The sequence below is a fragment of the Pongo pygmaeus genome, chromosome 5, assembly GCF_028885625.2.
Source record: "Pongo pygmaeus isolate AG05252 chromosome 5, NHGRI_mPonPyg2-v2.0_pri, whole genome shotgun sequence".
In the NCBI taxonomy this organism is placed as follows: domain Eukaryota; kingdom Metazoa; phylum Chordata; class Mammalia; order Primates; family Hominidae; genus Pongo; species Pongo pygmaeus.
Genome location: NC_072378.2, coordinates 10,698,136 through 10,808,705, shown reverse-complemented (window position 1 = coordinate 10,808,705; position 110,570 = coordinate 10,698,136). Strand labels below are relative to the sequence as shown.

General features: G+C 41.7%; 1 protein-coding gene across 17 annotated transcripts; it reads left to right on the top strand.

Moving 5' to 3' along the window:
• The first annotated feature begins 29,918 nt into the window (after positions 1-29,918).
• Positions 29,919-104,235, top strand: MAK (male germ cell associated kinase). 17 transcript variants are annotated; one of them, XM_054490085.2, is made up of 15 exons: positions 29,919-30,685; positions 38,337-38,666; positions 50,363-50,417; positions 51,329-51,450; positions 55,606-55,685; positions 60,328-60,460; positions 65,381-65,552; positions 67,220-67,387; positions 72,940-73,251; positions 77,438-77,610; positions 83,835-83,983; positions 92,988-93,119; positions 95,299-95,373; positions 98,206-98,325; positions 103,829-104,235. In XM_054490085.2, the coding sequence occupies exons 2-15, from the start codon at positions 38,566-38,568 to the stop codon at positions 103,981-103,983; spliced, it is 1,947 nt and encodes a 648-aa protein (XP_054346060.1). In that variant the 5' UTR covers positions 29,919-30,685; positions 38,337-38,565; the 3' UTR covers positions 103,984-104,235. The 17 variants fall into 17 exon arrangements, with proteins under 17 accessions (XP_054346060.1, XP_054346067.1, XP_054346065.1 ...); XM_054490092.2 differs by lacking the exon at positions 103,829-104,235 and adding an exon at positions 100,383-100,538; XM_054490087.2 differs by having other exon boundaries at positions 30,661-30,706.
• The last annotated feature ends 6,335 nt before the right edge of the window (positions 104,236-110,570 follow it).

Sequence of the window (110,570 nt, the reverse complement as noted above, 5' to 3'; positions counted from 1 at the left end):
TGGGCAATTATCCCACAAATCCTGCCAGGTAATAAAAGTAAATAGGGTGCCCATTAAAAAAAAAAAGTAAGTTGGAGGTAGCATCAGTGGAACGAAATTATGATTTAAGTGTGGATAGTAAGGAATAAGGAAAAATAAAGAACTACTCTCAGTTTCTGGCTTCAACAAACTGAGTAAATGGTGGTACCATTCCTGAAGTATTGACAGCTGAGAAAAGAACAGTTATGGTCCCTTAATGCTTGTGAGTCATCGAAGCTATCAGATGGATATAACCCTGGGCCTCTGTGGAGGGTCAGAGATATGGATAAATATCAGGAAATCATAAGCATAAAGCTGCTTTTTAAAGCCAATAGTAGCTCACCTAGTAAGATAATCTAGAGCTATACTGTCCAATATGGTAGCTACTGGCCATATGTGGTAATATAAATTAATCAAAATTAAATAAAAGTTAGCCGGGCACAGTGGCTCATGTCTGTAATCCTGGCACTTTGGGAAGCCAAGATGGGCAGACCACTTGAGGTCAGGAGTTCAAGACCTGCCTGGCCAACATGGTGAAACCCTGTCTCTATAAAAAATACAAAAATTAGCCAGGCATGATGGTGCACGCTTATAATCCCAGCTACTCCGAAGGCTGAGGCAGGAGGATCACTTGAAGGAGGAAGAGGTTGCAGTGAGCCAAGACTGTGTCACTGCACTCCAGCCTGGGTGGCAGAGCAAAACTCTCAATAAAAAAATTAAATAAATAAAATTTAAAATTCCATCCCTCAGTCACACTAGCCACATTTCAAGTGCCTAGCCACCATATATAGCTAGTGGCTACTACATTGGATGGTGCAGAAAGAGGATATGTCCATCGTCACAGGGAGTTCTATTGGACAGTGTTGGTATAGAGGAGGAAGGGGGAACCTTGCATGAAGCCATGAGGAGTTCCCAATTTGGAGTTAAGAGGAGAAGGATCTGATAGAGGAGATGAGAATTAGTGGCCAGATAAGTAGAAAACCAGGACAGAGAAGGGGGTCACAGAAGCCAGAGCCGAACTCTTTCAAAAGAGAGAAGGAGGTCAACATTGCAGAATGTGGCTGAGATGTTAACATGAGCGTCCATTGGGTGTGGCAACAACGAACGTGCTGGTGACCGTGAAGACCCCTGTTTCCATGGGGTGATGGGGCTCTGTGAGGCAGATTGGAATGGGCTGAGGGCCAATGGGAAACAAGGAGCTGGAGACAGCATATGTACTCTCTGGATGATGTAAGGTTGATTTTCAAGTGTGAATAAAAGTCTATGTGCTTGATTAAAAACTGTATTGAGAGCTTCAAATTTCTTCCAGTGACATTTGCCTTGGTGATAGGGTTGCCACAGTTAGCAAACGAAAATACAGGCCACCCAGTTAAATTTGAATTTTGGATAAACAGTGAGTAATTTTTGAATATAAGCCCAATCATTCATCACTTAGCAATGGGAATATATTCTAAGAAATGTGTCCTTAGGCGACTTTGTCCTTGTGGAGAAACCAGATTGTATTTGCACAAACCTAGATGATAGAGCCCACTATACACTTAGGCTAATACGGTAGAACCTATGGCTCCTAGGCCACAAACCTGGACATCATAGTACTGTACTGAATATTGTAGGCAATTATAACTTAATAAGTATTTGTGTATCTAAACATAGAAAAGGTACAGTGAGAATATAGTATAAAAGATAAAAAATGGGCCAGGTGCTGTGGCTCATGCCTGTAATCCCAGCACTTTGGGAGGTCGAGGTGGGTGGATCACCTGAGGTCAGGAGTTTGAGACCAGCCTGACCAATATGATGAAACCCTGTCTCTTCTAAAAATACAAAAGTTAGCCAGGCATGGTGGCATGCACCTGTAATCCCAGTTACTCAGAAGGCTAAGACAGGAGAATAGCTTGAACCTGGGAGGCAGAGGTTGCGGTGAGCCGAGATCGTGCCGTTGCACTCCAGCCTGGGCAACAAGAGTGAAACTCCGACTCAAAAAAAAAAACAAAAAAAAAACACAAGATAAAAAATGGTACAGCTGTGTGGGACACTTACCATGAACAGAGCTTGCAGGACTGGAAGTTGCTCTGGTTGAGTCAGTGAGTGAGTCGTGAGTGAATGTGTGAAGGCCTAGGACCTTACTGTATACTAGTACAGACTTCATAAACACTGCATACTTAGGATACACTAAATTTATTAAAAATTTCTTTCTTTAATAATAAATTAACCTTAGCTTACTATAACATTTTTACTTTATAAAACTTTTTAATTTAAAAAATATTTTATATATATATATAAATTTTACTTTAAGTTCAGGGATACATACACAGAATGTACAGGTTTGTTATATAGGTATACATGTGCCATGGTGGTTTGCTGCACCTATCAACCATTCATCTAGGTTTTAAGCCTCACATGCATTAGGTATTTGTCCTAATGCCCTCCCTCCCCTTGCCCCCCACCTCTGGACAGCCCCCAGTGTGTTGTTCCCCTCCCTCCTCCCTGTGTCCATGTGTTCTCATTGTTCAACTCCCACTTGCAGTGTTTGGTTTTCTGTCCCCGCGTTAGTTTGCTGAGAATGATGGCTTCCAGCTTCATCCATGTTCCTGCAAAGGACACGATCTCATTCTTTTTTATGGCTGCATAGTATTCCATGGTGTATATGTGCCACATTTTCTTTATCCAGTCCATCATTGATGGGCATTTGGGTTGGTTCCAAGTCTTTATTATTGTGAATAGTGCCGCAATAAACGTGTGTAGTGTCTTTATAGTAGAATGAATTTTTAAAAACTTTTTTGACTCTTGCAATAACAGCTTAAAACACACATTGTACAGTTGTACAAAAATATTTTCTTTTCTTATTTATATTTCTTTCCTTCTATAAGTTTTCTTCTATTCTGAATTTTTTATTTTATTTTTTGCTTTTTAAACTTTTTTGTTGTTAAGAACTAAGACACAAACACGCACAGTAGCCTAGGCCTACATGGGGTCAGAATCGTCAATATCACCGTCTTCCACCTCCACATCTTGTCTCTCTGGAAGGTCTGCAGGAGCAATAACACGCACAGAACTGTAATCTCCTGTGGTACCAATGCCTTCTTCTGGAATCCCTCCCGGAGGACCCACCTGAGGCTATTTTACAGCCAACTTTTATTTATAAATAGAAGGAGCACACTGTAAAATCATAATAAAAAGTATAGTAAATACATAAACCAGTAACACAGTTGTTTATTATCATTATCAAGTATTATATATTGTACATAACTATATATGCTAGACTTTTATACGACTGCAATGCAGTAGGTTGATTTACACCAGCATCATCATAAACACATAAGGAATGCATTTCGCTATGACATTATGACGGCTATGATGTCACTAGGCAATAGGAATTTTTCAGCTCTATTATAATCTTATGGGACTGCCATCATATACGCAGTTCATAGTTGACTGAAATGTCATTATGTAGTGCCTGAGTTTATATCCCAAATAGTGCATGGACATAACAAAAATTATTCATCATTTTTCTTAAATTCAAAGTTAGGTGTCCTGTATTTTATCTGGTACTCTACTTAAAGTGAATATTATAATTTAATTTCATTCTTGTCCAAAATGTACTAAATGACATTTGAATAAACCAAAAAACCTAAAGTGCATTTATATAAAAACAATTCAGGTACTGAACACTTATGAAAAAATAATATTTATTTTAACTGTGTACTCCAGTGGGAGAAAAAATATTTTATTTCATTTAAAGTATACACATCAAAGATAAACAGCACAAGATTTTAAAAAGCAAAAAATCACCCTTTGACGTTTTCATTTACAAACGACACTATCAGCTGATCGTCATCCTATTTACTACTATTTCCATTCCACTTGGGTGAAATAAAGTAAGAGTGTCCTTTGAATGTTACATCAGTAATGTATTTTCCACTCATCAGCCCATTAGAGTTGGGTTTTCTGATCCTCTCTCAGAGAGCTGAGCTACCCACATAGGATTGTGTTATGGTTTGAATGATAAATTTGAATGACAAGCATGAGGCATGTCAGGGTTGTGGGCGTGGGGGAGAAGAGGAAGAAGGAGAAGCCCTCTCTAACTGCAGCCACCTGTGGCTCCTCAGACAGATGCAGCGGAAGGGCACTACTGGGTAAAAATGCCAGCCACCTGCCTTCGGAGGCCTCCACCTGCGGAAAATAAACATTCCCTCTTCCAATGCTTCTTAAGCGCGAGGTTTTAAATACCCCAGTTGAAAAAGCCTTCTGCTTCAAGAGGGCCTATGTATTAGGCTGCAGTACTGATCCGGGTTTCCATAAACCACCTGAATTCCTTCTCTTAACCACTTTAAGCACTATGCTTTCAAAGATCCTTTCCGGCTATTGCCAAGATGTAGCAATAAAACCCTTTAATTCAAACGTGCCCAGAATTGTGACACCAGAATGGATGTTATCTATCCCAGTCTTCTGTTATCAGGACTGAGTGTCCTGTGGACTTCCAAACAGATGCCCATCCATTTCTGCTGTGGGTGCTACTGTCCTCTGCAAGGATGCCACTGTCCTCATGGAATGCTAAAAAGAGCTTTTAGTATAAAGGTACAACTTTATGATCTGGTTTTGTGATTTTTTTAAAAAAATTAAGTTGACCTCAAAAAATATATCTGCAAAGATGATTTGAAAAAAAACTAATGACATTATCAACAGAATATATGCATTCACCTGTTAGATGCTAAATGCTCACTATGAGAATTACAGAGAAGCATAAAATGAGGTCTCTGCTTTCAAGAAATTTGTAGTAGGATAAAACAAATAGGCTGGGCACAGTGATGCACATCCATAGTCCTAGCTACTCAGGAGGCTGAGGCAGGAGGACGGCTTGAGGCCGCAGTGTGGTCGTGAGTATGCACTGTGATCATGCCTGTGAATAGTCACTGCCCTCCAGCCTGGGAGACATAGCGGTACCCAGCCTCTAAAAAATAGTTCAAAAGAAATTGGTGGTAAACAAGAGAAATAAGACATGCCAAATAACAGGTTAAATAGCAGGGCAAGGCAGTACATGATTGCATGCATTATATTTTTATACATAGGAAAATATAATGATATTTCAAGAATTTTTACTTGCTAATTTTATGGTTGTTGGAAACATTAAAATTGTGAAGGCTGAACTTGTCTCTGCAGCTGGAAGAGCTGGGCAGAGGAAACTTCTCCAAGGAAAGAATGAAACAGGGAAGGCAAAACAGCCCAGCTGCAGAGGCAGAGGGGAAGGTGAGGAACACTCTTCATGAATATTTTCTTCATCTTGAAGCTTTTCTTATTAAAATATTTTCCTTATTAGTATTTTCTTCTCCAGATATTCTTCAAAAACTTTTCATGTACACATTCCTCAAATTACTTTGTAATTTGTTCATAAAATCTTCATGATATTTGTTCATAAAATATTCTTCATGAAACAGCCTTATGAATATTCAACAACTATCTTTATGAATATATTCTTCTTGATTATGAATATTTTAATACATTTGTAACAATAATATACTTGAATGAATAGAGCACTGTTTCTATTTGTAAAGAATCTATTTTTGAAGCAATAGGTGTTGAATATGTTCATGCACATAATAAACATATTGATGATCCCACATTCAAACAAATTTTCTGAACACCTACAATGTTCTAAAACCTGACAATAAAGGGATGGACAATGTAGGCATGGTTCTTGCCCTCACGGGGCTTACATTCTTTGTGAGGAATACAGTTTGTTTGGTTTTTTTTTGAGACAGAGTCTCGCTCTGTCCCCCAGGCTGGAGTGCAGTGGCGCGATCTCAGCTCACTGCAACCTCCACCTCCCAGGTTCAAGCGATTCTTCTCATGCCTCAGCCTCCTGAGTAGCTGGGATTACAGGCGCCCTCTACCACACCCGGCTAATTTTTGTATTTTTAGTAGATACAGGGTTTCGCCATGTTGGCCAGGCTGGTCTCGAACTCCTGACCTCAGGTGATTCGCCTGCCTTGGCCTCCCAAAGTGCTGGGATTACAGGTGTGAGCCATGGCGCCTGGCCCAGAATATGTTTTCAATAAAGGGAAAAGTGTTGTGTATATTCCTATAACTAAGAGAATTAGTGAAGAATGTACTCACATGCCTTCTGTCTCTGCCACTCAATATTCCCCGTCTTTCCCCCGGCAAAATTCTTCTTTCTGCCCAACTGACTGTATCACAGTAGCAGAAATTCAAGGCGGAGGTTAATCAAATATTCCTTGAGATGCTATTATGAATATAAAATGAAAACTGGCCTATAAAAGTTTTGCAGAAAGCCTCAAAACTTAAAAAAAAAAGAAAAAAAAAACCCATACCCATCATCCCATCCCAGCTAATAGCAATTGCTGTAAACTTTATAAATTGTTTTTATAAAAAAATCTGGAGACCTGGCTTGGGAAATGGCTTCCAATGAATATCCTTCATAAAAAATTTGTTCTCCACAATTCTGCTCTCAGGCACTGACATCCAGTGGGTACCACAAGTCAGCTGAGATATTTGAGACTTTATGGTGCAAAAAAAGAGAAGGGGAGTAAAGAGTGAGAGAACACTAAAGACTGCCAGGGCCAAATGTGGAAGTAGAGGAGGGCCCTCTACCAGCTTGTGTTACACTCGCCTGGGAGGGATCTCAGCAGGGCCGCTTGTGTGCCAATGTCTTACACAGTTTTAGTAAGTGGCTCTCCTCTATTACCACTTCCAGGTGAACAAGGAGAGACTGGAGCGCCTTGTGGAAGAAAGTAAGGGCTTCAAGCAACAACAACAAAAACAGTAGTGGAGCTGATGCAGGGCAGGTGAGCCTCAAAATTGAGGCTTAGCCTGGGAGAGTTCTTGGCTCTGCTCAGGAAAGAATTCAAGGGGAAACCAGTGGTGTTAGACAGCAACTTTTTTTTTTTTTTTAGAGGGTGTGTTGCTCTGTCACTTAGGCTGGAGTGCAATGGTGTGATCTTGGCTCACTGCAACTTCCACCTCCTGGGTTCAAGTGATTCTCCTGCCTCAGCCTCCCGAGTAGCTGGGATTGCAGGCATCACCACCATGCCTGACTAATTTTTGTATTTAGCAGAGTTGGAGTTTCACTACGTTGGCCAAGCTGGTCTCGAACTCCTGACCTCAAATGATCCGCCCACTTTGGCCTCCCAATGTGTTGGGATTACAGGTGTGAGCCACCGCGCCTAGCCTAGACAGCAACTTTTATTGACGCAGAAGTGTATAAGCAGCAGCAGAGGTACTGCTCTTTGTGGAGCAGGGCTACCCCATAGCGAGTGTGCCCAGAGTAGCAGCTCAGAGGCAGCTCTGCTGTCATATCTATGCCTACTTTTAATTATATGCAAATTAAGGGGCAGATTATGCAGACCATTCTTTAAAAAGGGTGGTAACTTCCAGGTTGTCAAGTTGTTGCCATAGAAAGGCGTAGTAACTTCCTTATGTTGCCATGGAACACTGGCGCATGTGTCTTATAGAAAGGTGCTTCTGCCCCATCTCTGTTTTAGCTAGTCCTCAATTTGGTCCGGTGTCCAAGCCCTGCCTCTGGAATTGAGTCCGGCCTCCTACCTCAGAGTCACGGCAAAAGGACATGCGATCTAACGGAAAGAGCTCCTATGGCCAAAGCTGGAAGTATTTTAAAAAATAATAACCCAGTATTCAATTACAACCCAAAGTATTTTAAAAACGCAGGAGTCCATCCCAATATAAGTACATAATTGAATAAATATCAATCATGAGGGAGTATAGAAAAATCTCCTGTGCAGAATAATTCTAACTAATCTATGTTGCTACTCTACCCTCAAGAAGCGTAACTCCTCACTTCTTAAGTATGGCCTATGTATGGTGACTTCCTTCTAAAGAGCACAGTGTGGAAAGTGGGGAGTGGAGGGAGGAACTTCCCAGTGGGGAAACTAGATAAACACTACCAGATGACCAGGTGACCAAGGTCAACATCAACAGTGATGTCATGCTGCTAGCATGTGCCCTAGATATGATGTGATGAAAATGGCACTTCACCTCTGTGATCGTCCTCCCAAAAAATACAGAATCCCAGTCTAATCACGAGAAAAACATCAGACGAATCATAATTGAGGGGCATTGTACAAAATGCCTGAGCAGTACACCTCAAAATTGTCAGAGTTGTCAAAACAAGGAAAGTCTGAGAAACTCACAGTCTAGGGGAATCTAAAGAGACATGATGATTAAATGTTATATATCCTGGATGGGATTCTGGAGAAGAAAAGGAAATTAGGTAAAAACTAAGGATATCTGAATAAAGTAGGGACTTTGGTTAATAACGAGGCATCAATATTGGTATATTAGCTGTAACAAATGTACCATGCTAAGGTAATATGTTAATGATATGGTTCGGATCTGTGTGCCCAACACATCTCATGGTGAAATGTAATCCCCAGTGTTGGAGATGGGGCCTGCTGAGAGGCGATTTGGTCATGGGGACAGATCCCTCATGCCTTGGTGCTGTCCTCATGATAGTGAGTGAGTTCTCATGAGATCTGGTGGTTTAAAAGTGTGTGGCACCTCCCCCCAACTCTCTCTCTTGCTCCCGCTCTGGCCATGTGAGACTCCTGCTTCCACTTCACCTTCCACCATCACTGTAACCTTCCTCAGGCCTCCCCCAGAAGCTGAGCAGATGCCAGCACCAAGCTTCTTTGTAAAACCTGCAGAACTGTGAGCCAATTAAACCTGTTTTCTTCATAAATTACCCAGCCTCAGGTGTAAATAACAATGCAAGAATAGCCTAATACAGTTAATAATAAAGGAAACTGGGTGCTAGGCTTTTGTGAACTCTGTATTGTCATCCTAATTTTTTGTAAATCTAAAACTGTTCTAAAAAATAACATTTAGGTCGGGCACAGTGGCTCATGCTTATAATCCCAGCACTTTGGGAGGCTGAGGTGGGTGGATCTCCTGAGGTCAGGAGTTTGCGACCAGCTTGGCCAACATGGTGAAACCCCGTCTCTACTAAAAATACAAAAAATTAGCTGGGCGTAGTGGTGGGCACCTGTAATCCCAGCTACTCGGGAGGCTGAGACAGGAGAATCGCTTGAACCTGGAAGGTGGAGGTTGCAGTGAGCCAAGACCGTGCCGCTGAACTCCAGCCTGGGCAACAAGAGCGAAACTGCAGCTCATAAACAAATAAATGAACAAAACATTTAAATAATACTATTTAGTGATAAAAAAAAAAAAGGAAATTCTGTCATTTGCGACAACATAGGTGGAAGAGAAGGACATTATATGAAGCGAAATAAGCCAGACACAGAAAGACACATTTCTTGTACTCTCACTTATGTGTGGGAGCTAAAAATTAAAACAATCGGACTCATGGAGATAGAGGATAGAATGATGGTTACCAGAGGTTGGAAATCAAAGCAAATAGGCAGGGGTGAAGTGGGGATGGATAATGGGTACAAAAATATAGTGATATGGAATGAATAGATCTAGTATTTGATAGCAACGTAGATGTAGATCTAGAGAGATATTTAGTTTAAGGAATTGGTTTACACAGTTCTTGGAACTGGCAAGTCAGAAATACGCAGCGCAGGCCAGCAAGCTGGAAATTCCAGCCAGTCATGGTTTCAGTCTTGGGTCCAAATTTTGGAGGGCAGTAGGCTGGAAACACGGGCAAGGTATCTATGTTGCTGACTGAGAATTCCTCCTTCTCTGGGAAACCTCAGTCTTGATACTTACAGTCTTCAACTGAGTGGGTGGGACAATTCCCATCCAAGTTATGGAGGATATTTGCTTTACTGAGAATCAACACAATTTAAATAGCATAATTTAAGATTAGACAAGTTTATGTATATAAAAAGCTAAACACATTCTATATGGAGAAGAAAGAAGACTAATAGTACCCAAGGCCAATATATGTAAGACTTTATATCTACTCCTCAATAGGATAAATTGACCAGAGTAATCTGTAACTCTTATTCTATCACCAGTTATTCAGTGGCTGACAACATTTTTCTACACTCTGTACCACTGATGGAAAATGCCCATGATTGTCAGCTGTGGCCCTAAGACCCTGGAGATTCAATTCTCTGATGAGGTCAACTTGCCCTGAGTCTGTGAAATGTTATACCAGGCATTTGCTGAACTTGAAGAGAGCAGTAAGCAGTGACAGAATAATAAATATTATCACTGACCTGTATCAGTTGTGCAAATGCCAGGAAAATCATTTCAAGGTGATTTCTCAGGTATTTGTAATAGATCATAAATCAAAAATGGTTGCTCACTGATAACACCTTTCACTCCAACTTGAATATCTAGAATATTCCTTGGATTATAAATATAAGTTAAAAGTTTTTCTCAAAAATATAAATATGTCTATTTTAAATAATCCAGCAAAGACTGGACAAAAAAAAATTTTGAATTCCCACAGTTACTTCTTACTTTTTAAATGTTATCCAAGAGAAATTCTAAATTTAGTAAGAAACCCATTCTAAAATGTAGAAATGGAGTCAAGGATGAATTTTCCCCATTTTTTATTTATTTTTTATTTTTGAGAAGGAGTTTCATTATTGTCGCGCAGGCTGTAGTGCAATGGCACGATCTCGGCTCACCACAACCTCCACCTCCCAGATTCAAGCGATTCTCCTGGCTCAGCCTCCCGAGTAGGGATTACATGCATGCGCCACGACGCCCAGCTAATTTTGTATTTTTAGTAGAGATGGGGTTTCTCCGTGTTGGTCAGGCTGGTCTGGAACTCCCGACCTCAGGTGATCTGCCCGCCTCAGCTGCCCAAAGTGCTGGGATTACAGGCGTGAGCCACCGCGCCCAGCCGAATTTTCCATTTTTCTTTTTCTTTTTTTTTTTTTGAGATGGAGTCTAGCTCTTTCACCAGGCTGGAGTGCAGTGGCACGATCTCGGCTCACTGCAACCTCTGCCTCCCAGGTTCAAGCGATTCTCCTGCCTCAGCCTCCTGAGTAGCTGGAATTACAGGCACGTGCCGCCAAGCCCAGCTAATTTTTGTATTTTTAGTGGAGATGGAGTTTCACCATGTTGGCCAGAATGGTCTTGATCTCCTGACCTCATGATCTGCCCATCTCGGCCTCCCAAAGTGCTGGGATCACAGGCGTGAGCCACGGCGCCCGGCTGCATTTTCCATTTTGGATTGGACAGTCACACTGGTAGGAAACCCCACTACACTCTAGGAATCAGTAATCAGCAGAAATATTTGTGAAGTAGAAATGCCTTCTGAAAACCTCATTCTCAGCATTTTAATCTAAATAATTCTAGCATCCTAACCCGTTAAAATCTATTCTCCACACCCACTTAGTTAGCTGTGGAATCATAGACATTGCATGCCAGGGAGTGTGAAAGTCCCTCAGGGAGGGGTCCAAAATAGTCAGGATTCTTCAGAGACATAGAACCAATAGGATATATGTGTGTGTGTGTATGTGTGTGTGTGTGTACAGATAGTTGGCTTTTCATATAGGGATGATTTCAGCTTAGCATAAGGAAAACCATTGTCTTCAATTTCTCATCATTTGAGCTAGTTAGCAATATACACATACATACATACACACACGTACACACACATGAGATTTATTTTAAGGAATTTATTCATGTGATTGTGAGGGCTAGCAAGCTTGAAATTTGTAGAGCAGGCCAGCAGGCTAGAAACTCTGGCAGGATTTGATGCTGAAGTCTTAAAACATTTCCTTCTTTTCTGAGGAACCTCAGTTTTTGCTCTTAAGACCTTCCACTGATTGGATGTGGCCCACCTGCATTATGGAGGGTAACATACTTAAGTCAACTGATTGTAAATGTTAATCATATCTATAAAACCCCTTCACAGCAGCATATAGATTAGTGTCTGACCAAACAAGTGGGTGCCATAGCCTAGCCAAGTGGACATATAATTTTAGCCATCACAGGGTCATCGGCTGACAGCCCCCTACTCATGTACCTCCTGCCTGGATTGCCTTTCCCTGAGATATTTGCAGAGCTGATTCTTTCGGTTAAACACTTACGTCTGGGCTCAAACGCTGTCTTCACAGGGCTTTCCCTGACCATGCCATCTCTTGCTCAGCTCCCTTCCCACCCCGTTCTCTCTATCATGTGCCCTGCTTTGTTTTCTTCATGACAATTTCATTTTCTTCATGGAAATTAATTTTTTTTTTGCTTGTTGGTTATCTGCCCCACTAGAATGTAAATTCTATTATGGCAAATCCATGACTATCTCATTGATCACTTGCTCATGTCCAGAACAGGGCTTCACATATAGTAGGCATTCAATACATATTTGCAGAATTAATTCATAAGCCCAATGAGGCAGGTGCCTCATTCTATTGCTAACTAGCTCAAATGATGAGAAATTGAAGACAGTGTTTTACCTTATGCTAAGCTGAAATCATCCCTATACGAAAAGCCAACTATTTGTCCTAGATTTGTCTTCTGGACCACACGAGATAATTCTGTTCTTCATTCTATATATCCCTAAACATTGGAACGCAGTACTCTTGCCTGCAATGACTCCTTTCTTCTCATAGCCAAGCGCCTTCAATTCCTGTATATTATGGTTTCCAAGATCTACCCTACCTTGTTTGTAACCAGTTGAAAAATCTCTCTCTCAAAGTGAGCCTGCCAGAGGGAAACACAAAATTTGGGGTGTGTTGTCACCAATGCAAGAAGCCAGCCTACCACTTCCAAGGCCTGAACAATAAAATTCTATTAGTTTTTTATTTTTGTTTGTTTGTTGAGACAAGGTCTCACTAGTCAGGCTGGAGTGCAGTGGCATGATCTCGGCTCATGGCAACCTCTGCCTCCCAGGTTCAAGCAATCCTCCTGCCTCAGCCTCCCAAGTAGCTGGGATTACAGGCACCCACCACCATGCCCAGCTAATTTTTTTTTTTTTGAGACTGAGTCTCACTCTGTCACCCAGGCTGGAGTGCTGTAATGTGATCTCAGCTCACTGCAACCTCCGCCTCCCAGGTTCAAGCAATTCTCTGCCTCAGTCTCCCTAGTAGCTGGGATTACAGGCACTCACTACCACACCTGGCTAACTTTTGTATTTTTAGTAGAGACGGGGTTTCACCATCTTGGCCAGGTTGGTCTTGAGCTCCTGACCTTGTGATCCACCTGCCTCAGCCTCCCAAAGTGCTGCGATTACAGGTGTGAGCCACTGTGCTGGGCCAATTTTTGTATTTTTAGTAGAGACAGGGTTTTGCCATGTTGGCGAGCTGATCTCGAACGCCTGACCTCATGTGATCCGCTCACCTCAACCTCTCACAGTGCCAGGATTACAGGTGTGAGCCACCACGCCTGGCCACACATAGTCAATTTCAAAGACAATAATCAAGTGCAAGATTTATGATTCTGGATTTGGAGACATTTCCATGGTGTCCTACTGCTCTACAGTGGGGTGGGGGAGTGGGTGGGGGAGTCTTTCCTGGGTAGCGGAGGTGGGGGTGTGGGAGGGAGGTTGAGTGTGAGGGAATGGGAGGGAGGTTCAGGGTGTGGATGAGGGTGGGAGGGAGGTTGAGGGTGGGGTGGGGGGTGGGAGGGAGGTTGAGGGTAGGGTTGGGTGGTGGGGGAAATCTTTCCTGGGGCCCCTGAGGGTGCAGGCTGCAGATACTCCTGGGTCCTATGCCTAGGAGGGCAGCTTTAGCTGCACTGGGAAGGCAGATACTGCCTGCTCCCAGCCCTCCCCCAAGAGCATAGGGAGGCTCTGATCCACAACTGCAGTTTGGGAGGCCGTAGCCCAGCCCAGGAGGTTGGGGCTCCTTCCTGCTCCCTAGAGCAGGAGGCCTGTGTCTGCAGCTGTGGTTCGGGCAGCTGCAGCACCCGGCAGCTCCTACCGCAACTCAGAAGTTGCCATTAACTAAGATGGGGAAGGCTGAGAAAGGAGCAGCTTGGGGAAATGAAGGAAGAAGAAAAAATATTGGGAGCTCGGTTTTGAACAGGATAAGTTCAAACTATAAGATTTCTACGTGAAGTGTTGAGTAGGCAGTTGGATATGTAAGTTTAGAGTTCAGGACAGAGGCACAGACTTGGAGATGCAAAGTCGAGACTCATTAACACATAATAACACTTGGCATTTGTAGATTGTCAAATGCTGTTCAAATACAAAGCTTCATCACCTAGCAGTTGCTCATGAATATAACACAACAGCAAACATTGGCCCACTTAAATTCTCTGATTAGAACACTAAAGATCCTTTTTGAAAGATACTTTTAGGAGAACACTTTTTTTGTTTTTCAGAAAAGCGTGGCATATGCAAGTCTTACGTTTTTCCTGTTGTACTTCTTAACTATTTTATTGCTGATTTTAAATATAACAAAGTTCTGAAATTATTAATTTATTATAGGCTTATGAAATACTATCAATTGGAAATTCTAGGAAGGCCATGTAATTATATATTCTCTGAGAATGCTTATCTTCCCAGAAATTGAAAAGCTCAAATGTGAAATGCACTGTCTTAAAGAAGCATGCAGCTGCTAGGTCAGCCCTGTACTGATAATAATCATTTACCAAAGGATATTCTGCCAATCTTTGACAAGAAACATGCTGGTAGTCTTAAAATATACACACAAACACTCCACCTTGGAAGGAGAATTGGAAGAAATCGCCAGTAAGATTGAACTGCTGAAAAACTGATTATCTGAGGATGAAACAATTAATGAAAAACAAAAGATGAAGGCATAGGGAGGAAATCCCAAGATTAACTATTGGGGGAACCCACCCCCAATATATCAACGTAGGTTCTATTTTCCATAAGTGTTGGCCAGCTGAGAAATAAAGAGAAAGAGTACAAAGAGAGGAATTTTACAGCTGACCTGCCAGGGGTGACATCACATATTGGTAGGACTGTGATGCCCACCTGAGCTTCAAACCAGCAAGTTTTTTATTAAGGGTTTCAAAAGGTGAGGGATGTAAGAACAGAGAGTAGGTACAAAGGTCACATGCTTCAAAGGGAAAAAAGCAGAACAAAGATCACATGCTTCCGAGGGAACAGGACAAAAGGCAAAAGCAGAACTACTGATAAGGGTCCAACAAAGATCACAAGAGAAAGGGTAAAAGCAGAACTACCGATAAGGGTCTATGTTCAGCGGTGCACGTATTATCTTGGTAAACATCTTAAACAACAGAAAACAGGGTTCAAGAGCAGAGAACTGGTCTGACCACAAATTTACCAGGGCGTTTTTTCCCCACCCTAGTAAGCCTGAGGGTACTGCAGGAGACCAGGGTGTATCTCAGTCCTTATCTCAACCGCATAAGACAGACACTCCCAGATTGGCCGTTTATAGACCTCCCCCAGGAATGCATTCCTTCCCCAGGGTATTAATATTAATATTCCTTGCTGGGAAAAGGATTCAGTGATATCTTCCCTACTTGCACATCCATTTATAGGCTCTCTGCAAAAAGAAAAATATGGCTCTTTTTGCCCAATCCCGCAGGCAGTCAGACCTTATGGTTGTCCTCCCTTGCTCCCTAAAAATCGCTGTTATTCTGTTCTTTTTCAAGGTGCACTGATTTCATACTGTTCAAACACACGTTTTACAATCCATTTGTACAGTTAACACAATTATCACAGTGGTCTTGACGTGACGTACATCCTCAGCTTATGAAGATAACAGGATTAAGAGATTAAAGACAGGCATAAGAAATTAAAAAAGTGTTATTTGAGAAATGTCCATGAAATCTTCACAATTAATGTTCCTCTGCCACGGCTCCAGCCAGTCCCTCCGTTTGGGTTCCCTGACTTCCTGCAACAATTAATATAAAGCTACTGAAAATCTTGAAGTTACGGCAAAGATCAGAATATCTGTTTTGCTGTTCCATATCTACATGTCAAGTCATAAATACACAAATAGAAATATTTGGGGTCATAAAATGCAATCTTTGGAAATATTGGGGTATCAGTACTTAAAAATAAATTCTTGAAATGGTGGAGTGGCTTGTATTGGACAAACTCATCTTCAGGTAATTATTATAAAACTCTAGATAAATATAAAATTTAATTATTTGAAGGCCCTGGAAAAAAAAATCACCAAAGTTTGGTAGAAAGTGGAGGGGAGGCTGGGCACAGTGGCTCACACCTATAATCCCAACGCTTTGGGAGGCTGAGGCGGGCAGATCACCTGAGGTCAGGAGTTCGAGACCAGCCTGGCCAACATGGTGAAACCCTGTCTCTACTAAAAATACAAAAAATTAGCTGGGTGTACTGGCACATACCTATAATCCCAGCTACTCGGGAGGCTGAGGAAGGAGAACTGCATGAACCCAGAGGCCACTGCACTCCAGCCTAGGCAGCAGAGCAAGAGTTCGTTTCAAAAAAAAAGAAAGTGGAGGGCATTTGACACTTGAAATAAGAAAATCACCCACACTGAATGAGATTCATGTTTATACAGCTGCTCCCTGTGGGCACTCCCCAGTGCACAAGGCGTGGAATGGCTAGGACTGAGCAGAAATCGCAGTGCTTTTGACTTGTCAGAGGATGGAGTCTGGGGCTGCCAAAGGACCTGGAAATCGAGGGGAGGGACCTTGGAAAAGAGGGAGCCACAAAGAGGAAACTCCAAAATTTGTGTTTAAACTCACTTTAAATTCTTGGCTGACACCTGAACAGGGCTTAACGAGATGAGTCTCTAAAGATGTCAACGTAAAGCAACAGCTGGAAAGTGTCAAAAACAGAGCAACCATCTCATTGGCTGTGCACTGCAAGGGAGATGGAATTTGGAGTTTGAGTATCACTAAGGCCATGCCCTAAGAGTAAATTGTATGTTCTACATCTAAGGAATTCACCCTAAAACTAGTGCCAAAGCCGAAATAAACGCATCTTTAGAAAGTGTAATACTAAGCATCCACAAATTTAAGGTGATTCGTTGAAAAAGCGATTGATTACTTAAAACAGAAAGCAACACGCAGTTAAGAAAGATAAAATCCAAAAGCTCTTCAACATATTATTCATAATGTACAATATACAAACAAAATAGTAGCTATTTAAGTAAATAAGACTAGTAACATGAGGTTAAGAGGAGAAGCAATCAATAGAAAAAGATGTGAGATGGCTCAGATGTTGGAAATAGCTGACAAGAACTTTAAAACAGCTATTATAAATATTCAAAGACCTAAGGAAAGTATTGTCATCATAAATAAAGATATAGAGAATTTCAACAGAATATGGAAACTATTTAAATGATCCAAGTTTAAAAGTCTAGAACTGACAATCGAAGTCTTTAAAATAAAATAAAACACCATGGGATAGGCTTACCAGCAGATTGGAGATGATAGAAGAAAGTGTCCATGCACTTACAAACAATTTTTCAGAAATTATCCAATCTGGGCTGGGCACGGTGGCTCATGCCTGTAATCCCAGCACTCTGGAAGGCCGAGGTGGGCTGATCATGAGGTCAAGAGATCGAGACCATCCTCGCCGACATGGTGAAACCCCGTCTCTACTAAAAATACAAAAATTAGCTGGGCGTGGTGACGTGCACCTGTAATCCCAGCTACTTGTGAGGCTGAGACAGGAGAATCACTTGAACCCGGGAAGCAGAGGTTATAGTGAACCAAGATCACACCACTGCACTCCAGCCTGTCCAGTCTGGCGACAGAGCGAGACTCTGTCTAAAAAAAACAAAACAAAAAAATGTAGTGGATTGAACTGAGTCTAATTTTTAATATGTATAACTGGTAATCTTAACAGAGCAAATTTTCCTCTATTAGAAAAATTATAAATCTTGACATTTAAATAAAAATAGATATAATAATAAATACCTCCAAATCTCAGTATGAAACTGTTTAAAATCTACATTTACCAAAGGCTTGTGTAGCATTTTAAAAATGTGAAGCTTATATTTACTTTCTGTGCTGAAAATAAATGCATGGATTTCCTGAGTTTTTTAACACTACCTCCCCCAGATGTCCCACTGTGACCAAAATGAAAAATTATGCATTGTAATGTATTTTTTAAAATTGGAATAAAAATCGGAATTTCATTGTCTTCATTTTGACCCTCTAATATTTTTAAAATTTTGTTTCAGAGTTCTTGAACTTTATTTTGGGCAGGAACTTGATAAGATATCATGTTACCATAAAATCTTCCAAGTCAGTGAATAAAACACATAAACAAAGTTGCTGGAGCTAGTAGAAACATATTGATAAAGATCAGTTCCACAAAGTCATTTTGACAGAAGCAAACATACTTGAGGTGATATAATTTATTACTTCCTCCTAAGCAGGACAACTTGACGACGTGTTGGTGAAAGGAACGAAGTGAGCTAGGCAGCCTGTTTAAGCACGACACGGTGAAGAAACTGCTTACTGACAGACAACCTGGGTCTCAGGTTCCCAGCCCTGCCCCGTGGCCCTCCAAAACTGTTGCAGTCATCCATAAGGATGTTTGTGCTTGAAGTTCCAATGCAGTGTTTTGGGTTCACTGTCTTTTGATCCCCTAGATACAGGCCCTCCCTAACGTCTGCCTATACCTCTGGGACCTCCATGGGTTAGATGCAGAAGGTCCCAGTACTGCGATGCCACTTAGCCAAGATGCTGTTGTATCATTGAATGGCATCAACCTCCTCATTCTTGTAAAAAGCAACAAACTGGTCTGGCGTGGTGGCTCATGCCTATAATCCCAGCACTTTGGGAGGCCGAGGTGGGCAGATCACCTGAGGTTGGGAGTTCAAGACTAGCCTGACCAACATGGAGAAACCCCGTCTCTACTAAAAATAGAAAATTATCTGGGCGTGGAGGCACATGCCTGTAATCCCAGCTACTTGGGAGGCTGAGGCAGGAGAATCACTTGAACCCGGGAGCTGGAGGTTGCTGTGAGCTGAGATCATGCCATTGCACTCCAGCCTGGGCAACAAGAGCCAAACTCTGTCTCAAAAAAAAAAAAAAAAAGCAACAAGCTGTAAACACAGGTGAAAACCAACATATCCACACGTATTCTTGCTTTAGTTGAAAAGCTATTGGCAGGGTGATAGGAAGCAGTTTCTTTTGTTTAGAGTGGGCTGTTTGGAAAAGCTCTGCATATTGTTTTTGAAACTTTATACCCACTGAGTAACAACTCCCCACTTATCCTCCCCCAAAATCCCTGACAACCACCATTCTACTCTCTGCTTCGATGAGTTCGACTATTTTTTTCTTTTTAGAGACAAGGTCTCACTCTTGTCACCTAGGCTGGAGTGCAGTGGCACAATCGAGGTTCACTGCAGCCTCAATCTCCTGGGCTCAAGTGATCCTCCAGCCTCAGCCTCCTGAGTGGCTGGGACTGTAGGCATGCACAACCACACCAGGCTAATTTTTTTATTTTTTGTAGAGATGGGGGTCTCACTATGTTGCCTAGGCTGGTCTTGAACTCCTGGGCTCAAGTGATCCTCCCCCATTGGCCTCTCAAAGTGCTGGGATAACAGATGTGAGCCACCCTCAGCCAGCCCGTATTGTAGTTACCTCATCTAAATGGAATCATGCAGTATTTGTCCTACTGTGACTGGCTTATTTCAGTCAGCGTAATGTACTCCAGGTTCATCCCTATGTGGTACGTGGCAGGATTTCCTTCTTTTTATGACTGATTCCATTTACGTATATACCACATTTTCTTTATCCATGTATCCATTGATGGACACTTAGGTTGTTTCTATATCTTGGCTATTGTGAATAAGGATGCAGTGAGCATGGGAGTGCAGGTATCGCTTCAACATCCTGATTTCAATTATTTTGGATACGTGCCCAGAAGTGGGATTGCTAGATCATATAGTAGTTCTGTTTTTAATTTTTTTTTTTGAGATGGAGTCTCACTCTGTGGCCCAGGCTGGAGTGCAATGGCACGATCTCGGCTCACTGCAAGCTCCGCCTTCTGGGTTCAAGCGATTCTCCTGCTTCAGCCTCCTGAGTAGCTGGGATTACAGGCAACTGCCACCACGCCTGGCTAATTTTTAGTTGTATTTTTAGTTGTGACAAGGTTTCACCATGTTGGCCAGGCTGGTTTTGAACTCCTGACCTCAGGTGATCCACCTGCCTCGGCTTCCCAAAGTGCTGGGATTACAGGTGTGAGCCACCGTGCCCAGTGTAATTTTTTTTTGAGAAACCTCCATAAAGACAACTAAACATAAGGTAATATTCTAGGTGAGCTACTGGAACAGAAATTGGACATTAGGCAAATACTAAGGAAATCTGAATAAAGTATGGACTTTAGTTAATGATAATGTATCGATATTGCTTCATTTGTTGTGACAAATGTAGCATAGGAATGTAAGATGCTTGACAAAGGGGAAACTGGCTGCAGGATATAGGGCAATTCTCTGTACTATCTTTGGAATTTTTCTGTAAATCTAAAACTATTCTAAAATTAACAAGTTTATTTCAAACTTTTAAATGGCATACACCAAAATGTTAGCAGTGGTGAGATATGTGATTTTTATTATGTCTTCTAATATTATGTTGTTATGTATTACTTATAAAGTGAAATAATAAAGTGGATCAGTAAAGAAAAAATTACCTGATATGCTTTAATATTTTCTTTAGTATTTACTTAGCTGTTCATTGTTAAAATTGCTCACAAGTCATTAGGTATTAATAAGAGCTCAATGGCTGGGTGTGATCACTGATGCCTGTAATCTAGGTGGTGGGTGGATCACTTGAGGTCAGGAGTTCGAGACCAGCCTGGTCAACATGGTGAAACCTCGTCACAACTAAAATTACAACTAAAAATTAGCCAGGCGTGGTGGCAGGTGCCTGTAATCCCAGCTACTCAGGAGGCTGAGGCAGGAGAATTGCTTGAACCTGGGAGGTGGAGGTTGCAATGAGCCGAGATGGTGCCACTGCACTCCAGCCTGGGCGACAGAGCGAGACTCTGCCTCAAGAAAAAAAAAAATAAAGACCAGGCGCAGTGTCTCACGCCTGTAATCCCAGCACTTTGGGAGGCCGAGGCGGGCTGATCACCTGAGGTCAGGGTTCAAGACCAGCCTGGCTAATGTGGTGAAACTTCGTTTCTACTAAAAATACAAAAATTAGTCGGGCGTGGTGGTGGTTTCCTGTGATCCCATCTACTCAGGAGGCTGAGGCAGGAGAATTGCTTGAACCTAGGAGGTAGAGGTTGCAGTGAGCCGAGATCCTGCCACTGCACTCCAGCTTGGGCAAAAAAGTGAGACTCTGGCTCAAAAACAACAACAACAACAACAACAACAAAACAAAACAAAACAAAAAAAAACGGTCAAGTGGAATTCAAATTCCTAATTTCCTAATCACGGAAACCATAAATTGTCAAAACACTGATTTTCTTAATAAGACAGGCTATTGTAAATTGTTTTCAGAATTGCAGTATCATAGAACACTGCTACCTTGTGATGATTCATGGTATAGCAGATAAATCATGCTCAGATTCTTTTTTTTTTTTTTTTTACTTTTTCTAAAAGATTTTTCTTATACTGATATCTTCTAAGTAATAATTGTGACAAATATATTTAGCCTGAACCAACATCAATTTAAAAAAACAAAAAACACCAGTAACTGGCTACTCTACAGAACTGACTGCAAAGGCGATGAGAATTCTCACCAAGGTAAACTGTTATATGAGTACGTGGAGGTTTATTCTTAGAATTATAACCATATGAAACGTGTTTTGAATTTAGGAGTAAAGTTTGAACATGAGCTTATATAATAGTTGATACGTTTCTTTAGAAAATAATTTAACCCACAAACACGTCATCTGATGGTAGTTGGATCAGAGTTGGGAGCTGAGGAAAAAGCAAGAGAGTACAGCATACTAAAAAATGAATTGAACCGTGAATGTTCTGGTCCTTCAGTCACCGACTGAGTGTCAGGTCCACACACTTGGCATTGAGGCTCGGGGAGGAATTCAAGCACGAGATGGAAGGCTGGACTGACTAAGGAAAGACCCTTTACCCTGAAATTCTGGGATGGTGTCCAATCACAAATCAGTCCTTAAGTGGAGAGATGGGACAGCTAACTTCAAATACTGGAAGGGTTAACATGTGGGAGGAAAAAGTAAATCTTCTCTATGGCCCTATACAAGTCAGAAACACTTTTATTTATTTATTTTTTTTTGAGACAGAGTCTCACTCTGTCAGCCAGGCTGGAGTACAGTGGCACAATCTAGGCTCACTGCAATCTCCATCTCCCGGGCTCAAGCAATTCTCCTGCCTCAGCCTCCTGAGTAGCTGGGATTATAGGCATGCGCCACTACACCCAGCTAATTATTGTATTTTTAGTGGAGACGGGGTTTCACCATGTTGGCCAGGGCTGGTCTCGAACTCCTGACCTCAGGTGATCCGCCCGCCTCAGCCTCCCAAAGTGCTAGGATTACAGGCATGAGCCACCACGCCCGGCCAGAATCCCTTTCAATTGCAAGTGGAAATGAAAATCAAAGGACTAAGCAAAAAGAGGAATTTTCTGACCCTTGTCATTGAAGAGACTGGGAATAGATACCTGCGTGGTTCTGTCCAGATGCTCCAATGCTGACATCTGGAAACGATGTCAGTCCCTCCCAGCTCTGTGTTCTTCCTTGTTCCTTCTCAGGAAGGCTGTCCTTGTGCAGCAAAGCTGGCCCCCAGCCACTCTGGGCCTTCATGGTACTGCTAAGTGTCCCTAGCAGAAGGGGAGTTTGTCTTTCCCAGTAGCTTGGAATCATGTTGCCATCTGTGTAAGCCAGGCTGAGACTCTGAGTGGCTCACACGCCCATCTCTGAAACTGAGCCACATAGCCAAGTGGGTCAGGGGTGTCTGCCCAAAGAAAACTGGGGGAAGGGCCAGGCACGGTGGCTCATGCTTGTAATCCCAGCACTATGGGAGGCCGAGAGGCAGGCAGATCATTTGAGATCAGGAGTTTGAGACCAGTCTGGCCAATATGGTGAGACCCCATCTCTACTAAAAACACAAAAATTAGCCGGGCATAGTGGTGTGTGCCTGTGATCCCAGCTGCTTGGGAGGCTGAGGCAGAAGAATCATTTGAACCAGGGAGACGGTGGCTGCAGTGGGCCGATATCGTGCCACTGCACTCCAGCTTGAGTGACAGAGTGAGACTCCATCTCAAAAACAAACAAATAAAAAACTGGGGGATACCTGACAGGGCAGGTAGATGCTGGAAGGGCAAAAATAAGAGGTCCACTACAGATCACAATGGGTAAAACTCAGGAACTGCAAAGTGACATATTACCATTCAATAGCAGGAGGGCAATTTAAACAATCAGACCCATCTCAACCTGGGATTGGAGGAGGTAGTGAGTTCTGTCACAAGAGGTTCCAAGCAAACACTTGCACTTATAAAGTTCCTAAGAATTCAAACTGCCGATGGAATCTAAGGATTGATTTGTGGTTGGACACCACAATGCTTCCCTCTGTCTCCACTGCTGTCCACTTCTCCAATTCACCATCACAGCTTAACTGTGCCACTGAACATGCCCCCTAACTTGTCTCACTGCCTGCCTCCCACTTGCCTCTCTACAATTCATTCTCCAGGGAGCAGGCAGAGGAAACAGTCATTTATTCATTCAATAAATATTTATTGTGCACCTGGTATATGCCGGGCACTGTTTCAGGGATAGATATATAAGCAACCAAGACAGACATAAATCTCTGCCTTCAGGGAGCTTACATTCCAGTGGGGGAAGCAGAAAATAAACATAAATTGGTAAAATATAGTATATATTAAGAAGAAAATTAAGCCAAGGGGTATGCATGAAGTGTCAGCAGTGGAGTAGTAGAGGATGGCTAGAGAAGACTTCACTGAGAAAGTGATGTTTTGAATAAAGACCAAAAGGAAGTGAAGAATTGAGCTATATGTTGAGTGCTACAATTTTTTGTTCAATGTGGTATCATTTAAGGCTGAATAGTCTTCCATTATGTATTATATATATCTTGTCATTCGCAACATGGATGAACCTGGAGGGCATTATGTTAAGTGATAATAAACCAGATATAGAAAGACAAATATCAGGCCAGGCGTAGTGGCTCAGACCTGTAATTCCAGCACTTTGAGAGGCCCAGGGAGGCGGATCACTTGAGGTCAGGAGTTCAAGACCAACCTAGCCAATATGGTGAAACCCCATCTCTACTAAAAATACAAAAATCATCAGAGTGTGGTGATGAGCACCTGTAATCCCAGCTACTCAGAAGGCTGAGGTTTGAGAATCACTTGAACCTGGGAGGTGGAGTTGGAGTTTGCAGTGAGCCAAGATCGCGCCACTGCACTCCAGCCTGAGCAACAAAGTGAGGTTCCATCTCAAAAAAAAAAAAAGACAATCACCACATTATCTCATTTATATGTGGAGTGTGAAAAAGTTAAACTCATAGAAATAGATAGTAAAATGGTGGTTACCAGAGGCTGGGGGATGCGATGACTGGGGAGATGTTGGTCAAAGGATACAAAATTTCAGTTAGATAAGAGAATAAATTGAAGAGATTTATTGTTCATCATGGTGACTAAAATTGCTAACAGTATACTGTATACCTGAAAAGTACTGAAACAGTAGATTTTGTGTTCTCAGCATATACACAAAGGTGGTAAGTATGTGAGGTAATGCTTATGTTAAATAACTTGATTAAGCATTACACAATGTATACATGTATCAAAATATTATATGGTATAACACAAATATATACAATTTTTACTTATCAATTTTAAAAAATAATTTTTTGTTTTTTTACTTTTTATATTTTATTTTTTCTATTTTTCATTTTTTGAAAAAAAATTTAAAAAATTTAAATGTAGTATAGTTTATTACCATCATTATTCTTTTTCATGTTCAGATTATTTCAAATTGAGCTAGTAGATACATCTTTAAACTTAGAAAGGAAAAAAGTTCAAATTTTAATTTTTTTCATATGGTTACTCATTATGTCATTTGTCAAATAGTTTGTATTTTTCCAAGTGCAAAATTTGAAGTAGCATTAGAAAACAATATTTTTCTTTTTTTTTTTTTTTTTTTTTCCCAGAGATGGAGTTTTGCTCTTGTCCCCTAAGCTGGAGTACAATGGTACAATCTTGGCTCACTGCAATCTCTGCCTCCCAGGTTCAAGAGATTCTCCTGCCTCAGCCTCCCAAGTAGCTGGGATTACAGGCACCCACCACCATGCCCAGCTAATTTTTGTGTTTTTAGTAGAGACAGGGTTTCACCATGTTGGCCAGGCTGGTCTGAAACTCCTGACTTCAGGTGATCCACCCATCTCGGCCTCCCAAAGTGCTGGGATTACAGTCATGAGCCACCGCGCTTGGCCTGAAAACAATATTCTGACAGTACACCCTCAGTGGCATATAATCTAAGGACAAATTAAACTGAAAAGAAATCTTGAATTTGGGATAAAATGAGAAAGCCTAACATAGGTCTAAATAAATTCTAAGCAGTAGAAAGAATAAAGGAGAGACAATTTTTGCAAAATCATGGCTATTTTCTACAACTGGTTAAAGACATAAATCCACAGTTCTAAGAAGCACAGATAATACCAAGCAGGACAAGTAAGAAGATATTCACATCTAGACACAAAGTAGTAAAACTGTAGAGTGCCAGAACAAAACAAACTTAAAAGTACCAGAGAGAAAAGAGAGATGACCTACAAAGGAGTGGCAATTAAACCGACAGCAGACTTCTCAACAGTAAAAATGGATACTGGAAGATGAAATGAACATTTCTGTTCAAACGAAAATTCCCCCTCATGGTACTGAGAAGTAATAACCCTCAAACTACTAGAATTGTACCTAAGAAAACCAAGTTGCAAGAGCAAGGACAAATAGAGATTTTTTAAAAATAAAAACAAAGCCAGGCGCAGTGGCTCATGCCTCTAATCCCAGCACTTTGGGAGGCTGAGGAGGACGGATCATGAGGTCAGGAGATCGAGACCATCCTGGCTAACACAGTGAAACCCCGTCTCTACTAAAAATACAAAAAATTAGCTGGGCGTGGTGGCAGGCGCCTGTAGTCCCAGCTACTTGGGAGGCTGAGGCAGGAGAATGGTGTGAACCCAGGAGACCGAGCTTGCAGTGAGCTGAGATTGTACCACTGTACTCCAGCCTGGGCGACACAGCAAGACTCCGTCAAAAAAAAAAAATTAAAACAAAAACAAAAAGCAACTGCAACATTTTACCACCAACAGACCTACTGTAAAGGAACTTCTAAAGGCTATACTTTAGGACGAAGGAAGGTAATCCCAGGAGGAAGGTCTGAGGTACAAAAAGATAAGATGAGCAAAGAAATCATCACATGTATCAATGTACAAATACTCTGTAAAATAACAGACCAATCTATAGGGTTATAAATATAAACTAAAATATTAGAGGACATTAGCACATAAATTGAATGGGTAATCTGAATTAAAGAATTATACAGTCCTTGTAGTGCTCGGTGGCTTGGTGAAATAGGATCTTTAACCTTTGCTGGGTGTGCATGATACATTTTAAGACTACCTTGGACTTTCCTTGCCCCAGTCACGGAATCAGCCACTTCTCCAAGGAGTCCTGTTTCCTTTAAGTAAATAATAGTATTACAAAACCAGGACTTGGGTGTTAATCTGTTCACTGTTACTGTAGTGTCATTGTTTCTAGATCCTTTCAGTGAACAGAGCTAGGAAGTACTTTTCAGTAAGTCATGTGTTCATCTTGCTACCTCCAAGTCAAAACTGACACCACAGATTCTTCCTCTTCTTTCTCCATTCTATATCTTTATCTCTCTTCTCCCAAATAAGAACTCTGATTTTCAACAGTATCAATATTTGCTTGATTCTACCATATAGATAAATTTTATTAGAACTGCAGCTGGCCAGGCACGGTGGCTCATGCCTGTAATCCCAGCACTTTGGGAGGCCCAGGCAGGTGGATCAGCTGAGGTCAGGAGTTCAAGATCAACCTGACCAATATGGTGAAACCCCATCTCTACTAAAAATACAAAAATTAGATGGGTGCGGTGGTGTGTGCCTGTAGTCCCAGCTCCTCGGGAGGCTGAGGCAGGAGAATTGCTTGAACTCGGGAGGTGGAGGTTGCAGAGAGCCGAGATCATGCCACTGCACTCCAGCCTGGGCGACAGAGTGACACCCCATCTCAAAAAAAAAAAAAAAAGAACTACTGTGGCAATGCATTATCAACAACAAATCTGCTTCTTAGAATTTATTTAGACCCATGTTAGACTTTATTTTATCCATCATATCTCTTAATTTCTCATGAGTATTTCTCATCTTCTTATCTTTTATATGCTATATTCTAGGTACTTTCTGCAGATTTTGTGCCAATTCCCTAATTCTTTCTTTTGTTCTAATATAACATGTAACTCATTTTTAAAGTTTCAATAGTTACGTTTCTTTCTAACAGTTTATTTAATTCTTTTTCTAATATTCCTGATTGATTTCTGTTCATTTTTGCTATTCCTTCTTCTATTTCTGTATATATTTCATACATAGCTATTTTGTATTCAAGCTGATTTTTCCAGTTTCAGAAATCCTGGAAAGTCTGAATAATTGTTGCTTTTTCTAGATTCTCATTTGACAGTGTTCATTCCTCTGTGGTCATGAGCTCATATTTTTTGAAAAACCTAGAGGCCTAAGTTGAGGATGCCTTCTTCAGAGATGATTGTGTTTGTTTCCTTTGGGTCCAGATGATGCTCCTGACCTGGGACCACTTTGACCCCTTCTAAGCTCCCCTGGTTGATTTTCTAGTCCCTGGTCCAGCTCAGCCCTATTGCCACGGGTCCAAGGCTTCGTCAGCTGGTTGAAATGCTGAAATGGGATTTGTCTTTGGGCCACCTTTGCCTTTCAGGTGCGTTCACTGCTCTGCTCAGATATTAGGTACTTTTTAGAAGGGGTTAGGAGTGCTTGGAGAATTTCTATTCTTCTATTGTGAACTGTGACAAAAAAATATGTTTTGTGCATGCTCTACTCGTTTTGAAACAGAAGAGTTCTTCAGACAGAATAAATGCCGTTTGTCCTCTTTTTGTTTTCTCTCTCTTTCCTTCCTTCCTTTCTCTTTCTCTTTCTTTTGGGAAACCTACCTTTCCTCGTTCTGAAATATCATTTTTCTGAGGGATCTCCTACTGCTTCCCTGACTTTTCTTTTTTCAGTCTGTCTCTTCCTCACCTCTACTCTTTCTTTCTCCACTCTTTAGAGGATGGAGTTTTCCAGAATCCCATCCCTTTTTTCTTCTTAATGTTTATTTCATCTATATCCATGATTTAATCCACAGTATCCCAATATATCTGTATTTCTAGCTCTAAAAGAACCCTAAGTTGCAGATCTATATTACAAACTCCCTTCTTGTAATCTGCATAAGGATTTTCCTCAATTCAAAAATTTCAAAACTGGGCTTGTTATCTCTGACATCCTCCATCCCTAAATCAGCTCCTCCTCTATTATTTTCCAACTTGGTCATGGATACCACTATCCACCACTCATCTAAGCCTGATGGTCCTGCCGATTTTAATTCCTAAACATCCGTTGAATTCTGTCTTTCTCTGTCCTATTTCCATCATCACTGCTAGAGTTGGATTCTTATCACTTCTTCCAAGTCAGTTGGGAGAAAGACTCCCAATCTTTCTCTTGCCTCCGGACTTGCAGCTCAAATCCACCCTACCCACTGCTGCTCTTGGGATCTTTCTAAAATGCAAATGTGAACATGTCACTCTTCTGTGGGAGATTCTTCACTGGTCTTCCTCATTGACACATGTTAAAGCTTAGGCTTCATAACTGGGTATATAAAGCCGCTATGACCTATCTAACTTATGCTTTTTACTTTGCCTGCCTACTTCACTTATTTATTGGAGAGCAATGAATCTTTTATTTATTATTATTATTTTTGAGATGGAGTTTTGCTTTTGCTGCCCAGGCTGGAGTTCAATGGTGTAATCTCAGCTCACGGCAACCTCTGCCTCCTGGGTTCAAGCTATTCTCCTACCTCAGCCTCCAAGAAGCTGGGATTACAGGCATGCGCCACCACCCCTGGCTAATTTTTTGTATTTTTAGTAGAGATGGGGTTTCTCCAGGTTGGTCAGACTGGTCTCAAACTCCCAACCTCAGGTGATCTGCCCACCTTGGCCTCCCAAAGTGCTAGGATTACAGGCATGAGCCACCGCGCCTGGCCATTTATTATTATTATTATTATTATTATTATTATTTTGAGACAGAGTCTTGCTCAGTCACCCAGGCTGGAGTGCAGTGGCACAATCTCAGCTCACTGCAACCTCCGCCTCCTGGGTTCAAGTGATTCTCCTGCCTCAGCCTCCCGAGTAGCTGGGATTACAGGCACGTGCCACCACACCCAGATTTTTTTTGTATTTTTAGTAGAGATGGGGTTTCACCATGTTGGCCAGGCTGGTCTTGAACTCCTGACCTCAGGTGATCCACCCACCTCGGCTTCCCAAAGTGCTGGGATTACAGGCATGAGCCACTGAGCCGTCTGTTTTTAAATGTTTATTTCAATAGCTCTTGGGGTACAAGTGGTTTTTTGTTACATAGATGAATTATATAGTGGTGAATTCTGAGATTTTAGTGCACACATCATCCAAGTAGTGTATATGGTACCTAGTGCATAGTTTTTTTTATCCCTAGCCTCTCTCCCATCCTCCCCTTTCTGAGTCTCCGAAGTCCATTATTTCACTGTGTATGCCTTTGCATACTCATAGCTTAGCTTTTGCTTGTGAGAACATATAGGTTTTGGTTTTCCACTCCTGTATTACTTCGCATAGAATAATGACCTCCCACTCTTCCAAGTTGTTGCAAAAGACATTATTTCATTTTTTTTTTGTGGCTGAGTAGCATCCTATGGTGTATATATACCACATTTTCTTTATCCACTCATTAGTCAATGGGCACTTAGGTTGGTTCCACATCTTTGCAATTGTGAATTGTGCGGCCATAAACATACGCGTGAAAGCCTACTTCACTTTAAGCTGTGAGGGCCACAGACATCTCTGTCGTGTCTACCTTGGCACTATTCTCGGTCCCAAGCCCACATCCTGACACCTAATAATTACTAACTGGCCGCACCACTGCTTCATCACTTATGTTTCTGTTTCGTACACCCTTTTTGCCAGCCAATCTGAACTATTTGCAGTAACACAAGTGTGCCTTCCTCTCTAAATTCTAGACTAGTTACAATTTACCCATTTATTCACACATTCATTCATTTTTCTTGGAATTACCACTATCTAACCCTGTGGTTGATACTAGGCAGGTTCTCTGAATGAATAAATGCAAACGAACTTAGAAGTGCAGCTCAAGAGGTAATAAATACCCAAGGAATTGACCAATATAAGGAACTGCATACAAGAACAGTTTTTCCCCAGGCACAAGTAAACAAGTGCAAGTATGAGGCAAACAGACGTCCTTCTCTTGCTCTGCCCGGTCTGGGAACCATATTTTAATTAATCAAGACTTTGTAGAATGAATCGGAACAAAACCAAAACAAAATGAAAGGCAAACAAACCAACTTCTGAGAAAGAACTGACTGAAAAGGTGATCAACTCCTCTAAACCCCAAGTCTAAATGGCACACTTGCTGCAGCTCAGCCTACAGTCCCCCGGCTCCCTGACCTGAAGCCCCGCCCGGGGGAAAGCGGGGCCTGCGGGATTGGCGCGGATTTCCCGAGAGACCACGCCCTCTCTGGGCGGGCCGTGGGCGGGCCTTAGGCCCGCCTGCTGCCCCCCGCCCCCCGCCGCCCCCGTTTCCTAGGAGATGAAACACACAAGACGGCGGAGCTTCACAAGAGAGCGAACGAGGTAAGCGGCAGGCACTGGCAGGTAATCCTCAGCGGGCTGCGGGGCCACCACCCTCTGTCCGACCCAGCCCGAGCCCGACCTGCGAGGCTGGCCGGGCATGTCCCCTCGGCGCCCTGTGCTACCAGGGCCAATCTCCGCCGGGAGACGGGTCCCTGACGCCGGTAGGGGAAGGACTGGAGGGAGGAGGGTCCCCGGAGGGGCGGAGCGGGAGGGAGTGGTCCGCTCGAGGGAAGGCGGTCGGTGTCTGCCAGACCTCTTGACCACTTTCCCGCCTCCTGGACCGCGGGGGCCGGCCTGGCGTGGGAGGATGACGGCGGGGCGTACCTTAGTCTGAGAGACCCCCGCCCCTAAACTCTCCTCCGGAGTCTCCCACCTCTGCGCCCTCCTCCGCTCCCCTGCTGCTTGGGCTGGCGGTGGAAACTGCTTTTAGGACAGACAGGCAGGATTGGGTCTCACGGAGGCAGCGGAACTGAGTTCAGAACTGTTGCAAAATCTAAAAGGAGGGAGAAAAACAAGAACTAGGTCGGACTCCAGCCCTCGCTGGTGCATCCGAAGGACGCTCAGGTGAAAGTAGAATTCCGCACACCCGCGTCCCCCCCACGGCGCCGGACTCCCGGCGCCCGGGGACGCCTCCTTCCACCACGCGGTCCCCGGAGCCTTTTAAGGGCCCTGGTTTGAAGAGTTGGATCAGAAAGCGTGTGACGAAAACTGTCCCTTTTCTGCAAGTAATACGTTTTAATTTAGGGACAGTTCAAGAGTGCGGTGTCGAGAGCAATAAAACTGGTTTTTAATGGTTAGTAATCTCAATCTTACAAGGAAAGAGCTCTGTATGCAATTGTGTTTAGGTAATCGTTGAAAAGAAACAGACATTTGTTCTAATGATAACGGAATTCTTAAAGAGGGAAGCCAAAGTTATCTGACTTAATTTATTCAGAAACACAACCCACTGAGTGAAATAACGGTGAAAACAAAAGTGACTTTCCAGCTTTTCGGTCGGGCCCCGCCTCCCCGGCCCTTCAATTCCCGAGGCTTGACCGGGAGTGAGAAAGTTCCCCCAACCGCGCCACCGCCTGCTTCCACTGCAGGCGCCGGGCAGGACGTTTAATCTCTTCGTCGGGGTGGACTTTGTTTATTTGTGTGTAAGCTTTGAAATAATTTGTGAATATGAGCACAGAGAACTGTGCTTTTATATTTTAAGATACAGTCTTTGTTTTCCCATTGTAATAGCTCCTTATTTAATTTCTTAAACCTTCGACTTGGTTAGTTTGGGATCTTTTTTCCTGCGTTGCTTTTTAAAGAATTTGGTGACTTTTAAAACGTTAATTACTCTTTTGTTATGTATTAGAAGCGTTATTACCAGCCTCGGAGTGACATATAGTATGTTCTAGAAAGCTACGTTGAAGACATCCAAGCCTTATCTCTTCAGTGATTGGCGGACACTAGTTTTACCCTTCATTTGCCCTCTTTGCTAATCTTCTTTAATCCTATCTAAATCTCTTATTAGCTGGCAAAAGCTGTTGAGAATAAAAGCCATATTTACAACAATTGTGCACTTAGATAAACGGTAATTATGAACTTAGATTAAAAAGTTGAAAACTAGAATGAGAGATAAATTATAAGGGCATTTATTTTTGTGTAGGTCTATAATTAAGCCTCTAAATAAGCATCTTTTTCTTTAACCCATAGGAAAGTCAATAAATATTGTAGCTTGACTGTAGAAAATTCCAAGTTTTTAACAATTCTGTTAAATTGAGGGTGATAGTTATATTTACTTGGGTTTTGTTTTGCATATGTATCATATCTATATATATTCATGTACATAAGAAACTGTTAATATATTCCTATTTTGTAGAATTAGTTTTCCATAGGTCAACAAAGAAGAATATATGTATCTTGTAGAGAAATATTATTGTGCGTGAACTGGAGAACCATGGGAAGCCTGTGTTTAAGGAACATAGACTGCTTTTTGATTAGTAATCAGTAGTTGCTATGCCACATTAATAAAAGTAGTTGATTATGTGCTATCCGGGAGCAGGGACATGGAAATAATGATTTTTTAAAAGCTTTACCTTGATATCTATGTCTCTGCATTAGACCATTGTCCTTGTATGTTCAGGGGATAGAAGGAACAGTTGCAATGATCAGCTTCTCACCCTGGGCAGCTGTTGATTTTGTAATTAATATAGTTCAAAAGAAGTCTTTCCAAATATTTTTCTTAGGGAGCGCAGTATGTAAACTTGTTTTACTTAAAGGTTACATAGGGTTTAAATGGGACAGATCCTCACAGAACCACTAATCTGACCTTTTAAAAATCTATGTCACGTCCATAATCCTCACCACTCCACCCCTCAAACAGAAAGGAGCTGGGAAATGGTCGTGTTCCTTGCTTATTCTTCCCTCAGTATAAGTACACCCTATCCTATAGCCATCATCAGTTGAAAGACAATTGGTGTTGCTGGTGTTTATTCAGAAGTTGATTGGTTAGCCTTGGAATGAAGTTGCCACAATAGCCGCTCACAAAGAGACTGTGTGTACAGGCCTGGGTCGAAAGTCAGCAGTGACTGAATGCTCTATTGTGCTGATAGTGCTGGTGCAGCTTCAGGTCACCCTCCCACCCCAGGGCGGTGGTGATGGGGGTGGCTGATGGCCCTAATAGTGGAAGATAGAGGTGTAATTAATTCTTAATTTTTAGATTGTTGGGCCAATGAAGGTAATTTTTTTGTCACTCTTTCTGTTTCCACTTCATGAATAACACTCGCTACCATCATTACCAAGCAACTAGAGGCAGCTCCCTCTTCCATTCCCTTCTCAAGTAATATGTCCTTTTTCAGAATTGTCTGTATTACTTTTCTACCTTTTAGACCCTCAAATGCTTGTCCTTGGTTAGGTGTCAACATGAAAATAATTTGGTTAAAAGAAAAGATGATGCTATCATACCATTATGTTTCTGAATTACATAATTTTCATGGCCAGGCGCAGTGGCTCATGCCTATAAATCCCAGCACTTTGGGAGGCCGAGGCAGGTGGATCACAAGAGGTCAGGAGTTCAAGACCATCCTGGCCAACGTGGTGAAACCACGTCTCTACTAAAAATACAGAAATTAGCCGGGCATGGTGGCACGTGCCTGTAATCCCAGCTACTCAGGAGGCTGAGGCAGGAGAGTCGCTTGAACCCGGGAGGCGGAGGTTGCAGTGAGCCAAGATAGCGCCACTGCACTCCAGCGTGGGCAGCAGAGCTGTAGGAGATTGGTCAGGGTGGCGGGAAAAATCGTAGAAAGATGCAAACCTTCTTGGAAGGCCAGTGGTTTGCAAAGCTTCAAAAGAAAATTTGGCTGAAGGCAGCTGAATTCTCTTAAGAGCTTAGGTTAGATAACAAGGGGATGTAAAGAAACTAATCTAGATAAGTTAGTTTACTTAGGCCTCAGAACCTGGCCTTTAATCATCCAGGCGCAGGACTGCGTGGGGCGGGGGAGCGGTGCAACCATGTTAATTACTCACAAGTGTGTTAACTCAAAGCCTTTGTCATTAAATCTGTGCTGAATAAATGCCCACAGCGCCAGCTGGTCAGGGCCATGGTTTACAGTACCCTCCTGGGGTCTGTGTGCTGCCCGATCCCCTAGCCCACTCTTTCACTGGATACCTGTGTCTGAGTGCATTCTTTGATCTGTCATTCAGCCATGGTCTGCGGGTCAGACCCGGCACAGAGTGAGACTCTGTCTCAAATAATAATAATAATAATAATAATAATAAATTTTCATGAGAGGAGCTCCACCTAGATTCTTTCTCCCTTAACCATTCAAGTTCTAAGGTCTCACTCTTTCCCTTCACTGTTTCTATTATTTTTCACTGGTCTGAATGACCCAGATGTAGCCTTAGGGTTTAGTCAGGATATGGAGTAGTCCCACTTCACTTTCCAGTTAGTTGGCAATATCTTAGTGTTTGAGTGAGGAGCTGCATTAGGAATCTTAAGATGGAGATTGGGGTAGGTGGCTTGAGTTGTGGAGCTTAGTCTGAGTGGTGTTGGAGCAAAGAGGATTTCTTTAGCCTCATTAGGGATAGTAAGAGCTGGCACCAGTTCATAAGAATGGCTTGTTTAGAAGTTGGAGACGACCCTGAAAAACCAACAGCGTCAAGCCAAATGCGCCTATTGGATTGACTCCATCGTTAATTCTTTAGTTGATCCTTGACAGGTCATTTAATCCTTCCATGTTTTTATTTTACGATCTTACTGTCATAAGGAACATGACGGCCTTTTGTGCAAATATATTCTCTTTATGCTTAATCAGAAAAAATCAGTAAACCTAGAGATAACATATTTCCTAAAAGAGATCGATATATGTCACCTTAAATAGGCTAGCTAGAAAAGAGTGTACAGCAATTTAATATGCTGGTGATAAATTGCAAAATACTGATTTAATAAAATACTAAATGAGAAGAAATATATTTCAGTCCATGTTTTGTTTAACGTAGTACAAAACAAAACAACCCAAAAGATTTTTCCAAATTATATTTGCTTATACAGATAAAGGCAAAATGAAGAAAAGCAAATTCATGTTTTGATTAGGCACTGTGTAGAGAGAGATACTGCCTTTCTCTATATTAATACCTTAATATTTGGAATCAGTGTCTATGAATAAGGTGACAATGACTTACAAAACTATTCTTTTTCAGGCAAATGGGGAACCATTTGCTGGTACTTATGATTATTAGCTTGGGCTTAATCTGACAAAAATGAAGAAACCCCTAAATAGAAATGGAATCTGCTGTCATGGTCTCTTTTTCAAGATCCTGGCCATGGAGTTAGCATAGCCTAAATTATTTTATATGTGCCTTTGAAGGGATTGTTACCTACATGAAGTAAGATAAATGTTAAATACATACTCCCTATTATTATTATTATTTTGAGACAGAGTCTCGCTCTGTTGCCCAAGCTGGAGTGCAGTGGTGCAATCTTGGCTCACTGCAACCTCTGCCTCCCGGGTTCAAGTAATTCTCCTGCCTCGGCCTCCTTGGTAACTGGGGCTATAGGCCTGCGCCACCACACCCGGCTAATTTTTGTTTTTTCAGTAGAGATGACTTTTCACCATGTTGGCCAGACTGGTCTCAAACACCTGACCTCAGGTGATCCACCCGCCTTGGCCTCCCAAAGTGTTGGGATTACAGGCATGAGCCATGGCACCCGGCCCACACTCCCTATTATTAAAAGCCCCCCAGGATTCTTCTCAAGTTTTCTGTGAACAGATACCTTCCTGTAAATAGGAAACAACATAGCTTTACTGTGCTACTCTGCACGTTTATGTCTGCTCATGTTTATGTTTCTTTTCCCGGAAAGCCTGTTTTGGGAAATCTTAAGTATTTTGACAACTATAACATGTCCTTGTTGGTCTTAAATTCCTGCATATAATAGAGGAGCAATTTCTGTGATTTAAATGAAAGTGCTCCAGTGAGAGACAAATATTCTTTGCATGAAGAACTAAGTTATAAAAGGCACTTTAAAACAAACTACAGACACACCTCGGAGATACTGTGGGTTTAGCTCCAGACCACGGCAATAAAGTGAATATTGCAATAAAGCAAGTCACACATGTTTCTGGTTTTCAAAGTACATATGCAGATTATGTTTACATTATACTGTAGTCTATTTAGTATACAATAGCATTTTGTCTAGAAAAAATAACATACATACCTTAATTTAAAAATATCTTATTGTGGCCGGGCACAGTAGCTCACATCTGTAATCCCAACACATCGGGAGGTGGAGGCAGGTGGATCACTTGAGGTCAGGAGTTTGAGACCAGCCTGGCCAACATGGTGAAACCCTGTTTCTGCTAAAAATACAAAAAACAGCTGGGCGTGGTAGCTTGCGCCTATAGTCCCAGCTACTTGGGAGGCTGTCAAAAAAAAAAAAAAAATCTTATTGCTAAAAAATGCTGATTATCTGAGCCTTCAGTGAGTCATAATCTTTTTGCTGGTGGAGGGCTCTGCCTCTATGTTGATGGCTGCTGACTGATCAGGGTGGTGGCTGCTGAAGGTTGAGATGGCTGTGACCATTTCTCAAAATGAGACAACAATGATATTTGCTACACTGACAGACTTTTTACAAAAGATTTCTCTGTAATATGTGAGACTGTTTGATAGCATTTTACCTACAGTAGAACTTCTTTCAAAATTGAAGTCAGTCTTCTCAAATCCTGCAACTGCTTTGTCAACTCAGTTTATGTAATATTCTAAATCCTTTGTTCTTGACTGGGCACTAGTTCATGCCTGTAATCCCAGCACTTTGGGAGGCCGAGGCGGGCAGATCGCTGAGGCCAGGAGTTCGAGACCAGCTTGGCCAACATGGCGAAACCCCATCTCTACTAAAAATACAAAAATTAGCCAGGTGTGGTGGTGTGCACCTGTAATCCCAGCTACTGGGGGTCGGGGTGGGCACCTGCAATCACAGCTACTGGAGGAGTGATGGTGACAGGGGTGAGGACCGAGGGACAAAAATCACTTGAACCTGGGAGGCGGAGGTTGCAGTGAGCCAAGATTGTGCCACTGCACTCCAACCAGAGTCTCACTCTGTCTCAAAAAAAAAAAAAAAAATTCTTTTTTGTCTTTTCAGCAGTGTTAATAGCATCTCTACCAGAAGTAGATTCCATCTCAATAAAACATTTTCTTTGTTCATCCATAAGAAACAATTGCTCATTCATTCAAGTTTGATTATGAGATTACGACATTTCAGTCACATCTTCAGGCTCTACTTCCCTTTTTTATTTATTAAAAAATTTTTTTTTCTTTAGAGAGAGTCTTACTCTGTCACCCAGGATGGAGTTTAGTGGTGTGATCATAGCTCACTGTAACCTTGAACTCCTGGGCTCAAGCAATCCTCGTGCCTCAGCCTCCCAAGTAGCTGGAACTACAAGTGTGCCACCAAGCCCAGCTAATTTTTTAGTTTTTGTAAAGAAGGGTATGATATGGTGCCCAGGCTGGTCTCGAACTCCTGGCCTCTACAATCCTCCTGCCTTGGCCTCCCAAATTACTGGGATTACAGGCATCAGCCACCATGCCCGGCTATGTTTCTTATTTCTTTGTATGAATCTAGTGTGACACTAAATCCTAATTAGTATTTAAATTTTTCTTAGTTTGATGTAAAATAAAGTAGCATGTTATTTAAATAGAATACGAAATTTTAAAATAATGCCATTCCTTTCATATGAAACAAAAGTTTGCTTTATACTTACCTTACCCAATTAGGGTACTTATATTCCACAGAAAATTTAGAAGTAGTACAGTTTTAAACAATATGCCAAATTAAATACGATACAAAAATTGATTCAAAGAATGGATATAATACAGACATCAATTTTCCAAGGTCTGATTTGGAATAATATAGATTATATTTAGTAAAAAAGGAATCATACAAGCCATTATGCCATTATTGAACATAAATAGCACAGTACCATGTAAATGAGGCATTTACCAAGTAAGTATTACCAGTGAGTTATATGTGAACTTCATTTTACATAGACAAATGACTTACTGACAAATATTTAACACAATAGTATTTATATTATTTATAATTTTTCCCTTTGCTCTAAGTTGCCAGTACAATTTTTGAAGAGACTTGTTAATGAAAATTCATGATATCCTTGTTTTCTTTCTTTAGGGTGTTTATAAGAATGGAAGTGCTGTTTCCTTGCCAGATTCCTTCATGCTATATCTCATGAACCTCTGTAATCTTGGGGAAGAGCCTATATTTAATGATGACAAACCTGCCACCAGTGTAGCAACAACAGTGTGAGGACAAAAACAAATAAAAATTAAGAAGCATTCAAATTTATATTCAACAAGGAAGTCATTTAAATCAACAACTTCTGCTGCATTATTTTTCCAAGATGAACCGATACACAACCATGAGACAGTTGGGGGACGGCACGTATGGGAGTGTGCTTATGGGCAAGAGTAATGAATCCGGGGAGCTGGTGGCCATCAAAAGGTACTGTATGTGACACTGCCAACTTCACCTTTGAAAACTCTGCTCTTTATTTTCCTGTCCTCACTTAAGAATATATACCAGCACAGGCTGGCGTGGTGGCTCTTGCCTGTAATCCCAGCACTTTGGGAGGCTGAGGTGGGCAGATCATGAGGTTAGGAGTTTGAGACCAGCCTGGCCAACATGGTGAAACCCTGTCTCTACTAAAAATACAAAACTTAGCCAGGCATGGTGGCATGCGCCTGTAATCCCAGCTATTCAGGAGGCTGAGGCAGGAGAATTGCTTGAACCCAGGAGATGGAAGTTTCAGTAAGCTGAGATTGCGCCACTGCACTCCAGCCTGGGTGATACAGGAAGACTCCGTCTAAAAAAAAATATATATATACGCACACACACACACACACACACACACACACGTGCGCACAGGCTGCGTGCGGTGGCTCATGCCTGTAATCCCAGCACTTTGGGTTGAGGTCAGGAGTTCGAGACCAGCTTGGCCAACATGGTGAAACCCTGTCTCTCCTAAAAATACAAAAATTAGCCAGGCATGGTGGTGCACACGTGTAATCCCAGCTACTCAGGAGGCTGAGGCATGAGAATCACTTCAACCTGGGAGGCAGAGGTTACAGTGAGCTGAGATTGCACCACTGCACTCCAGCCTGGGTGACAGAAGGAGACTCCATCTCAAAAAAAAAAAAAAAAAAGAATATATACAAGCACAGAAAGAGGTCTAGTTTAGATCAAATAGCATTTGGCTCATGTGGAATGTCATTCTTGGAAAAGAACATTGCCAAAGAGGAATTCTGCTGTTTTTCGTGTATATTACTTTAATTGTCTGGCTTGTCCAGCTACACTGATAAACCAAAAAATATGAGTGCCTCCTTTTTTATATGTATAATACATTTGGACCAAAACTACAGGTGGTCTTTGGAATGTTCTTCCAAATTTATTTGTTGGTTTTCGTTTTTGTTTGTGTTTTTTGAGATGGGGGTCTCACTCTGTTGCCCAGGCTGGGGTGCAGTGGTGTGATCATGGCTCACTGCAGTCCTGACCTACCAGGCTCAAGCAAGCTACCCACCTTGGCCTCCCAAAGTGCTGGAATTACAGGTGTGAGCCACCATTGCTGACCTGTTTTTCACATTTAAAGTTGAGTGCAGAGTAGGGCTTATTATTTCTTTAAAACAAGGTCTCAAAATCAGATGGTATTCATAATGTCAAATTGAGTGCTGAATGATATATTCCTGAACTTATGAAATAGAATTGTTGTTAATTTGTTTGTTTTTAATCCACTGTGTTTATCTATTGCTGCATAACAAAATACCCCCAAAGCTTAGTGATTTAAAATAAGAAGAAACATTTATTAATTCACATAGTTTCTGTGGGTCAAGAATTTAGAAGTAGCTTAGCTGGGTAGTTCTGGCTTGGGTTCTCTCATGGCAGTCAGGTAATTGGCCAAAGTTGCAGTCATCCGAAGGCTTGACTGGGGCTGGAGGATCTGCTTCCAAGGTGGCTCACTCTTGGTTTGCTAGGGCTGCTGTAACAAAGTACCACAGACTGGGTGGCTTAAACAACAGAGATGTATTTCCTCACAGTTCTGGAGGCAAGAAGTGCAAGATCAAGGTATCTGCAGGTTGGTTTCTTCTGAGGCCTCTCTCCTTGGCTTGTAGACAGCCATATCCTCTCTAGGTCTTTATATGATCTTCTCGTTGTGCATGTCTGTGTCCACATTTCCCGCCTCTTTCCCCCAGGCTGAGGTACAGTGGTACAAACATAGCTCACTATAGCCTCAGCCTCCTGGGCTTGAACCATCCTCCTGCCTCAGCCTCCAGAGTAGTTGGGACTATAGGCATGTACCACCACACCTGGCTAATTTTTTAAAAATTTTTTTGGAGTGATGGGGTCTTGCCATGTTGCCCAGGCTCCTCTTATAAGGACACCAGTCATGTCAGATTTGGGCCTATCTGAAAGACCTCACTTAACCTTAATTACCTTTTTAAAGACCCTATCTTCAGATACTGTCACACTGTGAAAGTCTGGGGGCTAGGACTTCAATATAGGAGTTTTGGAGGACACAGTTCAACCCATCACACTCACTCACAGGGTTGGCATATTTGTGCCGGCTGTTGGCAAGAGGTACCTCAGTTCCCTTTTACAGAGGCTCCTTCCTTGGGCCTTTCCAGAGGGTTGTTTGAATAGCCTCGGGACAGGGCAGTTGGCTTCCACTAGAACCAGTCCCGTACTCATTGGATACGCATCTCCACATTACCACATCAACCAAATTATGACAATCTAAAATTTAAATACTTTAGCAAATGTTTTAAAATATTATGATCTAAACCATTACATGTACAAGGAAATAACTTCATAAAATATTTTTAAACAGTCATTATCATCAGCTAAGTAAATATATAATATACAATAATGGAAATGAAAAATAAATGGAATAGGCTTAATAAAATTGAATACTCATTTGTGATTTGACTAATTAAAAAAAAAACATTGATTTCTTAAAAAACTTATGATAAAGCCTCTTGGCTGAACTCAGTGGCTCACACCTATAATCCCAGCACTTTGGGAGGGCAAGGCAGGAGGATTGCTTGAGCCCAGGAGTTTGAGACCAGCTTGGCAACATGGCGAAACCTCGCCTCTACAGAAAATACAAAAATTAATTGGGCATGGTGGTGCACACCTGTAGTCCCGGCCACTCGGGAGGCTGAGGTGGGAGGATTGCTTGAGCCCAGGAGGTCGAGGCTGCAGTGAGCCAAGATAGTGCCACCACTACTGCACTTCAGCCTAGGTGACCTAGTGAGACCCTATCTAAAACAAACAAACAAACAAACAAAAAAACTCTTAGCAAATAGGAATAAAAAGAAACTTCCCTAACCTATATAATTCATATTAATGTGAATTAATATGAAAACCTATATAATTCATATTAATGTGAAATATCAGAAGTAATATCAGTACAATTCATTTGAAAACCCCAAATGCCTGCTAGCAGTCCTGCTGATTAGGATTGCACTGGGGATACTCACTACTTCAGTAAGACAGAAACCTAAGAAATGAGTGTTATTAGACAAAATGAGCTGAAATAGCCCTCATTTGTAGATTAAATTATTATGTAAATTCACACAAAGAAATACTTTATTATACACAAATACATTCATATATAAAAATATTTTTAAAGGCCTGGAAAGATACACCCAAAATCCATGATAACCGTGGCTTCTGGGGAGGAGGGTAGGCGAATCAGAAGGGGTGTTGGGTCTTGGGTACAGTCCCACAGATGGTTATTACTGCCTAGTTTTATATGACAAAATGTTCATCATTTTTTTCTGAGTGGCAAAAATATGGTGTTTGTTTTATCCTTCAAAAATACGGCATTTTTTTTGTTTTGTTTTGTTTTGAGACAGTCTTGCTCTGTTGCCAGGCTGGAGTACAGTGGCGCGATCTCAGCTCACCACAACCTCTGCCTCCCGGGTTCAAGCAATTCTCCTGCCTCAGCCTCCCGAGTAGCTGGGATTACAAGCACGTGTCACCACGCCTGGCTAATTTTGCATTTTTAGTAGAGAGGGGGTTTCTCCATGTTGGTCAGGCTGGTCTTGAACTCCCGACCTCAGGTGATCCACCAGCTTCAGCCTCCCAAAGTGCTGGGATTACAGGCATGAGCCACTGTGCCCGGCCTACTGTACTCTTTTTTAATTGGGAAAACAGAAGCTTTCTCACATCCCATCCAGAATGCATCGGGTTTCCTCTCGTTGATCAGAAGTGTACCACATGGCACCCCTAGCTGCAGGGAGGCTGGGAAACTGATTACTTAGCTGAGCATTTTATATCCCTGTGTAAAAGCTGACTCTGTGAATGAAGAGGAAGAGAAGGAGGGCTTTCGGCTACTCAGCTTACCGTGTGTCTGCCACATGCAGCATCTACTGTGTGCTGGGCAGTGCTCCACCTTAGGCAAAGATGGAGCAAAAATGAATGAGAAGTCCCATGGAAGACTTGAAGAAAATTGAAAAATTCATTTAGCACAAAATTGTTAAACTCCTATTGTATTTCATGATCGGGACAAAATAGATGTCTTACAATATACTCAGGAAGACCAGCAGATTCAAGAATTTACAACATCAAGTATGCTAAGTCCTATGATGGGGGAATATTGGGTCCTGTGGGAGCCTAGATAAGCCACACTGGAGAAGTATCACAAAAGGCTTCCCAAGTCATTGAGACCTCAAGAATGAGAGAAAATTATTTTTTTAAAAAGGGGGGTCGGGGGAAATGCTCCAGGGAGTAAGAAATAGTATGTATGAAGCCCTGGAGGCGAGAGAGAGTGTGTGAGGGCCTAACTGGGGCTGAGTAACTGAAAGAAGTGTAGGTGGCTGGAGCGTGGATTACGAGTGGGGCAGAGGAGGGACGTGAGGCTAGCAGATGAAGTCGTGAAGCCAGATGAAGGAGTTTGTATATCTTGAGGACTAGAAGGTCATGAAGGATTTTAAGCAGAGTTGTTGATGTAATCAAATTTTTAGAACTGGCTGGTTAGTAGAAGAGTGGAGACGATTGAAGAGGTCAAGACTGGACACAGGTTGGCCAGTTAGAACGTCAATACAGTCATCTTGGTTAGAGGTTAGAAGGTCAGTGCAGTCATCTTGGTTAGAAGTGGTGGTGGCCTGACAGGAAAATAGCTTTGGGGATGGATGTAAGTGGATACAGTCAAGGGACATTTAGGAAGCAGGCTCTATAGAAACTGGTGACTGGGCATGAGGGTGGAGGGAGGAGTAAAAAATGGGGAAGAGTCCAGGCTAACTCCTGGGATTCTGGCTTAAATGTATAGTGGTGGTGCCATGTACCATGTCAAGGAGGGGGAAATCACAGGCTTAGGGGTAAAGCTGAATTCAGTTTGGGGCATAATGACTTTAAGATGACTTTTAGTCAATTGAATATTTGCATTTAAATCTCAAAACAGAGGTGCAGGCTGATGATTTGGAATGGTTAATCTACAGATGGCAATTGAAACTCTTTAGAGGGAGAAGAAAAGAGGTCCTCATTTAGAGCACTGAGAAACCATGGCATATAAAGGATGGGCCCTGGAATAGGATCTTACAAAAAAGTCTGAGGAGCCACCAGAGAAATACGGTAGAAACCAGGAGAATGTAGAAAATATCTGAAAGCAAGGGAAAGATCTAAAGAAGCAGAAGCGTGTATCAGGAAGTCTGGAGTGTGATGATTCCAGAGCTCTTTCAACGGCTCAACATTGTACCCAAGAAATTCAGATGTTTTCTCTGATTTTCATGCTGAGTGGTTAGCATTGTTTTTGTCCTCAAATGTGTCATCTAATGACCACCTTATGGCTACTTCACCTCCAGGCATTACATCCATGTTCAAGGAGGGAAGAAGGGAGAATAATACCAGCAAACTCTTCTCATCTTATCAGCTAGTAATAATTCTTCCCCAGAAGTCCTCAAGGACATCCCTTTACATCTTACTAGCTAGTAGTGGGTCACGTGGTCTCTCTCACTTCCGAAGGAGGCTGAGAGAGTGGGTATTTACTCTTCCAGTCTCTGTATCAGGAGGCAGAAGGAAAGGGGCTGGAAATGGCCTTGTGATATTTCAACAATATCATCTGCCGTGGTGTTCCTTGGGTTTGGGGAATATAACATAACTGGCAGCCATGGTGAGCATTGTTCCAGTGGAATAGTGGAAGCCAGACTGCAGTGGGACAAGGAGCAGTGGGAAGTACGCCAGTGGAGGCATGGAGCTTTGGAGAGTTGTGAAGGATGAGTTACTGAGTTGCTAAGAAAGCCACAAAGGGGTTGCCCAGTGTCAGGAAGAGTCCGCCTGAAATTACATGGGATGAATGTGAAAGTGGAGCCGCTGGGAGCATTTTCATGACTTTTCTTTCCACCTTCACCCATCTGTATGGAGAGGGGAGACTGGAGGATGACGAGGCAGGAGAGGGGAGACTGGAGGATGACAAGGCAGGAGCAGTGGAATGGTGGGAGAAGGGGATGTTCAGAAAGTGTGTGTGATCTTGAGAGTATAGTGGGTGAAAGGCTGATGGTGGGGCCAAGCTGGATGAGGAGGCAAACCACGCCACACAGGTGGTTGTAGGAATAGCCACAAGTTGAACAAGAAAGAGGTTATATAAAGAAGTTTTGAGGGTAGCGATGGTGAAAAGGATAGGAGGTTATAATCAAGAGTCTGAAGTTGGAAAGGTTGTTAGGTCTTGGACGGTAGGACCATTCATCATAACAAGGAGTTTATGAGTAACTGTGGCAGGACAGAGGTGAACATCTCTTAGGAGTTAAGCAACTGTGAAGCCAGGCTACTGGCAGGGTTATCAGTTTCACCTACACTGAATATTCACTATAGCCGTTACTCCTCAAGTCTGAACGAGATAGTTATGTTATCTACAACAGTCATATAAGCAGGCTTTGCCATCTCTTTAAAGCCTGATAAACAGGGATAAACTTTACCTGAAAATTACAGATATTAGAGTCCTCATTCTCCGTTCTCATTTTTTTTTGTTTGTTTGTTACCAAAACAATTCACATCCCATAATATCCAATCAAACTTTTGCTTGGTGATATAAAATTCTAGGCATTTCCAATTTAGGCCATAAATATTCTAGGTATAACTGGTTAGGTAACACTTTAAGATCCATCGATACTTTTCCCCTAAAATTAAAAATAAATTCCAGGCTGGGTGTGGTGGCTGACACCTGTAATCCTAGCACTTTGGGAGGCCAAGTCGGGCGGATCACTTGAGGTCAGGAGTTCGAGACCAGCCTGGCCAACATGGTGAAACCCCATCTCTACTAAAAATACAAAAATTAGCCAGGTGTGGTGGCGTGTGCCTGTAATCCCAGCAACTCAGGAGGCTGAGGCAGGATCATCACTTGAACCCAGGAGAGGTGGAGGTTGCAGTGAGCCGAGATCACGCCACTGCACTCCAGCCCGGGCAACACAGTGAGACTCTGTCTCAAAATAAATAAATAAATAATAAACAAATTCTACATTGAATACATTTTGTGGAGTAGCTGAAGAAGAGCTGCTTATTCTTAATTTTCAGAATGGGCAGTAAACATGTCCCTGCCCTTGAAGGGAAATTGATTACCTGGAAGAAGGTGTTTTCATTCTAAAAACCTTTTAAACAAAAGAGCCGGTGTTGGGGGCTGGGAGTGGGGATTTCTGTTGGGATTAGACAAGTTCAGCTATGGAATTTAACAAGTTCCATGTGTTATCAGATGTGGAATTTAAGAAGTTCCATATGGAATTTAACGAGTAGGAATTAAACAAGTTCAGAATTACGTTGAGAAGCAGAGAAGAAGCTGAATGCTAGCCCTCTGCTTTTCTGGAGCTGGCCTGAAGAAGCAAGGGCATGGTGTGGCAGTTGGTAGATGACGGATAGGGTGGTGTAATCTGCTAATGCAAACATGGAGGAGAAAGTCTGTGCTTAATTCAGCAGGCAAACCTTTTGAGCGGTCTAGAAATGCAGTCAAAACTGGTTAGGATATGTTGGAGGGGGAATGGTTAGAAGCTGGGAGAACACTACACTGAACAAAACAAGAGGTTCCTTTTTGAATGTTTCCTTTGGGGAGTTTTAATTTAGATCACTGAAATCTTGTCTTTTCTGCTGCCATTTTTTTTTAAGTTATATACTTTATGTTAGAGGATGGTAGAAAGATTCCCTCACTTCATGAAGTTAATAAATATGTATTAAGCCCTCTGCCCTTTAAGAACTTGAGAGGTAGTTCCATTTCTGAAGTTGATTTCCCGTGTCAGTTGGGAACACCATGGTACCATCTCTGATTGTTCATTGCCCTGGCATGGAGTGGTTGTTGACGAATTAATAAATGACAAAAGATGGCAAGGAACCTAAAAGGAAATGCCTTTTCTTAGCTATTCTAAGAAATTGTTTTACCTTTGGGATAATCATTTTGCAAGGAAACTTCTGTATTTATTGTAGATAGATACATGCATTGCCTTAGGGAAGTACTGTTGAGAAGTGGTAATTGCTGAAAAGAAGAAGACATGAAGAGAGTACATCTGGATGGATGAAGAGAATACAGATTTTTTTTTTTTTTTTTTGAGACAGAGTTTCGCTCTTGTTGCCCAGGCTGGAGTGCAATGGCAAAATCTCAGCTCACTGCAACTTCTGCCTCCCAGGTTCAAGCGATTCTCTTGCCTCAGTCTCCCAAGTAGCTGGGATTATAGGCATGTGCTACCACGCCCAGCTAATTTTTGTATTTTTAGTAGAGACGGGGTTTCTCCATGTTGGTCAGGCTGGTCTTGAACTCCCGGCCTCAGGTGATCCACCCACCTCAGCTTCCCAAAGTGCTGCAATTACAGGTGTGAGCCACCGCGCCCGGCCAGCTTCTTTTTTGAGATGGAGTCTCGCTCTGTTGCCCAGGCTGGAGTACAGTGGCACGATCTCAGCTCACTGCAAGCTCCGCCTCCCGAGTTCACGCCATTCTCCTGCCTCAGCCTCCTAAGTAGCTGGGACTACAGGCGCTCGCCACCATGCCTGGCTAATTTTTTGTATTTTCAGTAGAGACGGGGTTTCACCCTGTTACCCAGGAGGGTCTCCATCTCCTGACCTCGTGATCCGCCCGTCTTGACCTCCCAAAGTGCTGGGATTACAGGTGTGAGCCACTGCGCCCGGCCTCAGATTTTTTTTTTTAGAGACAAAGTCTCCCTGTGTTGCCCAGGCTGGAGTGCAGTGGCTATTCACAGGCTCGGTTATAGCACACTGCAGCCTCTAACTTTTGAGCTCAAGCAGTCCGCCTGCCTCAGCCTCTGTAGTAGCTGGGACTACAGGTGCACACCAGCATGCCCAGTGAGAATGCAGATTTTACAGGTAGAATGAAAGTTTCAGTTATCACTGAACCTTGAAAAGTAACTTGAACATATTTTTATTTGGCTTCTAAAAGATTGGATACTTTTAAAATTCTGGACCTGGAGTGGTGGCTCATGCCTGTAATCCCAGCACTTTGGGAGGTCGAGGTGGGCGGATTACCTGAGGTCAGGAATTCGAGACCAGCCTGGCCAACATGGCAAAACTGCATCTGTACTAAAAATACAAAAATTAACCGGACATGGTGGCACACACCTGTCATCCCAGCTACTTGGGAGGCTGAGATAGGAGAATCGCTTGAACCTGGGAGGCAGAGGTTGCAGTAAGCCGAGATCACGCCATTGCACTCCAGCCTGGGTGACGGAGCGAGACTCCATCTCAAAAATAAAATAAAATTCTGAAATTACGTTTCAAGAATCATAGCAGGCTGGGTGTGGTGGCTCACGCTTGTAATCCCAGCACTTTGTGAGGCCGAGGTGGGCGGATTGCTTGAGCCCAGGAGTTTGAGACTAGCATGAGCAACATGGTGAAACCCCATCTCTACAAAAAATACAAAAATTTGCTGAGCATGGTGGCATGTACCTATAGTCCCAGCTACCCAAGAGGCAGAGGTGGGAGGATCACCTGAGCCCAGGAGGTCAAGGCTACAGTGAGCCATGATCAGGCCACTGCACTCCAATCCGGGTGACAGAATGAGACCATGTCTCAAAAAAAAAAAAAAAAAAAAAAAAAAAGAATCATAGCAGATTATATGTGCCGTTTCACATGGATGTGATCATTTCATTAATCAACTTTTCTTTTATAGCTGTATTTGAATTGGCTTCTGTTTTATTTTAAATTCATCATTGTGCTAGATTTACATTTTACATTTTAGCAAGACATTTTATAAATCTATATAGCACTGAAAAGTATCTTTTAATAAGCTAGTAAACCCCCATTTCATCACACTTCTTCATAAATATCTAGTACCTGAGTAACTGCAAATGAAATTCTGATTCACTAAGGATATTTTAGAAATAATAGCAGTTGATGCCCTTTATGTCGTCTCAGTGATGTCCTGTATTTCGTCTTATAGTCAATCATAGATATTTGTAAACATGAAAACTTCTAGTAGTTATCGAGTGCTGAACTAAGCAGTTTGCAAGACGCTTTTCTTATGCAGTAGTTTCTACTGTATGGCTAGCTAAGGAATTTGAGGCACGGACAGGTCATTAGGTGACTTGTCCAAAGTCATACGGTGAGTGACTGGGCAAGGATTTGAATCCAGGCAGTGTGGTTCCACAGCCTCTGTTCTTGGCTGTGATGTTGTGCTGCCAATTTTTACTCATTTCCTCACCTGTGTATTATACCCCCATAGAGCCTCTGGATCATAAGGATTATTGTAATTAATAAAGACAACGTTAAGCTTCCCAAGGATCTTCTGGAACGTCTCGATAGGAGATTATAATACTAAATGAAAGCAGCATGGCATATTTGGTTTTTCTTTTTCACAGCCCAGCCTTATAATTCCCATACCTGAAGAAACATTTTTTAGAATATGAATCCTGTTTTTTTTTGAGACGGAGTCTCGCTCTGTCGCCCAGGCTGGAGTGCAGTGTCGCGATCTGGGCTCACTGCAAGCTCCGCCCCCCGGGTTCACGCCATTCTCCTGCCTCAGCCTCCCGAGTAGCTGGGACTACAGACGCCCGCCACCACGCCCGGCTAATTTTTTGTATTTTTAGTAGAGACGGGGTTTCACTGTGTTAGCCAGGATGGTCTCGATCTCCTGATCTCGTGATCCACCCGCCTCGGCCTCCCAAAGTGCTGGGATTACAGGCGTGAGCTACCGCACCTGGCCATGAATCCTGTTTTTTATCCCTTGTTTTGTATTGTGACTAAAAATCTGTTCATGTAAAAACACATGTTCATATAAAAACACAACAACTAATTGGTGTATATAGTGGAAATACTTTTTACCCGAAATACACTTTTGGTATATTTATCTCTAATAGAAACCAATATTGGGATGAAAGAGGGGAAGCAAATAACAAAATTCAAGAAAGCCATTTCTCATCTGTCACCCAGGCTGGAGTGCAGTGGCGCAATCTCGGCTCACTACAACATCTGCCTCCTGGGTTCAAGCGATTCTCCTGCCTCAGCCTCCCAAGTAGCTGGGACTGCAGGCGCCTGCCACCACGCCCAGCTAATTTTTTTGTATTTTTAGTAGAGATGGGGTTTCACCATGTTACCCAGGATGGTCTTGAACTCCTGACCTTGTGATCCGCCCTCCTTGGCTTCCCAAAGTGCTGGGATTACAGGCGTGAGCCACTGCTCCCGGCCAAGAAAGCCATTTCTAACGTTTATAGTTACTTCTGAATTTTTACCGACTAAAATAATTTAAGTAGGGAGACCTTTAACTTTATGGGCCTCTTGTCTAAAGCTGATGTAATGATATGCAAGTTATCAGATCAAATTATTTGACTAAATTTGCTCAAAATTTGTGATTTCTTTTCCTAACTCCCTCTGAAGTATAGTGTTTTATATTTATCTCTAAAGTTCTAAAAAGAGAGAAACTTGAAAAGGACCCTTTAAGAAAGGCACAATTAAACTGATAGAGAAATGTTAAGAGCTCACCCAGAAAAGAAGATTAATGGTAATTTTTTCACTTTTGTGTTAAAGCTGAATTTTGGATGCGACGCAGGCCTACCAAGTAGCCTTGAGGTAGAGGAGGTGATTTCCTTGTAAGGATAAGGAAAGAGAGAGATAGCTCGCCCAAAGTGAACCAATACTGGAGTAAGGAAGCCAACAGTGTAATGTGTGTCTTTGAATCCTCAATCCCTGAACACTAAACTTTCCCTAATTTATTTTAGGATGAAGAGAAAGTTCTATTCTTGGGATGAATGCATGAACTTGAGAGAAGTTAAGGTAAAATCCTAAAGATGAAAAGAACCTGAGAAGGCCTTAACACTACCTGAGGACAGTAGTTAAGATTATTTTATTCTCTGTGGGAAGCATTCTGAAGATAATTGTGTTTGTTTTTCCTTTGTATTCCTAAATTAGTTTCTCATTTCTTCTGGTTCTGATGTCAGTGGAGAACAGCATATAATTATATCCTCACATTTGAAAGTTCACTTTCACTTTCAAAAGAGCATCTTAAAATCATATTATGCAAAGACAACTTTTTTTTGTTTTTTGAGACAGAGTCTTACTCTGTCACCCAGGATGGAATGCGGTGGCGTGATCTCGGCTCACTGCAACCTCCACCTCCTGGGTTCAAGCGATTCTCCTGCCTCAGCTTCCCAAGTAGCTAGGACTACAGGTGTGTGTCACCATGCCCAGCTAATTTTTATATTTTTAGTGGAGACAAGGTTTCACCATGTTGGCCAGGCTGGTCTCGAGCTCCTGACTTCAGGTGACCCGCCCACCTCAGCCTCCCAAAGTACTGGGATAGCAGGCGTGAGCCACCGCGCTCAGCCACCAAAGACAACTTTTTAAATTACTACATACCATTTCCTTAGATTTTATGCTTAAAGACTTGGATACAATTTTGGATACCTTTGCATGGTTAAGTCAGACAAAAGTTCGACCTATTTATAAACCAAGGGAAAAATGTAACAGATTGAAATGTTTAATAGCTATTGTTGGCTTGATTTATTGTTTGCACTTAACGTTCATTATTTAAAGCAATTATGTAGATATTAAAATGTCATTAATTAATGAACTCAGGAGAAATGGAAAATTACATAAGGTAATTATCATACTTAGCATTGACGCAATTTTGCCAAATTCTACAAGTTTTTTTAAAGAAATTTTAATGCGTATTTGTTATTTTTCAGTCTCTGAAGAAACTTAATCATGCCAATGTTATTAAATTGAAAGAAGTTATCAGAGAAAATGACCATCTTTATTTTATATTTGAATATATGAAAGAAAACCTCTATCAATTAATGAAAGACAGGTATGTTTTTATTCACGTTTTTCCCTGTTATTCTCTCCTTGAGTTCTTTGGATCCTTTCAATATGTCGTACTTTATGAGATAAACAGTGATCACTCCAAAAGGTAAATTTAAATTAACTAGTTCTGTTGCCTTTATCAAAGGGTAACATTTAACACCGAAGAACCAGCTGTGACATAGCCAGCATTTTTCTGTTGTAAATCCTTGAAAGTGAAGGCCAGTATCTCATATCAATACACATACTATCTATTTATGCTTTTAAAAATACAAATTTATGTATAGTTTAGTATTCAGTAATAAAGCTGGCCTTGGGCACTATTGAGAAAATTCTTGGTTGCTCTCCCAAGCATCTTGTGAAGGTTAATGAAAGAATGGAGAAAGGAACGAAGTTGCTTTCAAGAAAGGATCTAAAAAGTTCAGTCATTAGAATGCACAAGTCAATGATAAGACTTGATGTGTTACCAGTCTCAAGGAAATTCACAATTTTTAAATATGTTTGGGCAGAATCTGTAAAGGGAGAGCTTCGGTCTTCCGCCCTGGGCTTGAGGAGATAATGTTTTGGTGGTTATTCTGATCACATCTGGGAGATTAACATCCATTTTGCCTGCTTTTAAAGTGAGAAATGTTCAACAAAAAACTCTGAAATACTTAGAAATAATTTTCCGAAGTAATGATGTTGATTTCTCTTTGATTCTTACACACACACACACACACACACACACACACACACACGCTCACTCACTCAAGGTCTGAGGATGTTATGTGAATTCTTCTTTAATCATATTTTTCCCTTTCTCAAAACATATTTATTGAATGCCTCTTATGTTTCAGGCCGAAATCATCATAACATTAATATCAATTAAAATAAAAGTAAATTTCTGCCCCTTAAATCAGTTTTTACTTTTCCAGAGTCCCTTCTAGGCCTTGTATATAGACATGCACGCCTTTTTACTTAGTTGTAATTTTAGTGGGACAAAATTTTTTATTGGATTAATTGACTTACAAGTATTTTTTATGTGGATACTTAGTCTTTATAGTTACTATAAATAATATATACTGTTAAATGGCTATACTAAGCTTCATTTTTTGAACTATTTAAAATAAATAATTAGTGTGAAAATAGGTTAGTAACTATTGTATATAATATTGATGGAATTATTACCATCAAAGGTGATAATTATAAGGGTTATGAAAACGCTTGTAAGTGGAAAAAACAAACCAAATTGTGTGTATGTGACGTTCATTCCTAATATAAAAGTTATGCATGCAAATGGATTAGGACTGGATTAGAATACTGAAAAATTAAAAGTTTCTTAATCAGGTGGTGGGATTATGGGTAATCTTAATTTTCAGCCTCTAGTAAATTTTGTCCTTTAAAATATTGAGATGATATATACATACATGAAATATCAAGATACCCTTGTTGAAGAAAAAAATGAAATACATGTAAATTCATGAAATATTAAATTTTCATCTATTTTTGAAATATATATAAATCTGGATGGATGTGGTAGTTCCTGCCTTTAATCCAGTACTTTGCGAGGCTGAGGTGGGAGGATCACTTGAGCCCAGGAATTTGAGACCAGCCTGGGCAACATAGTGAGACTCCATCTCTACAAAAAAATTTAAAAATTAGCCAGGCGTGGTGGCACACACCTGTAGTCCTAGCTACTTGGAGGCTGAGGTGAGAAGATTGCTTGAGCCCAGGAGGTTGAGGCCACCCATAATCCCAGCCACTTGGGAAGGTGAGACAGAAGAATTGCTTGAACCCAGGAGGCCAGCTAATTTTTGTATTTTTAGTAGAGATAGGGTTTCACTGTGTCGGCCAGGAGGCAGAGGTTGCAGCGAGCCGAGATCGCACCACTGCACTGCAGCCTGGGCGACAGAGGAAGACTCCATCTCAAACAAAAAAGAAAAAATACATACATATATATATATCTATACTGTATAAAGCTACACTAATACAGTAGTCATTAGTCAGATGTGGCTATTGAACTCCTGAAATGTTTGCATTGAAGAGTGTTGTCAATGTAAAATAAATTACACATCAGATTTTGAAAACTTGGTACAAAACACATTTATTAATAATTTTTATATTTTTTACTGCAAGCTTGATGGTTCATGCTTGTAATCTCAGCACTTTGAGAGGCCAAGGCGGGAGGATTGCTTGAGCTCCAGGACTTTGAGACCAGCCTAGGCAACATAGCGAGACCATGTGTCTCTCTTTTTTTTCAGAGACAGGGTCTTGCTCTTTCACCTTGGCTGGAGGGCCAGAGTGCAGTGGTGCAAACATGGCTCACTGTAGCCTCGACCTCTCGGGCTCCAGCAATTCCCCTGCCTCAGCGCCCCAAGTAGCTGGGACTGCAGGCACGTGCCACCACGCCTGGCTAATTTTTGTATTTTTAGTAGAGACAGGGTCTCACCATGATGCCCAGGCTGGTCTTGAACTCCTGAACTCAAGGGATCCACCTGCCTTGGCCTCCCAGAGTGCTGGGATTACAGGGGGGAGCCACCACACCCAGCCCGCATCTCTTTTTCAAAAAATAAAAATTAAAAAGGTAAAATTTTAAAAATAAATAATTTAAAAAAATTTTTTTTAGAGGCATAGTCTTGCTGTGTCACCCAAGCTGGAGTACAGTGGTGCAGTCAGCTCATTTTTATATTGATTACATGTTGAAATAATATTTGGCATATATTAGGTTAAATTAAATATATTGTTAAAAATTAATTTTACCTGTTTGATTTCTTTTAACATGACTGCTAGAAAAATTATGTTAAGTACACAAGTGGCTCTCATATATATTTCTTTCTTTCTTTTTTTTTTTTTTTTTTGAGACGGAGTCTCACTCTTTCACCCAGGCTGGAGTGAAGTGGTGCGATCTCAGCTCACTGTAACCTCCGCCCCCTAGGTTCAAACAATTCTGCCTCAGTCTCCTGAGGAGCTGGGATTACAGGCATGTGACATCACGCCAGCTAATTTTTATATTTTTAGTAGAGTCGGGGTTTCAACATGTTGGCGAGGCTGCTCTCGAACTCCTGACCTCAGGTAATCCACCCACCTTGGCCTCCCAAAGTGCTGGGATTACAGGCATGAACCACCATGCCCAGCCGGCTCTTATATTTTTATTGGACAACACCAATATGCAGAATAGAACTGAAGCATTTATTTATATCTCTAAATTTATTTATTTTTTTCCCTTTTTTTGGAGGCAGGATCTCACTGTGTCACCAGGTTGGAGTGGAGTGGCACAGTCACAGCTCACTGCAGCCTCGAATTCCCAGGCTCAAGTGATCCTCCCACCTCAGCCTCTCCAGCAGCTGGACTACAGGCATGCGCTACCACACCTGGCTAATTTTTGTATTTTTTGTAGACACAAGGTTTCACCATGTTGCCCAGGCTGGTCTTGAACTCTTGGGCTTAAGTGATCCTCCCGCCTTGGCCTCCCAAAGTGCTGGGATTATAGGCATGAGCCACCACATCCAGCCATCTCTAAAATTCTTCAAGCCTGCATAATACGGATTTGCATGCTTGGCTTATCTGTTAGTAATTCAGTTTTTCAACTAGCTTTGCTCTTCCTGGGACACTTTAAAATTTAGCTATTTAGGCCAGGTGTGGTGGCTCATGCCTGTAATCCCAGCACTTTGGGAGGCCGAGGTGGGCAGATCGCCTGAGGTCAGGAGTTCAAGACCAGCCTGACCAACATGGCGAAACCCTGTCTCTACTAAAAATACAAAATTAGCCAGGCATTGTGGTGCATGCCTATAATCCCAGCTACTCAGGAGGCTGAGGCAGGAGAATCGCTTGAACCGGGGAGGTGGAGGTTTCAGTGAGCCGAGATTGCGCCATTGCACTCCAGCCTGGGCAACAAAGAGCGAAACTCTTGTCTCAAAAAAAAAAAAAAAAAAAAAAAATTAGCTATTTGATGTGTGTGCAATATATTCAGTTGTGGATTTGAGTTTTTACCTCACATCAAAACAAAAAAAATCTAATTTTCATGTTTTAAATGTGTGAGCTTTAAGACTATAAATCTATAAATCATTGGTTTAACCAGTATCATGAGGCCAGTAGAGGCTCCAAGGCAGGGGGAATATAAACCTTCTTTGGATTGGTTGGCTGGTTGCTTAACAGAATTACGTGACTATTCATTTCTTTACAGAAACAAGTTGTTCCCTGAGTCAGTCATCAGAAATATTATGTATCAAATATTGCAAGGGCTGGCTTTTATCCATAAACATGGTAGGTTTCTTTAAAGTTTCATTTTCCTACCTCTTTAGATTACTGTCAAGATTGTGCATAGAAATTTATTAAACTGTTAAATAACTGTTATATTGGATAACTGCAAATCTGGGGTATGTGCCTATACACACTGACATTTTTATTTAAAAACTTTACCAATTTCTGTGATTCTGTATAAAATGGAATTTCTGGCTGGGCACGGTGGCTCACGTCTGTAATCTCAGCACTTTGGGAGGCCAAGGCAGGCGGATCACCTGAGGTCAAACGAGTTTGAGACCAGCCTGGCCAACATGGTGAAACCCTGTCTCTGTTAAAAAAAAAATACAAAAATTAGCTGGGCGTGGTGGCGGGCACCTGTAATCCCAGCTACTCAGAAGGCTGAGGCAGGAGAATTGCTTGAACCCGGGAGGTGGAGGTTGCAGTGAGCTGAGATCACGCCATTGCACTCCAGCCTGGGCAACAGAGTGAGACTCCATCTCAAAAAAAAAAAAAAAAAAAAAATATATATATATATATATAACATACATATATACATACCAGGCTGGACTCACACCTGTAATCCCAGCACTTTGGGAGGCCGAGGCGGGGGGATCACTTTAGGTCAGGAGTTCGAAACCAGCCTGGCCAACATGGTGAAACCCCGTCTCTACTAAAAATATAAAAAATTAGCCAGGCTTGGTGGCGCGCGCCTATAATCCCAGCTACTTGAGAGTCTGAGGCAGGAGAATCACTTGAACGCAGGAGGCGGAGATTGCAGTGAGCTGATATTGCGCCATTGCACTCCAGCCTGGGCAAAAAGAATAAAGCTCCATCTCAAAAAATAAATAAATAAATAAATAGAATTTCTATAATCTATAATTATCTTCCACCATAGCAGAATTTTTTAACAGTTTAATCATCATCAGCCTTTAGTCTCAGTCATCATATACCCATCTTGCAAGCTCATTCTCCCTGATTTTATCGTGGAAATGAAAAAAAAACAAAGGACCTTCTTTTGGAAAAGATTAGACTATTTTGATCTAGCATGACCAATTATTAACATTTAAATAGTTTGTAGTGCCCATGGAGCAGTGTTTTATAGTTTTCCTTAGTTTTTATATTTAGTTGTTTCCATTCTGTGAATGAAATTAAAGCAAGTATTAATACTTGTTCTATTTTCTATGAATTATGTACTTTGATTAATATAGGTTTTTTGTATCTATCAAACCAAAATAATTATTAGTCCAAAAAGTTAATATGATTATTTTTTAAAAACATTTGTTTAGAATCACTGGATGTTTAGATATTAAATTAGAAAAGTTTGTCCCGTACCATTGCTGTGTTCTGAACATAGGTACTTGAAAATCACCATTAGTTTCCCTTCATGTCCCATCCTGTATTTTATTTTATTGTTATTATTATTATTATTATTTGAGACAGGATCTCACTCTGATGCCCAGGCTGGAGTGCAGTGGTGCCATCATGGCTCACTGCAGCCTCGACTTCCTGGGCTCAGGTGATCCTCCTACCTCAGCCTCCCTAGTAGCTGGGACTGCACGCTTCCACACCCGGCTAATTTTTTTCTTTTTTGTAGAAATGAGTTTTCGCCATTTTTCCCAGGCTGGTCTTGAACTCCTGGACTCAAGTGATCCTCCAGCCTCAGCCTCCCAAAGTGCTAGGATTACAGGCAGGAGCCATCACGCCCACCCTCCTCCTGTAGTTTATATATATTTTCTTATTTTCTTAACTGCTACAGGAATTATTTACCTTCCAAAAATACTATGTAGGATTCCATATAAATATTTTAAGAACACTTCTTAAACTTATAAAAAGGATATGTTTAGAATGTTTTAAGAACATTAAACAAACTTTTTATTTGTACCATATGTAAACTATTGGGGTCTTTTAAAAGTCTAAATCCCGTAATGATATACTACACTTTACTGGCAAAGAACAGTAATGTATTAATTATATGGAAATAAGGGGCATCTGCTATTTTAATTATTCATAATGGATTCCTGATTTTTAATTGTTTTAAACTCTGGTCAACATGGTAGCACTTGATATTTGCCTGGGTTGATTTATGCTGTCAGCAACATCTAAAGCATAAGGGATTGAAGGAGGAAGTTCGATTACAATTTTAAAATTGTGACTAAACGAAATAACATGAATAATCAAGAGTTGACTATAGAGTTGGCTACATAGTAATTTGGGAAACCAGGCTGTAAGGACGATTAGACGTTTATACGAAAGCCACATAATTCTTGCTGCTAAGCATCTCAGATGTAATACTTCAAGAAATAGATATTTTAAAATAGTTGTTTGGCCGGGCATGGTGGCTCACGCCTGTAATCCCAGCACTTTGGGAGGCCAAGGCAAGCGGATCACTTGAGGTGAGGAGTTCGAGACCAGCCTGGCCAACATGATGAAAACCTATCTCTACTAAAAATACAAAAATTAGCTCGGCGTCATGGCACATGCCTGTAATCCCAGCTACTTGGGAGGCTGAGGCAGGAGAATTGCTTGAACCCGGGAGGCGGAGGTTACAGTGAGCTGAGATCATGCCACTGCACTCCAGCCTGGGTGACAGAGCAAGACTCTGTCTCAAAAAATAAATAAATAAAATAAAATAGTTGCTGTCAAAAAAATGAAAATATTTAGTTCAAATAGGACTGAATTACCAATATATGTATGTTAGGATGGGGAAAACCTCAGCTGTATAAATATGTAATTGGTTTAGTTCTCTAAGACCTTATGGATTAGTGTCGCTCTGCTCTGCATCACATGGTCCCATCCCTGTCGTTACATTACAAAAGTACCTGAATGTCTCTTGGACATAGTGAAATGGATGTTACCGACTATTTAGAGTAAGAAGTACTGGATAAACTCAGATTACAAAACTGTTAAACAGATGTCACAAACAGAGCCCACTCTGGCTTTGAAGTGATTAAAAACATTTAGGCCTAAAAAGGCTTCCCAATCCCAGCTGGATGCGGTGGCTCACACCTGTAATCCCAGCACTTTGGGAGGGTGAAGCAGGTGGATCACAAGGTCAGGAGTTTGAGACCAGCCTGGCCAACATGGCAAAACCCGGTTTCTACTAAAAATACAAAAAATTAGCCCAGTGTGGTGGCAGACGCCTGTAATCCCAGCTATTCCAGAGGCTGAGGCAGGAGAATCGCTTGAACCCGGGAGGCGGAGGTTGCAGTGAGCCCAGATCGTGCCACTACACTCCAGCCTGGGTGACAGAGCAAGACTCCGTCTCAAAACAAAAAAACAAGAAAAAGATAAAAGAAAGTCTTCCCAGCTCCAAAGCTACATGAAAACCCTCTTCAAGTGATCACCTGCAGTCTCCCTGCTTCCCAAGGCCTTTGGAACCCAAGGCATTTGGCTATAACCAGAATGCTTTAGACTGCCCTTAGAAAAAGCCTCCCTTAAGACAAATCTCATCTGCCAGGAGGGCTTTAATGTTTGTTCTTTTCCCCCAAGGTTTTCTTTTTCTTTTCCTTTTTTTTTTTTTTTTTGAGACAGAGTCTTGCTCTGTTGCCCAGGCTGATCTCGGCTCACTGCAACCTCAGCCTCCCAGGTACAAGTGATTCTTATGCCTCAGCCTCCCGAGTAGCTGGGACTACAGGCGCGCACCACCATGCCCGGCTAATTTTGGTATTTTTAGTATAGACGGGGTTTCATCATATTGGCCAGGCTGGTCTCAAACTCCTGACCTCATGATCCGCCTACCTCGGCCTCCCAAAGTGCTGGGATTATAGGCATGAGCTACCGCGCCCGGCCCCCCCTAGGCTTTCTGCCTCATTTTCTTTGGTTTCCCTATTAGCTTCCTAATCATTTATTTTATAGATTGAATTGCTAATATAAACATTATAATTATTGGGATTTTGCAACGACACAGCTATTGAGGAAAACTGAACGTTAGATAAAATAATTTTAAATGAAGAAATTAGTTCTGATGTGTGGAGTTCCATTTTTATTGAATGGACTTTTTAAACAAGTGATTTTTCTCAAGGAGTCAGCTGCACTGACTTAAGCCTGATTAAAAAGTGCTCTTCTCAGCCTGGATGATGTGGCAAAACCCTGTCTCTATCAAAAATACAAAAAATTAGGTGGGAGTGGTGGCATGTACCTGTGATCCCAGCTACTTAGCGGGCCGAGAGGATTGCTTGAGCTGAGATCGAGCCACTACGCTCTGGCCTGGACAACAGAGCAAGACCTGTCTCAAAAACAAAAACACTTCTCACACGTTAATTAGGTGACTTCACTCTGGTCCTCAACCTCCTCCTCTATTGCACAATAGTGCTAACAGTACCTCCTTAAGGTTGTTGTGCAAACGAATGGAGATAATCATAGTGTAGTAATACCTAGCCCAGTGCCTGAACACCCACTGGAGTCACAAATAAAAATAAATGTTAAATGGGTGGTTATTTTTAATTATCTCATACACTGTGTGAACTTTCTTGCCAAAGCATTTTAAAAGTAGGGTCCCTACATCCCATTTACTTCTTAGACAATAAATATGGTTTACTTTTTTCCTAAGATGATGTTTCGAATTATAAAAGAGGGGGTTCATTTATATTTTGTTTATAAATCAAATAAAGCTATGTTTAAACGTAATGATTTATCGTATTTTTTTTCTCCATATATCATCAAGGCTTTTTTCATAGGGACATGAAACCAGAAAACTTGCTTTGTATGGGTCCAGAGCTTGTGAAAATTGCTGATTTTGGACTTGCAAGAGAATTAAGGTCGCAGCCACCATACACTGATTATGTCTCTACCAGATGGTGAGTAGGGGTTATGCAGCCCTCCTGAGGCATAAGCCTATGGTGAAATTTTCCTACGATGGATTGTTACATATTTCTGGAAGTTCCATATTGCATATTTAAAACGTGGAATTGAATTTTATATTCTTTAAAGAAAGCGAAGAATTGGTTTATTGCTATTCTGATCACTGAAAAAAACAAGGAAAAAGAATTTCATTTATTCACTCATTCATTCATTTGACAAATATATATTGAACACCTACTATGTGCCAGATGTCATTTTAGGCACAGAGAACACAGCAGTGAAATAAAAAAATAAAAGAAAAATCTCTGCCTTATGCTGCTTACATGACAGCCAATAGATAGAAAAACAAGTTAAAAATATTATGGATCACCAACAGAAAGACATACACGTGTTCACCAGAAGACATGAATCCTCTCAACTGCACGCCACCCAAACGTCCATGAACAGTAGCATCGTATACTCACCCAGTGGAATGCTTTGCAACAATGAGAACGAAGGGTCTATGACTGCATGCAGCAATGTGGACGAATCTTAGACAATGTTGAGAGCAAGAGCCCAAACAGAAAAAGAGCACATACTGTATGATTTCGTTTATGCAAAGTACAGAAACAGAGAAAACTAATCTGCTATAAAAGTCAGGATAGCAAGCAGTTCCATGGAGTGGGGATGTGTGTAGTGCCTGGACTAGTGCACAAGGGGCCTTCTGGGTGCTGATAGCATGTCTTTCTTTTTTTTTTTGAGATGGAGTCTTGCTCTTTCGCCCAGGCTGGAGTGCAATGGCGTGATCTCGGCTCACTGCAACCTCTGCCTCCCGTGTTCAAGTGATTCTCCTGCCTCACACTCCCAAGTAGCTGGGATTACAGGCACCCATCACCATGCCAAGCTAATTTTTGTATTTTTAGTAGAGACGCAGTTTCACCATGTTAGCCAGGCTGGTCTCAAATTCCTAACCTCAGGTGATCCGCCCACCTTGGCCTCCTATGCATAGTGCTGGGATTACAGGCGTGAGCCACCAGGCCCGGCCGATAACATGTCTTTCTTGATCTGGGTGCTGGGTCCATGGATGTGTTGTATTTGTGAAAATTCATCAAGCTCTATTCTTACAACACATGCCTCTGCCTGTGTGAATATTACACTCCAGTGAAAACAAGAACATATGTGTATCAGGCCGGGCATGGTGGCTCACGCCTGTAATCCCAGCACTTTGTGAGGCCGAGGTGGGGGATCACTTGAGACCAGGAGTTCGAGACCAGCCTGGCCAACATGACTAAACCCCGTTTCTACTAAAAATACAAAATTAGCCGGGTGTGGTGTCGTGCGCCTTGGTGCCAGTTACTTGGGAGGCTGAGGCATGAGAATCACTTGAACCTCGGGGGCAGAGGTTGCAGTGAGCCGAGATTGCGCCACTGAACTCCAGCCTGGGCAACAGAGCAAGACTGTTTCTCAAAAAAAAAAAAGGAATATATATGTATCAGATGTTGATACATTATTATAAAGAAAAATAAAATATGAAAGGGGGCAGGGAGTTGGGGGAGATGGGGAGAGAAAGGAATGTTGCTATTTTACATGGAGGGTCTCACTGAGAGTAGCCCTGATGGAGATGCCAGGGCCAGCAGGAATATCTTTAGGCAGAGTAAAAGCCTTGAGACAGGTGCACGCCGCACGTGAATTCTGCACAGTGCAGAATGAATAAGGAGGGCAGTCATAGGAAACAAGGGCAGAGTTTGTAGAGTGGCCAGAAATGATAGTGACTTGGTCCTGCTGTCCATGCAGGTAGTGAGAAGTGTGGAATTCTGGGTATGTTTTGTGATGAATCAGATGTGAGGGCTGAAAGAAAGGAGTCCGTGTCTTAGTGTGTTTTGTGTTGCTGTAAAGGAACACTTGAGGCTGGGAAGTTGATAAAGAAAGGAGGTTTATTTGGCTCCCGGTTCTGCAGGCTGTACAAGAAGCATGGCACTGGCATCCACTTGGCTTCTGGTAAGGGTTTTTATGCTGCATCAAAACATGGTGGAGAAGGTCAGGCCGGGCGTGGTGGCTCACACCTGAATCCCAGCACTTTGGGAGGCCAAGGCGGGTGGATCACCTGAGGTCAGGAGTTCGAGACCAGCCTGGCCAACGTGGTGAAACCCCGTCTCTACTAAAAATACAAAAATTAGGCTGGGCACAGTGGCTCACGCCTGTAATCCCAGCACTTTGGGAAGCCGAGGCAGGCGGATCACGAGGTCAGGAGATCAAGACCATTTTGGCTAACATGGTGAAACCCCGTCTCTACTAAAATATAAAAAAAAAAAAAAAAAAAAAAAAATTAACTGGGCATGGTGGTGGTCGCCTGTAGTCCCAGCTACTTGGGAGGCTGAGGCAGGAGAATGGCGTTAACCCGGGAGGTGGAGCTTGCAGTGAGCCACGATCGCGCCACTGCACTCCAGCCTGGGTGACAGAGTGAGACTCTGACTCAAAACCAAAAAACAAAAACAAAACAAAATTAGCCAGGCGTGGTGGCACATGCTTGTAATCCCAGTTACTTGGGAGGCTGAGGCAGGAGAATCACTTGAACCCGGGAGGCGGAGGTTGCAGTGACCCAAGATCGCGCCACTGCACTCCAGCCTGGGCAACAAGAGCAAAACTCCGTCTCAAAAAAAAAGAAAAGGTGGCAGGGTGAAGGTCAAAGGGGAAATGGGCACGTGCAAGAAGGGAACAAACGAGGAGGAAGCTTGCCGTGGAGCAACCCACTCTCTCAGGAACTAATTTCATCTTGCCTGAAAAAGAACTCATTCACTACGTGAGAATAGCACCAAGCCTTACATGAGGAATCTGCCCTGGTTACCTGCGAATGTGACCTTATTTTGAAATAGGGTCTTTGCAGATGTAATCAGACTAAGATGAGGTCAGACCACAGCATGGCTGGTCTTAATCCAATAAGACTGATGTCCTTATAAGAAGAAGGCAGACACAGAGATGGAAGAGGGAAGACACGTGAAGGCACCTCGGGAGAAAACAGTGTGATGTACACTTTAAATGGATCAACTGTATATGATGTGAATTATATATCAACAAAGCTTGTAAAAATATTCGTCAAAGTATAGTAAGTTCTCACTTATCATCAATAGGTTCTTGGAAACTTTAAGTGAAACAACGTATGATAAAACCAATTCGACCATAGGCTAATTAAAATAAACAATTTTATGGCACACTTCTGGTCACAAAAACATCACCAAACTTCTTTTTTTTTTTTTTTTTTTTTTTCCTGTCACCCAGGCTGTAGTGCAGTGGCACGATCTCGGCTCACTGCAACCTCTGCCTCCCGAGTTCAAGTGATTCTCCTGCCTCAGCCTCTCGAGTAGCTGAGATTACAGACACCCACCACTACACCCAGCTAAGTTTTTGTATTTTTAGTAGAGACGGGGTTTCACCATGTTGGCCAGGCTGGTCTCGAACTCCTGACCTCATGATTCGCCCGCCTTGGTCTCCCAAAGTGCTGGAATTACAGGTGTGAGCCACTGCGCCTGGCCACCAAACTTTTAAATAGTGACCAAAACACTGATATTGAACATTGAAATACATGTGAGCTACACATACATTTGAGAAAGATTAATAAAAACAAGGAAGATAATTATTTGCCCAGTTATTCTAGTTCAGGGTCACAGGTGGCTACAGCGTGTCCTGGAAGCTCAGGGTGCAAGGTGAGCACCAACCATGGACGGGACAGCCTCCCATGACAGCACGCCCCCTCCCCACCCCACCGACACACACATGCACACACTCATCCTGGGGCCACACAGGCACCCCAGTTCACCTGGCATGCACATATCTGGGATATGGGAGGAAGCTGGAGTCCTGGAGAAAACTGTAGACTTGGGGAGAACGTGCAAACCCCACACAGTGGCCCAGCCAGAAATGCCTTTCTTTTTCTTTCTCATCAACATTACAATGAAACAACATTGAGCAAAAACAACATTGAACAAAACTAGTTTATTTGAGGGCTTGCAGTATTCTCAATGAAAGCAGAAAGACAGTATGCCAAACATTTGGACTGAAATATTTACACATTTTGGTTGGAAAAAAAGATAATTGAGAGTGTCTTCCATTTAGCAGACTTTGTGTTGGACTCACTAGCTCACTTTGCTCTTGTAAATTGAGTATTTTTCTCAATTAAAAATATTGTTAGGCTGGGTGCAGTGGCTCATGCCTGTAATCTCAGCACTTCGGGAGGCTGAGGCAGGCTGATCACCTGAGGGAGGTCAGGAGTTCGAGACCAGCCTGGCCAACATGGGGAAATCCCATCTCTACTAAAAATACAATTAGCCGGGCATGGTGGTGCGCCCCTGTAATCCCAGCTGCTCGGGAGGCTGAGGCAGGAGAATCACTTGAACCCAGGAGGCGGAGGTTGCAGTGAGCCGGGACCGTGCCATTGCACTCCAGCCTGGGCAAAAAGAGCAAAACTCCACTCAGTAAATATAGTTGACTCCAGAAGAGGAGTCAGTTGAGGATATCAGTACTTTCAAACTGATAAAAAAACTCCGCTACTCAGGGATAATCCTTGTTCATCTTTTTTTTTCTGTGCTTCCTTGTGAATAGATGCTGAATATAATGCTTTGTAACACGGTTTTTCTACTTTTTTTCTTAATATATCAGATGACACTTATTTCGTATCTATTCAGTTGAGTTCCTGTCTTAGGCTTGATGGACATTTCATAGACATTTGTCTCCAGCCCCACTCATTGTCTGTGATCAGGGAACATGTGTTGTGTCCTATTATCCCCAGAACATTGTACAAATGCCTGACACACAGATGGAACGGGGTCTGAATACCTGTTCCTTGATGGAAATGCGTGACCACACAGCATAGAGTGCTACTGCCCATCCACCTTTGAAATTGCAAAACAAAAAAACACCTCTTTTGTTTTCTATTTTCATAGGTATCGTGCCCCTGAAGTTTTACTGAGATCTTCAGTGTATAGTTCTCCCATTGATGTGTGGGCTGTTGGAAGTATCATGGCTGAACTCTATATGTTAAGGCCACTTTTCCCAGGGACAAGTGAGGTCGATGAAATCTTTAAAATTTGCCAAGTTTTAGGGACTCCCAAAAAAGTAAGTACTCTTGTCCCTAAGTTGCTATATCTTTTGATTATTTCTATCTTGCTACTTTGCTTTTAATTTTATAATTTTGATTATTTACAACTTTTGCCTAGATATCTGATATTTTCATTTTGAAATAGGCTCATACTTTAATGATTAATTTTCTTATAATTCTTTTTTTTTTTTTTTGAGATGGAGTCTTGCTCTGTTGCCCAGGTTGGAGTGCAGTGGCTCAATCTCAGCTCACTGCAACCTCCACCTCCCAGGTTTAAGCAATTCTCATGCCTCAGCCTCCCAAGTAGCTGGGATTACAGGTGTGCACCACCACGCCTGGTCAATTTTTCTATTGTTAGTAGAGAGGAGATTTCACCATGTTGGCCAGGCTGGTCTTGAACTCTTGAGCTTGAGCGACCTGCGATCTGCCCACCCCAGCCTCCCAAAGTGCTGGGATTACTTGGTGTGAGCCACCGCACCTGGCTGTAATCCTTATTTTTTTAATCGGAGTGGGTTAAGGATTGCAAGAAGCCAGAATCCCACTAGCTGAAGAAAAACAGGTGCTTGCCTTTCCTTAAGAACTTCAGGAAAAATTCTGTGTGTTTAGAGTGTAACTTGGGGGTGATGCCCAGCTGACACTGTACAGACAGCCTTGCTTGAGCTCTTTCCTGCTCACTCTGTGGCTGGCCATTGGCATCAACTGTTAACCCCTGGTGTCTTGAACCTTGTTTTTTCTTAACCCTTTCTTGTTTCCTTTTTTATATCTCTCCTGCGGATATTTGATTTCTTGAACTGAGTGCTTTTCAATGAACTATAATTATATTTCATCTATACCTTTCTTTCTGAAATGTGCTTTATAAGTGTGTATATAATGGCATCCTAATTAAATTAGTATGTGCCTTGTAGTTAACATTACGCAAGTAAATGTAGATATTAAAGCTTTAATGTAATTGTCATTTCCCAGATATGTGCATTTTTAACATTGGATGCGATGGGTAATGTATACGACAAGGATCTTTGTTCTCAGTCAGCCTCTTTGTAAAGCACTTTTCCTTATTTGTTCAGAGTTAACCCAGATATTATCACAGCAACATCACCATCAGGATCTAAAACCAGACAAGAGCTTAATATTGCGAAATTTATAAAGGCGGGCATGGTGGCTCATGCCTGTAATCCCAGCACTTTGGGAAGCCCAGGCAGGAGGATCACTTGAGCCCAGGAATTCAAGACCAGCCTGGGCAACATAGTGAAACCCCGTCTCCACAAAAAAAAAATACAAAAAAAATTAGGTGTGATGATGCACACCTGTAGTCCCAGCTACTCAGGAGGCTGAGGTAGGAGGATCTCTTGAGCCTGGGAGGGTGAGGCTGTAGTGAGCCATGATTGCTCTACTGCACTCCAGCCTGGATAACAGAGCCAGATCCTGTCTCAAAAAAAAAAAAAAGTTATAAAAGTCCTTTTCGCGTTGTTTCCTAACTCTCAGCTTAATGTTCTTTCTATACTGTTGTAGCACTAAACTGTAGACATGGTCTGGTATTTCATTCTCATGTTTATTTATATGGATCAACATGAAAATGTTCAAACATAAATGATGTTTATTTATATTACTGCTGTGTTTTTTAAATGGATTACTAAAAACAATTTGTTTTGCCCTCCCCACCCGAACTTATATATTCCTGAAACAGAGTGACTGGCCAGAAGGATACCAGCTGGCATCCTCTATGAACTTCCGTTTTCCCCAGTGTGTTCCTATAAACTTAAAAACTCTTATTCCCAATGCCAGTAATGAAGCTATTCAGCTCATGACCGAAATGTTGAATTGGGATCCAAAGAAACGACCAACGGCAAGCCAGGTAAGACGAGTCTTCCTGTTAGGCCTTTTAAAATGTTTAGGTTTTTTAATATCAGGGATGTTTTCATTTACAAAGGCAGGTCTATTCTCAACCAGGATTTTACTAAGAGAATTAAACACAAAGTCCTTGGCATCCAGCGTATGTAATAAATTAATTTCTAGGCATATAGTATCATTGGGAGAAATGCAGAAATAGCCACACCAATGATTTTCTGAGTTTTGTGGTTCAAATGAAGAACCCTGAGGTTGCAACAAGGAATCAATCTGCAATGATAAAAATTCAGACCTGTGACAGGCTAGTTATGAAGGAATCTGTCATGGAAGCAAAAAGGCATCTCATGAATCATTCCACATAGTAGACTTTCCTATGCTGCCTTTACAGTTTAGGGGTGGGATTCTGGTTCACTTTATACAACAGTATCATCCCTTGCTGGGACTGGAGTGTGCAGCCTCTGGCTGCCACAAGAGGGCAGCATTGTGGCACCCAGGCTTTGTTCCTTTGTGACTACACCTGACATATCTACAGATGTATTCCAAGTCTAGGGCCTTTAAACCCAGTGCTTTTGTCTGCAAGGCTTCAATAAAAAGGCAATAATAAGCTTTATTGTATTCTCATCATTTAAATATAAATTCTATGTGAAAATAACAAAAATTTATTTTGCTTTTTTTAAAATTAATCTTGAGAAAATGTTTTCTAAATGTCATCTGGAAGAACGAATGGGAAAGGATAGTCAAGACAAGTTAAAACAAGAATAAGTAATTAGAGAGCGGCGATAGGGATGGACAGCTTGCCCCATCAGATATTAAAGTAATCTTTAAATTGATGATGGTAACAGTGGAAGTACTGGCATAAGAATTGACAAATAGCTGAATGTTGCAGAACGTATGAGTCAGCATAAGGTAAACAAACATGGCATCACAAAGAGGGGAGGACGGCTCAGTGGGTGATACTGGGAAAATTCATTAGCTCTTAGGGAAAAAAATAAATTGAGGTCCTTACTGCTCACAATACTTTACAACTCACAGAAAGATTACATTTTGTTGTCGTTGTTGTTGAGATGGAGTTTCACTCTTGTTGCCCAGGCTGGAGTGCAATGGAGTGATCTCAGCTCACTGTCACCTCTACCTCCCGGGTTCAAGCGATTCTCCCGCCTCAGCCTCCTGAGTAGCTGGGATTACAGGCGTATGCCACCACGCCCGGCTAATTTTGTATTTTTAGTAGAGACAGGGTTTCTCCGTGTTGGTGAGGCTGGTCTTGAACTCCCGACCTCAGGTGATCTGCCCTCGCCTCCCAAAGTGCTGGGATTACAGGTGTGAGCCACCATGCTCGACCAGAATTACATTTTCAAAGTGTAAAAAAAAAAGCACTCTAAACTGTTAGAAACAAAAGGAAAACATACATATGTATTTGATCTCAAGGTGAAAAAACATGGGCATAAAAATAATAGAAGAAACCACAAAAGAAAAACTCAAACGATTTGATTACATAAAAAGTAAAATTTTTCTCTATGTAAAAATCTTAAAATGGAAAGATAAGACAGAGAAAATTATTTTTAATTCTTAATATGATACTCCTACAGAAACACAAGAAAAATACTGAAATGTGTATGTGTATTTCCTTTTTTTTTTTTGAGATGGAGTCTCTGTTGCCCAGGCTGGAGTGTAGTAGCATGATCTCGACTCACTGCAACCTCCGCCTCCTGGGTTCAGGCAATTCTCCTGCCTCAGCCTCCCGAGTCGCTGGGATTGCAGGTCCCCGCCACCACACTTGGCTAATTTTTGTATTTTTGTAGAGACAGAGGGTTTTTTTTTTGTTTTTTTGTTTGTTTGTTTGTTTGTTTTTTGAAACGGAGTCTCGCTCCATCGCCCAGGCTGGAGTGCAATAGCATGATCTCGGTTCACTACACCCTCCGCCTCCCAGGTTCAAGCAATTCTTCTGTCTCAGCCTCCCTAGTAGCTGGGACTACAGGTGCCTGCCACCACACCTGGCTAATTTTTGTATTTTTAGTAGAGATGGGGTTTCACCTTGTTGGTCAGGCTGATCTTGAACTCCTGACCTCAGGTGATCCACCCACCTCGGCCTCCCTAAGTTCTGGGATTACAGGCATGAGCCACTGTGCCTGGCCAGAGACGGAGTTTTACCATGTTGGCCAGGCTGCTGTTGATCTCCTGACCTCAGGTGATCTACCTGCCTTGGCCTCCCAAAGTGCTGGGATTACAGGCATGAACCACTGTGCCCAGCCATTTAAGTGTATTTTCTAATTTTTCTTTTTTTAAAATTTTTTGAAAGTTTTGTTTCTTTAAAGATGAGGTCTTACTATGTTGTCCTGACTGGTCTCAAACTCCTGGCCTCATGCAATTCTCCTGCCTTGGCCTCCCAAAGTGCTGGAATAATATAGGCGTGAGCCACCACACCTGGCCCATATTTTCTAATTTTTCTAAACATTCATTACCTTCATAATAAAGACATAATATGTTTTTCAAATGTATTTTAAAAAGAAAAGTAGTAATGGGACATGAAAAAGAAACACAGGAAAAGAAATGCAGATTACCAAAAATATTTTTTAAATGTTCAGTCTTTGTTTACTATCATAAATGCAAGTAGAAATGAGATACCGTTTTTCATCTCTCTTAGTAAGAGAAAGTAATTTTGTAGTATATAAAAAGAGCCTTGAAGACAATCAGAAGTTATGCTCAAAGATGTTCAATTCCAATAGAAAACTGTCCATTGAAAGTTAATCAAAATGTTTCCAACCATGTGCGGTGGCTTTGCAGTGCCGCATACCTGTAATCCCAGCACTTTCCGAGGCGGGCAGATCACTTGAGGTCAGGAGTTCGAGATCAGCCTGGCCAACGTGGCAGAACCCCGTCTCTACTAAAAATACAAAAAATTAGCTGGGCGTGGTGACACACACCTGTAATCTCAGCTACTTGGGAGGCTGAGGCAGGAGAATAGCTTGAACCCAGGAGGCGGAGGTTGCAATGAGCCAATATCGTGCCACTGCACTCCAGCCTGGGTGACAGAGTGAGACTCTGTCTCAAAAATAAATACATAAATAAATAAACAAATAAATAAATAAATAATGTTTCTAAACTTAGGTTATGTACGTCTTTAATTTGGAATATACTGCCAGCATTAACAGTGAATTTGTAAAATAAAATTTTTAAACAATTTGGGAGAAATCTCATGCTAAAATACTATTATACAAATAATATGATTTTGTTTTTGAAAAATACATTTTATATGATGAGAAAAAATACTGAAAAGTATAAAAAATGTTAGTCTTGGTTGTCTCTGGGTGTTAAATTTTTATTTTCGTCTTGAGAACTCTACACGTTTCTCATTCTCTACAATGATCACTGCTTCCCTTAAGTAAATAGGAAAAAATAAATGCTATTAATTTTTAAAGTTTTCCCTCTTCTTGAAGGATAGTAACTGGTATCTTAAAGTATCTTAAAAGGGAAGAGTTGGCTGGGCACAGTGGCTCACACCTGTAATCCTAGCACTTTGGGAGGCCAAGGTGGGTGGATCACGAGGTCAGGAGTTCGAGACCGGCCTGACCAACATAGTGAAACCCCGTCTTTATTAAAAATACAAAAATTAGCTGGGCATGGTGGCGTGTGCCTGTAATCCCAGCTACTTGGGAGGCTGAGGCAGGAGAATTGCTTGAACCCAGGAGGCAGATGCAGTGAGCCAAGATCATGCCACTGCACTCCAGCCTGGGCAACAGAGTGAGACTCCATCTCAAAAAAAAAAGGGAAGAGTTGTTATAAATAAAACCTTGAAATTACAAAACACATCCTCAAAGTTTCTAGCTCCAAAATATGCATCATTAATTTAGGAATATTGACATACTAATTACTTAATGTGACTTAATTCAGAATTTGAGTACCTTCAGTGTGCTAGGCATTGAAGTATTCAAATTAAGTATATTTGTGTATTCCCCTGAGAATGCAAGTAACCCTTAACGAACTCTTTCTTGTGCTCTGTTTCACAGCCCTGCTTTTTAGTGGAAGTGGAAAGACCTAATTAGGGAGAGAGGTTGGTTAAGTTGTAGAATATGAAGACCATTTAAAGTACCAAGCTGCCTTCTGTTCCTCTAAAAACTGCCCGTATACATGGGAGGAGTTAACTGTTGGTCAGGGCTATGTTCCCACCTATGTGGGGACTGGCTAAAGGTAGGAGGTTCAGGGGAACACAGCTTGACCATCCTAAGGAACCCATGCCCCCAAAAATGAACGGCTACTTTGCCCAGGTATTTAATGCCAATAAGGGAATTTTTCCATAGCTGAGCTACACAGGCTTTAGACATTCTGTAGAATATTTTTTCAGTTTTAGCCTTACTGACATGTGAACCAGATAACTCTTTGCTGTGGGGTGCTATTCTGTGCATTATAGGATATTTAGCAATGTCCCTGGCCCTCTAGACACTAGACACCAGTAGCGTCCCCCAACCCCTGTCATTATAATAAGAAATGTCTCCAGACATTGCCAGATATCTTCCAAGGGACAAACTTGCCTCCATTTGGGAAGCACTGCGATAGACGGTGCCACCCATACACCAGGGGGTCCCTTCCCTCTCATGCAAGCAGTCAGGTGACTGATCTAGATAAAAATCAAACAGTCATCATTTTTCATAATATTTTTATATTTTCTTCCCATAAATGTCTTCTCTTTGCTGGTATACTGATGAAATAAACTTCAACAGTATGTGTTTGTTGTCCCCTTTTTAGATTTTTTTTTTATTACTAGTAGGTATATTGTCGTACTCAGGCTGAGTGTAACCCAGAATTTTATATACAGCTCTGGTTAATCATTTCAAATAATCTATATGGAAGATTTTCTTAATTCACTTTTGAATGTCTTTGAATGTACTCTAAACCATTATTGGTGTGTAGTATTTTAGCTTGAAGTAATCACATTAATTTAGCCAATGCCTATAAATTAGATTTTCTTTTCACTAACAAATCTTTAAATAAATAGAACAGTTGTTTTGCTTAGATGTTATAGTAACAAGTGAGCTTTCTATTTTTTCCTATTTGTACTTTTTTTTTTCGAGATGGAGTCTCGCTCTGTTGCCTAGGTTGAAGTGCAGTGGCACAATCTTGGCTCACTACAATCTCCTCCTCCCAGGTTCAAGTGATTCTCATGCCTCACCCTCCCGTATAACTGGGGTTACAGGCACCCACCAACATGCCTGGCTAATTTTTGTATTTTTAGTAGAGACTGGGTTTCACCATGTTGGTCGGGCTGGTCTTGAACTCCTGACCGCAAGTGATCCTCCCGCCTCGTCCTCCCAAAGTGCTAGGATTACAGGCGTGAGCCACCATGCCCAGCCACTTTTAATTTTTTAATGCAATTTATTTCTCAAATCATTTTTTTCTGGTTATCTTTTAAAAGAGGTACTGTATAGGGAATGATGGCTGCTTTCTAAATCTTTGAAGCTCATGTGGGCTAATGATAAATGCCTTGCACAGGGCCAATCATAGTTTATGTGCAGTACATTTAGGTGGAACCGTTTTCCATTTGTTGTTTTTTCTGTGTTTTTATAGGCATTGAAACACCCATATTTTCAAGTTGGTCAGGTATTAGGCCCTTCCTCAAATCCTCTGGAATCAAAACAGTCTTTAAATAAGCAGCTGCAACCATTAGAATCAAAGCCATCTTTAGTTGAGGTAGAGCCTAAGCCTCTGCCGGATATAATTGATCAGGCTATTGGAGAACCCCAGCCAAAAACTAGCCAGCAGCCACTGCAGCCCATTCAGCCGCCACAGAACCTGAGCGTCCAGCAACCTTCAAAGCAACAGAGTCAGGAGAAACCGCCACAAACGCTATTCCCGAGCATCATCAAAAACATGCCAACTGTGAGTAGCCAATCATGACGCTTGCAATGAAATAGTTTGACTCATGCAATTAAGATTTTGTTTCGAGGCATTTCTAATAATGTTGGAAAAGATATAAAAGATTTTTCTTTGTTAAAGACCCTGAGTCCTCTGGTTGGAGCTTGACATGAGATCACTTAAAATTCTAATATGGTTTATAAAAAGAAAAACTTTCAGGATAAAAGTAACCAAGTTTACATGCTACAGTCTTCAGTCTATCTTTTTTCTTTTTCTTTTTCTTTTTCTTTTTTTTTTTTTGAGACGGAGATTCGCTCTTGTTGCCTAGGCTGGAGTGCAGTGGCACGACCTTAGCTCACTGCAATCTCTGACTCCTGGATTCAAGCAATTCTCCTGCCTCAGCCTCCCAAGTAGCTGGGATTACAGACGCCCACCACCACGCCCGGATAATTGTTTGTATTTTTAGTAGAGATGGGGTTTGACCATGTTGTCCAGGCTGGTCTTGAATTCCTGACTGCAAGTGATCCACCCGCCTTGGCCTCCCAAAGTTCTGGGATTACAGGCGTGAGCCACTGCGCCTGGGCTTTTCTTTTTTTTTTTTTTTTTTCTTGAGATGGAGTTTCACTCTATTTGCCCAGGCTGGAGTGCAATGGCGCGATCTCGGCTCACTGCAACCTCCACCTCCCAGGTTCAAGCAGTTCTCTTGCCTCAGCTTCCTGAGTGGCTGGGATTATAGGCACCCACCACCACACCCAGCTAATTTTTGTATTTTTAGTGGAGACCATGTTGGCCAGGCTGGTCTCGAACTCCTGACCTCAGGTGATCCACCCATCTCGGCCTCCCAAAGTGCTGGGATTATAGGCGTGAGCCACCAAGCCCAGCCTAAAGTTCTTTCAATGCAGAAGAATTCAAAGAAAGAATTTAAAAGAATCGGGTACTCCAGAGTACTGATCCTAAATCTTAAGAATTTTTAACTACTTTCATTTTACAGTGTTCTTAAATGCTAAGGAACATGGAGAGAATGGGTTTTTATTTATTATTATTATTATTATTATTATTATTATTTTGAGACAGAGTTTTGCTCTTGTTGCCCAGGCTGGAGTGCAATGGCGCGATCTCGGCTCACCACAACCTCCACCTCCCGGGTTCAAGCAATTCTCCTGCCTCAGCCTCCTGAGTAGCTGGGATTACAGGCATGTGCCACCACGCCCGGCTAATTTTGTATTTTTAGTAGAGATGGGGTTTCTCCATGTTGGTCAGGCTGGTCTCGAACTCCTGACCTCAGGTGATCCACCCTCCTTGACCTCCCAAAGTGCTCGGATTACAGGCCTGAGCCACCGCACCTGGCCAGAATAGGTTTTTAAAGTGTCAGTCATAGTATAAAACTTTTTCTTCCATCTTTTGTTCAGCTTCGGGAGCTCTTCAGTTGCTGTAGTATTTTAGCTGTCCCACTGGGTATACACTCCCAAATGTGTTTGCATTATGGCATTTTAGGATGGAAATCAGTCTTATACAGTACTGTATCTATTTCCTTATCCAGTCCCCAACTGCCCCACCAACCTAGATAAGCAAGGCCTCCTCGTCCCCCAATAGCACTAATCACATTCTAACATAGGGTTAATTACTTATTTCTTACATTTATTGTTTATTTGTCTCTTCCTTTGGAATGCAGCAAGCTTAGTGAGGTCAGGAATGTTTGTCTATCAGTACAGCCTCAGCACCCCGACCAGTGCCTGCCACATGGTAGATTCTCAGTAAATATTTGTTCAGTGAATGAAGGAATGAATAATTGCCCACACGACTTGTAAACCACCTCTGGGGTCCTGGGGAGTCCACTTTTATCTTTGGAACAGTTCTGAATATTAGAAAGTTCTTCCTTAATACCAGGTAAAATCTGGTTTTCTAGCTTTTAATGAAGGCTAACCACTTTTCTAGAAAGGCAGCCTTTTAGATATTTGAAAATAGCCCTTATATTATCTGCCCTTTTCTCTAGAGAAACATCTCCAATTACCTTAAGGGCTCTGCATATAACACCATTCACCAATGACGGATAACTCTCAGTTCCTATTGTGAATGTGTCTTTAAGTCCCCTCTCATCCTCCTTCCCACTTAGAATGAGACTGCCAGAGCTGGAGGCAGACAGCAGGCAGGGAATATAGAGCAGGGCGAATCACCTCCAACCATATGTGCACTCGTGCCACCAATGATGACAGTCCTCCCCATGACCCCTTGGAAGACGCATCAATTGTTGATTCTTACTGTGAGGGAGGGAAAGGAAGTTAATATTTATTGAGTAGCTACTAAGTGCCATGCATATGCTAGGGACCCTGTGTGCATTCTCTAAGTTAAAGAGAATAACCTAGCCCCCAGCCCCACCACATGCACACACACACACACATTTTTATATAGGTAAGTTCCAGAGCTGGGACTAAGTATTGTGTCAACTAAAATTTCTAAGTATACCCATTTTTTCATAAATGCTTCTCCTAAATTGCATATTCTGTACCTCTGACTTGTGTATTTCATCTCTAGGATTCAAAAAGTTGCAAGACCTTTTACATCTCTAATTTCTAATTATTTTTGAATCTGTATTTTTTCTTCTCAGTTTACCCATTCTGCCCAGCTTGTTGCCAGCCATGTATTTGTTTAGTTGTTTGATTTGCTCCTGAATCTTCATGATGAATAGAACGACCGTGAGATCTTGGGCAGGCCACTAGAACCTTCCTCTAGATTGACATTGATCTGTTTGTCAGTACTCTTGGTCAAGTTCTTCAACTATGTGCTGATCTCCTTTGCTGCCTTCACCCACTGGGCTGAAGTCCACACACACTACATTGAATGAATTCATCATTTGCCTTTTATGAAAAAGTGTGGTCTATATGAGCTATCACTGTTTTTCCTTAGTGCTCACAAACATCTCCTTTAATAATTGATTTTAGAATCTCTGCCCTCATCCTCTACCAAACTTACTGATGTGGAGTTTGCAAAAATAAATCTACTTTATTAAAAGTATTATATTTGCCCCTTTCCAGTCTTCTCAGCCATACTGGATTCTTGGATATCACTGACATTGTTCAGCAGTGTTCAGCATCAGTACCCTAAAATACAATTCAACAGAAGGGAGACTCAAACTCAGCTAAGGGTAACCTTTTATTAACCCTACTCATCTGGAGCTTAACATTTTTTTATTCTCTTTATTCTGGAGATTGTTGTGCCTGGCAGAGAAAATAATAGTGTAGAAGCTGGCAAATACTGCTTTTTGTTATCATCCATCACTATCACTGTGACACCATCAGCTTCAAGCAATAGCATGTCCATTCTCTAAGCATCTCCCTGCACCCAACATAGCTGTATTTTCTGAAAATTTTCCATGCTCTATTCCCTAGTTTTGAGTTGCCTTTTGGATTTTCCTGTTTATGTGCCCCCAAACCACTTTCTGTAAATTTGTATAAAACCAATTCATTGTGTGCTCCAAGCCAGGACTTCTTTCCCGTTCCTTATTTCTGTTAATGATGCCTCCATTCTGTGACAGTCAGACTCATCCTTCCCTCTCTGTTTCCGTTAGGATTACATTCAGGGACTTATGACAAAAACTCAACCACTGTGGCTTAAACAATAGGAGTGGTTGTTCTCAGATAACAAGAGATCTGGTGGGCAGCTGGAGCTCATGAAGCTTGCAGAGGAGGCAGGCTGCTGCTGGCTTCCCACCCCACCACCCTGAGCAGGTGGCTTTCATTCCTGTGGCCACAGGATGACTGGTGTTCCTTTGGATGTCGTGTCTGCATTCAAGGAGGGGGAAGAGTAAAAGATGCTGGCACATGCCAGCCTTAGTGTCCTTCTCATTAAGGCTGTCCCCACTTAAGGAGGACACTAAGGCTTTGAGAAGTTAAGTCACTTGCTCAAAGAGACATAGTCAAGTCTCAGGTTTCCAGATCCTTCCTGTCAATGAAGAGTCAACTCAGATCCTAAATATTCAAGTCCTCCCACCAACCTAGTTCACAGAGGTCTCACCTCTGAACACCTATCATATTTTTGGCATGTACCGCCCATTTTTGTTCATGCTTTTAAATGTGTATATATGTTATGCCCTTAAGTGTATGGAACGCTCCTTGAGAATGGGGACTGTTAGTGTCTTACGTGGATAGTAGCTTGTGCATGAAAGGCATTCAGTACATGATTAAAGATTATGACGACTGATTTTCCACCACAGAAGCCAAATGGCACACTGAGTCATAAAAGTGGTAGGAGGCGTTGGGGTCAGACTATCTTCAAGTCTGGAGATAGCTGGGAAGAGTTGGAGGACTATGATTTCGGAGCCTCCCATTCCAAGAAGCCAAGCATGGGTGTTTTTAAAGAAAAAAGGAAAAAAGATTCTCCATTTCGGTAAGATTTCAAATTCCTCAGAAAAATATTTTTGCCATGCATTAACTTTATTTTACTCATTAAATATAAATGCATGTAGACCCTAAAAGAAGAAAAGTTTGCTTAATAGGCCAGGCGCAGTGGCTCAGGCCTGTAATCCCAGCACTTTGGGAGGCCGAGGCGGGTTGATCACTTGAGGCCAGGAGTTTGAAACTAGCCTGGCCGACAGGTTAAACCCCGTCTCTACTAAAAATACAAAAATGAGCTGGGTGTGGTGGTGCGCACCTGTAATCCCAGCTACTCGGGAAGCCGAAACATGAGAATTTCTTGAACCTGGGAGGTGAATGTTGCAGTGAGCCAAGATTGTGCCATTGCAATCCAGCCTGGGTAACAAAGTGAGACTCTGTCTTGAAAAAAAAAAAAAAGAAAAAAATTTGCTTAATATTGGTGCCTTCCACAAAACACAAATCTTTCCACATACTTCTGAAAAGGTAAGACTCTTCTCACAGTAACAGTTCTCAGTATTAACAGATGAGTGGGGTGTGCGTGTGTGTGTGTGTGTAGGGAGTGTGTCAGTCCGTTTTTGCATTGCTATAAAGAATGTGTTGGCCTATAGTTCTGCAGGTTGTACAGGAAGCATAGTGCCAGCATGTGCTTCTGGTGAGGGCTTCTGGAAACTTAGAATCATGGCGGAAGGTGGCAGAGGATCCAGCCTGTCACGTGGCAGGAGAGGGAGCAAGACAGAGAGGGAGGAGGTCCCAGACTCTTTTAAACGATCAAGTCTTGCGTGAACTCAGAGTGAGAATTCACTCATTACTGCAAGGATAGTACCAAGCCATTCGTGAGGGATCTGCTCCCATGATCCAAACACCTCCCGCCAGGCCCCACCTCAAAATTGGGGATTACATTTCAACATGAGATTTAGAGAGGACAGATGTCCAAAACGTATCAGAGGGGATCTTGTTCCATTTTTACGATGCTCTTGTGAATGGCAATCATTATTCCCATTTGAAATTGGCATGCCTCATTGCAGGAAGTAGAGCACCACTTGCCAAGTTAACGGCTTCTTCTGATGGTGTTAAGATTTCACTATCTGCCTCCTCGCTATTCTAAACTTTTTTTCAATCGTTTTCTGAGCCTTTTCTGGAAGTTTAATATCTCTAGCAGTTCCTTTTCTTTTTATAAGTGAGGTCATCCTTAGTGCATTATTCAACTTTGAAGTTAGGATGGGTTAAGTTTTGGTGAATATTTTGGAAAGATGCTTTCTTTTCTTTTCCACTTTGAAACAGAAGAATAGAAAGAACAAGTGTGTTATGAGTCGGGAAAACTTATCCAGTAGCTATTTGGCGTGGTATAGTATGGAAGTCTTCACTTTGGAGCATGAGGAATCTCTAAGGAGTACATATGCTTGGATAATTCTTTTTTTTTTCTTTTTTGCTTGGATGACTCTTATGCAATCTGTTTCCAGGTCTTCACATTCCATAGGTACTCTTTCCTAAAAATACATGAACTTGAGGAAAAGCCCACTCAAGTCCTCTTCCACTTTAGGCAAGAAAGTCACACCTCTCAGTTATTTCAACTCTTACACGGCATAGGGTTACTAAATAAAGGGACAAATCAGAAAACTGGCTTTCTGTTGGTTCTTGTCTTATACAAATCGGGTACAGTAGTCTCCCTAATCTGCAGTTTCGCTTTCCATGGTTTCATTTACCTGCAGTACAGTGCAATAAGATATTTTGGGCTGGGTGCAGTGGCTCAACGCCTGTAATCCAAGCACTCTGGGAGACTGAGGCAGGTGGATCACCTGAGTTCAGGAGATTGAGACCAGCCTGGCCAACATGGTGAAACCTCGTCTTTACTAAATAAATATACAAAAATTAGCTGGGTGTGGTGGCGGGCGCCTGTAATCCCAGCTACTCAGGAGGCTGAGGCAGGAGAATCGCTTGAACCCAGGAGGCAGAGGTTGTGGTGAGCTGAGATCGCGCCACTGCACTCCAGCCTGGGTGAGAGTGAGACTCCATCTCAAAAAAAAAAAAAAAAAAAGATATATTTTTGAGAGCTCATTCACGTAACTTTTATTACAATATATTGTTGTAATTGTTCTATTTTAGTATTAGTTATTAATATTAATCTCTTGCTGTGCCCAACTTATAAATTAAACTTCTTCATAGGTATGTATGCACATACATATAGGAAAAGATGGGCTGTATAGGGTTTGGTACTATCTGTGGTTTCAGGCATCCTCTGGGGGTCTTAGAACATATCCCCCACACGTAATGGGAGCTACTGTATTTTAGCCCATGTTGGAAAGCATGGTGATTTGGAAACACTGAAGCACCAGGCGTTAGTGATGTGTATTCTTTCAAATATACTAAAATGCTCTGTTTCCTCTTTGAAACAGAAGAATAGGAAGAACAGTTGTGTTATGAGTCAGGAAAACTTATCCAGTAGCTCTTTGGCATGGTATAGTATGGAAGTCTTCACTTTGGGGCACGAGGAATCTCTAAGGAGTGCATATGCTTGGATAATTCTTTTTTTTTTTTTTTCTTTTTTGCTTGGATAACTCTTAGGCAACCCATTTCCAGGTCTTCACATTCCACAGGTACTCTTCCCTAATCCGTGTGTTTAATCCATGTGTTTTCAAAACACATGGATTAAAATTTTACTTATTTTTTTGAGGATCAGAGTGTATTATGGATAAGGTAGTAAAAACTTATTTTATCAAGCCATACCATGAAATACTCCAATTGTAGTCAATCCTCACAATATTTCATCTTATAAAATACTGTTTCTATCTGCTGTTAACAAGAAATAAGGAATAAATTTATGATGAAAAATTATAGATGTCTATTTAAAGATGTGCAGGGAGTTACATAGTTTAAAAAACAATTATTTGGGTCTAGGAACAGAAGAGTTTGAAGACCACTGATGTAGTATATAGAAGACTTGAAACATTTTTTTTCTTTTTGAGACGGAATGTCGCTTCATTGCCCAGGCTGGAGTGCAGTGATGTGATCTCGGCTCACGGCAACCTCTGCCTCCAGGGTTCAAGCAATTCTCCTGCCTCAGCCTCCTTAGTAGCTCAGGTTGTTATAGGTGTGTGCCACCATGACTGGCTAATTTTTTGTATTTTTAATAGAGACAGTGTTTCACCATGTTGGCCAGGCTGGTCTCGAACTCCTGACCTCAGGTGATCCACCTGCCTCGGCCTCTCAAAGTGTTGGGATTACAGGCATGAGCCACCGCGCCTGGCGACTTGAAAACATTTTTTAAAACCCATGTCATTCTGATTTCAGCTAAATTTTATTCATAATTATTTATAATTATTCATAATTTATTCATAAATTTTAGTCATATATTTTTGAGGATGGTAGAGGTTTGAATCAAAACCTATAGTTAAGATCAAGGTTGTGGCTGTTCATGGTGGCTTACGTTTATAAACCTAGCACTTTAGGAGGCCAAGGTGGGTGGGTTGCCTGAGCTTAGGAGTTTGAGACCAGCCTGGGCAATATGGCAAAACTCCATCTCTACAAAAAAATACAAAAATTAGCCAGATGTGGTAGCCCACACCTGTAGTTCGAGCTACTCAGGAGGCTGAGGTGAGAGGATTGCTTGAGCTTGGATGGCCAAGCCACTGCACCCCAGCCTGGGCAACAGAGCGAGACACTGTCTCAAAAAATCAAAAAAAGATCAAGGTTGTGGTCTATATACCTGTTTCTAGGAAGGGAACAATTAGTAAATTTCTTCAACATTAATTATCCCTTTTCTCTTGAAATTCTTTAGAAAAACTGTATGACAGTGAATTTTTCATGTGGGTGTTTCTTCTACATTTTTTTTTTTTTTTTTGAGACGGAGTCTCGCTCTGTTGCCCAGGCTGGAGTGCAATGGCGCGATCTCGGCTTACTGTAAGCTCTGCCTCCTGGGTTCACACCATTCTCCTGCCTCAGCCTCCCGAGTAGCTGGGACTGCAGGCGCCCACCACCACACTCAGCTAATTTTTTGTATTTTTTTTAGTAGAGACAGGGTTTCACCGTGTTAGCCAGGATGATCTCGATCTCCCAACCTCGTGATCCACCTGCCTTGGCCTCCCAAAGTGCTGGGATTACAGGCATGAGCCACCACGCCCAGCCATTTCTTCTACATTTTTATTTTTTGGTATCTTTCAATGGTCCTGTACAATTCTAGGCATATGGTTATTATTATGATCATCATTATTATTAATATGCTACCATCTGTTAAGCTCCTGCCTAAACTTTATAATTTTCATACTTCAGTAAAAATATCTGCAGACTAGGATGCTGAGACTCGGTTAGGCTGGGTTTCTTGCCCAAGATCAGGTGAGGATTAATTCAAATCTAGGTCTTTCTCTCTTCTACCCCACACTGCTTCTTTAGCAATAGGAGCTGAATTGGTGAATTTGTGAATTAGTGGATTGGTGAATAGGAGGTGAATTGGTGAATTGAACAGACCCTGCCATCCTCTGCTTGGTCTCTCAGGCAGCCAGGGCCTCCCCATAAAGAATACAGGTACCAAATACTAACATGTATATCTTTTATTTAAATGTTGTCTTATTTTTTTAATTATTATTATTATTGAGATGGAGCTTTGCTCTTGTCGCCCAGGCTGAGTGCAATGGTGCAATCTTGGCTCACTGCAACCTCTGCCTCCCGGGTTCAAGCGATCCTCCTGTCTCAGCCTCCCAAGTAGCTGGGATTACAGATGGCCACCACCATGCCCAGCTAATTTTTGTATTTTTAATAGAGACATGGTTTCACCATGTTGGCCAGGCTGGTCTCAAACTCCTGACCTCAGGTGATCCACCCGCCTTGGCCTCTCAAAGTGCTAGAATTACAGGTGTGAGCCACTGCACCCGGCCTGGTTGTCCTCTTAAAAGTGAACAAAAAGCAAGATATTTATATTTACATTTATACTTGTATTTATATTCAGTAGATGTTTACTAAATACCTAGTTGGAATTAAGCCTCTCCTCAACTCATCAAATATATAGCAATGGAAATAAGACCTCCAGAGGACTATAACACATGACAAGTGTGTGTATTTAGTGCCACTAGTGACAGCTGCAAGGAGCTCTGGGAGTTCTGTCTATGGGCAGAGATCCCTCTGATGAGGAGAGAAAAGTCTTTTTAGAGTGAGTAGTTTTGGGAATGGGTAGAATTTCAGTTAGTGATATAACAGCAGTGGGCTCAGGGGAAGGGAAAGTTGCCAGAAATGGCGGGACTATTCCCATTGAAGCAGATGCACCTGTGCCTAGAACTGCCCCCAAGCAGGTGGCCAGCAGTTCAAAGGGCCACCCAAGTGAGTGTCCATTTCCAAGGGAGCCGACTCGGTGAGTAGGGTTTGGTAGCATGAATTTCTAGGTGGAAACCATGGATGCTTGGAGTTAACAAGTGATGGAAATTGGGCAGTATATTCAGGCCCCAGCAAAGAAGGAGCCCAGTTGGAGGGTGGTGGGGAGAAGGTTGGTCGTGGAGGGCTCATTACAGCACACAGAGGGATGGGCAGCAAAACAAAGCAATGGCTGCCTCACACACTGCTGCCTGGTCAAACAGGCCTCAGGGATAGGCCTCGGGAATGAGACAGAACTAAGCCTCGAAGCAGAAAGTCCTCAGTCCCTACACAGAAACAGGACTGTGGGAGTTAGGGACCAACGGGCAGAGAGTCAGTCTTAATACTAACACCACCAAACAGCTAGCTAGGTGCTTAGCCACTGCACAAGTCTGTTCTGGCTACTGAGACACAGGCATGTCTCCACACATACCTATTTTCTGTGCCTGACACTAGGGTGACCGGAAATTGTATATGGGAGTTTTTCTAGCACTTCTTTCCCCACTTCAGTTTTTTAGGCCATCCAAACCATGCCCCAAACAACCTCATTGATTGTAAATTATTTTAGTCAACAGGTGAAGATGGCTGTTCTTTCCCTCTCAACACACCAGTTTCCCACGTTATGAATCCAGCTGCAGCAGTTGCAGGACAGATAGAAACATGTTACACACAAGTAAATTGCTGCTCAGTTATAAAGCTTCCTGTCACATACTGTCTGGTATCAGAAATGAGTCTGTGCACAACCCAATATCTACGCGGGTGGAGGGGAAGTTGTCATTTAGCCAAAAGACTGATGGAAACCATTTAAGTGAGGTCAGATTGGCTTAGGAGGATGTGCAGAGGGTGGGTGAGATCTTCTCGTTGTTCGTGCTGTAATGCTACCTTGCATTGGCTTTCAAGGCTTCCAGAGCCAGTACCCTCAGGCTCCAACCACTCGACAGGGGAAAACAAGAGCTTACCTGCTGTTATTTCCCTAAAATCTGATTCCGAATTGTCAACTGCTCCAACCTCTAAACAGTACTACTTGAAACAATCAAGATATCTTCCAGGTAAGTAGAGCAAAGAAAATGTTTGCTGCTAACTAGAGTATAGATAGGTCAGGTTCAAGTGTCTTGGAATCTCCGAAGAAAGGGCAGCAGTGAAGTAAAAAATCTAATCACAGAGCTCTTTGGTAGCTCAGTCTGTCGCCAAGGACTTTTCTGGACCTCCTGTTTCTACCACTAGCAGAATTCTGCTCAAGAAATGCTTAGGAGCAAAAATCAAGATGATGAATATGCTTCCAGAAAACACCAACCCCCACCCCACACCAAAGCTATGCATTCAGTAAATCCTGAATTTTATTAAACCAATTCTGTGTCCCCATTACAACTTTTTATAAAATGTAGATTTTCAAATACTCTTTCCTAAATGATCTGGTGTACATTTTTTTGTTTTTGTTTTTGTTTTGTTTTGTTTTTGAGACAGACTCTCGCTCTGTCGCCCAGGCTGGAGTGCAGTGGCGTGATCTCAGCTCACTGCAACCTCCACCTCCCAGGTTTAAGCAATTCTCCTTGCCTCAGCCTCCCGAGTAGCTGGGACTACAGGTGCCAGCCACCACGGCTGGCTAATTTTTGCATTTTTAGTAGAGATGGTGTTTCACCATGTTAGCCAGGATGGTCTCGATCTCCTGACCTTGTGATCCACCCGCCTTGGCCTCCCAAAGTGCTGAGATTACAGGCGTGAGCCACTGTGCCCAGCCAATCTGGTGTACACTTTTAAAAGATTCTGCCTGCTCGGAAGAGCATGCTGGGAACTCAAGAGAGGCAAGGACACTGGTTAAGAGGCCACTGCTTATGTCCAGATGGGATGGGGTAATGTAAATGGCTGGTTCCAGAGTGGAAGTGGCAGAGGTACAAGTGGGCAAAATCTAGACATGTTTTGGTAGTGGAACCAATAGGACTTGTGGGTAGATTGGTGGAAAGAATTAGTGGCAGCATCTGAGGTTTTGACTTGGGAACTGGGTGAACGGTGGTGACTTTAGGTGAGAAAGGAAAGATTAGAAGAGGAGAAGATTGTGGAGGTAGAGAATGGAGAGCTGAGTGCGGGAAGCCTGTTATACATCTGAACTGATCCATCTAATGGGCGCTTGGGTGTATGAATCTGGAGCTTGGGAGAAAGATCTGGACAGACAGTGGGGAGTTTATCATGTGCCTGCAAATAGCATTTTCTCCTCTAAATCCAAATAAAAAGGAAATGTTTCCATTCAATTTAATCTAAAAGATAATCCATTTTTAAATCATCGTGTATCTACGCAGATACATCTTTAATCCAGTGAGGGAGAAGATGATCTTTTTCTTTTGTGTTTTTGTAGGTATGGTCATTTATAACTTTCTAAACACGAGTGGGCCACTGTGTTTATCTGAGGAAGATTTGCTTTCACATCTAAGCCTCCTGAAGCAAGACACAGTCTCCATTTCCCAGAAGCTTGTTTGGGAAGATGGGGCACGGTAAACAAGAGAAAAGGTTGAGACTGGATTGCCAGCAAAAGATGGATCTGTAACACACTTCCCTGTGTACCTTTTAGGCAAACATAGAAATTTCAGCTCTAAGAATCCAGCTGGGGCTGGGCACAGTGGCTCACACCTGTAATCCCAGCACTTTGGGAGGCCGAGGCAGGCGGATCACCTGAGTTCAGGAGTTTGAGACCAGCCTGACCAACATGGTGAAACCCCGTCTCTACTAAAAATACAAAAATTAGCCGGACGTGGTGGTGGGCACCTGTAATCCCAGCTACTCGGGAGGCTGAGGCAGGAGAATTGCTTGAACCTGGGAGGCAGAGGTTGCAGTGAGCCGAGATGGCGCCGCTGCACTCCAGCATGGGCGACAGAGCAAGACTGTGTCCAAAAAAAAAAAAAAAAAAAAAAAAGAATCCAGTTGGGACCCTCTCTTGCTGTTAGTAATTGGGGAAAAGAAAAAAAATGAAACCAAGTAGAGGGTTTAGAAATGAATGGGATAGAAAACAGAAGGTATAGTGGGTGTATAGGTTTAGCCACAGGTGTTGAATAAGTTGATATAAACTTACAGGGGGTGAATTGAGGCTTTAGGACTGCAGTCCTGTGCTGATTTGTAAGGAGGAAGACAAGTATTTGAGAGGTTGAAGAAACTGGCATGAAGCCATCAAGAACAGAGCAAAAACTTTATTACCCTGGGTATTTGGAGATCTAAATAGGTTAAATAGTTTTGTTGTGTGTGTGTGTGTGTGTGTGTGAGACAGAGTTTCGCTCTTGTTGCCCAGGCTGGAGTGTAGTGGCGCGATCTTGGCTCACTGCAACCTCATCCTCCTGGGTTGAAGCGATTCTCCTGCCTCAGCCTCCCAAGTAGCTAGAATTACAGGCGCTCACCACCACATCCGGCTAATTTTTATATTTTTTAGTAGAGACAGGGTTTCACCATATTGGCCAGGCTGGTCTTGAACTCCTGACCTCAGGTGATCCACCCACCTTGCTCCCAAAGTGGTGGGATTACAGGCGTGAACCACAACACCCAGCCCTATAATATTTTTTGTCGTTGTTGATGTAAGCACGTTTTTAGGCTCTATGGCACCAGAGTGAGACATGGGAAGTGGGCCTGAAAAAACCTGGGTCTTGTTTGTGTATGTCTGGATAGAGAAACAGATGAAAAAATGTATACGTATCTTATTGGTAGCATATGCCAAATGAATTTACAAGTATCTTATTAAAATAGTTAATGAGGCCAGGCACAGTGGCTCATGCCTGTAATCCCAGCACTTTGGGAGGCTGGGGCAGGCAGATCACTTGAAGTCAGGAGTTCGAGACCAGCCTGTCCAACATGGCAAAACCCCCTCTCTACTAAAAATACAGTAATTAGCTGGGCGTGGTGTCAGGTGCCTGTAATCCCAGCTACTCAGGAGGGTGAGGCAGGAGAATCACTTGAACCCAGGAGGCAGAGGTTGCAGTGAGCCAAGATTGTGACATTGCACTCCAGCCTGGGTGACAGAGTGAGACTCTCTCTCAAAAAAAAAAAAAAAAAAAAAAAAATCTACTTTTGACCTTAAAGTCTGTATTCTTTCTTCCTCATGAGGTCAAATTTTCCTGACTATAGTTTCACCTACAGTTTGAAAACTGTTCTATTTGTGACATTATGCTTTGATTCTTGAAAGTGAGAGAAAATAAGTTATTCTAACATTTTTGTATAGGAAGTTGTCGTATCATGACACAGAATGAGAAATCTGCCCATATTTCTTGACAATCAGACTGTAAACATGGCAGGCCTCATTTCGGCTGCTTCATCTTAGATGGCTATGAAGAGGAGCTTAGAAATGGAATGAAGCATTTCAGCAGTGCTCTGAGCAGGTTTGCGTGTAGAGGAGCAGGATCCCTTACAGAGGAGGAACTGGTAACACAGGAGGTGAAGGGGGATGAGTGAGGGACTGAAGACCTTAGGAAGGTGGGAGAGGAGTTGGGATCAAGACCAGGGTTGGGGCACACTTTTGAAAGCAGCAGAAATCCTTGTTATTGTAATCTTTAGATACCTGTGTGTAAATTTTGGTGTTGAAATCGTGAGAGAGAGAGAGAAAAAATAAAGAAATTCTGAGAGAGTTTTAATCTGACTGCAAAAGCAAGGATGGAAGAAAGTTTCCAAAACATAGGTTCATGAAAGATAGTTTTCACTGTGTGTTTTTTTTTTAAATTGGTACATTTTGCCGGGTGCTGTCGCCTATAATCCTGGCACTTTGGGAGGCCAAGACGGGTGGATCACGAGATCAAGAGATTGAGACCATCCTGGCCAACATGGTGAAATTCCGTCTCTACTAAAAATACAAAAATTAGCTGGGCGTAGTGGTGCATGCCTGCAATCCCAGCTACTCAGGAGGCTGAGGCAGGAGAATTGCTTGAACCCTGGAGGCGGAGGTTGCAGTGAGCTGAGATCGCCCCACTGCACTCCAGCCTGGCAACAGAACAAGACTCTGTCTCAAAAAAAAAACAAAAAAAAAACCCAGTACATTTCACTGTCTGAAATATTGCAAATCAGTATCTTCTGACTTACAGAAGTGAGTGGTAGGAAAGACTACTGCAAACTTTTGTCAAAGGATACTTATCCTTTGAGCCAAAGCACCCTGTTTTCATAGTTCTGCTTCCTAATGTGGTTTTCAAAAATTTATTTCAGGGTATCTGAGACCTGTTTGATCATTTCCTTTTTAACTAGAAATCTAACAAAGTCTGCAAATTACTTGGGATCAGAAGTATGGCTATAATTGAGATTTAAAAAGTAAACTCAATTACAAAGAATTGTTTGGAATGTAAACTTGAGCCTTACTGTCACCTATTGGCATTTATGGTTTTGAAGATGACCCCTCTGGAGCTGGATGAAATTTAAAACTAGAATCAGGCTCAGTTCAGTCACCTGGACAGACATTTATTGAGCACCTATTGTGAACCAGCAACTATGCAGAGGATAGAAACCTGAATAAGAAGCAATCTTTGGCCGGGTGCGGTGGCTCATGCCTGTAATCCCAGCACTTTGGGAGGCCAAAGCCGGTGGATCACCTGAGGTCAGGAATTCGAGACCAGTCTGGCCAACATAATGAAACCCATCTCTACTAAAAATACAAAAAAATTAGCCAGGCATGGTGGCAGGTGCCAGTAATCCCAGCTACACAGGAGGCTGAGGCAGGAGAATCACTTGAATCCAGAAGGCAGAGGTTGCAGTGAGCCAAGATCGTGCCATTGCACTCCAGCCTGGGCAACAAGAGCGAAACTCTGTCTCAAAAAATAAAAAAATTTAAAGAGGCAATCCGTGACATTTATTTATGATCCATAGTTATTTTTGTAATTCAGTATCTTCAGGAATAAAAAATACTAATATCTTTTGGGGCCCCCTCTTTACCCTAAAGCCAAGTATAAAAGGTCTTATTAAGCATCAACTTTTAGGATTATGGGAGCTCTAGAAATGTACTGTATAATTGCAGGGCAGCATGACATTATACTACAAGGATTGGCAAATCTGTGACACTGGCCTTCAGGGAAAGAGACGCAAGAGTCATAGTTACTGACCTGCTACTACTAACCAGCTGTGTACTTGGAGCAAGATTCTGTTTTCTGTAACTTACAATGGGACTGCACCATCTGTCAGCTCACTCTGTAAGCCTTAGGTACTTTAATTATCACAAGATAGTTGCAAATACAGTATGCAATGGAAATGCTAATCTCTCAGCAGTGCCCTCTGGTCTCACCACCTGCTCCTAGAGCCAGGACTCTGGGCATGAATCGATGCCACCACTGCTGGCCAGAAGAACAGCTCACTCCATAGCACTTCTTTTTTTTTTTTTTTTTTTTTTTTTTTTGAGATGAAGTGTTGCTCTGTTGCCCAGGCTGGAGTGCAGTGGTACCATCTCGGCTCACTGCAACCTCCACCTCCTGGGTTCAGGTGATTCTCCTGCCTCAGACTCCCAAGTAGCTGGGACTACAGGCACACGCCACCATGCCTAGCTAATTTTTGTATTTTTAGTAGAGATGGGTTTTCACCATGTTGGCCAGGCTGATCACAAGCTCCTGACCTCAAGTGATCTGCCCCCCTCAGCCTCCCAAAGTGCTGGGATTATAGGCATGAGCCACCGCATCTGGCCTCCATAGCACTTATGAAACTGATCTGTGGATCCTTCTCTCTTCACATTCATTATTCACCATCTTTCCTTCCACCCTGTTTATTCAAAATCCTGTGTCATTTCTACATTAGCCTCTGCTACAGCTTTTTCACTCTTAACTTGGCACACAAAATCCTATGTGGCCTGCTCCTCCTCCCTCTCCACACTCATTTTATACCACACCGTGTTCTTCTTGCTGCACCCTTACTGGCCATCTCTGAGTTCTTTCCCATCTCAGGTCCTCTGCCCAAACTGTTGCCTCTTCAAGGATCGCACCTCCCCACCCCTTAAAACACATTTATGCCTAGTGTTCCATTATTGGAACGCTAAGCATGTGGCAGTTATATCCTACTGCTCAAGGTCATCGCCAAGGTCTGATTGCAAAATTTCAAAAAATTGCAACCTCAGGCATAAATGGGGGTTAATCATGATTCACATTTTCAGCTTGAAATTGCTTATTTGAAAGAAAGACTGGCTGAGTTGCTTCTGTTATTTGCCCCCTCCACCCCAGATTCTTCTAAATGTTATGCACACTGCTTATTATGTATTTACTTAGTTATAACTAAAACTGTCTCCCTTCTCGTTAGATTCTAAGAGCCAAAGAGTAGAAACTGGTCTATTTTGTTTAGCACTTTTTCTCCGATGCCACGCGCTGCCTGGCACTGGTAGGTGCTCAGTAAATATTTGCTAACTTTTTTATGTCCTTTAGGCAAGTGATTATCATCATATAATGATATCTATCATTATAATATCAAATTATATTAATTTATGCTTCTTCCTAACAGCGTTTGGTGTGTAGGAGGTACCCAGTGAAAACTTATAAACAAATAAATAACAAAATTCTAGGATATATCTATTTCCAACAAAATTGGAATCTTTATCTTAAATAGACCTTGAGGCCAGGCGTGGTGGCCCACACCTGTAATCCCAGCACTTTGGGAGGCTGAGGTGGGCAGATCACCTGAGGTCGGGAGTTCGAGACCAGCCTGACCAACATGGAGAAACCCCATCTCTACTAAAAATACAAAATTAGCCGGGCGTGATGGCACATGCCTGTAATCCCAGCTACTCAGGAGGCTGAGGCAAGAGAATTACTTGAACCTGGGAGGCGGAGGTTTTGTTGAGCTGAGATCGTGCCATTAAACTCCAGCCTGGGCAACAATAGCAAAACTCTGTCTCAAAAAAAAAAAAAAAAGACCTTGAATTAAACTAGTTATCTTCAATAAGTTACTTACCTTTTACTTTAAAATACTTACTTTAAAAAAAAAAAAAAGCGTATTTAGGAACATCACCAAGGCCAACTGGATTAACAACATCATTTAAATATTCAGAACTTATTCTTTGTTGAACCATAGTTATGAGAACTGTGTTCACACAGATTTTTAATGTTTTACCTCTACCTTGCACTTCCTTTTTGGGTAAAGTTTTTTTTTGTTTTGTTTTGTTTTTTTGTGACAGAGCCTTGCTCAGTAGACCAGGCTGGATGCAGTGGCACAATCTCAGCTCATTGCAACTTCCACCTCTTGGGTTCAAGTGATTCTCGTGCCTCAGCCTCCCAAGTAGCTGGAATTATAGGCAGGAACCACCACACCCAGCTAATTTTTTTTGTATTCTTTTAGTGGAGATGGGGTCTCGCCATGTTGGCCAGGCTGGTCTCGAACTCCTGACCTCGGGTGATCCACCTCCCTCAGCCTCCCAAAGTGCTGAGATTACAGGCATGAGCCACCATGCCTGGCCTAAAGATGTTTTTAATACGAGTAACTGTCACCAAGTGCATCTTTATGGTCAGGTAGTTGCCTTTTTTTTTTTTTTTTTTTTTTTTTTTTTTTTTTTTTTTTGAGACGGAGTCTCACTCTGTTGTCTAGGCTAGAGTGCAGTGGTGCGATCTCAGCTCACCACAACCTCTGCCTCCCGGGTTCAAGTGATTCTCCTGCCTCATGCCCGGCTAATTTTTGTGTTTTTAGTAGAGATGGGGTTTCACTATGTTGGCCAAGCTGGTCTCAAACTCCTGACCTCATGATCCACCCGCCTTGGCCTCCCAAAGTGCTGGGATTACAGGCATGAGCCACCGCGCCCGGCTGGTAGTTGCCTATTATAGTTCGATTTGTAGGTGTTTTATTAGGGAAGTTGTATCCTATAAAGAAAGGGAAATTACTTGCCTAATGAAGTGTTTCCTTAGAGAACTGATAATGGGTAACTTTTGAGGCTCAGTATTTCTGGTTTCAAAATAAGGGATACTATTATATATGTCATAAATATGAAACCTTTCTAAGGAATTCAGCTTGTGAAAAGCAAAAGCTCAACTGCCTGGAGACAGTTCTGACTTCCTAAATCAGTGGAGTCCTCAGTGATGATTTCTACACTCGATAAAGAAAATTCTCCGTGAATGACCTAAAGGCATAGACTGCGCAAGTTCACTCTAATTTAATTATCAGTGAAAAGAAAACAAGCTCAAGAAGTTTTCAAGTCTCTTAAGAACAGGTTGAAACAACTCCCTGTGACCACTAGTATCACGGCCCAAGGCTGAATGGACATTTCACAGATTTCAGAAAATCATAAGTAATTTAAACTGTCCTTTCTCCAAGTACATTTCAAATGCCTTCTTTCTGGTGCATAGGGGATAAACTGTTTCCATTTTACTGTATCTCATATACAAATAAGTGTTTCAGGTGGAGCTTCATACCTCTGAACTTCAAAGGTTTTCCTGAGTTCTTAGCCATGTGTCTGTTTTCCCTGCTACACCAAGGGTTGGGCCAAGAATATACGCTCAAAACAAGTGACATGAAAATGTCATGTTGGGTCAGGTGTGGTGGCTCACACCTGTAATCTCAGCACTTTGGGAGGCCAAGGTGAACGGATCACTTGAGGCCAGGAGTTTGAGACCAGCCTGGCCAACATGGTGAAATCCCCTCTCTACTAAAAATACAAAAATTAGCCAAGCATGGTGGTGGGTGCCTGTAATCCCAGCTACTCGGGAGGCTGAGACACAAGAATCACTTGAACCTGGGAGGTGGAGGCTGCAGTGAGCTGAGATCACACCACGGCACTCCAACCTGGACGACAGAGAGAAACCCTGTCTCAAAAAAATAAAAAAAGTGTTGTTGAAGAAAAAATTTTGTGCCACCTCAATTTTTACAAGACCCTTAGCAAGAACATCAAATGTTATTATTATATTATAGAAAATATCTTCTGCCTATAAAGTACACTGTCAGCATTCCTGGTGGTTGTGCTAAGGGCTTGGGATCATGTTAGGGTTCATCAGAAAGCAAGTATCTGCTACATTTTCACCTAGATTTATTTCCATTCTCCTGTCCAAGGTATCTCTAGTCTTTGTTTGAATGTATTACATAAGTTTCCTTTAAGTTTATGATCTGCTCTAACCTTTGAAGTGGCTGCTTTGTTCTTCTCAGGTGTGAATCCCAAGAACGTGTCCTTGATAGCCAGTGGAAAGGAAATAAACCCCTACACTTGGAGCAACCAGTTATTCCCCAAGTCACTGGGACCCGTCGGGGCAGAACTTGCTTTCAAAAGGAGCAATGCAGGTAACGCAAGAATACAAAATGTACATGTACGGGGTTTTCCTTTATAGAGGTCTACTTTTAAATATATTGCAGTGCTCTTCCAACCAAGATACATGTGCACTTGGGAGATACACAGAGGTTTTCCACCACACTCTGCCTATGGGTAGCCCTGCTCTGCTGGAGCAGTCATGGAGTTGTAACACTGCCTCTTCAATAAAACTGTTTGTAGCTGGATGAGCATGGTGGTTCACGCCTGTAATCCCAGCATTTTGGGAGGCGGAGAGGGGCAGGTCCCTTGAGTCTAGGAGTTCGAGATCAACCTGGCCAACATGGCGGAACTGTGCCTCTATATTAAAAAGTACAATAATAAAAAAAAGGTTTTCCCACTAATTCTTGAGTACAGCTAGTTTTAAGGGAATTCTCAGCCTCCATCGGCGTCTTTCCTGAAATGGGTCTGCCCTAGCAAGGAGTTTCTATTCTGAAAAGAAGACTTCTCACTGGCTACCGTGGTGTGTTTTCTTTTTCCCCAAAATGTAAAAATATCTGGGGTGCCAATGAAATGGAAATTCTGATATGTTGATGTCACTGTTGAGAAAGTAACATCTTTTTTAAAGTCAGGGAGTCTTAACAGTTCTCAGCATTTAGAAAATTGAAGGAGGACCTACTTGAATTGTTAGCTGACAGGTAATTTAAAAAGTTTTTTTAATTTTTTTTATGAGATCAGTATATGAATTTTGGTCTATAATTTTGAAGAGTGTTTGAAGAATACAGTGGCAAAGCTATCACAAAACACCTTTTGTTCCCAACTATCTATTTGTATTAGCAAGATTTCTTAGTGCTTCTGTCTCCAAAAAGGAAGAAAAAAGAAAAGAGAGAGAAAATAGCCCTGATGCTGTGATTCCAGCAATAAATATTCATTTGTTGATACATGAACTACTTGAAAATAGCCCCACCTTTCTCATTAAGAGATGTGTTTGCAAAAAACTTAATTTTCGTGTTTAGTAATCAAAATATATAATATTCAACTTTTTTGATTAATTATATACAATGAATCATTGTAATCATAACTGACTTTGTACAGTATGTCAATATCCTTATGGTTACAAGAAATTTTTAAAAAGTTTTAATTTACACATATTTTAGAGTGACCAATTCTAGACTTTTAAGCCTAAGATTACATTTGGATAAAATTTGGAAGCTGAGATATAAATAAAAATATCATTTTAAGGGAAAAAAGAATTAATGTGAAATGTCCAAGTGTCAAAAAGGAACTTGTTCATGTATTTTTATGTCAGTATTGGAGAGCATAAAACACTAATAGTTTTGGCCGGGCGCAGTGGCCCACTCCTGTAATCCCAGCACTTTGGGAGGCCAAGGTGGGCGAATCATGAGGTGTGGAGTTCGAGACCAGCCTGACCAACATGGTGAAACCCCGTCTCTACTAAAAATACAAAAAAAAAAAAAAAATCCAGGCATGGTGGCATGCGCCTATAAGCCCAGCTGCTCAGGAGACTGAGGCAGGAGAATCGCTTGAACCCAGGAAGTGGAGGTTGCAGTGAGCCAAGATCACGCCACTGCACTCCAGCCTGAGCGACAGAGGGAGATTCTGTCTCAAAAAAAAAAAAAAAAATTTCACTAATAGTTTTATTTTTTAAATGCCTATAGTTACAATATGTCAGAAATAACATCCTTTGCAACTGTTAAACTTATGATTAAAAATTTTAAATATCAACTTAAAAGTGTGTGAAGAGGTAATGTAGGTGATATTGGATAAAAAAACTGACAATTACCATTATAAGTGAGTAGTTTAGTGAGATATTCTGATGTGACATCAATATATTTGGACTTTTTACAAGTTTTCCAGATTCTTTAAAAACTCAGTTTATCCATTGAATGTCGCTGTGGTGTCATACACTGCAGCACTGTAATTTACTTATTTTTTTCTTCAGATAATTAAAATTAATATTCACTGAACCAACCAGTTACACAAATTCAATTAAATGACAGTAGAACAACTTTGAGTCTCAAGGGAATATACAGTTGGCATCAAATAAATGTTGTGACAACACATGGGGACATTTTTGAATTTTTAAGGGCTCTTTCTGGGTCTTTTCATTAATCATCTAATCCATTTTTTCTCTGCTTTTCCTATAACATTCTCCTTACTATTATTCTTTCTTTCCATCTGTCTTCTCTTTAGAAGAAAGCATAATTAAACCAATCGAAAAACTATCATGCAGTGAAACTTTTCCTGAAAAATTAGAGGACCCACAAGGTAATTTCTGGGTGTCAGATGAATGCAATTTGTTCTTTGAATCTCTTGTCTAATTTTCTTCTCAACATTTGCCCCTAATCCTGACATAAAAGGCCAAGATGATCTGCTATTAGAAGTCAGATCAGGACTAGGATAAAGAAAAGCATTCTGTCTCATCAAGAATATCTTCCTTCAGTAATTGAGATTTTAAGATGAATATGCTCTCAAAAAGTTCTATGCTGGTCTTCTTAAATTAATTATGGGAATTTATAGAGGAAATCAAGCAAATAATTCTAATGAAAAGAATCAAAAGAGTATTTTCTAATTTTGTGATCTATATTCCTGGAATTTTTTTTTCAAAGTTCTGAAACTCATTTCTTAAGCATGAACAACCACTTTTTTAAAAAGATTAGGCCAGGAGCCTTGGCTCACACCTGTAAACCCAGCACTTCAGGAGGCCGAGCTGGGCAGATCATGAGATCAAGAGATCGAGACCATCCTGGCCAAGATCATGAAACCCCTGTCTCTACTAAAAACACAAAAATTAGCCAGGTGTGGTGGCGGGCGCCTGTAATCCCAGCTACTCAGGAGGCTGAGGCAGAAGAATCGCTTGAACCCAGGAGGAGGAGGTTGCAGTGAGCCAAGATTGTGCCACTGCACTCCAGCCTGGCGACAGAGTGAGACTCCATCTCAAATAAATAAATAAATAAAAATTTAAAAAAAAAAAGTTAACTGGGTTAATAGAGATGGTGGATTTCCTAGGGGTTCAGTGTCACTGGTTTCAACAGTGTTAACAACTGGCTCCAATCTGAAAATTCACAGCATACAAGGTACTTCAAATAATAAGCCAAAATAATTTAAGAAGAGTTAATTTTCTGTTCATGTTTTTTCCCTAACAACTTCTTTCTCCAATAAGAAGCATCATAAAAGTATTCAATGCATGAATCCTAGAGTCTGACATATCCCCATTTTGTCACTCACCAGCTTTTGTGGTTTGGGACAAGTTGTTTAAGCCAGCTTTCCCATCCATAAAACGGACGAAATTTCCTTAGGTATTACATAATCCTACCTGGAATTTTGTCACATGCTAAGCATTTAATAAGTGTTTGCTCTGCTGATGAAGATGAGAGCAAGCGACATGACTGAAGCTGCTAGTGAATGCAATCACTGCTTTGAATTTCCTTCCAAAAATTTTTCTGAAGTAAAGAACTGATTACTGTTTCAGAATGAGTTTCTGAGGTGGGAAAAAGGTTAAAGTAGGCAGCTGAACTTACACAAAATTCAGTAGGGTTAAACATGTATAGACTGCGAGCATGTGCTCACTGTATACAATCCTTTAGGGGCTGATAACATAATATTGCGCTTTGACATTTGTTGCTTCAAGAGTAGACATCTGTTGAAGCCTGATATGCCGTGAGAGACAACAGGGACACAGAGCCCAGTGTCGAGACGTGTAAACAGATAACACTGTGGAGAAAACACTCTGTTTACTGAACAGTGCTTTGAAACCAGGAGGGTGATCAGAGCCCCATTTTGCCTTCTAGAGATAAACCTGTCTCCCTTCCTGCAGAGCTAGCTCCACCTATCGCTTCCTGTTGTCGTTTGTCTTCAGTCAGCTTCCTGCCAGTGCAGCAGCTCCTGCTACATCTTGACATCCCAGTGGCCAGATCCAGTGCAGGAGCAGTGCTGGTCCTATCCGAGCTCTCTGCCTCATCTCCCATTCCTTTTTTCCACACTCAGTGTGTATTCTCTTGGATTTCCATATCCTGTTCCTCCTACCATCCACCTCTCTACCTGTTCTCTTCCTCTACGGGTTCCTTTTCTCTCCTGTCCCTTAATGCTGGTGTTCCTTGGGGGTCTATTCCAGGTCTCTGCACATTCGCAGTGCCTCTGAGCTGGCTCCTCCAAGCCCACAACTCTGTAACCACCACACTCTGATCATTACCAATCTCCACGCCTGCCCACTTGCCCTCTGCCTGCCACAACTTGAATGTCTTCTGGGTACCATGTCTTTCCCCCAATCCTGATTCTCCTCCTATGTTGCTATTCATGGACAATGCACCCAGTCACCTGAGCTGCAAACTTAGGAGTTTATATTTCCCTCTTTCCCTACCACCTCCACCCCGTGAACCTGCTTAGTTCCCTTCTTCTTCACCCTCTGCCACTGTTGTGGTTCAGACCCTCATCCTCTCTCATTTCAGCTCTTAGCAGTGACTTCCTGGCTGGTCTCTAGACTTTAGATTTTTCCTCATCAGTGCATCCCTGTGCTAACGCCAGATTGAGCATTCACCAATAGTGATGATGATGATGGTGATGACGATGGCAATGATGCTAGCTGACATTTAATGCGGACAGATTCTATGCCACATGCTCTGAAGAGTCTCATCAATCCCTACAACAACCCTACGAGAATAGGTCCACTTACAACCATTTTACAGAATGAAGACAGACACAGGGAGCACTTCAGAGATGGGGGCTTCGCAGCGGGAAATACACCCCTATGTGAAGAAGTGGGGTCGTGAGAAAGCCTGGCATGTTCAGGGTGAACTGAACACCCCTGGGCCTTGAGTTCAGACCCCAGCTCAGTCTCTTACTAACTGTGAGAAGTTAGGCAAGTTACTCAACATCGGAGAGCCACGATATGGATCACGATGTTGGATATGGATAATAATGTGATCTAAGCAGGCTGTTGTACGGATGGAATAAGAATATCTGTAACAAGCGCAGCACAGTGCCTAGAACATAGTAGATGCTGAAAAATAGTATTTAGAAGTAATGGGGTAGTATTCAATGTTATTCTACTGTGCCTAAAATATTCACCTTCTGATTGGAAACTTTATGATATGTCACTAGGAAATCTTGGAAGTTATGCTACTTACAATCAGTCAGGATATATTCCTTCCTTTCTCAAAAAAGAAGTGCAGTCAGCTGGCCAGAGGATCCACTTAGCACCTCTCAATGCAACGGCTTCAGGTAGGAACAACTTCAGATACAGTTTTCTAGATTCCTAGCAGAAAGGAACATTTTCCTTTTTAAGTTTATGCAGTCACTTTTCCCAAGCGAAGACTTTTAGTCAGCCTCACCTCATTAATGCATTTCTTTTTGTTTTTACCGAAATGTCCTATTTTTCTTCCAAAAATGTGGATTTGAGGGTCTAATAATTATAAGAAGAGCTACCTCTAATTAAGTGGTGACTGTCTGCCAGGCACAGTGTAAAGGGCTTACTGGGATTGTATCATTTAATCCTCATGATAACCTGATGATGTAGCTAGATCTCTTCTTTACAGATGATGAAATGTAGGTGAAGTAACTTACCTGAGGTCACACAGCTAGTGGAGCTGGGATAGAAACTCAACTTAATCCACTTCCAAAGAGTGTGCTGTGCTGCACAGAGAGATGTGAGAAAATGCCTTTTCCAGAGCCCTCTGCCCAGGACCTGGCACAGGGTGAAAGCTTAATAAATGCTGACACTCTATTTATGAATGAGTTAACATGAGTTGTGTCTCTACAGTTCCATCTTAGGGCATAGAAATTAGCGGTGGCAGGACTTTCACACCCTGCCTTTTGCTTTGCAATAGTATTCAGTGGGGAAGGGTTTATCCCTCTACCCTCCAGCATTATGCCTAACTGAGGTAAGCTTGCTCCCCAGTGGTGTGGCATGTGACAGCCACATGTGGGGATACACACTTGAAATGGAGGGTGATGATTCTGTACTTAAGCCAATCAGATTTGGCCATGGTCTTCGAATCATTGTAATCTGAAATAGATATCCTGAATTCAGCACCAAAAATAAACATTAAAGCCAATCATTAGAAACTTTAATAAGATACCTAATTGTAGTTTACTTTATTTATTTTAATTCTTTTTTATAGAGAAAAAGCCTTGCTCTGTCACCCAGGCTGGAGTGCAGGGATGCAATCATGGTTCACTGCAGCCTCGAACTCCTGGGCTCAAGTGATCCTCCTGCCTCAGCCTTCTGAGTAGATGGGACTACAGGCACACACGACCGTGCCCAGCTAATTCAAAAAAACGTTTTTTGTAGGGACAGGGTCTTGCTATGTTGCCCAAGCTGGATCTTGACTCGTGGACGCAAGCAGTCCTCCCACCTTGGCCTCCCACAACTCTGGGATTACAGGCGTGAGCCACTATGCCCGGCCTGTGGTTTCATTTAAAAGTTGACTCTGAAAGTGTGCTCACAGCCTATCCTAACCACTATCTTATATTAAAACCCCGATTAGATGTGCCAGTCTTTAAAGTTCACACTATTGGAGCTAAAAACGTATAAAGCCTGGACTTTTTTATTTTTTTATTTCTTGCCGCAATAGAACTGCTTAAATAGTACTACAGTTACCTTATCTGTGAAAAGAATTGCTTCATTATCTTTTCGCTGAAACAAAATAAGTAAATATTTTATATACAGCAGTGATTTTTATAAAGCCTCAAATATTTAAGCCAGCCTTATGAGCCATTCATTTATATGAAATATAAAATTTTATTTATTTATTTATTTTGAGATGGAGTCTTGCTCTGTTGCCCAGGCTGGAGTGCAGTGGTGTGATCTCAGCTCACTGCAACCTCCACCTCCCGGGTTCAAACGATTCTTCTGCCTCAGCCTCCCAAGTAGCTGGGATTACAGGCATGCACCACCATGCCCAGCTAATTTTTTTTTGTATTTTTAGTAGAGACGCAGTTTCACTGTGTTGGTCAGGCTGGTCTTGAACTCCTGACCTCAAATGATCCACCTGCCTCAGCCTCCCACAAGTGCTGGGATTACAGGCATGAACCACTGCACCCGGCTACATTTTATATTTTTAATATAAAAGCAGAAAATCATAATGTTTCAAATTATTTTGTTACCTAGGTATCTACTCTTATAAATCAAGAGTGGGTCTTTTAAAAAATATTTTTGTAAGATATTGAAGGCCTTTATATATTAATTATTCTATCCAATTAGCATGCATATTCCTGTTTTCATTTTTTTTAAGTAAATGCTTTTTCTTAACTTTTTATTTCTTTACTCCGCTTATCAGATTTTTCTACAGATGGTGATAGGAGGAAAGGTAAAAAATGAAGTAAATATTAATCACTCTCAAGTGGTCAATGCAAATCCTTAGAAAAACACTGTTCTGTAAGAGATGTGTCTTCCAGTCATGCCAGTTGGGTGACAGTTTCTCACAAGAAAATAAAACCAGGTCATTACCATATTTACTCAACTATTCCCCCCTTCTCGCATAGTCTCGTCTTTGCTCTTCTTTCTCCCCTTCAAGTTTTTTGGTTTTGTTTTGTTTTTTGTTTTTTGTGTTTTTTGAGACAAAGTCTCGCTCTGTCACCAGGCTGGAGTGCAGTGGCGCGATCTCAGCTCCCTGCTGCAACCTCTGCCACCCGGGTTCAAGCGATTCTCCTGCCTCAGCCTCCCGAGTAGCTGGGACTACAGGTGCGTGCCACCACGCCCAGCTAATTTATGTATTTTTAGTAGAGACGGGGCAGGATGATCTCAATCTCTTGACCTTGTGATCTGCCTGCCTCGACCTCTCAAAGTGCTGGGATTACAGGCATGAGCCACCACGCCTGGCCTCTACCCTTCAAGTTTTGAGAAGGAAAATCAATGTCTTCCTCCCCATGTAATCTCTCCTTCCCCTAATACTTCCTTATCCCCTGCCTTGAAATTAACAACAAGGACTTCGAGGAGTGACTTCTGTTCTACACAGCACCCTTTAGGATCACTTTAGAAGTGCGGGATCCTGTTTTAAGCACTCTGTGTACATTAACTCATTAATCCTCCCAGGGCTGTATTCCAGGAGGTACTATTATGATCCGCATCTCATACAAATTTTATATCTTGCTAAAAGTTATATCATAGTGGCATCAATTAAATCCGTAACTAGAGGCAAACTTCTTTCCTTTAGCACAGATTTTCTACAAGAAATTAAATGTCCTTGATAGGACAGATGCAGTTTTTAAACACAGAACAAGCATTGCAAGGCTCACTATCCCACTCTTGCAGGGCAGTGAGGTGTGGGGTGATCCCACTAAGGCACAAAAGCATTTCTTGCCCTGCCACGAGATCTGGACTCCTCTCAGCTGTTAGGTTCTTCACCAAAGGTAGTTGAGTCCTGAAATTCTAGTATATCTAGGAAAGGAATCCTAAATCTCAACACTACCCCCTTCTTAGCAAAATGATTCCCTCTTGAGAAAGTTTTACAAAATATTGTCCTGGACACAATTTCATTTAAAACCATTTAGGACTTGACTTAGGTGATATCATGACCTGGAAAAAGGCTTCTCTTTTTGTTACTCCCCAAAGCTCTCACTTCTTACCCTCAGAGCCTCACCCATTAGCTTAATGCCATGTTCCCTTTTCCCTCTCTGAATAAGCGGGGCCTATTGCCTCTCTCCCCGCTCTCTACTCCCCTCCCACGCTGTCTCTTCTACCCCTGCTACCAATTTGACCTGTGGCCCACATGGGTGAGCTCACTAATTTAGCAGACAGATGCTCGTTTCTATTCCAATAGCTATAACTAAAGGGCTTTTCCTAGAAAACATGGTGCCCTAACTGGCCCTTGTAGACACATTGTCCCTGACTTTGTTAGATAGCTTTTTAGTGACTTTGACTTTGAGAATTTTAAGCCCAGTAAAAGAGTGGGATGAAAGGACCTGTCAAACCATGGAGTGGGGAGCTCTTGGCCTCCCTGCCTCCACCAAACTACACCGCAGCCAGGCAGCTGTCTTACCCAGAGCGTCCATACTTAATACCTTGTTCACCCATGCTGAAGTCAGTAGCTTGTCAGGACCACGTGCTCACAGAATTCCCTCCTACCTCCCAGTTTTACAGTGAAAATTTAAGAAAAACTGTGCAAACCATGCCAGTAAATATAGGATAGCTAGGGCTGGGGGATACAAAATGGTCAGATTCATTTCGGTATTAACACTTAGAGTTTAATCCAAGAATGGCAGCTACTACACAGTGTGAAGAGATATTTAAACCCCAGATGGAAAAAGCAAACATCCCTCCTCAGATACAATACCCGTGATACCTTAGCTCTCAGTTCGAGGTGAGGAAAGCATGAAGGAGGGACTGAAGAAGGCATCAAAAGTTGTCTGTAAAATGATCTCCTGCTTTGTCCATTGAAATGTTGAAGCAGTTTTAGCTCATAAATTGTTCAGATAACAAATGTTCAAGAAATTTTAAATTTTTCACAAATTTTTAAACAGTCAGATATATGAATGAAACAACCTTGCGATTAAAAGTTTAGGATCCTACCATTTAAGGGAATTGTGTTCCCACCCATGATTTTCCCAATGAGAAATGAAGTATGGGCTGGGTGCGATGGCTCACACCTGTAATCCTAGCACTTTGGGAGGCTGAGGTGGGTGGATCATTGGCAAGGCTGAGGTGGGTGGATCACCTTAGGTCAGGAGTTCCAGACCAGCCTGGACAACATGGCAAAACCCCATCTCTACTAAAAATACAAAAACTAGCTGGGTGTGTTGATGCGTCCCTGTAATCCCAGCTGCTCAGAAGGCTGAGGCAGGAGAATCACTTGAACCCGGGAGGTGGAGGTTGCAGTGAGCCGAGATCGCTCCATTGCACTCCAGCCTGGGCAACAAGGGCGAAACTCCGCCTCATAAAAAAAAAAAAAACTTCATTCTAAAACCCACATTTTAATGTTTAAAAAGAAATCTATTATAGGACCCCATGTGTGTTTCTCCATGAAGCCACAGTTTTATAGATTCACAATTCCAAATACATTTTTCTGTAGTGATACTGTGTCACTATTATTTAGATGTAACTACAGTGTGATATTACAAAGTCACTAACACTGTGGGTGTTACCCACTGAATTTGAGCCAATAAATTTTCTTGGTCTTCTTACCTGGCGTTGCCTATCTAAACATAAAATATTGAAAATAGCAGCAGTGTCAGTACTATAAACCAGGAATATTGGCTCTTCAGCTACTGAAAATTCTTTTTTTTTTTTTTTTTTTTGAGATGGAGTTTTACTCTTGTCACCCAGGCTGGTGTGCAATGGTACGATCTCGGCTCACTGCAACCACTGCCTCCCGGGTTCAAGTGATTCTCCTGCCTCAGCCTCCTGAGTAGCTGGGATTACAGTCACCCGCCACCACGCTCAGCTGATTTTTTTTATATTTTTAGTAGAGACAGGGTTTCACCACGTTGGCCAGGCTGGTCTCGAACTCCTGACCTCAGGTGATCCACTCGCCACAGCCTCCCAAAGTGCTGGGATTACAGGCATGAGCCACTGCGCCCGACCAGCTACTGGAAATTCTAATTGATGTCAACATAATACTACACTAGAATTTTTGGTTTTAACATTTAAGAAGCCTCAGAGAGTAATGAGTTAATCTTTTAAATATAAATTCAGATTTTCCCCATCAAATGAGAGGATGAATTTCTTTATTTTGAGTTTGAAAAGCAAATGAGTAAAACCCTATTTTCCGAATCTGATTTCTTTCAGAATATACCTGGAACACAAAAACTGGTCGGGGGCAGTTTTCAGGACGTACTTACAATCCTACAGCAAAAAACCTAAATATTGTGAACCGTGCACAGCCCATTCCCGCAGTGCACGGGAGGACAGACTGGGTGGCCAAGTATGGAGGCCACCGGTAGGAGTCTGTGGTGGGAAACCCCACAGCATTGCTCCGTAGAGTACGTGCGAGTTCCTTGACCCTGGGAAATGTCTACAAATGTCTATTTCTACTGAGTTCCGGAAGAAATATGCAAAAGTGGGTACTTGGAAGAGCAAAAATCATCCCCTATTTTATTTATTTCCAAGAAATGCATTTTCTTAGCATCATTGCCCACAGTGTTGATATATGGGTAGGATGTTACAAAGTATTGAATAAACTATTTGCCAAAGTATGAAGTATTTGATCTACAATTCAATAAATAGTAAATCCAATAAGAACCCTTAAAAAAAAAAAAAAACTTCCAGAAAATGTTTAGAGTGTTTTAGTTTTCATTTGTTGTATGTGCCCAAATGGTTTAGTAGTTCTTCACTTTGCTGTGATTGGCTTACGAGGTTTGTCTTTTGTTTTTGTACAGCAGTTGGGCCAACTTCTGCTGGCTGTCAGCTGTGGTTCTTATTTGACTAAGGCTCTGCGCTGCCATTTTGTCAATGACAGAAAGATTGCAATTATTTGTTTTTCTACTTTGAAGCTATGGGAGCGATGCTAATTTCAATCTTGAGCAGGATGTCTTTTTTTTTTTTTTTTTTTTGAGGCGATGTTTCACTCTTGTGTCCAGGCTGGAGGGCAGTGGCACCATCTTGGCTTACTGCAGCCTCCACCTCCTGGGTTCAAGTGATTCTCCTGCCTCAGCCTCCCGAGTAGCTGGGATTAGAGGCGTGTGCCACCATGCCCGGCTAATTTTTGTAGTATTAGTAGAGACAGGATTTCACCATGTTGGTCAGGCTCAGGCTGGTCTCGAACTCCTGACCTCAGGTGATCCACCTGCCTCGGCCTCCCAAAGTGTGGGGCTTACAGGTGTGAGCGAGTGCTCAGCTTTTTTTTTTTTTTTTTTGTTAGAAATAAATTTATCTTTAACATAGAGAATATCAAAGTTATGCCACCTGATTTTAGTAGACAGCCTGTGTTTTGATCTTGACCAGCACAGTTCCCATGAATTCAAGGTGACTGTCAAGCCTGATGGCTTGATGACTTCGATATTAACCAAGTCAAGGTTCTCTTGGCTGGACATCATTAAGAAAGTTCTAGAAACTGTGTTTGATGCTGGTTCATTGGACTTTTCAAATTGCTTTGTTTCTGTGTCCCTACCAGACACAAAGATGAAGCGTGCCAGCTGGTTCCCCCAAGCCAACTCATGCTGCTGACCACTGACTCAGCTCTGACCTTCACATTTGCTCTGAAGCAAGTGCGTTCAGCTGCTGGGGCAGTGATATCACATAGTACATATATTATTTTCTTAGTTTATTTCCAAACTGGTATTTTAAATAGACACTTTGAACTTTGGGCTACTCTGTTTAAATTTGCCACTTTCTGGACTGGACCTTAGTAATGTAAATTATTTTTAAAGAATAATAATGTTATCAGCTGCTGAGATTTTTTATGTATTTTGTGACTTTGTAACAACTGCTATTGTAATAGGTGTCATCTTGTGGGCATTATACAAAGGCATATTATAAAATAATAATGATATTTTTGTATAGAAGATTCAACTGTTCAGATGTAAGATGTTGAAAAATGTTAAAATCTAAAGAGTAATTTATCCTAGTGGTAATGGTTATATGTATTTGTACAGTTTAAATTAATGTCTCAAAGCTGTGCAGTCTTTTGTTACTGGGAAACTTTTAAACTCTGAATAGACATTAAAATAAATATGGTTAACTAGTGTGTTTTCATTATGTTTTTAAATCTTATATCCTGAATTCTATTTGTTGTTGTTGTTTTAATTAGTAGTCTTTTAAAAAAGCAGTTTTAGGGCCAGGCACAGTGGCTCACACCTGTAATCCCAGAACTTTGGGAGTCATAGGTGGGTGGATCACTTGAGGTCAAGAGTTCAAGACCAGCCTGGCCAAGGTGGCGAAACCCTGTCTCTACTAAAAATGCACAAAAATTAGCTGGGCACAGTGGCGGGCACCTGTAATCCCAGCTACTTGGGCGGCTGAGGTAGGAGAATTGCTTGAACCTGGGAGGCAGAGGTTGCAGTGCAGTGAGATCGTGCCACTGCACTCCAGCCTGGGCGGCAGAGCGAGACTCTGTCTCAAAAAAATAAAAAAGCCGTTTTAGGTTTATGAAAATATTGATCAGAAAGTAGAGTTCCCATATGCCCCTTCATCTGTCCCTCCCCGATTTTCCCTATTATCAACATCTTGCATTCATGTAGATAATTCATTACAACTGATAATCCAGTATTGATATTGTTATTAATTAAAGTCCATAGTTTATATTAGGGTTCACTCTTGTGTTGTACACTATGGATTTTGACAAAATGTCTAAGGACATGTATCCACCATAATAGTATCATAAGAATCGTTTTACTCCCTCAAAATCCTGTCCTCTCCCTATTCATCCTTCCCTATCTTGCCCTGAACCTCTGGCCACCATCGACCTTGTTACTGTCTCCACAGTTTTTCTTTTTCCAGAATTACCTGGGGTCAGGAGTTGGAGACCAGCCTGGCCAACATGGTGAAACCCCGTCTCCACTAATAATGCAAAAACATTAGCTGGCCATGGTGGTGCATGCCTGTAATCCCAGCTACTTGGGAGGCTGAGACAGGAGAATCACTTGAACCCAGGAGGTGGAGGTTGCAGGGAACCAAGATTGTGCTATTGCACTCCAGCCTGGGCAACAAGAGCGAAACTCCATCTCCAAAAATAAATAAATAAATAAATAAAAGAAACTGCCAAACTGTCCTCCAGAGTATCTGTACCATTTTGTATTTCCTGCAGCAATGAATGAGAGCTCCTGTTGCTCCACATCCACACCAGTGTTTGGTGTCATCAGTGTTTTGGATTTTGGTCATTATAATAATGTGTAGTGGTATCTCACTGCTATTATACTTTGCACACTCTAATGACATGATGTTGAGCACCTTTTCATATGCATTGCCATCTGTCTATCTTCTTTGGTAAGGTATCTATTCAGATCTTTTGCCCACCTTTAAGTTGGATTATTTTCTGACTATTGAGTTTTAAGAGTTTGTCTATTTTGGATAACATTCCTTTATTGGATATGTCTTTTGCAAATATTTTATCCCAATCTGTGGCTTGTCTTTTCTTTCTCTTGACAATGTCTTTCAAAGAGCAGGAGTTTTTAAATTTAATGCAGCCTAACTTAATTTTTTCTTGCATAAATGGTGCTTATGATGTCATATCTAAAAAGGCATCACCAAACCCAATCTGGTTATTTCCTAGGAGGCTTTAAAAAAAAAAAAAAAGTTTTTTTAGAGATGGGGTCTCACTCTGTTGTCCAGGTTGGAGTGCAGTGGCACAATCATAGCTTACTGGGATCAAGCTTCCTCCCCTCCTCAGCCTTCCAAGTAGCTGGGACTATAGGTATGGACCACCACAACCAGCTAATGGGAGTTTCATAATTTGCATTTTAAATTTAGATCTGTGATCCTTTTTCAGTTAATTTTTGTGAAAGATGTAAGTTCTGTATCTTGAGTTTTTTTTCATGTTAATGTCCTGTCATTCCAGCACTTTTTTTTTTTTTTTTTGAGACAGAGTCTCGCTCTGACACCCAGGCTGGAGTGCAGTGGCACGATCTCGGCTCAGTGCAGCCTCCACCTCCCAGATTCAAGCGATTCTCCTGCCTCAGCCTCCTGAGTAGCTGGGATTACAGGTGCCCACCACCATGCCTGGCTAATTTTTGTATTTTTGGTAGAGATGGGGTTTCACCATATTGACCAGGCTGGTCTGGAACACCTGACCTCAAGTGATCCACCCACCTCAGCCTCCCAAAGTGCTGGGATTACAGGCATGAGCCACTGTGCCCGGCACATTTGTTGAAAAGACTACCTTTTTTCTTCATGGACTTGCCTCTGCTCCCTTTGTTAAAGATCATTTGACTGTATTTACGTGGGTCTTTTTCTGGGTCCTCTATTCTGTTCTAGATCTATTTGTCTATTCTTTCCCAATACCACACTGTCTTATTTACTTTAGCTTTATAAAAGTTTTGAAGTTGGGTAATGTCAGTCCTCCGATTTGTCTCTCTCCTTCAATATTATGTTGACTATTAGGGTCTTTTACCCCTCCATATAAACTCTAAAATCAGACTGTCGATATCCACAAAGTAACTTACCGGGATTTTGATTGGGATTACATTGAATCTAGATCAAGCTGGGAGAACTGGTATCTTCTTTGACGTCTTTCATTGGTTTTGTAGTTTTTCTCATATAGATCTTGTACATATTTTGTTAGATTTATAGCTAAATATGTGAGGGTTTTTTGGTGCTAACGTAAATTATACTGTAATTTTTTTCTTCCCCCAATACTGTATTTTTAATTTCAAACTTCAATTTTTCATTGCTGGTATATAAGAAAGCAAATTACTCATATATTAACCTTATATCCTCATACCTGCTATAATCACTTATTAGTTCCAGGAGTTTCTTTGTTGATTCTTTGGGACTTTGTACAGACAATCATGTCATCTGCAAGCAAAACAGTTTTATTTCCTCCTGCTAATCAGTATACCTTTTACTTGCTTTTATTGTCTTATTGCATTAGCTAGGACTTCCAGTACAACACTGGAGTGGTGAGAGTAGACAGCCTTACCTTGTTCTGGTTTTAGAAGGGAAAACATCTAGTTTCTTCCCTTATTAAGTATGATGTTAGCTGTAGGGGTTTTTTAATAGATATGCTTTATCAATTTGAGAAAGCTCCTCTCTCTAGTTTTCTGGAAGTTTTTATTACACGTGGATGTTGGATTTTGTCAAATCCTTTCTCTGCGTTTACTGACGTGATCATGTGATTTTCCTTCATCAGCCTGTGGCTGTGATGGTTACATTAATTGATTTTCAAATCTTGCAACTCAGCCTTGCATGTAAATCCCGCTGGATTGTGGTGTGTGATTCCTTTTCTTCTTATTTGACTTGATCTGCTGATACTTTAGAGGCTTTTTCATTTCTGTTCATGTGTGTGTGTCTGTGTGTGTATTTAGAGAGAATGTGCCTAATGCTAACAACTGGTCAATCAGTGAGACTGGGTGAAGGGTATATGGCTGCTCCTGAAGATTATTGAAACTTTCCTATAGATACGAAAATTTTCAAAATAAAATGTTAAAACAACATAAATATATAAAGCAAAGATTTATAAATATAGACAGAAATGATCAGTCAGAGGTTTTTCTCAGAAAAAAGATCTAGAGACCTAAAATAAGTAAAGAAATAATAACACAGTAAACTAAGTTTTTCAAAAGTATAGCATATAGAACTTTGACCAACGAGGAAAATCTTCACATTCTTCTTAAATACATGTAACATTCACAAAAATGTAACCCTATTGTTAGGCCTCAAAGAAAATCTTAAATTCTCAAATGTAGAAATATGCAAGCCACAATCTCTTTCCACAGTGTAATAAAATTGGAATATCACAATAAAAAGCCATGGCCCCCAAATCTATCCACTTAAGAATTCAAAAATATTGTTATAAATACATGTTCAAAAAGGAAATATCAAAATTGAAATGAAAAACCTTTTAGAAATGGACAATAATACACCTCTATATTAAAACTTGTAACATCCAGCCAAAACAGATCTCAGAAATAAATTATGCACATGGTTTATTTGTGGGAAAAAAAAAAAAAACGAGCATGGAAAATATGCTAAATTTGAGCATTTAATTTAGGAAGCTAGAAAAAGAATAACAACGTAAAAAAAAATTTTAAGTAGATTTCAGCCCAGTAGCAATAAGCATACCTAGCACTCAGATATTGGTATCCAGTACCACTGTTCAATAAAAGGAGCCAGGGCTACTTGGAGAAGTGGCTGATTCTAGTACTAGGACAGGAAATATACAAGATGAGCCTAGAACGTCTTATAGTGCCAGACAATAAGGAAGTTCTACAAACACACAAACCAGCCCAATAAGGAAGTTCTACAAACACACAGCCAAAGGGACACAGAGGTCAACTGAGTTTCCAATGGCCAAAGCTGCAACACTTTGAGCAAGAAAATTAAGTATTGCCAGGCACGGTGGCTCACGCCTGTAATCCCAGCACTTTGGGAGGCTGAGGCAGGTGATTCATGAGGTCAGGAGATCGAGACCATCCTGGCTAACATGGTGAAACCCTGTCTCTACCAAAAATACAAAAAATTAGCCAGGCGTGGTGGCGGGCGCCTGTAGTCCCAGCTACTCGGGAGGCTGAGGCAGGAGAATGGCATGAACCCAGGAGGCGGAGGTTGCAGTGAGCCAAGACCATGCCACTGCACTCCAGCCTGGGTGACAGAGCAAGACTCCATCTCAAAAAAAAAAAAAAAAAAGAAAATTAATAAGTATTACAACCCAAAGAAAAAAGAAATATCCATTGAGTCCATACTAAGATGAATGCATGAATGAATGCATGAATGGCCAGGTGTGGCGGTGACTCAAGCTTATAATCCCAGCACTTTGAGAGGCCGAGGTGGGTGGATCACCTGAGGTCAGGAGGTTGAGACCAGCCTGACCAACATGGTGAAACACCATCTCTGCTAAAAATACAAAATTAGCCCGGTGTGGTGGCACACACCTGTA

What these genes read in the sequence shown, in the direction of transcription:
- MAK (XM_054490085.2), top strand. Translation starts at nt 38,566, where the DNA reads ATGAACCGATACACAACCATGAGACAGTTGGGGGACGGCACGTATGGG. An exon ending in TATCAATTAATGAAAGACAG is followed by an intron (nt 51,451 to 55,605) that starts GTATGTTTTTAT and finishes ATTTCTTTACAG; the next exon opens with AAACAAGTTGTTCCCTGAGT. An exon ending in GGCTTTTATCCATAAACATG is followed by an intron (nt 55,686 to 60,327) that starts GTAGGTTTCTTT and finishes TATATCATCAAG; the next exon opens with GCTTTTTTCATAGGGACATG.